The sequence below is a fragment of the Gavia stellata genome, chromosome 4, assembly GCF_030936135.1.
Source record: "Gavia stellata isolate bGavSte3 chromosome 4, bGavSte3.hap2, whole genome shotgun sequence".
NCBI classification, from domain to species: Eukaryota; Metazoa; Chordata; class Aves; order Gaviiformes; family Gaviidae; genus Gavia; species Gavia stellata.
Window position 1 is genome coordinate 66,512,215 of NC_082597.1, and position 121,896 is coordinate 66,634,110.

Here is a 121,896-nt window from a genome sequence, read left to right on the forward strand (position 1 = left end):
ATTACTAATCTACCTCTTTAGAAAGGGTGCAGAATCCTTGCATTTAACCTCTGAATTTAGGATTGGCTCCTTTCCTCTTGTTCTGATGTATAGCAGTTGATAACTGAGATAAAAACACTAGCATTCTGCATTTGAGTCCAGAGTATCCAAAAGAGCTTTCAATACCGTTTCTGAAGAGATGCTTTAATTCCTGCTTACACTGGCTCCTGCACACCTTTAATTTCTGTGGTCGAAGATGCAACACCCCATCTGCCAACATGATGCCCCTATTTACCTAGCAATCTTCAACCCTTACTGGTTGTGTTGATTATCCACTGTACCTTTTCCATAGTATCTAATTTCTGCTTTTTAGTAGACATTGCTTTTTACTCTGTTAAAATACAAGATGGACTCGTTTTTTTGGTATTGCTACCTCATCTTATCTCCAGCTCCTTGAACTATTCCAAATATACATCTGGATAAACTAACAAAAACTGTGAACTTGCCTTTGCCCCATGACTCAATTTGGCTACAAGAAATTTCCTTTGTAGTACTGCCTTCCTCTCTGGCTGTTACAACCAAATTCAGGTCTAGCTACCAGCTGCTAGCCTTGCTGTATCTTTCCAACACTACCTGCCACTTACTAGGCAGTGAGATAACGGGACCCGTTATTTGCTTTAACAGTCCAAGTTAGAGGTGATTTTGGCATTATTTTTTAATCTCAAGTCTGTCTTAGTGTTTCCAAGTCTCTCTTGTGACTTCTCCCTGCAATTGGTAGAGCAAAAATACAGAAAGTGTTTTCAAGAGATGTTCTAACAGTGGAAACATGCTTTCTTTCCTATGGCAATGTTTGAAACAATGGCCTTAGACCCAAAGGAAATTCACTTTAATAAGCCTGTAATTATGACATGCCCTCAGAATTGACTTTGCTATGTTATTTGTACCTTTGTAATATGCAACTTTTTATATATGTTATATACCACTCTTCCACCATTTCTTCCAACTTCAGTTCTCCAAAAGCAAAACATTAGTGAGCAGAACTATAGTCCATATAATGTCCTGTCACTCCTTCATTAATGTTATTTAACTTTGCATAGAAAAATTATCTTTATATATGGAACTGAAGCAGAAGAAGGGAATCACTGGAGGAGAAAGGTAGAAGTAATCCAATAAATAAGAGAAAGAAAATTCAATTAAATCAAATGAAATATTATAAAGTATGAGTGAGAATTGAAAAGTATATGCTGATTTTAGAAAGATGAGGAAAGGGCAGAAGAAGAAAAGAAAACAAGAATTTAGTGCATAGGTAAGCAAATAAATTATGTGCATAGAAAAAAATCTGTTAAATGTTGTGTGGAGGGTTATACTTGCTATAAAATCTAATGGATGCATCAAGCTGTTTCTAGGAGAAGGGATTTTAAAATCACATCTGTGCTCTTTTTCTTGTTCAGTTTCAATCTAAGCTTAAAGTATGTGTATGTTTTTAAAAATCCCATTTCTCTAGAGAAGGGGGAGAAAAACTGTGCTGGACGTAAACAGCTCCAACTATAACAAAAGTGACAAAATTATTCTTTCTTACTGTTTTCTTCCCATAGGTCACAACACATTGAAACAAACTGAAAGCATAAACTTTTGGAAAGTGAGGCATTCTCTGAAAAATTCTTTACAAAGATTTTTTCTTTGCACTTGTCAGATGGAGGTGTTTTCATACAAATATCAATTTTTCTGCTTTTTAACTTGTACTAATCATATTCTATCTGATTTTCATTTCAACATTAGTATCTGCTATACGACATATAATTTTGCACCCCAGAATCATCCACCATACCAAATTCCCTACAAAAATATTCCAATATTGTTGCCTTGGTGCTCATTGACAGTCAGTCTGAAAATAGGCTTTAAAGTCTTTGTTAAAGTCTTGAGTTTGTTTTGTGTCTCTTTAAAATAGGAAAGGAAGCAAATCTGGACAGGAGTTATACCTGGCAAAGATGTCTAAACTGGTTAACTTGCAGTTTCTGATAGGATGAGATAGACTACCACTAATATGAGACTAATATAAGACTAAAATACTCCTCTAAATGGCCTTTGAGATGTCACGATGCTTGTAACTAATCCAGTACAAATTATTTTAGGGAGAAAAAAATCCTTGTATATAACAAAACACTTCCCCCTGATAATACTGTTTTGTCTCATTCCAAAAGCCCTGTGAGAAAGGAGCTTGTTTATTCTTAGGACTGCTGTCCTCCCTGGAGAAGTTGGATACACCTCCAGGGCAGGATTGGGTCCATTTTGGAGGGTTTAGGCTTACGGAGACAATAGCATATCTGCTCTCCTTTCAACCTCACTCACTATATCACAGCAAGAAAGACACTCTCTCTTCTACCAGATACGAAGCTAATAATGTCTCTGAACATTATTTTAAAAAACAAACAGAGAAAAATTAGGAACCCCAAAACATAGTCTAGTTTCTGGGTTTATTCTTGGAACAGACAAGCCACATTCTGCTCCCTGTTCACAGCTTGAAGAAAATGTACAATTTAGTCCTTAACACGTAACAAGGAAACTGTAGTTTCTAGTAGGAATCTAAGGACTGCACGCTGACCATGTTTTCTCCTTATAAATAACAGATCATGGACTAGAAATACTGTCTCTCACAGATTATATCATTCTCTCCTTTGTGAATTCTTTACCAAATTTCTCATCCTCTGAGTGATTTTTATATTGGCATACAATACATTACCTTTAAAATTTAAGACTTACTTCCAAGTTCTTGTTTTCCCCTCCAGCTTAACCTCTGGTAATCCTTTTGAAATTCCAGAAACTTGGTTTCTTTCTAACTAAGCAAAGTAGAAGTCCTCCAAATTGAGTATTTTTGTCATAGAATCATAGAATGGTTTGGGTGGGAATGGACCTTTAAAGATCATCTAGTCCAACCTCCCTGCCACAGGCAGGGACATCTTTCACTAGATCAGGTTGCTCAAAGCCTTGTCCAACCTGACCTTGAACACTTCCAGGGATGGGGCATCCACAACTTCTCTGAGCAACCACCTGCATTGTAAAAAATTTCTTCCTTATGTCCAATCTAAATCTACCCTTTTTCAATTTAAAATCATTGCCCCTTGTCCTGTCACTACAGGCCTTGACAAAAAGTCTCTCTCTATCTTTCTTATAAGCCCCCTTTACATATTGAAAGGCCACAAGAAGTTCTCCCCAGAGCCTTTTCTTTTATATATATATTATTGAAACCAGGTTTATAAACAATCTCCAAGATTCAATACCTTTTCACAAGAAAACTTGCTAAGCGTAAGCAAGTAGATTGAAATACTGTTCTGTTACAAAACAGAATCTTCTGTTTCAAAATCTTTTCTTAGCATAAATATACTGGGACATATAAACTAGGTCTTAAATTATCAATGGCAAAGATACATAAACAACTGAATTAAGAAACTTGGATGTAAAAAACAGTACTAGCAAACTAAGTGGGTTATTTTGATTCTGTCCTTTTCCAAGTACTAGTATAAACACTCATCAGCTGGGGGAAGAAAAGTAGCATGTTGCTGTGCCAGTGGATCAGCCTGAAAGATGATTAAAACCAAATAAATGGGCTTTGAAATCCAAATGCAAATGTAGTCTCCACTAGTAAAAATTCTGAAAGGGGGTCTTTGTAATTATTTAATAGCCCTTAGCAAAAGTAGTTAAAATTTGTAACTCCTCCCTAGAACTTGCCTTGTACATAGCAAGAAGAGATTCTTGGTAGAAACAGCTCCTTTTATAACACTTTGTTCCTCAAATTACTGAGACACAGGCTATATTCATTGAAATATAGCTACACTTACTGCGAAATGCACTAGAATCAGAGCAGGTAAATAATTACTCTCACCCCTTGGTACTGTCAGCCTGATATTCTGAAATGAGGAAAAGCAATAGAAAGGCTTTGCATCTTGCTAGTAACTTCCAAATCATGAGGGACATGTAACAAGGCAGCATGCCAACAGATGTTCAGCTGTTAGAAAGATACTTACTTTGAAGTTAAACAAATCAAATATATGGATGATATTATCTGGATGTAATGCTGTATTGATTCAAGCGAGATTTTGCTGTGAGGTGAGGTTATAAAATTGCTGGAGGAAAATCTTACACATCATACAGGTTTCAAATATTGGATGATACTCAGCTGTCTCAGGTAACTATTCACTTCTAACAGACTGTGCCTCAAAGCAGCCTTAATGCAGCTGCACAGCCCACCTGAAGGCTATCTTGTGTATCCCACACAACAAATTTAGAAAAAAATTGATATCCCATCAGTTTCTGGTACCTAAAGATGGTGTTACAGAGTTCTTGCCCTCAACAGGTCATATATGAGTAATGCCACTGATGCCATTGAAAAAGTAACCAACCGTGTGTGTTTTCAGTACATTGAGTTCGGCCTAAAATACAGCACTGAGATACTAGTCTTTTAGAAACAGCTGGAAATGAGATCACTGCCATTCCAGCTTTCTCTCTTCTGTTATATAACTTCCCAAGAATCTTTTGCTAGGTTGGCGTGGCTCAGCTGAATATTGGCTAAGAATTTTTATTAAAGGTATTATGTAAAACTTCTTGGGAAATTTTAGAAGAATGCAGATACTGAAGAGCACATCATCCATGTTAAGAAGTATCCTGCTCCAACGTAAGTAATAAGTAAATAAAATGGTTTGGGTTATTAAAAATAGCTTAAAGACAAGAGATATTGTCCAACACTGAACAGAGATTACTAGAAAGGATTAATCATGAGAAAGTTACTAGATATTAATAAAACGACAATAATTTCTTTTTGTTAATCTTTTTTGCCAAAAGAAATGGTAATTTTGGGAAGCACTCTGATAAAGACTAAAAATTCTATTACAAAGCAAATATTTTAGCCAAACTTATTATTCAAAATTACTATAACCCTGTGTAGACTGTTAATATAATGTTAACAACACTTTGCTTCTTAGTATTGTCCAGCAGTTGGTACTTCTTAAGTTTTCTTTACTAATTTTTTAATAAAATGTAACAAATCTAACCAAGTTGTGGAAAACCTGAATAAACTTAAAAATCTATTGGCAGAAGTGTGATGAAGCATGGGAAAGGGGATGTTATAGTCCTAGAAAAAGTGTATACAGGAATTGTTTCTACTACGTGTTCTTATTATGGAACAACTAGGCAAAGTTGAGAAAAGTGCACAAAACTAAAAGGCTTATATTCAAGACAAAAATTAAAAAGTGAAAAAATGTTGAACCAGTAATCTTTAATAGTTCAGCTAACCTGGTATGTGGCTTCCTGTTCTTTGAGATATGAAGACAATTTTTCAACTGTTGTAAAAAAAAATCTACCATTTGCTTTAGCAAATGAAGTTGTTTTCAGCTTATTAGTACTGCATTTATTTTTCACAGCTACTGCAATGAAATTGTTTATTCTAACATCCCTTAACCACACTTTTTATGATCAGTAATGTATCGTTAACAGAGAAACAGAAAAAAAAAATTGATACTCAAAGAGTGACATTAAATGGTTGTGTTACAATTATTTGGGAAAATAGCAAACCTGAACATTTTTTATGTTTCTTCTTGTAATTTGTCGATTTCCCAACAAAAAAAGGTCTTTTTTATGTATGCAGTACACATTCAAAGCTAACTGTAAAGGAGTAATTTGTGACAGGTATTACATTAAATATGTATATGTCATTTTAGTAACCTACGGAAACTCCTCTAGCTAAGATTTAGAATCAATAAATCCATTAAATGTTTAAGCCTCATTTACCTTGCACTCATCATCTATCCTCTAATTTATTTAATAAATAGATAAAGCAAATTTGGAATGTTCATTGGAATTACAGTTTTAGCAAACATAGGTCAAACTGGGTGTGACCTTTATCAACACATGACTTGCAGTTTGTTATCATTCATCATATCGCTTGAAAATAACTTACATTCATTTAGCAGAACCATAAATGTTATGGGGAAGGTGACTATAGATTTTTCACAAATATATATGTCATCTATGTACAAAGCAATCAGTCTTTGCAGACATAAAGTATGTTTTTAATATTCCCCTAGAGTAAGGCTAGCCAAAGACAAATTACCTTAATGGAAGACTTTCAGAGGACAAAGCAACGTCCATCCTTTTGGCTGACTGGGGTAATGTTTCACATTCAACTGTCTGGCATTTCTTTGTACCATGATAAATGCTGAATGCTGCAGCTGACCCATTCTGAAATTTCATAGTGTTTTCATGGCATCACCAAGTAGAAATCTGTGATTTTTTTTGTGACAGTTGCAAACATTCAAGAAAGAAATAGGGGAAGCAAAGCAATGAAAAAGCAGCCAGTTTCACCCTCCTCTGTAATTTCTGACCAAAGAAGTAGTGGAGCGCGGTTCATGAACTTCTAGGGTAAAAGAAAACTCCTGTGCCTGCTCAGTCCATCTTCACTTCCTATTAAAATTTAAAACTATAGCCACCCCAAATAACTTGAATTAACCACAGACAATGGAAAAGGAATACTTTATGATGGGATTGGGAGAGTGAAGACACAGAGGCAGGTCTGGACACAGAGAGCGAGGGCATTGTACAGGAGAAAACCTAAGTGAACCACTCTTCTCAGAGTTATATTGAATTTAGAGGCCAGTCTGCCATGGGGAAAATGAGTGTCCCAGAAAGGAATGGGAGGAACAGCTCAATGAGAGGGAGGGAACATTAAACACACAAAACTTCTGGCAACAGAGGAGGAGATGAAGGCAAGTAGAGGTTGACTGATGCATAGCGACCAGGAGTTTATGGAGTGATATAGAGGAATGTAGTCCAAGAGTATGCAACAATTCAGTTACTCGTCACTTTCAAAATTAATAAGAATGATAAGGAGGAAGGATTAGTAATGGGATGGTAGGATTAGTAGAGGAGTTAAATTTCCATATTCCCTGACAGTGATGTCTTCTGTAATGAACTGCTGTTTTCAAGGCATGATAATAGTACAAGCCAATCTCCTTTTCAGAGTTTGAGTGTATCTGATTAAACAACAAATAAATGAAAATTTGAGGCTTCAGGAAAGGCAAGTGCTCTGTGCTCAGTCCAAGGTTTTGCACGATCGTGTATTGTAAGTCCAGTCTCAATAATCAGTAGTATGAAAAAAAGAAATTGCAAATAATTCTACAATTCCGTGTTGATGGTAGTACCAACAAAAATGCAGCATACGGTTTCAGCATCTGATAATGTCAAGCTGTCTGCTGAAGTGCATTATCATTTTAAAGTGTGTTTCATCACAGCTTGTTTTATCACTGTTAGAAAGAATACATCTGTAAAATTAACATTTGGGCATGCTAAGGTGAGGGCAGTCTGCACCTGAAAAATCATAGCACCACTCTCCATCAAGCTTGGCTTGAGTTCTAAGTCTTGGTATTATCTTCAAAATAGCCAGAGGCTCACATTCTTAAGGTTTGTCAATTTTTAGTTAGCTGAGCAGCAATCTTTTTAGGGGAATGTTGTTACATTTTTTTTCTATGTTCAAATAATTATGCTCATTAAAGTGTTCTTGCTTAAATTTTCTGCCACTGGGAAATGTCTGAGAAGCTCAAGAAAAGATGGAAGCACCTTCTCACAATTCTCCAAAATGGGAAAATGATAAAGCTTAGCCCTGGAGAACTGCACCTCCAAAGAAGCCAAACCAAGCAGTTCACAGCAATTCATGGAGTTTTACTTGTCCTGTGATCTGACAGTGCTGTGGCACACTGGATGGCTTGTCATCTTGTTGATGGACTTCTCATATTATTGTGGTGATAATGCAACAAACATGAAGGTTAATCTACCAGTGTAACAGCTATTTTGACTGTATGGGGCTTATCAGGCTTATTTCGTAAACCTGGGAAAGATCTAGGCCTGGAAGGATGGAGGTGATCATTGGAGTCTAGTTTGCACCATTATCGTAGATCAAGATAATTTACAAAATATCTAAACATTTTTAATAAAAAGTTTCACACGTGTGATAGTGTTCTTGATATTCCAAGACAATCAATATCACAACTTAGCTAAACAGCTCACAAATGAGGTATAAACTAAGAAATATTACAGAACCTTTCTAAAGGGAGATTAGTTTTTTAAAACTTGCCAAGGAAGCTCCATATAATTAACAAAACATAAACATTTCTGGCTCTCTGCTTGGTGGTAAGAGCAAATTATGGCTACTTAAATGTCAACAGCTACTTTTTGTATCATTAACTCACACAACAGCCAGATGATAAATATCCATTCCAGTAGCATAAATGAAGGAGTAAACTTTTGAGAACCATATAAAGATTTTAATACACAAGCAGAATTTTCCATCCCTACTAGCAAGCAGCCTTTTGGAGTTGACAGATCAGCTATGTGCTTCGAAACTGCTGTGATAGCACAACTTAAAAAAAAAATGCACAGATGAAATTTATCACACAACATGTCACATACTAAAAGTTTTCCAGATATTTGCTAGCAAATACGTTATTCCAGTAAATTCTAGAAGACCTTCAACATACTCAACTTTTGTTTTGTCAGATAGGAAAATAGAGGTTGATGGGTCTTACAGAGAAGATTTACTTTTCACTGTGTTTGGATTAACTAATCATTGCAGATTTAACAACTCATGATTGCATTGTCTCTATAGACTGGCTGTATCCTACTGCTATCCAAATTATTATTTTAAAACAGAGGTATCTTTCTCCCCATGTTAAGCATTTGGTGTTTCAGAAGGTTGTACCACTCGGCGTGATACTCCAATGGAGCCCGCTGAACTGTGCACTTTCCTGTGGTGCATGACAGAATGGGCATTATCAGCCCATCAGACACACCTCAGAGTCTGGGAAACAAGCTGAATCCACAAATTCCCTTTGCTTGCCTCTTCCCACCCTATGATTCTTCTCCTTTTGACATGTGCATATCACTCCCAGCCAGTACATCCCCCCATAGCTGTTGTATGCCAGTTGTTAGCACAGACTTGTGAAGAAGTTTCCTTAGTCCAGAGGTCTTCTGCTTTGCCAATCAGTTGTGGAGCTACAAAGCAGCTGTTTCAACAGCTTCAACATCTGTTGTTGTGCCAGATATAGCAAGATGAAGAGGCGAGCAAAGCAGCGGAGTGTGGTGACCCCTGATCAGCTGCTCTGTAATCTGCTCTGTATCTGCTACACTTCAGGTAGCATGAATCCCTGTCTCACAAAAGAGGTGCAAGCAGATATAAGGCACCCCAGACATGGGATGACTAACTATGGCAATACAAGTTTTGAATACAAAAAACTAATCTGTATGGATACCTGCACAGAGCTTATCTGAACTCTAGTGGCAGCATACTATTTAAAGGCTATTTTAATTAACAACTTATTTAATTTAATTTTAAGTCCATTTTCATTAATCAAAAGTAGGTTACAAGCAAGAGTGCAAGAGTTTATCACATACAGTTGCTATTGGTAAATAGCTAACCAACTGCCATGTTAGCAATCTAGGGATGCTGTAAAGGCTAACTAGCAAGTTATTGTTGGTGTGGAGTACAAAGCTTGTCGATATGGCTTTGCACCCATCACTTTTCCAGCGTTACCAAGGGAAATTGTGGATTGTACAGCCTTATTCATTGTTGCTTCTACCAAGGCTCTTAGTTCTTAAGTAGGAGGTGGCTTGTAGTCCAGGATGGGGCTGCTTATTATGGAAAAGATCTGGTGAGTTTCACGACTCTCTTATTTAATAGGAAAAGATAGCTTGCTTCCATAGCCATTACTGCAGACTTTAGAGATGCTTTATATTTCCTGTGAGTCTGCAATTCCAGATTTATCTTCTATTTCCTTTGCTAATTAAGTCTTCTAGTGGATATTTACAAGTTCATGGTCTACAATATTATGTCCAAAAAAAGAGTGTACGTTTCAGTGAAACGCTGAACATTTATCAGGTAGAGATGCTTCAGCAATTTTTTTAAATGTATTTAACATAATGCTATGATAAAATGCTGCAGAAAATACTTCAAAATATCATGAAATTTATGATTGCAAATTATATGACATTGATCAAACTGTGATGCACACTGATTTCAACTTAGCTGATTTCTCTCATCATTCAAAGAACACAGCTACACCAGAATTACCCATGTTGAAGTACAATGGGAAGGGCAGCAAGAGAAATGACATCCTAAGAACATGTCTGGGAAAAAGAAGGGTACTATAGGAACTTATCAAGAAAGATTTTTGTCAAGAATATCTTTCATTTTTTTCCCATATTGCAGAAGGAAGAGCAAATAATTCCAAGAAGCCCTTTAGTTGACCTTGCTAAATCACCCAGGTAGTTTGGTCTAATCCAACTACAGTTCATAAGTTTCAGTTCTAAATTGTACATATATTCTTGCTATCCATTTGTTTTTAGAAGAGCAATTAATAAACTACCAAACTATATTTCCTGGTCAGTTATGTATTTCTAGCCCTTGCTCTGTGTAATCGCTTACTCTTTTGATTATCTCTGCATTTTTCTGTATGGCTGAGGTTCTGTCAGTTATTTTCTTATTCTGCTTGCACTGTAGTTAGAAAAAGGACACCTGTGTTTACAGACAGCAACTATCCACAACATTGTATTCAACCTTGAAAGTATTTTTGTATTTTAGTGCACAAGTTTTACTGTAACGGTTTGCTTTTGCTGAGAATCTGGCCTACTACCTTCTTTAATAACTGACTTACTATTTCTTGCTGCCAAATCTGCCACCTCCAGCCACATTCATACGCTAAATGACCTCATAATGCAGAGGGTTAATTGTTCAAGTTCACTTAAAAAAATTCCCTAATCAACTTGAATAAGATGACTGATAATCTAAGTCTCTCTGGTAAAAACAAAATTTCCCATTCTAATATGAGTTTGGATTGTTTACAGTTGGGTCTTCAGAGATAAATATTTTCATTAATCAAGCCAGAATAACACCAGAAGAAAATTGATGAGTAAATTAATCAGTTTAATGGAGGAAAAAATCCTTTTTTTAATCAAGGCTATGAACTATTAATTTCAAAAATTTATTTTTATGACCTGTCCAATATTTTGAGAATATATAATGACTTTTCTGTTCTGTACTATTGCTGTTAACATGCAGTTAGAAGTTCAGTAGTTTATTTTGACAAATTCAGACCATTTGAGTGAACATTTTAACTTCAGAATAGTTGGCCTAGATAATGTCACATAAATGCTGTACCACAAATGTTACTAGTTTACCTAACTCTCCTTGTTTGACTAGACTGCTCACCAAACAAAAAAAAAATCAGATCAATTTAGACAGAATAATTATTTTTACTGATTTCATTCTGTTTCTTAGGGAAAAAAACCTGGATGTTACTGCATAAAAAGCAGAAGATTTTTACATAAATGCTTCAAAATCAGAAACTGGTTCTTTACAAGTGGCTGTAAAAAAAAGCCCACAAACTGGTTATTAATTAGAAACTGTCAAAAAAGTATCTTTAAAAAGATTTCATAACAGAATTCTTACACAATGTAAAAGGCTTGATCTTATGGAACTAAACTGACACAACAAAAAAATACACTTTGCCTTTGCAATGGATTTTTTTATTTTCTGGGTTTTCGTTAAAATATTTTTCTTTTTTTTTTAAGTCTTAAACTGAAGCATTGAATGACAGAATGACATGTGCATGTTCAGATATATTCTCTTTTTTCCTGTTGAAAGAAAATTGACCAAACTAGCTTTTAAGTTTTTCTTTAGGAAGCAACATTTGATTCTGAGCTGACAGTTGCAGAAAAAAAAAATCTGTTCTTTAAACTTTGTGCCTATTTGTTTCAAATACAGTGTAGTCAAAGTTTGCACTTTTTTACTGGAAGGAAGCGGGTCCATTCTAAGTTCATTGAAGTTAATATGATAAATGAATTTTTAAATCAGAAGAAGTAAGAAAGACTTAAATACAGTCAATGATATCCTCATAATAGCTATTAGCAAAAAAATCTGACTATATTTGCCATGAAACTTAGCCATGGTTAGTCCAGTATGGATGAGTCCTAGACTGTGATCTAGACTGTAATTTGTATTAACAGTTGTAAAGAAATGAGGGGAAGAGCTGTTTAACTACCGATCGTTGTTCCAACCTGGTTTGTTCTTGCTTATACGAAGACTAGAGCTAGGAATTTCCAGAAAAAAACATGCTTTATAATGGATCAGAGATTTCACCATTCCATGTCCAGCAAGCTAAAACTATTCATGAAACCTGTGAACAAGGTCTATCTCAAGACAAAGTGCCTGCCATCTAGCCCAAGAGACACCAATTCCTCATCAAAAAGAACTCATAAAAAAGAGTTATATAATCAGCTTTATTTCAGAACATTTTTGATTCCCAAGCTTCGGCTGTGTACAGCAACAAATCTTCTGTATGATTCTGAACAAGTCTTGAAATTGGTTTGGGAGAGAGGAGGGTTCAATTAAAAGCAAATTGTCTTATCCATTCCATCATTACGTCTCATGAATCCTAAAAATAATTACACAAAAGTTATCAGTGTTTTTTCTAGCAGACTTACAGTAGTACACTTACAACCTGGTTATATATACCCTTTGCTTGCCTACATAGAGCTTGATTAGGAAAAACACATTTTTATTTGCTTTATTAATAAACACATCCTGTTTAACATCATTAATGATCTGGATGATGATGTAGAGTGTACATACCCTCAGCAAGTTTGTATAGTATCACTTTCAGCCTAATGTCTCCCAGGACATTGCATTCATTTAAATATATTTTTAAAATATTTTCATTGTTTTACTTGCTTGATGGTTATTAGCAGTATTAATTCTTTGATATTTCTCAGGCTTCTTGCAAATCTAATCAGTTGATCAAGTTTGGAGTCCTGCAGGTGAGTTCGTTCTGTCTAACATTTTAATATTTAAATATATCATATCTTTACTGTATTTATACATGGCACCACAGGTACCTTGAAAATCCAGCTTCTCATAACAAAATGACTGAAATATTGTGACTGGAAAAGCTTTTGATTCAAGTGCATGGGCATCTATCCTGAATTTACTGGAAAAATTACGTTTTGCAGATAAAATTCAATTTGCTAGGCTCAGCAAGTACATAATAAGGATTATTTCCAGCATATTTTAAGAATTTGAACTTGGAAAATATATCAGAAAGGGAGGCTCTTCTTTTTTATTGGTCACTAAAGCAACTACATTCAGAGTTGCTGTCACAAATTATAGGCTATACTTACCTGGAATTATTCTCCCAGAATCAAGGAATGAAATTAATTAAAATGACTTGTTCATACTTACTGTCTCCTTCCAAAAACTCTTTCTTTCAGAGCAAAAGAGATGCCAAAGAACTTAAAATCAGAAGGATAATTTAGTTGGATATAGGCACACAATGTAACAAATACAAAACTGAGGACATATTCATACAAGCTCTTCAGTTTCTTGCTTTTTTCAGTAGCAAGTCCAGCAGGAATATCCTTTGCTGAAGGCAGATCCTGAGCAGCTCCCCCAGCTGAAGTCAACCCGATTTCACCCAAGGAAAGAAACCTAGAGGACAGAACACTGCAGGGAATTATTTTATCTTCTTTTTCAGTGTGAGAAACATTTCCTGTCTTCTGTTTTATTGTGTTAGAAGGCTGAGTCTAGGAACTCACAGAAGTCACTGCCCTACTGAAGGCATTCTTCATACCAGTACCCAATGTAAATAACAACAGTATGTAAGTCTGGAGGTAGTCAGTAAAGACTTTACAAACCATAAGCCAGGCCAAAATTGGAAAAGGGACAAAACTCAGCTTGTGCTAACCAAGTGAATTGCCATGATTCAGTCATACACCTAAGCATTCTCGCAACATGAAACTGGTGATGGAGAGGCTAAGAGTAGGCAGTGTCAGTCAAAAGCTGTTCATTTTCGTCAAATAAGAGAGCTATTTTTGACAAGCTGCAAAGTGCTTTCAAGAGGAATTAATGTTTTAAAGAACATTTTTGTCTCTCAGACATTATTTCAAAATTTGACATTTACCCAGTGACTTCCACCAGTATTTGCTGGAATCTGGACTTTCACTCCCCATATCAGGATGCAGCCAAAGTGCATATGTGCAACCAAGAGTAATGTTAGGTCTTCAGGAACAAGGTTCATGTAAATACTTGATGTTCTTGCTTAAATTGGGTAGGATGCAATGTCAACCCATTGCTTATAAAAAGGTACAAGAATCAAATGGAGGTTGGATAGATTTTTAGGTACTGCATGCAGCACCTGTTTGGACAAGGACACGAAAAGCAGATTGCTTTTGGTGCTGCTTCTACTACACAGGCTCCATTCCACGGATTGTCCTTTGGTGCTAAAATCTCCTCAAGCCAAGGGTGAGTCTGATGTCCAGTTATCAACTATTCGCTCTCCCCAATGGAGAGTGTGGTAATGGAGGAGTGTGGTGTGAGGTCTTTGCCATTTGAGACATTCCCTTTTTCAGTGGACTGATGCTGCAGAGGTCTCTTTCTATCACCAGTGGCAAGGTAGGCAAGAAGTATAGTGGATAACAAGCTCCTTGGATCCTAACTTAAGTCTTCCCCATTAGGAACCCATATCCTAATTGCAGAGAAATATCCCAACCACCATTTCACTTTTAAGTCTACCTTCATTCTGTTCATTAATACATGACTACCCTGAAGGAAGCAACACTTCAGTTGCTCTTAAAAATTCTTCTAAATTGAGCTTCTTTGTGCACAGATCTCTTCAGTGCTGAAATACTATTTAAAGCATGGATATATTTTCCCAAGGCTTACCTAGTAATTACTGCTGACCATCTCTGTAACCTTTCCAGTGGCATTACTTTTCCCTTCGCTAACAGCAACTTCACACAGTTGTAAGTCCGTTCCATTCAGCTGGCAAAACTTCTTTCCTATGTATGTGGTACACCCTTCTTCAGGCTGTAACTAATAATAAGGCCTGAAGCATTAAAGTATAAAATATTCAAAACTTTTCATCTTCAAAAAGTACTATATATTCAAAGGAAAGAGCTAGGCAGATGTGCCAGCTCACTAAAACCAACTGTGAAACATAGAATTTTAATTTAGTTTTCAAGTGAGATTTCTTCATATCAGCTTCTTGGAACAAATCATATGGAAACAAATTATATAAATAACTTCCAGAAGTTCTATGAAGGAAATTTCTCCTTCTGTATCTAAAGGAAGAATGCAAGTTTTTTCTAATGTTAATAATATCTACAATATGGGTACAGTCAGTAAGAACAGTATGATGACAAAGGCAATACAAATATTAATCTAATACATCTCATGAAGAAATCCAAAGAGAATAGACAGCATGGAATCCTTTGATGGCATTCTCTACAAAATTTGACTTTTCAGTTGGTGATACGTATCTTCTTGATGGTTACTTTATTTGAAGAAGCAGTCTAATTAAAAAGTTTAAACAAAGATCCTGGCTTTTCAAATCATACAGTGGCACTGGCTGTTTTTTTATCTTTGTTACATGCATGTTAGCTAAATTGATTTTAGTGTTTTGACAACACATTAGGGTGCTTGGATACAATCTGAAGCTCTATGCCAAAACCACAAATCTCAAGCAAAGGAATACAGTGCAGAACTGACCCTTTTTCCTGATGTTCCCAGCATCTTTCTCAGCTGTACCAGAGACCCAGCTAGCCAGACTATGAGAGTCAGTAGCATCGTCTGGAAATTATCAGTGCAAACAAGACATGTGGAGATGCACCTGTTTTTAACACAAATGGACTTCATCTCTGCATTGTCATTTATGACCAAAAAACATTGTGTTTTGGAGGAAGGTTTAATGTTCAGTGTGTTTCTATGTTCCTTGTTCAAACTGTAAAGCAAAAAAGAGCTTCATACAAAAAGCTATGTGTACATTTTAAACACAATGGAATGTGTTTATGTCTAAGGATATTTGAGTTAAATATTTTATTTGAAACATTTACAGCTCCTCGCTCTTCGTGAAGAAGGAATAAAACACTAAAAGGAAATCTAACAGCAGCTTAGCAAGCCTTTCCTCTATAGGTCACTGGTTTAAATCCAGTTCAAATTAAGGTAAAGCAGAATTTCATATTTGATAATTGTTTAGTAACCTTCACAAACTAAGCTGAGCTGAGCTCAGAGCCACAGAAAATGTCATATTCTCTATTGAAGAAAGCTTTCATTACAATCACCACTTTGCAAGTCTCATCAGAGAAGGAAAAAACAAGAGGAGCTTTGAAGTGATTAATGATGAATGATGAATGATTTTCAAGTTATTTTCACTTTTAAGAAGAAACTTCCTGGTCCTTGTTCTAAGGACTGTTAACATATTAACTGTGTAAAAGAGACACATCTTGCTCTGGTTTTGGTTTGGGCATGACTTAGCTAGCAGATGCAAGCTGAGCATGCTTTCTGGCTCAAGCACCTCGGTACAGGGAGAGGAACAACTCTGTTGTATGCCTGGGTGGTGCAGCCATTAGCTCTAGGAAATGGGCTGCTGGTATTTTAGGGGAATAAGCAGAAGCTGAACTTTACATGCATGGGGAATTTTAGCATGGAGACTCACATCCAAGTTAGAACTCAGATTTCAGTTTTGAAACGCACTTCACAAAGCAATTAGCTGGTATCCCAAATTGGGTTGTCTTTATGAACTGGAGATGGTAGAAGGACATCACTGTTTGTCTTGGGCAGTTCAAGAAAATACCTGAATGGTTTGGAAATGAGAAGGCTGATCCTCGAAGTGAGAAGAGCTGGGGAAGCAGCTATCAACAAGTATTTTCTCTGTGACTGGCAAATACACCAGGTGGCATTACTGAGAAGCAAAATGAATGTACCTTACCATCTCCTTTTTCCTTTCCTCAGATGCCTTTGTATTCAGAAAGAAAACTCTGTATATTTTAGCTAGCATTTATTCAATTTGTGATTCATAATCATATGAGGATAGAAGAGTTTATTTATTTCCATTCTCTGAGAGAAATACTGATAACAATTTTAAATGGCCTAGTTAAAGTGATTTATTCCTTTTCCCCAGGCCATATTATAATTGTTCCACATTCTCTTGGGACTCCAAGGATGCATGTTGTCTCTCCTCTACCCTACTGTTTAACTGGTTGTTAAGGCCAAACTTTCCTAGCCAATGCTGATCACCATAATTCTTCCTTATCTCTTGTGTTACCATCTCCTGAGCTATCCTGAGGATCAGTGGAAGATGCCTCTTACTCTTCGGATGCCCTAGAGAAACATGCAAGGTTCCGGCCACTGAAAGTCTGGTCCAGGACCCTAGTTTAAAAATGAGATGCCATACAGATGAAATGGTGGGATGTTAACCAACTAACTTAAAATAAACATAGTCAAACAGAAAAAAGGTTAAAGAAAATAAAATCCATTTGTTTTTAAAAAAACTCAAAATGGACAACAGAGGTTCAAAGATTTATAGAGTCAAGTGAAAGGTATAGAAGTAGTTTTGAATTTAGTTTAAGACCAAATTTTAACAGTGTCTCCCTCTCTGTATCCATCCAACAAGCTATTTAGAACATGTGGAGCGAGACACCTGATCTGTGTGCATATATATACTGTGTCTTCAGATTTCATTCAAAGTAGTAAATTTCAGTATGGACAAGCAGACTTGCTTCTGTACCCAATTTCCTCTTCAGAATTTCCCTGCTGTATGATTAAATTCTCAACCAATCATTAGCCCATTGTAAGTAAAAAGCTTTTTTCTTCCTGGCTGGACAATCTGACATTCCACATTCAGACTTTCACAAAGCATATAACTTGACAGCCAAAGATTATTCAATCATATAAATTGAATTAACACATTCAGCTCATTACCACTTTTTTTTTTTTTGTGACCAGACAAAACAGTAGCTTGTGATTTGAGGTTCTAATATAGGCTAAATTGCCTTCCCCCTTCTTCTCCATCACTGAGTCCCCCTGAACCTGAATTCTTACTGCTAGAAAATAATTTAGTTATGCCAACTTCCAGAAAATTACCACATCAGAATCTAATGTGAAATATCATAATAAAAGGCTAAAAGGGATTGTCTTCGCAGCTTTTTAATGGAGTACCCCAAATATTCTTGCTTTTAAAAAATAAAGATAAAAGCATAATATCCTCTAGCTGTGTAACAGTTTTTAAAAATCACAAAATAATTACATGACAGGAAGAGGCAAGAACCAACAAGTTCCGAATGCTGCCATGTTTTACATTAAAAAGAGATCATTGTGCTGCTTCATAAAACAATGTGAGTCCACACCTCAAAAGCTCATATCCTTGTCCTCAGATTGACCTTTTCCTCTCCTCCAGCATTGTTTCTACCAGATGAGTAGCAATGAATCCTCTCTAACCTTTTCTCAGACATTGCTATGTTGTTGTTAGACTTAAAGAGTACCCCAGAGATCACCTTAAGTAATCTCCCCCACCAAAACAAGATCATGTAGGACTTGGCCATCACTCACAGATCTTACTGTAGCCTGATCTTAAAAATTTCTGGTGAAAGTTGTTTCTCAGTATCTTCAGGTTATTCAATCTTGTGCTCCACCATCCTACCCAAGTTTTCTAAGCTTTTTCACCCAATATTGTCTATGCTGAAAAATCAATTTATTTCTTCTGGCCTTGGAAAACAATTGGTGATCATCAATATTGTAACAACATGCAATCAAGTCACCCCTAACCACCTCTCTGCAAGCCACTTCCCTCATAGGTCATGCTTTATAAATCCTTCATCATTCACACTGCTGTATTCTGTTTATTTTGTCCCCACCTTAAAAATGCAGTTCCCAGAATAGAGACAATATACCTTCCACGGCTTCTCTGGAGTTAAGTGAGGAATGTAACTAGATGTTTTGTGTACAAACTTCTGCTTCATGAATCCAAAATAAAAACTACTTTCCTACTATGTCTTTTTCCACTGTATTGCTTGCTTTCTTTATGGAAAAATATCCAGTTTCAAATTTCGATTTGCTTTCTTTTTTCTTAGTTACAGAACTTTGGTTCATAAATACTTAAATGTGACCTTTCAGGTTTCTGACCAACACTCCAAAATGCCAGCAGCATTTTTAGCATTTTTCCCAAAATACTTAAAACTCCTTTCAGCTTTGTACAAGCCATAAATTAAAAGGTATAGTCTCCATTCTACTATGCACATTTTTCATGAAGACACCAAGCAGAATTTGACCAAACACAAGTTCTGAAGGGAACTTACTCAGGATGTCCTCCATGTTTGATGTGGTTCCATTGATAATCAAGTTTTCAACTAGTTATATAGCTACCTGAAGTTAATTACATGCATGCCATATTTCCTCAACTTATGAGATTCTGATGTTGGAAAAATGTCTAAAAACTTTGTAAGAGTTAACTTACATCTATATCTACTGCTTTTCCTTTCTATGCTAGGCTGCTACCCTTCTCAAAGAAGGTAATCAGATAAATTTGATCTGATCTGTTCTTGACAGTTCCTTGTTGGCTGTTTTTACAACCTTTACATTTTGTAGGTATTTCCAATTACTTCAATAATTTGTTCCACATTGTTTCCAGGAACTGCAGCCAGACTGCTTGATCTATAATTCCTTGGCTCCTCTTAAAAAAAAAAAATTAAAAAAAGGTTTGTTTTTCTCTAGTCTTCTAGGATCTCTCCTGCCAGCAGCTTCCCAGAGATAATCACTAATCATTCAGAGATTACTTTGCCTCATTTCTTGGGGTGAATTTCATCACATCCTGAGAACTTGAATGTACCAATCTTACACAAATATTCCCCGAACTGTTCTCTTCTCTTCTCTACTGCAGCCTGCATTCCAAACACTTTGTTAAAATTAATTTGTTAAAGTATCCAGCACAATCTACCGTTTCCATAAAGATGAAAGCCAACAATTCTGCTTTCTCTGATGAAAGCAGACAAGTCTGTTTTCTCTGTAGAACCTCTTGTTCAATCTCTTTTCTCATTTTCCTTCTTATTTCTAATGTATTCACCAAAACTTTTGTTGCTTGTCGTGTTCCTTGCTATTGGGAACTCATTTAGTGTTTAAGGTTTTTTTATTCTATCCCTGTATGCTTGTGTAATCCCTTTGTATTCATCCTTGTTTATGAAGCGGCTTGGCTTTACTAGTTTAAATAGCAGCATTTCTTTACCCAGCTGGCTAGAAATGCTTATTTAAGCAGTTCCATGAACAGGGCTGGGGAGAGTGTCACTTCTGATGATGAGGCAACAGAGCAGATGGTAAAAAGTCTGTGAGTAACCTCTTACTCTGAACAGCTATTTGCAGAGCCTGTGTTTCTCCACGTCCTGAGACCTTCATGGAGCAAGACAGGCTGCAGGGCAGCCTGACAGTGTGGTGAAAATAGAAACCGGGGGCCCATTGACTAGGTTTTACTTGTTCCATGCTTTTAAGCTATTGTGCACCTGCTGTATGCCCTCTGACAACTTCAATAGTGATTTTTGAGTTTTCATTCTTCTCCCACCAGTCCTCCACCTCCCATTTCCTTTGCCTCCAGAAGGGTTTTCCCATGGCAGTGGCATTCTGGTTATTGCTGGAATTACCTGTTCACGGAAATCAACACTGACATCTTCCCGCTGTCCTCGGTGGGCACTGCTTTATACCCTCAGGTTGTAAAGGGGCAACGGGCCTTCAGGCACTAGGGGAAGGAAGGCAGGTGCCACAGGCATGTCAGATATGAACCATTAGTCTTGTAATTTAGTTTAATTTTGCAATAGCAATAGTGGGATCTATAAAATCTGGAAGTGTGGATATTGATTCAGATGAATAACTTGGTGCCTGCTTTGCAGTGGGAGAAACCCACTCTCCTCCTTTCCCAGAGTGTAATTCTTAGAAAAAGCCTACTGCCTCCTTCTGCTATGGCTATAACTGTCTAAATCCACTGATCCATAAATTGACATTATGGGTTTATACCAGACCATTTTTCCTGCAAACCATTTCGGAAAGTGTTATGAAAAGATTTGCATTAAACATTGAAAACTACTGATGGGAAACGGCAGCAATTATGCACAATGTACAATATCATGCTCGCTATGTCTTAGCAGAGAAATTTAGAGTTATACTCAGCTCTTTCTGAAAAGTAACATTGTCTTTAACTGATGTCTGTATAACCTTTTCCCAAAGACATTTCTTGATTTTTACTTTTCTTTTAGCTTCTGTAAGTTACTTTAACCCACAAAGCTGTTATAAAGATGACTGTCTGAAAAAAAACTTGTCTTCTAAACCTATAATTTAGAATTTTTGGGGAAAATGTCTCTGACAAAAAAAGCCCCTGAGAAGGTAAAGATGAAATCAAGAATTCAGTTTCATTTTCAGTATTACATTTTTTTCCGTTTCTCCATAAGCAGAACAAACAGCCACATCAGAGTAGATTCCAGCAGGGCATGTCATAGTGCAGCCAGATAGCTCATCAAAAACAAATTAGCAATAATTAGTTGTGCACATTCACTCTTCTGGAGATGATAGTTAAGACATTGAACTGCGACATAGGAAGTTTAGCTCCAATTTTTAGCTCTGCTAAAGGTCTGCTTTGTGGGTTTTATTAGAAATCACTTTCCCACTTTTATCTTTTGGTTTTGCTTTGTAGATAAGACTGTGCAGGGAGTGAACTGCCTGTGCGTGTGCATAGCAAGGCAACCTAAGAAAATAGGACCCTGAAACCATCTGGGGCCTTTACTTATTCTTGCAGTACCACACAACAAATAATCCATGATAAATTTCACTTGCCCTCTACAAAACCTTTGCTGAGACAGATTTTGTTACGTGTTATAAATGCAATGCAGACTTCATTGCAGCCTCCACCAGTAGTTTTTTATTCTTCTGGGGTTTGAATGCCACACTGAGCTGCCTAGAGTTACTAGCATTGCTTTGTCCAACCATTAGCTGAAAATACAGCTTCCCAGAGCTGGCTTAATCTAATCTGTCCTGATTACGTACCAAAAAAAGAGAGGAAGAATCATAACAAATGTTGGTCACATACTCATTCAAACCACTTAAGAAAACAGGGAATGATTTATGTGGTCATATACATTCATCCCATCAAGGGGGAGCATTTTCACATCAATTTGACGGTCATCTAGCCAAGGAGAACAGGTTGTTCTCAATGCAGTGCTAATTCTGGCGAAAGCCATAAATTCTGAGCCACATTCGTGGAAAAACAGTCTCATCAATGAAATGTATGTTTTAAGAAAGAAAGAAAGAAAGAAATGAACCTTTAAGTCCTGCAAAAATAAGCTTTTAGAAACGGGGAGGGAAGAGAATTTGAGGAGTTTTCACAGTCATCTATCCAAATTTTTTTCAAATTGATATACCAGAAAGCTATACAAATGGAAGGTTTCGGATACATTTATATACATGGAACAGATTAAAAGAAAAAAAAAAAAAAAGAAAAAAATTAAAAAAAAAAAAGAGAGGAACTAAAGAGCTAGGGGACCTAAACAGCTATAAAAGCACAGTCCCATTACAGGGGTTCTTCTCAGTAAGACAGACTCTTCTCCAGGGCAACAACTCAGAAAGCATTTGACTACTTGGGGAACTAGAACAGGTGGTCTTGACTGAGTTTTCTTCCTTCCTATGGCTTTTACCCTGGACACTAGGTAGTTTGGTTAATATCAAAGTTATTCTGTTAAATGAAAGTAGATGAATGTGTATGTTAGGGCAAAATCATTCCAAGTATTCTGATCTTGGTTATGGGGTATAAATTGGGAGGAACTTAATGAAATAAAAAAAACCCTTCAGGCTGTCTGCCAGGGTACAAAGGAGTAGCATCTAGACCAGAGAGTCCGACCTGTGCTCCTTTTTTTCTCTTTGGCATAAGGGTTATTACTCATATAGATGATTATGTTTGTTCCCTTTTATAACTTATTGGGTCTTGATTAAATATTTTTTGCAGGCAGCACTTGAAATATGTAAATTACTTTTCTTCTTCAGGAATATTGCTTTAATGAGTATCTACAAAAGCTCTGTCCCCTAGCAACAGCTCTCTGCAAGCTCTACTTATAAATCAATGCCAGATAGGTGGCACACATAGAAGGGACAGAGATATTAAATGGGTTTTATTGGTCAAGGCTACTTCTTCATCCATGCAAAATCCAACTTGATTCATTAATTAATTCAGAAAAACAAACCAAAGCAAAACATTTGCCATCTTCCTCTTGGTCTAATACCTACTGATTACCTACCAATTGTCTCAGAAAGTCTGAACAGTTTTGTAATAATGAAATGCTGTACAATATTATATTAAATGGCTACTTTGAAGACTTAATGAGATCTGGGTGTTTCATTAGCAACAATAGTAATGATAGGTGATTGCAATAACTGTAAAATTTGCTTATCATAGAGAACTGATGTCTATACGGTTTTCAAGGACTAGTTCTGCCTAGTCTGGCTCATCTGTGTGATCAGTTTCCAGAAGCATTTAGGCAAATAACACATTTCTACCTGAACCCCAACTATAAGTGTAAGGATAGGTATGCTTATTCTGCAAAATTTTTACTTAATTTAAAGATCACAGATACAAATTCATGATGTGAGAATAACACATTTTCTCCTTGTCCTCCACACAATGCTCCTTCCTTAGGGTAAAAATTATTCTGATAAGGAAAAACACGCACTGTAAAAGGAAAATCCATTTTGCCATTATTCAGAGGAGAGAATTAAAAGATGGTTCAATAGACTAAACAAGATTAAGAAATACATATAATACAGTTGTGTTATCTCTCTGCAAATGGTGATTATCAACAACTTTGGATGGATTTGCACAGTGAGAATGAAAGAAGCTGCTTAGTTTGACCCTCTTAAACTTCATGTTTCTTATCTTAGTACTTGAAGTACCACTGCTGTTCAAAATAATTGGGAAAAACAACCTACTTCTACTTTTCATTCTTAAAAACAAACAAATATTTTTTGATCACTCTCCAGAAAACCTCTAAGACACATGCCAAGAACAGAACTTTTCAGCCCCCAAATAGTTAGAAAAAATTGCTATAAATTTAAAGGTGACAGATAGAAAGCATTGAGTAATATGCCTCAGTGCAGCACTGGATGTAATTTAACTCAGAATTTGTTTGGCCATACATAAGTCATTTACACTTTGGAAATGTGAACAAACAAAAAGATGGAAGAAGTCTGCCATGAAGGAAGGCAAAGTCCTGCTTCCGAAAGTGGCAGAAAATTTTCTAACACCATAAAGAGTCCCATTAACATCTCTATAATTTGATCTTATACCCAATACTGGCAGAAAGCTGATTACCCATTCTGCACTCCCTTCAGCTGTAAATATTTCAAACCTGACTGTTTTATGTCCCTTCCCTGTAACAAAGTTACAACCTCTAAAATGTTTGTAACCTATACAGCTTGTTGTAAAGGCTTAATGTCCTTGGCCTGAGAAAGAAATTGTACTCAAGAAATCAGCTTTGTTCCGTTTTGGTAGATTAAATTCTAAAGAAATACAGTATTAGTATCCAAGCAATGCAGTCTCTCAAAATAAAAGGAAGGCAAGAACTATTAGGGCTGAAGTGATGGATAATAAAAGCCAAGGGACCAACTGGAAAGTAGCTGTGTTTAATATGAGCAACTTAGACTTAGAAGTGTCTTTCTGATCTGGGAAAAACAAGTCTGAGATGGCCTTCATACTCAGTCAGTGCCAAACAGCCACTTTATGCCCCATGTTGTTCATGGCACCAGTAACAGGGACATTTTTCTGATGTAAAGTAGAGCAACAATAGCAGTTTTAAGTGTTGTAGGAGCTCTGAACAGCCCCAGTGCTTCCACTCCAACAACCACAAGAAGTCTTGTAGCCTTTTCACTGGCATCACACACAAAGACACAGTCCCTCACACAGTGCTTTCATCTTGTTACGATAGAAAGTATTTCTCAAGGCATTAAACAAGAATCCAGGAAGGTGTAAATTTGGTAACAGATTTGTTCATATTTCTGATAAATCTGGATATGATTGTGCATATATCATAGAGTTTTCTTATAAACACAAGGCAAAATCCAGCTCTGTAATAGCAATGCAACCAGGCTGGGATTTCCAATCAAAAACTGGAACAAGAACACAAAAAGCAGAGAGGAAATGCAAAAGAGTGAAGCTAAAGTACAAACAATTTTCTGCAGAAAGAGCATAGCCATCAACTACAGTTGTGCAGTGGTATCCCAAAAACCTTCAAGGACAGAGATCCCACAAGCTCCCTGAGCAAGCCATTCCTGTGTTTTAAATATTCTCACAGTGAAAAAATTTACTTTATACCTAGCCAGAGCCTCCTCTGCTTCCTCTGTTCTCCCACTGTGCAGCACCGCAAGGAGCCTGGCTTGGTCTTCTCACTAACACCTCATAGGCATTGGGGGGCTCCTGACAATCTTTTTAAATGTCTTTACTTTGTGTTTTGTATTATGCTCTGTTATGCTTTGTATTCACTTGGAGAACTGGTGAAATATTCAGACGGTTCAGAGATGTGGCACTTTTTGTTATACTTTGGAAGAAAGTAGTGGACTACTGGTTTTGTTGTCTTGTGTTTGTGGTGCATACCTACAGCCGTTCTCAGGCCTCACGGGCCTGAGAACATAACACGTCGAAGCTGATCCCTGTCCCTGAAAGTCCAAAGCCTACAAAGAAGAGCTGGAGAAAAAGGGACAGTAAACTGCTAAGGAAGCACAAGGTTAACAGTGATCAGATCAAATCATTATGAAGGTCTCTCGCCCATTCTCATTTTGCTCATGGAGGAGTACAAATATTCTGCTACTGCTTCAGAAACAGTAATGTTTTTCCTCATTTTTACCCTTCTAACAATAAGTAAATTCACGATGGATGGCCAATAATTTTCCGCATCCTTTCAATAGATACAGTAGCAGTAAATCCAAGATAGGCTCCTACATTTCCACATCCATGTGCCCTTTCTTTTAGGGATTATTTTTAACCACAGGGAAGGTGATCAGTGCCAAAGCCAATCAGTCCCTGCCTTCTCTGCAAAAACAACCTTTTCCTTAAGTCACCGTTTTGCTTTATTCTAGTTTGTGTGACATTCCTGTGTCTACTAATAGCCTGCAGTGAGATTTAAAGCATGTTATATAGATTAAGAGATGAAAGTTCAAATAAACCTCTGCCTGTAGGACATTAGCATGGTCATTTACATTTGCCCAGAACTGTCTCTAAAATGCTGGCATTAAGCAAGTAGGCAGCATTTGACTCAAAGAGCAACTAACCTGTTGGAGATCTTTTCTTCTCCAGTCACCCTGACCTCAGGCAGGGTACAGTCACCTTCTTGACAGTGTGAGTTATCCCCATGACTTGAGTAAAGACATCTTAGGTGGGTGTGTTTTCTACTACCTCCCATTAATACCAGTAAGAATTACCATACGCTTCCAGAAAAGAATAGGCTTTGGAAATTTCTTTTCCTCCCTAGGCAGGAATCCAGCAGTGACTTTGAGGCAAGACCTAGGGGACTCCAGTTAGAAGTGACCTACAATTACGACATTTAAGTCTGCCCTGTAGTTATAACTGTGGTGCAGCTGGGTATCAGGGCTGTGCCTGTGTGTACGTCCAGGGCACTTTTAATTCGTTCATTCCCTGGGTGGTCTAGGAACTCCCAAATAGTCACCTGTATAGATGAGATAATGGACTGGTTTGTGACAATGGGACAACTTAAAACTAGGTGGTTGACTGAACTCTGAACCACCTTCATAATTAAGTATTTGTTTGGTCCCAAAGCCCTCCAGGAGGAATTTTGGGCAGTTCTTGTTATTCCCCCAGGCAGGTCCTACTGTATCAGTTCAAATTTATGCTTGTATGGATCATGAATATGAAAGTAATTGCAATGTTAATATTTAGTCAGGAAGTCAAGACAGTTTTCCTAAAAAAACAAAGCATCATTACCTTCTGGAGCAAATGGAGAAGTGGTTTTGGCCAGAGCACCAAAGTTAGCAAGAATTTTACCATAATATTATATTGTATGTGGGAAAAGTTTTTAAATCCTTGCAGATTGTCAAATGTTGGGTTGCAAACAGAGCATGTCATACAATAGTGTTAACATTACTTCTAGAAACAAAAATCTTAAGATTTCTTTTTGCTAATCGTACAGAAAATACATTGGCTACTACAGAAGAAAAAAAATAGTATACAATCCTTCATGTACGACATTTGGACAGCAAATAAAATAGTTCTGTTTTCTGAAATTCACCCTCAGCTGAGTTGATATGTTCCAGTAAGACAAAACCTTCATGTTTTTCCAATAATATACTGGCTTTTATTACAATAAAAAAAATAAACGCTTGGATAAAAAGGGCATTTCTTGTGCCTTCTGATGCTTCAAAGCATAAAAATTTCAAAATATTCCCAAGAATTTTTTTTGTCAGTATACAGTTGAAAGTAGAAAAATCCATTATCTGCTTGGTTACCTGTAACATGCGACTTAATCTGCATTAGGGCTCTCTGAAAGTGAAAAAAGCACAAATGGCTTGAAAATCAACAATCCAGCATAATGTACAGCTGATAATGTAAATGTTAACTTTTAAAACCACCCATGTGATTTAAAGAAAAAGGAAAATTAATGTTTTCTTCCTGTTAATTGCCAACCTGATACGCTACATAAGGCAAAGTGAACTGTAGCTGAATTTCCACTGTATCCTGAAGATTGCACTTAAAAGTTTGCAATAATTTTTCCTCATTTGCTACAAGAAGTTCACAATGACCAGAAATACTGCTTTCTGTCAGCATTAGTATATGGAACATGGAGACACATCCTTACGAGTGGGTTATCTCTTTTCCCTGACACTGTAAGTATTTTAAAGTGCTCTCTAGTTGTTAGAAGTTACTTTTATTTTTATGGTGAGGATTCCCAAGCCATAATTTTTAGGTTCTTTAAGGACAGTGGTGATGATGATGAAGACAAAAATGCTCTGAGTAACTGAGTAGCATCGGAATCTATATGAAGATATATTTAAGTAGCTAGAAAATTAAAACAAACGTTTTGTGGGTGCTCAGGCTCATTACAATGCAGTCACTGAGAGGCTGCTATCTGACCATAAATCTAACTTTTACAGAAAACACATAGCCATCTAAGCAGAAAAAAAGAACTTAATTATCTAGTACACATTACCTCTTAAATTACTTAACATTTTTATTTCAACACATGAAATCCCTGTAACCTGAAATTTCACTAAACTCTTAACTTTCAGTGTCTCAAAAGGTATGTTGATTATTCAGGAATGTAAACATCATTAAAAGGTGGCTGGCTTCACCTACAGCACCATCAGAAGAGCCCTTCTGGAACCATTACTACATTTGCCCAGCATGCCCCTGATGGCTCCAGAGGGGTCATGTCCTCACTGGGGTGATCACCAGTGACCCAGGTCCACTGGCAGATACTCCATAAAGCAATATAATGGAAGGTGCACCTCAGGCCCTTATTCCACCCTTCTGCAGCCCAATATATGATGAGCCCCTTTGAGAACTTGTCAGCAGATTGTACCTAACCTTCTTGTGTGCTGGGCTGTTCTCATGACCTTGCCAGCAACAAACTACCCCACCAGAAAGGGCACTCATGCTGCTCCCTTGCCACAAGCACAACCATAACCAGAGACCAAGCTACGTGCTGATGAGTGAGAAGCTGCCTGAGCCCCCTGCACAGCAAAAGGACCTCCTCAGGCAGGAAAATACCCAGCTTTCTGTCCTAGCCCTCAGGAGCCAGTAGCCTGACACCATGGCTAAGGTCCAAATCTGCTGAGTGATGGGGCTCTTCAAAGCTGGATGCTCACAGTGCAGTTGTGTGTCCTGTCACTCAGCTGCTACCAGGCATAATCATCCCTCGGTGGCTGTTCAGGCATCCCCACTTCTTCTCCTCCACCAACCAGTTTGGGGCACTTACTGGGAAAGTTACAGGCCATGGCAATATTACCTTACCTTGTGGTTCAGAGCCATGACAAAGAGTAGATTCCCAGTAACAAATTCCCAATAACTGGGTCAGTAACAGACTTTGTTAGCAGTGCCCTGAGGGATTGTTGCTGCTGGAAGTCCCCAGGCAGTGCACACCGGGGCTATGGGCAGAAAAACCCAGCTGCATCCCAGGGTCTTCCAAGGCCCTTCAACACAGATGAAGTCACCCAACACAGCTGCTGTGCCCTTGGCCATCTCTCCCTGTTTCTCTAAAGAACATTGTCCACTCACTTCTGGTCTCCTGAGCCTTATGGAGGTCTTACCATACACAGTTCCAGGGCAACCTTACAGAAGGTCAAAAGGGGAGCTTTGAAATAGTCCCACAGGTTTGTGACCATAGCGGAGATGTACACTGATTTATTCTGAGGTGGAACAGCCTTTCAAAGGTAAGAAAAGGAAGAAAACTTTGGGATGCGGCAGAGGTACAAGGCATTGGAAATGTCATTTCCAGCAGTGACTCAGAAAGCCAGTTTGGGATTATAAAGTCCTTTGCCTTTTCAAGACATAGGGCAAATGCCACTTCCAATAGGAACATGTTTGATAGATGGCTTTAGGGTTTTTGTTTGGTTTTTTTTTGAAGTGGTAATAAACAAAACTAATTAAATACAGTCCTTAATTAAACTTGGATCCCATTAGCCTGCCTACAGTAATTTTGCTAAACTATTGATAAGACCTTTGAATCTCACACAAGCATAAATAAATACTCAGGATGCAGCTTCGGGAGGAAGGGGAAAGAATGATTTTTTTTTATTTTTTTTTTTTTTTCTCTCTTTACCTTAAATAAACCCATCCCTTCACCTTCCCAAGCATGTCAGGGCTGGGAGGGGATTTCAGCATCCAAGGGTGGCCTTGGTGGGAAGGAGGGTTTAGCCAGTCCTGCCGCCTTCCGCAGCTGCTGGCCACACAGGCAGCGGGCAGGCTGGTGCTTCGGGCCGGTACCCTTACCCGAGTGCTGGCCAGGGCCAGAGTTTCTGCCTCTTCCTTGATCTGTTTAAAGCGGAAACTTGTTCATGAGAATATTGAGCAGAGTCACAATAGTGAGATTGTACTGCTTTCTTAGTAGCTATATTTTTGTCATTTAAATGATTAGAATGATGTTGACTGGGATTATACTGAGCACTGATAATACAGGATATTGATGCATGATTCAATTACTACATAATTAGGTACGCATCAGTCATTGAGCTCTCTGTATTGCTAATCTGACTTGTGAATGACACAAATGTCCTGTTGGATTCAATAAGCTTAGAGTAACTAACTTGGGCTGGAAGGAAAAAGGCTGGGTTCATACAGTTGGCAAGACACTTGTGCAAGTGTTACAGGGTTTATGATTTGATTTTTCTTCTGGGGTTCCTTTCCCACAATGGTGCTCTGTGTTGACACAGATTTACAAATGACACATATCATGAAAAGCGACATCCTGAAAAGTCACAAAAATCCAGTGTGAATTGCAAAAAATGAAGTAAATTCTGATAGAAGAGCTGCATTAGAAACTTTTTTTCACTGATCTGCTTCATGCTTTATTTGATCATCTTGTGGAAGCTTCAGTATATGTTGTTCAGCATGCTTCAGCAGTAGCTTGCACCCCTGGTCTGGCAGAGACCATACTCCTCAAATACAGGTACACAAAGACCATGTTCTTATACCACTTACAGGACTGATTGCTTCCAAAAAACTTTTTTCAGATTTTAGTAGCTAATATAAAAATTGTCTCTAAATGGATACCAAAAAAGCAAATAGCTCCACTATCCTTTATTTGTGTAGCCTGTATTACACTACCTTAAGTGGCCAACAGACTGAAGAATAAGCCATAAATAATTGGGGCAGAAGGTTTTTTTCACAGAACATTGTAAAATGTGACATACTATTGATTCAAAACTGAAACTCAAAACAAGAAAATGCATTGTCAAGTAACATTTTCCATTGCTGACTTTTTTTTTACTTTGATTATTTGCTTTAGAATACTTTTCTTTGGAAAAGAAATTATAAGGAAATTATATACAAATTTTATCTAGAAACGGTTGGAAGAAGACTTTTTAAAATAATGACAATTTTTCTGTTCCAAAATGAAACTGGTAAAGCCATACCATTTGCAAAATATTTAAATTTTGATGGAGCAAACTATTCTGTTAGAATGTAATTTCTAGGGCCTTTTTTTAGATTACTCTAATGTCCACCATGTATCAGGGAATAAGAAGAGATTTCTTTTGGCCCATCTTATGCCTTTGCCTAAATAAGGTAACAGATTCAGTCCCCCTTAATAACATAAACCACTTTCGTACCTCTTTGTGCAGTGACATTATTCCCACTGAGACTACACTGAAATAGTGTATTTCAAGTGAGCAGAAATAACTGAATCTGCCCAAAGTGAATGTTTCTTTTCAAAAGCTGCACCAGAATAATCTTTTTACATAGTGATTAAAACATAAAGCAAATCTTTTGATAGATATATTACATGGGGTAGCACATCTAAAATTTTCATTTAACGTTACTTTTATTTAACTGATGTTTTATGAGCAATCACTAAGCCAAGTCTGTCACAGCTCTTCTAAATGGTTGCAGCAAAGCACCTTTGATAGCAGAAATTAAATCTAAAAATGAGCTCAATTTTTATCATCATAATCTCAAAATTACAGATGATTTGGGCAAAAAAGTCAAACACTTTTACAGTGCACAGAGTTTTCTTAAACAATACTAACTAGACTAGTAGCATTTCACACATGGGAAAACTGAGAGGCAGAGAAACAAAAAAGCATGCACCAGGTCACCTAGAAGACCAGTGACAGAGCCAGGGGTAATTTCTGTAGAGTAAAATCCTGATGTGCTTAATCCTATTTAAGTAGTCCATCTGTTTGGCCGTAATAGAACTTTTTATCTGAAGAAACAAATCAGAAAATTTAAAACACAGTCTGGCAATGAAATCTCCGCAGACAGAGCCCAATGCCCCAGCACAGACCCACTGGCATAAATGAATTTGCATATGCGTAGAGGGGATCTCATTGCAATATTAGGGCTTAAATCATAAATCACAGTCTTAAACGGAGACATTTTAGCATCTTCCCTCATAATGCTGCTACCAGGTAGATATATGGAGAGGACATATAATTTCTTCCTCCTTTACCAAGTGAGGATGCAGAACTTTGAAATCCTAACAGGTCTGCATCTTTTATAACTTTGGGGTAACCTGTAGCCATAAACAGAGCATGAGCTTTAGTTCAGTCACCTGTCCTGGTTCAGAACTGCCAAATTTAGTCCAACTGTCAAATACATAATTCTCCAGGCTTGAGCAATGTGTGGTAATGAGGCGAAGATGTACTCAACTTAAGCTGCACTTTTTCAATTTTTCCTTTGAGGATTCACAGCTCATTACAGAACGTCACAAGTGTCTTAACTGCTTATTTCATCAGTCCAGACATCTGTGGATGAGGAAGCATTTATAAATTATTTGTTCAAGGTATGTTGCTCTAATGAGTGGTATCTGTTCCGAGTCAACCAAGAGCCACAGTCCAGAGGAGCAACTGTTCATTAGGATGAACAGCTCCTAGAGTGAAAAGACAAGTCTAATAAATACAGAACTGGTATTTCTTAATGCTTATTTATGTTTTCATGAGACGCTCATTCAGAGCATCATTTTTTGAACGAATCTGACAAAAATATTTCTAGAGCTTAAGGCTCTCTTATGCCCACATTTTCCACCTGAGAACTCATGCAAGGTCAACTGTGCTACATCTGACCAGTTTTCCTGCAATTTCAGCTTGTTTTGTATTTGTTTTTCCTAATCCACCCACATGATCAGGCACACCTTTGCCCTAAGTTCCCAGCAAGGTCAGGTCACTCTTCTGTTTAAATTTAGAATATGTGTGGGCAGGAAAAAGAAAGTAGTGCTTATGTATTGGCTGCCTTGGATCTACTGCAGGAGAAGCAGAGGACGCTGAGCTTTTGGGAAGGCAAAGAGAGGTAAAAGGTTGTGTAATTTCCCTGTACGCACGTAGCTCAGGCCCTAAACTTCCACCCACCCCACTCTCTGCCACTTGGCAACACATGAGTAGATGCAGCAGGCATGTCTCAACCCTAATACAACCTCCCAGGCAAAGCTGGTAGCGATGACATTTTTTCCACAGTATCTTTGAAGGAATATTTTGTAACTTCTAAAAAAATAGCTATAGCAAATCATTCTATAAACATGGTGCTTCTGAAGCTGCACCGGTGCCACATCTGTAGAAACAGTGCTGGAGCACTAACTGCTGGAATCCCTCCTGCCTCCTCTTTCTCTTGGGGAGTTTAGTTTAAAGGGGATAAGATCTGCTTCTGAGAGCTGCCTACTGCACGCTGAGTTCGGGAGGTGAAGATGCTTAATTGTTGTCTGATAACAACCCATTATCCTCTAAGAACAAACACTGGTTCTCCCAACCACTTGCTTAAACGTTTATCCTTGTAAATCCCTCTCTTTCACTGTAGCTCTAATACCTTTCTTTTCTCTACTGTGTAGAAGGAAGAAAATGTTGTGTGCTTTTCTGAATGTAAACACATCAGTTGCCATGGGAGCAGGTGCTGGAGCTATGATTACTGCCTGCAGCTGCCACATTTGCTAGGTGCCCAATTACCTTACCTGGTTACTCTAATTGAAGGGAGAATGAACACAATGCACATCATTTAAGCAAAATGCTTCTTGACTGGCAAGTGCAAGATGAATGGTCCAAAGGGTTCATGATCTGTTGCTTGTAGCAGCCTGTGTCATGTATTTTCATTACAGTATATGCTACATAAGGAGCCGTTGATTAACAGAGATGAGAGCAAAAGAAAAAACAATGATGAAGAAATGTGTTTATAGAATATGAGGTAGCTTTACAGCTTGAGATAAACAGCACTGGAAGTGGTAAGTGTAACAGCCAATCTTACTTTTGACTGTTAAAAAAAAGGAAAAAATAAGTTCCTTTTCTAGAACCAAGTAGCTTCAGAGGCAGTTCAAAACAGGACAAATAAGCACCAGTGTAGGATGGTTGTAGGTGCCAGACCATCCCCTTCCCTCTCCTAATCCTCCTGCTCACTTTCCTCCTTTTGAAATCCACTTTCTTTCTACTATAAGACTTTTCACACAGAGCTGAGCCTGATCTAATTAGCTGACACAATAACAGCCAAAATCCAAAACAGAGACCCATGAAGGGTTTATCTGAGTAGAGAGATTTCCCTGTATGCGTCAGTCAGTGCGAGAGGTAATGGAGACAGCAGACAGGCAACAAGAAAGCCTGGGTTGCACTCACAACAAGCAAAATAAGAGAGGGAGAGCTTTTGAACCAAATTGTTGCAAAGCCTTTAAAGCGTAAGCATGTGAACAGTTTTGTTTTGCCTGAACACAGCAGGAAGCAGGACTCCATGTCTGCTCTTTGTAAAAGGGCAGAGCTGCATGCAATACTTGACACCACCAAATGTTGCCTCTTCTATACAGAATTAATCCCTCTAGAACCCAACTTCTAACTGACAGCAGGTTTATAATGACAGTGTAAATGAATGCTAAATGGATTAGTGTGTAAGGACTGAAAGTCTGGAATTTCTTCCTATTCATCTATGAAAAGCAAAGGACCACTTCTGAGGTGCTGCACTCCCCAGGTGTCATGCTGTTACTGATGACAGGACATCAGTCCCAGCAAGCCACATTCCAGAGGTTTAGTCCTTTCCAGCAGGTCTTGTCCATGCAGGTTCTTTGCTGACTTGTTCCCATAAACACACATTGACAAACTAGATGAGACAAAATGCAGGACAGGTGTAAGTGGTCTAGGCTCTTGCAGCATGTGGAACATTGCCCTCAAGTCACCTCTCCTTTCTCTCCTGCCTCAGGAGCAAGCCCAGTATGCTAGAAAAGCATCTGAGCTGGGAAACCAATGGAGAAGCTCATGAAGAGAGGATCCTTAGGATACCCTATGTGGACAACCTCAGATGCTGCAGAAGACCTGGACCACTGATTTCAGCTGCCTCAGTCTTCCAAAACCTCTCCCACAAGGCAGCCCAAATGCCCCTAGCACCAGACCTCCCACATGCTCTCCCCATGTGTAATGCCATAGCACAGTCAGCTCAGAGGTCGTCTCCTCACAGAGGACTGCCAGCCAGGAGTCTGATTAGGAAAGACCATATGCAGTACCACAGTCAAAGCCAGGGCCAGTCCCATGCCAAGCAGACTGGCACTGTCATGATCCAGCCCGATGCTTCACTCACGAGCTTGAGCTCCCTTGAGATCCATCAGCTTTGCCCTTGCTCTCTCTAATGACACACTTTGTTCCCATGCAGCTGGCCAAATGCTATTGGTCATCTGCGTGGCATTTGCCTTGTCCCCTCTTTCAGTGCCTTGGGGAAAGTCCTTGCGAGGTCAGTCCCTTTCCCTATCTTGAAATATGGACACAAAAGCCCAGAAAGGAACTAATTTCTAGCCACCTGGTATTTAGCGCTTTTGAGCAGTATTTATTCCAGGCCTGACCTAGGTATAGGTCCTCCTCAGCAGGGAGGTGATGGCAGGCATTGCCAGTAAGCTCAGGTCTGGCAGTCTCCTTGAGGAGTAAGGAGACTCTTCCTCTGTTATACGCTCCAATGAAGTAGATAGTGCCTGTGGCTTGCCAGATTTGGGGATAAAACAGCCTCTAGGGAACAAGAAGTTCCCCTAGGTTTATCTTCCCTTCTCCTTGAGCTTTTCTTATCAGTCTAAATATACAGTGTTCTAGACTGGGTCATTTGTCTGAGTACTGCAGACGAAGGGAAGACACAAGTTAGAAGCACTTTGCCAAATATGTCATAAAGGATAAATGACAAAGTCAAGGATGTGTTATCCCAAGTTTGACACAGATATGCTCAAAGCACCCTGGAATCATTTCAGTGCCCCAACATAAAGATGCTGATAAGGTGTTTTTGTCCTGAGCACCTTTACAGGGGCAGTCTTTGGGAAAGATATAGGAGAGTACAGCTGCTATCTAATCATTAAAAGTTGGTCTGACTTTAACTCCTGATTCAGCTGATTATGCTATAAGTTTAATTCTGAAGGCATTATCCTCTAATCCAATTACTGATGCATGCACTTAGATCTCAAAGAGCGCCCTGAAGGTAAGGCATGTGCTTAAGTGCTTTGCCAAATTGGGGCTGCAGTATGTACATATTTCTGAGGTGTGAGCAGAAGTGTATAAATTAAAAACCAAAAACGTGAATGTCATTTTATGGATTTGTTTATTTTAAGATAATTTAGGTAATAAATTATTTCTTTCTGTTCTAGGACAATTATTATCCAAAATATTCCTTATTTATTGTTTTGTAAAAGTCTATCGCATACAAAATTGAATAAGGCCAACTGAAGTTAAACCGTGGATATACATTGCAGAAAATGTATTTAAACTTTCTAATATACTTACTAATACCTAAATTTTTAAAGCTGCAGGGAAGTATCCATTAGGACTTTTAAAGAATATGCAGAAAAGTTAGGAAAGTAAAATAATTGAGCACTTTTGTGAAACCCACTGGATGTGAATCCAATACCCAAATATCTCTCAAAGTCTGGCCCCTGGATCTAAGGCAATTAATTCTAAATCATAAAGAGCAATAGAGCTTCCTAAGGCCAACGTTTAAGGCATATTGATGATATAAGGTATATCTCTGTGCTAGGAAATAAGATCTCATGTGAATAGAGGTAGAAGCCTTACTACAATTAATCCTTCATGTTTTATGACTATTTCAAGTAATTCAGATTACAAAACATTTTTCAAAGAAAAAAGTGCATATTTGACTGTTCTTCACACAATAAAATAGTTACAGTACTTCCAGAACCACACTTCAGGAAAAAAGGTAAGAAATTCCCTCATACACTGCCTTCTAATTTAATTAATTTACAAGGTACAGTGCATAAATAATTAATTTAGCAAGGAGTTGGGATAATTTAATCTGAGATAGATCTAATACAATTTAAGTTTTCCCTAATTGCTTTATCAGAGAGGAACTGGAATTAGTTTTAAAATTATCTGAGAAAGTTCTTTGAATGCCGAGAAAATATTTTGAATACATGTAACTTTTAAAGTTGTGCAAACCACATTGTACAACAATTATAGTGTTGTGTCTATAGTCTTATTTAAACAGAAAGTACTAATTTAAAGCGAGGGCTCTATTCTGTTTTATCTTTTATCATTAATCAATCATTCAGGTACTTTCATGGGCAAGGGAGAGAGATCTGTGTTCCAAGTTTAGGACTGGACTTTAATGTATTAGCCATTTATGTTTGTTGTAAACATGAAATAAGATTGTGTCTTTCCATCATTGTTGTACAGAATGCCATGGTTTCCTCCTTGTTTTTTTTCCCTTATTCTTGTGGAATTTTGTTACCTGAATGGTGCTAGTGGTGTTTTCCCTGGAATTCAGCTTGTATGCATCTTAGACCAATTTCTATTTTCTATTTTTATTTATATTTTATTTCTGAATCTTCATATTTAGAAGGTGAGTTGTCACAGGGAAAAAACTGTTCCACTCACATGATTTAATGAAAGAGGTTTTATTTATTGACAACACAAAAGTAACCAGCAGTGAGTAATCTATACATTCAATATTACCATCAGCAGTACAACAGATAAACCACAACACTGGACATTCCGATAATGTCAGTAAACACCTTAGATTTTCTAAACAACCTCCTATAATTAATCTCAGAAAATTATGAAATCCTATTTCTCCCCTCCCCCCCCCCCCCCATATTCACACAGTTAAGCACTCACGTGGTCCACAGCCTCCCTCACAGGACATGTGGTTATGGGCACCCGTGCCCTTTTCTGTTAGTGTGGATGCTCAAGCATTACATATGCCCAAGCTGCTCCCTACAACTCACTCATCCTCACTCCAGCATGAAAACACCCCACAAGGTCACTTGTTGCATACTCCAGGTGTGGGTCCCTACCTGCTGCACCCCATACCATTAGTCCAGCAGGTGGGTGCAGGCTACTCACAGCCTCCAACAGGGAGGATGCTCCATCAGGCACAGACGGAAGTCACGGTGCTGCTGGGGTGACTTCTGGCAGTGCCAAACCTGGTTTCAGCTTGACTGGTGATTTCGTACCACTTCTCATACAAAGGTCTGTCCCCTTTGTTACAAATTTTTGTGCTTCTGTTACAGTTCAACCTGCCTCCTTCTCTCAAAAAAGTCTCAGGAGTCCCCTGGTCACTGTTTAATCCTGCAAATGGTCATTTTAGGCAAACTTCATCGTTGTTGCTTTCTTCTCAGCATTACCAGTTTTGGGGCAACCGCCCTCCCAGAACAGACAGTGTGGAGTATTGCATTACCATGCATGGTTTGTATGCCTGCTGCTTTCCTACCCCACCTGGTGACCCACAATATCTTACCACGAGGGGCTGCACGCATTTCCTCACAGAAGATGATTTTTGGTAGAAAGGGGCTCGATGGGATCAACATACAGCACTCTACTGACAAGAGTATGACAGTAGGAGAACTAATTTAACTAAATTAGCAACCAAGGTTGGTTTACAACAGTTGGTTTATAACCTCAACTTCAACAGCCCCACACTTGTACATAGAATCATAGAATCGTTTAGGTTGGAGAAGACCTTTAAGATCATCAAGTCCAACCATTAACCTAACCCTGCTAAGTCCACCCCTAAACCATGTTCCTAAGCGCCTCATCCACACATCTTTTAAATACCTCCAGGGATAGTGACTCAACCACCTCCCTGAGCAGCCCTTTCCAATGCTTGACAGCCCTTTCAGCAAAGAAATTTTTCCTAATATCCAATCTAAACCTCCCCTGGCGCAACTTGAGGCCATTTCCTCTTGTCCTATCACTTGTCACTTGGGAGAAGAGACCAACACCCACCTCTCTATAAGATCCTTTCAGGTAGTTGTAGAGAGTGATAAGGTCTCCCCTCAGCCTCCTCTTCTCCAGGCTGAACAACCCCAGTTCCCTCAGCCGCTCCTCACAAGACTTGTGCTCCAGACCCCTCACGAGCTTTGTTGCCCTTCTCTGGACACGCTCCAGCACCTCAATGTCCTTCTTGTAGTGAGGGGCCCAACACTGAACACAGGATTCGAGGTGCGGCCTCACCAGCGCCGAGTACAAGGATACAATCGCTTCCCTCATCCTGCTGGCCACACTGTTTCTCATACAAGCCAGGATGCCGTTGGCTGTCTTGGCCACCTGAGCACACTGCTGGCTCATATTTCAACCAACACCCCCAGGTCCTTTTCCACCAGGCAGCCTTCCAGCCACTTGTCCCCAGGCCTGTAGTGTTGCATGGGATTGTTGTGACCCAAGTGCAGGACCCAGAACTTGGCCTTGTTGAACCTCATCCAATTGGCCTCAGCCCATCGATCCAGCCTGTCCAGATCCCTCTGCAGAGCCTTCCTACCCTCCAGCAGATCAACACACCCAACTTGGTGTCATCTGCAAATTTACTGAGGGTGCACTCGATCCCCTTGTCCAGATCATTGATAAAGATATTAAACAAAACTGGCCCCAATACTGAGCCCTGGGGAGCATCACTTGTGACTGGCCGCCAACTGAATTTAACTCCATTCACCACAACCCTTTGGGCCCGGCCATCCAGCCAGTTTTTTATCCAGCAAAGAGTACGCCCGTCCAAGCCATGAGCAGACAGTTTCCCCAGGAGAATGCTGTGGGAAATGGTGTCAAAGGCTTTACTAAAGTCTAGGTAGACAGCCTTTCCCTCGTTCACTAAGCAGGTCACCTTGTCATAGAAGGAGATCAGGTTAGTCAAGCAGGACACTGAGCAAACATCTCCTGTTCACAGCCACTATATCTGTTCATTAACCTCCAGAGCTGAGCACACAGCTTGTTTGTTCCCTTATCTATTACCGAAGGCTTCTGGGTACGTTCGTTGCCTGGATGCTCAGGATCATTTGGACAGTGCAAAGCCTACTGGGGGCAAACTAGCTAGCCTCATGTTTGCTGTTTTGTTACATGTTAGCTACTGGCTATTTCTTCTTTCTCACAGAGTTATGCAGATCTAGCAGGGTTTTTTTTGGTTTACTGTTGAAATTCAAAAAGAAAACATGAGCAAGATCCCACCTAATATATTCCCAAACAAACTTGCATTCCAGACGTAGCACATAAAGCATTTCTGCAGAATATTCAGCAGCATCTCTTTCCTTACCACCCAGCGACAGATTTCATATTGTGCTGATTACAACCAAAGGGAAAATCATCTCAAAGTGTTTAATCAGAGGCATACATAGGGTGTCCTTTTGCAGTCTTATTTTAAGTGATATCAACTACTTTCACATTCAGCTGTGTAGTCACGAAGCCGATTTTAAATCATACTATCAGCAGCAACCCAACAATGGAAACCAACTGAAAATTATGAAGTCATTTAATTGGCTGAAAGCAATTGAGAGCTACCTGTTACCAAGGCAATACAAACCTTCTGAGTCTGAAAAATTACATTATATCATGATGCTTTGATCACCAAAAAACTCTAACATACCTCATGTCCAACAACAGCAAGGACTGCTTAAATCAAGATTTTTAAAAAATATCTTAAATTCCTGGCTGTATCAGTACATATGTACTGCAAATCTGCATGTATTAAAGGAGAAGAGGTTGATAAATTACTAGCCTGCAATACAAGGGAACTGAGATTTGGTACCCTATGTTTTTCCCATGTTATCTTGGGCAGTTCACTGACAACCACATTTACAACAATATCTGACATTTAAAGATGCAGGCTGGGTAGCAACTCCCAAAACTCCCCTGGGTAGCAACTTCCAAACCAACTCTACATTACTGATCAGCTGTGATGGGCCACAATTCCCTAGAAATTTTGCTTTAGGAGAGCTGTATTAGCAGAAACTCATTTCACCCCATACCAGACTCTGAGAAACTAACTGTTATCACCTTTTTTCTTGGTAATCTCTGTAGGTCTGGAACGGAAAGCCTTTTTTTTCCTGCTGCTTTCATCTGTCTTAGCCCTCTCAGTCCTCTTGGAGAAACTTCCTTTGAAGATCTACAAGTCAATCCTTCGTACCACTACACGGACACAATTATTCATGGTGCATGCACAGATTACAAGAAACAGCTATTTATAGAGACCACCTTTTTCTCTCTCTTTCTGGTTTGAAAGAAGAAAGGGGAATATTGTGAAGGCCTAAATTGCACCTATATAGGTGGACAAAGCAATTTACAGGGTGAGAGGCATTGAATTAGGAGCTTTCAAGATCCAGCCTGTCAGAAACACTAGTCTTAGAGGCTAAGGTGGAATTTAGGCTGAATGAATATGGCCAATAACCTTCAGTACCATAAAGCAATTCTTGGAAGCTAAGCCCTAAGTCACCAGCAATGTGTTCTCAGTGATAAAAGAGTAAGATTAAATGTTTCCAGCATACCAGTAAAATTCAGCTGACGTTTTAAATATAAACTAGAATTGAAGATTAATTCTACAAGACTTGAAAGCCAGATTACCTGTATGGACACAGTACTCTATGCACAACAAAAGATCTGATAATGATTTTTGGTACATTGTGACTTTGAATGTATCACCTGTGCTGAGCCCATTAATCCACCTTCATCCAGACTATTTCTAGCACTGCAGGCCCTGAACAGCTTTTAGAAACTGCCTCTAAACAACATCTAACCTCCAGATAAACTTTCCAAAACAAATGTTGGTTTGAAGCATGGGACTGAGTATCATAGAGTTATTCTGTACCCAGTCAAGACTCTTTAAGGCTGGAAAGATCTTTAGACTACTGTAAAAGGGGATGAGTCAGCTTTACACTGAGACACAGAGCAGTGGAGCTTCTAGTTTGAACAGTTTTAAGATGTGACATAAAGTGACTACAGAAAGAACAGCTCCTCTGGGGAGTTCCCAAACACCTCGAAAACCTATTTCACACTCTGTGGTGTCTGTGTAACTATAATGGGGGGTCTAACAAAAAAGATGTCTTTACCATGAAGATGACTGATAGTGCTGTCAAAAAAAAGCTTTATTGAAAAACATACATTAGGTAGTAAACACATGATGCGCTAATATAACCACCTTCTGGGATCCCCGATTTTGTATTCTTCACTGATAATGAAACCATCCATGCATAGGCTAGTTAAACTTTAATAAGACACTGTCATATGATATTAGCAGCAGTGACAGATGAGAGGCACAATCGTAAAAAGGCTAACAAGCCATTTGTGTTACTTGACTGTTTAAGGTGGGCTTTTAAAGTGAAGAGCAAGTTGGATCAAAGAGAACAAATGGACGTCCTCTCCCATCTGAGCTGGTTACAGCAGGAAAACAATTGTTCGGGTATTCCAAAGATTTATTTTCTGGATGGTGAACACAAAAATAAGCCCTAATGAAAAGCCTTGAAAAATAAATGCCTGTGTCTGGGTTTTGCTTTGGCCATTGTTTAACCTCTCACTAGCTTACCGTGTCTATTTTCCTTTCCCTGGTGGTGGCATGAGGCCAAAGTTTTGCTCAGTACCTGCAGCAGGTCCAGGCACAGGGGACTGCAGGAAAAGGAAAGATAAGAAAAGCTTCACTGACCGACGCTGACCTGGCTGCCCAGGAGGACGAGCTGCTGGAGGTACTGAGGCTGCTGCCCAGCTTTACAGTGTCACTGGAAAAAAATTGATCCATCACTAAAAGTAATTTAAAACTGGATATTTAAAGCAAGGACCAGGAAAAACACACCCACCTTTACACTTCAGTAAACATCGTCAAGCTTGTTTTAAAGGATTTTACACATGCTTGTTGGGGTGTATTGTGTACAGAGAAGCATTTTTGTTTTATTTGCATTGTTGTTGCCTGGTTTTAATAGTGTTCACTGTATTTTCTTACACTGAGAGAAAACTCAGTTTAGCTCAGGCACACTTTTTATGACCTTACTTACAAATTTATGTTTGTGGTACCCCTTCAATGTTAATACCCATGGTAATATTAAGAGGGTCAAAAATAACAGCTTTATAATAAAATCAACATAGTAATATAACTTTTCAGTTAGTTAGAAGTTATCCTCCTTCTTTTCTAACAAGTAACACTTACATTACAGAAACTAGTATTTGAGTAGAATAACTAAGATAGAAAGAAATCTACTCAGTCTCTCATAGAGTTTGTCATTAATTCTCTTGTCATTTTTTGCTCAGAAATATTCATGAGATACAACTTTATGCTGTGGTACTGTTGCAATCAATGGCAATCTGCCCATGGGCTTCAGCAAGGTCAATATATCTTCACCTTATGATGAATGGTTAACCTAGTGGTAACGGGACAACAGACAAAAGAGTCTCATCTATTTAACTAGCTTATGCTTTACTTGCCTTTTAATAACATCTCTTCTATAACTATACCACCATTTAAAAAGTGGGTGTGACAGTGCCTTACTTTGTCCAACTGTAAGCTACTTGTGTACTTCTACATAGTGACCAGACAAAATTGTCATCTCGGTTTTTGTGGCGTTGAGTTTTGGTCTTGTTCTGAAAAGATCTTTTTTCCTGGAAGTAGATAAGCTGATTAGCTGCCCTTTTACAGGAATTCCATCATGGGAAAATATAATACTGTAGCACTAAGTGCTTTGTTATTATTTTTTTAATTTAATTGTCTTTTGTGCCCTTAGAACTCCATTACAGAGACCAGAAAAGCTATTAGCACAGTATGTAAAGTGGGAATTGTCTCCTGCCCTGTGGCCATGATTTAGCAAAGTACTTAAGCCACTTACCTAACTTCATGCAAATTGTCTTAAAGTGAATTGGCCTATGCTGATGTTACTGCTAAATGTGTGCTTCAGTACATTGCTAAAGAGGAATCTAATTATTCATCTGTTTAAAACTGAGCACACCATGAGCTCTTTCAGTGTAGCAGGTCCTCCTCTTAACTGTCATAGATGCCGTAGTTATTCTTTTCTTTCTGTTACTGTTTTCTAAGCAGCTACATTCACACTCCGTAAGAAGCCCAATATTTTAACATACGAGGCAGCCTGGGCCTTCAGGGGTTCTGAGTGTGGCTCTCCAGTGTATCTGGATGCTGGCTGTGCTTTGCTATGAATTCGCCACACAGTGTAGGTTTCATCTTGTTAACTTCAGACATCTACAAGGCTTATGTCTTCATTTTTATTGATGTCCCTTATAGTCAGTAGAGAGAAACAGGAATGTCTGGACAATGACTCAGGTGTCTCATTTTAGACATGTACCTGAGAATGAATGGAAGTATCTATTTCTTTCCAGTGATCATAAACTCAGTCTTGGGCATCAGTTTGTATGGTAGATACTACGATTCCCATCATGACCACCCTGGCCAAGGAGGTTGTCATATCAGGAGGGACATAAACAAAAATTCAGACACCCACAAATATCAGAGTTGGGCAGACACCTAATCATTTTAGAAGTCTTAGGCACCTTGAAATGTCCAGAACTCCCACTGCGTTATCATGGATGTTTCCCCATAGTCCACATCCCTACATTTTGCTCCAGGTGAACAAGTTCCTGCAACCACAAATCCAGAGGGCTTCAGTATATTCTGCATAGGGTCCCTTGCATGGATTGAATCTGAGTGAGCAAGCAAGTTACAAAAATGTTAAACAGATTAAATCTAGATTCAGCAGAGATACATATATGGATCCATGCAGCCACTGGATCCATAAATACTAGGTACACAGCCCTAGGCTGCTGCCCTTTTGAAACAAAGGTGTTTAATTAGTACATCCAGTTAACTTCTGCACTGGACGTATAAATATCTAAAATGGGAAATAAATCATAGCTACTAAAGTATTTCCTTCCTCATAAATCAGTGTATTCCTAGTAAGCAGCTTACACATTATGGGTTCTTCACACCCACCCACATGTATTTTATTTCTATTTAAGCTGAAATAAGAATCTGAGATTCCAAAATGCTTTCTCCTACTGCCAGATAAATAATGGGACAAAGCCAAGAAGTCTGGTTTTAGAAATTGTTATTAGAGCACAAATCTCCATTCTGTTCTACATAGTGCTCATAATACCACACTAGAAACGTCCAGGTCCACAGGTTGCATTGCAAAGTACCTGTCTGTACTCATCATAGCCAAACTGGGAAGAAAACCAAAATGTTTTGGATTGAACAGATCATCAGTGGTCCTCTATTAAAAGGGTGCCGGCCAAGGGAATTGGGCATCTAGATAGCATTTTAGCCTTTAATACTTCTTCTGTGAGTGTAACCTATTGTTTAACATCATTAACGTATGACTACATTGTTTGAATGGATTCAGATTATGAAGTCGCTGAAATTGCTTTGTAATGGAGACTTGCATGCTTTATTTTTAAAGGACTCCCTGGAATTTTTAATTGCCAAAGAATAAAACAATGTTTTCAGATTTCCTTCAAGAACTTCTCGTTCCAAGGACTCACTGGAGCTGCCCGTGAGAGAAAATTCTCCATTTACAATTACAGCTTGGTATCTCTGACTTGGGCAATCGCTTGATACGTGCTACACGGGTTTTGTATTATCCATGTTCCTTGATCTAACCAGGTCAAAGAACCCTGCAGAAGCCCAGGTGTAGGACACAGACCCAATTATTTCTATAAAATAAGTCATCATAAAAGATACAAAGTTAATTGAGTCACATAAGATCAGTTGTTCATAAATTCATACCGAATGACCTTAATTATACTACTTTCATTTAAATTTGTTATAAGGCTGTTCCATTACTTTTCACTGACACTGTATCAAATTGACTATAATAAGCCACTTCCACTTATCCCCTTTACTGCTCTTAGATTTTGGCATCAGCTTCAAAATGTCTAGAACATTCCCTGTATTTCAATGTAGTTAAATCAGTGCTCTCTGAGCTTGGTTTAACCCTGGTAGGCAGCTAAGTACCACTCAGGTCTTGTGCCTACTCACTGGTGGGGCAATGTGAGGAGCGGAAAAGGCCTTGATGCTGTGTAAGCACTGCTCAGCAATAACTGAAGCATTGTTAATCACAGATAGATATGTACTTAAGAGCATCAAGTTTATGTTCCTTTGATAACTCCTGATTCGTGTTAGATTTTGGTTTTATTTTAATAATTTCTTGTGCATTTAGCTTTTGAGAGACAGATTTGGTGACAATACAGGGACTGAATTTTACTGATGGTTGGCTATATAGTACCTGCAGAAAAGCTGAAATTCCAGTTACATTTATTGTTATAAAATAGGATACAACATCACAACTTGTGTGTGTTTAAGCCTCTGCTTTACAAACACCTCTGCAAGTGAACACATTTAGTTCAAAAGTAAGCCTAATAATTTTATGAGGCTAATCAGTATGCAAAATATGATGCCATTAAATAAAACAGGAAGTGGGAGGGGAGTGCTTTTGCTTTGGTTTTGTTATCATTTTGGAACCAATTATGTTGCAATTAAACTAATTTAGATGATCTATACAGTTATTAACACATTTCTGTGTTAAAAAAATGAAATCAACATGGAAACAGAAAGAAGAGTTTCCTATATTAGCTGGCTTCACTGCGTTGTTCTTTACACAGTTACTAATAAAATTTGTTTCAGATCTCTAAATAACCATGTGGTTTTTTCTCACATTGGCCATTCACATTTTCAAAACCACCTATATATTACAGAAGCAGCTCATGTTGTCAATTCATCTGACTGATGAATGCAGCCAGCCCATGAATCTGTTAATAACATAATTTATTTCAGTTGAAACCAGGACATAATGATTTCTGTTTCAACAGCAGTCATTCTCTTTTATTTTTAAAAGCGTAACACCTCAGTTCTTCTAATAATGTCTTAAAAATACAACGGAAACTGCTTGGTTTTGAGGTATAAATTGCGCCTTTAAGTATTTCTATTTCAAGCAGACCCTGTTGCTGTTTGCAATAAATCTGTCCCTTTCGGGAACACTGCTGATTGGTCCCCTGACTTATTAACGCATTTTAGGGTCTCTCCTAATGTTATGGAAAATTTTAGAAAACAAATTAAGGGATAATATATGGCACAGGCCTTTTAGTATGAAATGTAAGACTATAAAACAAACTGTCTCATTCAAATACTTAGTTTGCTATAAACATAACAAATTTGAGCTTAGGTAAGAACAGAAGGTTATGGAAAAGCTTTGCTCAGTCTTTATTGTTAAGGAAGTGTGGGAGGTTATTTTGCAGAATGAAACTGAAGAGGTAAGGAGACGAGAGCAGGAATACTTGATGATATTAAATGGAGTTAGAGAAAGAGATGACTTAATCAGAGTTATTTGTATTCTGCAAAACTCTGTCCATTAGGTTTTCCCCTGAAAAAAAAGAACTGCTGTTTTGACGTATCTCTTACCATTATTTTCAACTGAGAAAGGTAGGAGCACTTGGCTAAAATATTTCTATTTGATCCAATCTTTAAAGAATGAAAAGGAAACAATAGAACAGTAAAAGTAACAGATCTTAGGGTGTGCTGAGATATTATTGTCTAATATATATGTTTTAAGCATATATATTGTTAAATTTCTGACTGGAGTAACATGCAAAAATATAAAGGGTTAAAACCCTTCTTCTACACATGGCCCTCCTGGGAAATTTCCAACGAGAAACAAGCACTATTTGGTTGCTGCCTCCGTTGTATGTTATATTCTCTTCCCCACATTATTAAATGGATCCTGAGTCTAAGATTGCTGTAAAACAATTATTGTGTCAGTGGTTCTAGGAAAAAAAAGATGAAATAGCATTTAAAATTTTATTGCTGTAGTTGAAAAATACCTCATAAAATATGCAGCAGCATCTCTTTCACTTTCAATATTTAGATGGCTTCTGAAAGACCTTATTAAATCTTTAAAAGACTTGTGAGATAGAGACTTCGGCTGAAACAGCTTACAGGAATGTGTGTGATCATCCACATTCCACCACGGATCTTCCTTACAATCTCTGCCAGGGCACTTGACTTCTTTGAACTACTTTCTCCCCATCCTTGATGCAGAGATAACGTCTGCTAAAAATGCAGAGGAGAAAGGTTCTCAGACAGAGTTTTTACCAGATTGTTCCTTGTTAAGGTGGAGATCTGCTTCATTCTTGGGGAAATCTGAGTGCTCTGGGGACAAAAGCCATCCACTCCATATTCTGTAGGGAATGCCGGGAAGTAGCTGTGAGTTCCACAGCAACTCACAGGCTCTTACACAACAGGTATTTCAGCTCAAACTCACAGCACAGATCTCTCTAAAAATGAGCTAACCATGTCAGAGTGAGACAGAGACAAGTTGTGGTGCTCCTGTTTCATTCATGCTTGGAGCTGAGGATGTCCAAGCTAGATCTGGGAACAATCGCATTGCCTTCATTAGTACAGCAGTGGACTTAAGTCTGTATTCATGTATTAACTGAGGCCTTTCTAAAGATAACTCATAAGCATCTTCATATTCTCCAGTTTTTGCCCTGTGATGGCTCCACCCTTGTCTCTGTCCCACAGCTTCCATTTTGAGGTGTTGTGTACTGTCACATAGAACAGGGTCTCCACAATCCGCCATACCATCCAGCCAAAACATTTGGAACAATTTAGATTATTTTGGTGTGTGTATCCCAAAGTTTACTGGAATTAAAAAAAAATAATTTAAAAATGCCCACAAAATAATGTGACATTTCACTTATCATTTATCAGGTATTAGATTTTCTCCCTTAGGGCTTCCTGCTCCAGTGAGACATTTTAAATAATCCCTTTAAGGATTATTTTGTGTTAGTGCATTTCAACAGGAAAGGAACTGTGACCCCATTAAAGTCCACAGAATTCTGTAAGTGTGTAAAGTTTCCAAAGTATCATACTTCTATGTATGGTATTTGTGTGCATAATATAAAACAGTAAGTATTTTGAGTCTGCAAGAGTTAAAGTTACGATGGGATTATCATCACAAAAAGCATTTTTCAACCTGTTCATAGGTTCTGAGAGACATTTCCTTTTTGATTAATTTTTTCCTGGGAAATATCCTTTCAAAGGAAACAAAAAACACATATTTTCCAAAGTCTTACTATTGCTTTTGTTATGGTTGTTACTAAAATAATAATTGTTGTTGTAATGATAATATTATTAATATTGATAGTAGTAGTAGAGTAACAATAGCAATAATAAGGACTTACCCTCCCAAATGTTTTTTGCTGCCTCATCATGTGAAAAAAACAACCCTTTGCATTTTGGCCAACACTTCTGCTACTGTGAGGATTCACTTAGCACTGAGAATACCCAGATTATGCAAAAAGCTCATGTCATTACCCCTCTGTAAGATTTCACATATAATAAATCTACAAAGATTGAGATGACAAGACTTTTAAATCAAAGCAGCTTGAGACCTTGAGATGCAGATATCTTTAGTCACGTAGACTTCTTTTGCATTGCATAGTGTCTGCATGTGCTAAGAAGCCCTGAGAAAGTTGCCTTTTTCGTTCTGTGGGAACACCTGAGGAGACCTAGAGTCCAGTGCTCCTGGTGGGAACAGAGTTGCATAGCATTGCACCAGGTGCTGAGAAGAATTTCTTGAGGAACATAGATAGTTCTGGCAAGAACAGGATCTCAGGTTAAGACAGGCCATGCCACAGAGAGGCCATAACTGTGTGAAAAGCAGCTATAAAAGGACTGCTTTGGGAATGGTTTTGGCATTGGTCTCAGTCTGTTTTGGTGGTGCTATCAGTTAAAGTCCCAGCAGACAGAGGAAAAGACCAGACTACTAAGAAATGGGGCAGTCAAGGCAGTACTTTATGCAGCTGACGAAGATGTTTGTGGCCATGCTGGCACAAATATTTGGGCATATTGATGAGACAGACACAGCGTTCATGTTCTACAGGAACAGAAGGCTTCCAGACCACCCTTTCTTCACTTGAGCTGAGCCCATGGTCTGTGTCTGTCTCAGGATACAAAAACATGGTCTCGTTGATCTCCATACTGTTACACCTGCTTAAGTGGATCAGCTCCCTGATGGCTCCTCAGAGTTTCAGGAAGACTCAGCAAGCTGTAATTATCCAGACTGCATTTGAATACTGGTATCAAGTCAATCCCTTAAGGAAGGACATTTTGCAGTTAACTCAACATCACATTATGCCACCACTACCTGCCAGAAAGGCAGTATCCAGCTAGGTCACCCAGTAATCCATAATTACTCTGGTAAGGTGTGTGACTTGGGACAGTAGGGAATATGTAGCATGCCTCACTGTTTGGATTAGCATGATGACACTGATGTTCCTGTCAGCTGGAGGAAAGATGTTGTTTCTTGGCTGTGCTTAAACTGTTCAGTGTTGCAGAAGATGAGGCCATCGTGCACATGGCCACTGTGGTCAGTGATGGTGTTCATGAACTTGCATTTGTGATCAGCAAAAAATTGCACAATCAGAGATTGCTATTTCTTTCACAAATACCTTCTTATACAGCCAAGGACTCATTCAGGTGGGTACCAGGTGGGGATATGAATCCTATTTACCGTGCTGCACAGGTGGCTGTGCTGAGATCACCTGCAAGCACATAGCAGGTCCCAGGAGCTGCAATATGTAAAAAAGAAAGGGGGAAACAACTGGGGACAACAGCAGTTCAATCTACTCTTAAAAACCCACAAGTCTCTCAGAGTCCTGAAGCATGCCCAAGGGGTGATCCAAAATACGTTTGCTGCATTCAAACCTCTCTAGAGGTTTGTTAGAGAAGGAAATGTGAATCATTGGAGAATGTTCAAATAAAGGCCTCTGCACTGGAAATGAAGTGCCTGCATCGGCATTGCCAGAACGAGCCATCTGAAGTCTAGTGTCCTGTCCTGTGGGAAGAACTGAGCACAGCTTGTAGTTTGGTGGGGACGCTGCTGCCACCCGTCTTTATTAAGATTTAATTTAATCTTCTCCCTGTTTTCTGAGTGCCCTAACTAGTTAAGCTCCCTCCTTTGTAAGTTTAATTTCCTGCTTCAGAACAGCCTGCAGGACAAGAAGTCCATTTAGGTTCATCCTTCCAAATGCACATGAGCTTTCCAGGGCTGCCACAATCTCCACCAGTATAATAAACACATCCTGTGTGCTTGTATAATGCTTAGCTCAGACAGTACTACTTTAATGTGTACAATTAAAAATCTACCCTTTTCAGCAAGGCTGGTTAATGAATGTAAAAATTATTCTATAAAAGCCATGTATGAAGAATTTTGAAGTCCCTTCTGTTTTGCATGGTTCTGAAACAGCTTCTTGTTTCTGAAAATGTGTGTTTTAAACCTATTGCAACTTCTTATCAAACTATTAGTTTATGAAAAAAAACAAAACAGTTTTTTGTGCAAAATTGACAGGAAGATTAAAATTTGGATGGTATCTTTGAAAATTACTTGAGTGTTTTGTTATAAATATGTCAAATATTTCAATGGCATAAATTTTGTTTATCCCGAAGTTCCATTTATAATTAAAAATGGGGGATTATTTTTTTGTCGAAGTTACTCCAACATGCTCTAACTTTCTGTACAGGGCACTGCCTTTTTATACAGATTTCAAAAGAGAAAAAGATCCTATACTAACATCCTGCTTCAAGCTCAGTGGGAGAGAGGCTCCCTCCTGTGGAATGTGAGGTCTCCATAACTTTTCACTTGCACATTCAAAATCCCCTACAGAAGTAAGCCATGCTTTATTTAGTTATAAGGTAGTTATGTTTTTGAGGCAATCAAGACAATAGGATAGATAGTTAGACAAAAAGCTATTATCAAAATCTTTGAGAGTAAAAAATCTGGGCTTTAAACTCTCAGTGAAATCTCAGCAGAATCCCTTGCTGAATTTATTTCCTCAGAGATGAAATTTCTCCCTTTATTTGAAAAGATTGGTCTAGAAACCTTACTAAAGGATGGTGTTTTCAAATTTTCTAAGAGAAGGTCAAGCCGATTTGAAGAAACTCATGAAAAAACAGAGTGATGCAGGAATTTCCCGTTCAGAATATTTTCCATTTGAGAAGAGTACCAGTCAACAGCTATGAAGCCAAATAGCTTAAGAAGAATAAATCAGAAGGCTCCATTGATGGCATCCTCTCTTTGTTCTTCTTTCGTGTTTACAAAAAGCAAACAAATAGACTTTGTGTATTTGGAGATCTGCAAAAAAGATTTGCAAATGTATGATGCTGACTTTAGTTAATATTTTCCCATTTTTTCACAGGGAAAGGAACACAAGCCTCTTACTTAAATACCAAATAAGTAGTAGTTCTTAGGTATACACCTCAAGCATGATATTCCAACTTATTATCAAAATTCTATAGATTAAAATGCTTATTCAACATAGTCTCTCTCTTAATTTTCTCCTTTTACCCTCACATGCTTTAAAAATGCTTGGACCATCCTTAGGGCAGTAGGACATTCATCCAAGAAAAGAAAATGGTGTTGATTTAATACCACTAAAGAAATTTTAAAACAATTCTGCATTTTTAATTACATTTAGCTTTTGGGTCCTTTTTAAAGAATGGTATATATGCACTATCATTGCTACATTTCCAATGCTCCATTTCTTGCTATGCATCACATTTTTAAAGAACCTAGTGTGTTCTGTTTGTATAAGACAATCAGAAAATTCAATCAAGGAGAAATATTTGCCTGAGTTTTTGATTAGTCTTGTTAGATTTTTTTATGTTGCATTGCAACATTACCTAGATATTAAAATATACCAAAAACCCCAAATAAACAATATGGTACATCCATTATATTGTTTCAAGTTTTAATAACCTATTTCAGCTTACATGAGCAAATTGCTGTGCATTTTATCCTACCACAATGAGGATAAGTAAAACACTCCTTCAATTTTAGCATGCATATCTATTGGGCTTGCAGGAATATAATTTATAAGTAATTGCAAACAATGGGTATTTCGGTTACAGAACTCTCATAAAGAATTGGTTTAGCAATTTGAAATAAATATACTACGCTGGATCTTGCTTTTGAAAGTTGATTATTTGCTTCCATTCTCAGGCCAATTGCTGTTTCTGAATAGGTTAGTCCTATTTTGGTGTTATTGGTTTGTAAAGCCAATACCCCCCCTGGATAATAAAGTTCGGTTTCTGTTCTCAGTGCCTATGTTCCATTGATTTCATCACTGGTGCACAGTAGACACTGGCCAATTTGTTCTTTAAATTATTGTTTTACTTCTTAATAAAGTAATCATAGTGTATGTATTGTCTCTTAACTAGAATGAACGAGAAATGTATGGGGAGAGAATGGTAGCTTCAGCTCTGTTCTTCCCCTGAGCACTGCTGTGCTGCTAGCCCCTCATCAGCTGATCCAACACTTCCGTTGTTCTTTTCCTTTTCACTAGAACAATTTTTAAAAACACAACTCCATCCACTTAGACATCAACTTTGATGTCAGTCTCATATTGCAGGTTGAGGTTGATGTGTATATTAGCAGATTTTTTTACAATTCTTTAGAGCTTTAAATTTCTATATATCATCTCTGATCGTAAGATGAAAATTTGTATTTTACTGAGATAGAAACACCTATTTTTATCTTCCAGATAAAGTGCTGAACCTGTTTCATTTAGGTAAACCAAACCAAACCATATTTTTAAACAGTTAATATTTTTAATGTAATATATAATATGCATTTATAAATAGATATAAACAGTTGTATTAGTATGAAAGAACAATTTCCTTATGTGAAAGATACTGAACCCGTGCCTGCTGATTTCAGTATGCTTGTACCGTCTTCAAATGATATATGTCCTATTTCTCAACTGAACATATATTTCTGTATGTGTCCAGCATAAGCCAATGGTACAAATACATGTTCATAAAATGATTATTCTAATACTATTCTGAGAAAGGACAGTAACATAAACTAAGTGTCTATTTGCAGTACAGCTAGCTCCCCAACTTAAATTCCATCTTGCCATGGTAAAGTGGCAAATTATTTCGCTCTTGATCAAAATGGCTTTTGAAAATCTCAGTAATTACACACAACATAAGTAATTTCATTTTAGAAAGTATACAAGAATGAAGATGAGCATCCACATATTAAAATCCAATACTGCAAAATCAGACGCAGATGTAAAAGTAGAGCTCAAGTAAATAATCTGCTCAGTGTAGCAGGTCTGACTGCAAGCATGATTACTCCTCTTGTAATTAATTTTAATTAGGTGAGAAGAAAATAGGTAGACCAGTTTAGTAAACAAAACTTAATAAACATAATCAAGAATGGCATTGCATCAAAATCACCTGATAACACCTTCTTTTCTGCTCTTAGGTACTTACATTAGTCTATTTTCTCTTAAAATATCTATATTTAATTGTGTTTCTGCAAGGATAAAAGTGTTTGTGATATATGATTTGTGTTACAGGCATAACTTTTTTCCATTATAATTTCTATATGCATTTGCTCATGTCTTGAACAGGTGGGTCAGAAATTAAATTGCAGGCAAATTAGATCTTGAGATTAGACAATATTATTTCTATTGCATTTTGGAATTTGTTTTGGGCATGCAGCTACCTGGACTGTCAGAATCACAGACTCACAGAATAGTTGGGGTTGGAAGGGACCTCGGGAGATCACCTAGTCCAACCCTCTGCTCAGAGCAAGGTCAGCTAGAGCAGGTTACTCAGGGCTGTGTTGAGCCAGGTTTTGCATATCTCCAAGGATGGGAGCCCCACAACATATCTGGGCAACCTGTTCCAGTGGACGATCGCCCTCACAGTATTCTTTCACTGGATATCACTGAGATACCACTGAGTGATAAAAGTGGCAGTGTCAAGGTCTCTGTCAGAGGCTCTTGGCACAGGCTCAGCGAAAACCAACAGGATCTGTGATGCCACCTTTTCCCCACCCATCCAGAGTGGGTGGGGAGGATTTCACTGCATTTGGGGCTGGAGCAGGAAGGTTGCTCTTTGCCAGTGTGTCTTGGCTTCCAGACCCTCAGCTGTGCTCAAGGCAGGGTGGGTGCCACACAGACATTTTCCACTCCTTGCTGCCCAGTTGAGAAAGGACACCAAAGTGAAGTCCCTCCCAGCTGTATGTGGCAACCTGCATTGTGGAAGCCTATTTTGGCCCCCATGCTCCTTTCCTGGTGCCAAAGGTTATGACTTGGGGGCAGTCTCAGCCTATTACTTTAGTATAAAGGATGTTCTGGCAAAGCGTGCAACACCTACATGCCTTTGCCACATTGCTGTCTCACCTGAGCTCTGGCATCACTGTAAAGTCTCCTCAGCTCTGGCCACACGTGGAAGCATTGCCTGTACATAAACACACCCATGCAAGCCATATTCCTCTGTGAGCACCTTCCAATACTATTATGCGCTCAGCTGGGGGATTTTCCTTCTGTCGAGGACTGAAGCAGGTATTTCTGCTGCCCCATGGACATCTCAAACCAGCACTTCCAAGTGGGCAGAGTGGGGATGCCCCACTCTCAGTGCTCCCAGCTGGAGCAGTGTGGTGTGAGGATGACCAACCCAGGGATCCTTTTCCCCTTACTTTCTATTAGTCTGCATCTTGTTGATGGAGCAGACAGTTACTTGTGCTCGAACAGTAGGTCACTCTTGGAAAATAAAGTCCACAGTGAAAAGAAGAACAGAAGTAGTTAAAGAATATGCCAAAAGACCATATTCATACTGAGTTGGCACAAACCAAAGGAAGGCTTGATAAAATGAAAGGGAAAACATCTGTCCGGTCTGTACTTCATTTGCTTACAAATGAATGCTAGACCAGTTTGCAAGTTGTACTTTTGAACTCCAGGGAGATTTATTCAGCTCTGTTCTTCTTACTCAGGTGAGGATAAGTGCATTTGAGAAAATGTATCACTCCTGGTATTAGCTAATACATTGAGGCAACATGAAGGTGGATTTATTTTATCATTGAAATTTTATATTTTGAATTTTTTTAATTACTCATGACAGTGGCACAATTAGGTGCTTTTAAGATCAGGACCCCTGCTTTATCACAGAAATGGTGTGGCAGACGGAACTGAAGTGTAAGATAGTCCAACATTACAATTTTATCATCTGCCTTAACTGAGGTTTAGAGGATTTAGGTTGCAAACAAAAGAGTGTAAATAAAGCTGTGATGGTCCACTGCATTTTTGGTCTCTGCTGAGGCTGAGAATAAAGGTCACTTACAATGATTTGTGAAAATTACCCTGGTCAATTAAAAATTGGCTTCATGGCCTCATCTTATCTTACACAAACAGCCTAATCCAACAGAGCAATAAATTCCAGTCCCTGAGAGGCTAGCTCTGGGATTTGAACAGATAGTATAAAATCCTTAAATTGTCAGTCCTAGACAGTTTTGATTTCCCCCTTCTCTTGCCTCATGGAAGTTACCACAGCTTAGAGGACACATGAATGAACAGATCTCCAAATCCTGGGTCAGCATCTGTAACAACAAAAGTGAAAGGCCTTTCCTCAGCCTTGGCCATCTCCTTGTTTTGCCCCAGATATAAGATGCAGCTTCTGTAGTATCCTTTTCTGGAAGCCTATGGTAGAAGACCTGTCACTGACTTTTGAACCTCAACAATATCTGTACCTCCTTTCCTAACTGTTTTTTATCTTTTTTCACCATACCCTTGGATAGCACATGGCAATATTTAACTGATCTCAAACCTTTCATGGAAAAGGAGAAGACTAGAAAGGGTGGTATAGAGGGATCATGACCCTTGACCATATACCACTTCTTCCAGAGCACTTTCTGGGCCATGTTCACTATTCAGACCAGCATTCACCTGAAAAGCTGTTTTCCTTTGCTTAGGAGTACATTGGGTTTTTTTCTATATGACACGTTGAATTATATTTTTGATGTAAGCATTTGCAAGTTTAGTGACATCAGTTATCCACCTGCCAATCTCAACATCATCTCCCTCTCCCCGCAGGCTCCTCCAGGATCCTCCCTTGAGCTCCTTCTAATTTTAATCTTTTACTATTTAACTACAGTTTTGTTGACAACCATAGCAGTACACATGTGAGCCAAAGTCTGCTACAGCTAATTGAGAATTTTCATTGGCCTGATTTTGGATTGTATGCTTCACTTCTTTCTACTTGACAATTATGAAGTTAATTAAACAATTCTGAACACAATTAAAAATTATAACTAGGCAACGTATGAATTGAAATTAGCTTGTACATCCCACATAATACTTGTAAAATGCCTTTTTATTTGTCAGCTGCAGGGCAATTAGCATATCTGTGATTGTCAGATGATAGTTTAATAATCTTTGAGCATGAGATTAAACTGGTGTTTAAATCAGTGTCATGCCTTGGTTTGTTTTTTAATACGCACAATTTAGCTTTCTCAAAGAAATTTTCCTGTGTAGGTTTGAAACACCTAGAACAATAAATTAAAACAAGAAATAATATGAAGAAGGCTTCAGAAAGACCTAATTTAACCTAGGAAATGAGATTTAAAGTTAATTCCACTGAAAACCAGTATACAGTAGGAAGAGCCTAACATTACAAGATATCTGCTTTTCTTCCTTCTCAAGTTTCTTTATGCTCATCACTTAGGTATGTGACTCAGCACTGGGACGAAAAACATTCCCTATTTTACGAGCATAAATGCCTTAACAGAGTATGCACCACTGTTCATATTCAAAGCAACTGTTTTTTTTTTAAAAAAAAAGTGGGCTGCAGCAGTCCCTTAATTTTTTAGTTCATTCCCCATGAAGAGCCATCTTGCTATGCCTTTACAAGCAAAATTAATTGGGAAGAGAGATAATGCATTTCTCTTGCTGTCTTTAAAAAAACTATTGGATTCAACTATTATTCAAAATGATAGGACATGTTGTTGGAAGAGCAAGCAAGCAATCGATTGTTTGATATCAAAAGTCCTAAGTAATCAATGTTTTAAGCCCTATGAATCTTCAGAAATGAAATATGTTGATGGCTTCTCTATTGACAAGTAATTAAAGTACCCTGCCCTCCCTCTTTATTTGCAAAAAATATTAACACTCCTTCAGACAGTCCTGATGTTACTGTGGGCTACACTACTGAAAAATCAGCTAAAGCAGGCATCAGGCAGAAGATAGTCTAAAGCACTACAAATCAGAACATGAAAGCATAGATGACAACAGAAGAATGGCTGGAGATAAGAAGTGTTATTTCAGCAAATATTACTATCCAGCCAAAGCAGAACTACGTAGAACAGCAAAATGAAAGAGTTGTTTTAAGAATGCTGCTAGCATGCATTAAGACCAAAAGAATATAATAAAATTACCTCCTTTTAGCACTGCTCCTAGTAAATGCTGCATAAAATATTGAGATTTTTTATGCACACTGTTTTGAAATAGTTTCTTTAAGATCTCACACATGTAAGAATACAGAATTGTGTCTCCATTTTATATAAATTATATAAATTATAAATGTTGTGAGATTACAAAGAAATACTACAGGTCAGTTATTGTCCATAGGAATAAAATCAGTTTTGTGATTTATACTTTCCAGTTGATGGCTGAGGTAGATATTGAGAACAGCCCCTTGGGCACTCAGTTATCTCCAGGTGACATGGAAAATATACACAGAGCGTTCATACTCAACATTTTTTGGCAAAGCCATATTAATTCTTCAATTAGAATTCCTTCATATTGTAGTTTCTTTTCCATCTCTCCAGTTTTATTTGGGGAATAAAAATGCAAGATTTATGTCACAGCATTAAAGTCTTATTTTTTAAAGAAGCTGGAGTTTATTACTGAGATTGGACAATCCTTCATTTGAGTAATTTTGAAAATTCAGCTTAATGCAGACAGGTTCATATAAGGTTCCTTCAATTGTATGTTTTGATCAAAATTGAAAGTTCTTATTATATCAACAGGCATTTAGCAACAGATGAGTCATTTTGCAATATTTTGGAAAAGCCATTCACTGTGCTATGCTGTTTCTCCTTCCATTGCTTGCTCTCTTGTCTCTTACAGCTGAAAAGTACCTCTGCCCTTAATAGCTTACTCTGACCCTTCCCATTCTGAATTTTCCTTTAAGTTATTTATTACCAGAATTGTGTTGGCCAGGCTAGAACTGTACATATTCTATGTGCGTCTTAGTTCTGACATTTCCTTAACTCAAAATCCTTGCATTTATAACCTTGGTGTTCTTTTCCTGTAGTTCTTTTAATTTAAGCTGCAAGCTCTAATTTACATTGCCTGTCAATGATTTGAGAACTTTTATACCAGGTACTAATTCCCAAGGCAAAGGACCTTTTAATGATATTAACTGTCTCTTGTGATTAGATGTAGTGATTTCAGGTCCTCTTTCCTCTGACAGTTTCACAGAAAAGTCTCAAGAAAGGGGAGAAGCAAAATCCAGTGAGCATTGTCTCCAGTCCTAATATTGTGTGTGCTCTTGCCTTATTTCAGCAATTAGTCTTCAGTAACAAAGTCAGAAAAAAAAAACACCAGAAGCTGACAAGTATTTTTGTGTTCCCAGAGCCGGGTTGCCTCCTCCTCCTCTCCCTCTGCACTTCCACCCTGATTGTCGCTCTCTTCCTTTCAGCTGAGCCATCGAGGCCAGCCGCAGTGCTGCTCTCACATCTTTTCCACTCAGCGTGACTGGTCTTCAGCAGATGGTACATGCACGGCTAATAAACACTAGCACATGTGCCCAACCAGCCGCTCCTCACAGTCTCAGTTGCTCTGCTGCTCCCTTTGGAGCTTCTCATCCCTGCCGGTCATCTTCTTTCCAAATAAAACCACCAAAATCATTGCATTCTAGCCTTGTGGTTTAATACGGACCTGCAAAGATGGAAGTCACATGCAAACTATGCGATATTCTTGTGACTCACATTGTACACACAAAGCAGAGAATTAAATGCTCGACAGCCTGCAAGAACTTGCTTCCCTGCGTTGCCCCTGGGAAGTTCAGGGGAATGCCATCCTGTTGTAGACTTTGTACAGACTGGAGAGGGGTAAAATCTGATAAAAGCTAGCTAGTCAACAGCTCCCAGAGAAGAAATCCCATGTTTCATAAAGAACTGAAAGAGTGGGAAAAATCACACAGGCACTGTGCGACAACACAGGAAGAACCAAGAGCAACAGACCAGAAAGTCCTGAGGAAAAACTGTGTGTATAACACTACTAGCACAGGTTTGAAATCTCTGTGCTATGGCTTAGCCTGGTTCTCCTTAAATGTGCTTGACAATAACCCAGTAGTTCCTCTGATTTCAAGGACTATAGTTTCATTTTTACTTCAGTGACTCCTAACCTAAACTGATTTAAAGAAAGAATGAATGCTGACCTCCCCATCCTCTATCTTGCTATCACATTAGCTTGCCTCCAGCACTGTAACACAAGCAGTTACTCGGTAATCATAATGTTGCTAATTTCTATATATTCTTACATCTTCTTTACTTGCATCAAATAGAAGCCTACGTGAAGATTATTTTTAAGGATTTATTCAAATACTTGAATTGGGGGTTTCCATATTTCCCATCAATATTTCAAGCAAGATGGTACCTTTCAATCTTGAAAGGTACCATTGACTTAGCTCAATTTAGCTTGCCTCTGACACAGTACAGGTAATTTCTGTGAACTGAAGCATCTCTCACAGATGAATGACCAAACTGACCCTTTCATTTTTCTCTGTAGAAGCCATCAACCTTTGTGAGAGATTTTTAAACCATTCATGATTACCTCATCTCAGATGCATCTCATGGAGGCTAAATTTAAAGCTAAAAGCTCTCCTGATGGTCATAGTTGAAGTTCACATCTTTCAATCCATCATTTTGTTTGACATGCAGGAAATGTCTTTATTTCAGCCATGACTTACCACTGCTACTTCAATGTAAAAAAAAAAGATGGCATTGCTGCTTAAAATAAATCATGCAGCAATCTTTCCACCTTCAGTGGCCTCCAGGTCACACTACCCACTCATTACTTAATAGCCATCATATTTTATGCTTGTTTCTCCTGAAGTGTTGCGCTTATGCAAAAATCCCTTTCTAGAGCTGTAAGCACCTGGATGGCTTACAATATCTCTGAGTGTAAATGTCTTTTTTTACGTCCATGTCATACTGAAAGGATACTGCAATCTATATGTTCTTCAGGCCTCAACCCCATAGCGTATATCAACATGTGAACCTGCAATTCCTTGTGGAAATTGTGTCTGTATCAATTTGGTCTCAGCAGGAGAGAAGACCCCACAATGTTTCTGTTTCTGGAGAATATAATAAGGTGGATATGAAACATGCAAATTCATTGGTAATTTATGAATTTCCATTTCAGTTTATAGTGTGATAGCTTCAACTCACCCTTCATTCTTTCTTATATACAATAACTTCCTTAAACTTTTAGCGGCCTGTGTAACAACCAGAAATTGTCATTTTTCTTTATTGTTTGTCTCATTAAAAAATTATAGAAGTAGGAATCTGAAAATAAAGTATCCAAAATTTTAATGAGACATTTTATGATATTGCAAAACATTTCTGCTTTCAGAAACTTATTTTACATTTTCAGATTTATGTTTATTACAACAGTATAGTATATTTATAGTCTCATTACTATGCTTATTGTAACATGAAACTTGCCTATATTTCCAATCTTTTTTTTTCATTAAAGAGGCACTAACAATTCAGAGGCACAATTCAAAGTTCATTAAAGTTTGGAGCAGATTGACTCAACCCCAAGTTCAAATATTTTCTTGCTATTATTACACAGTACATGAAGGCTCTATTTTCAGCATGAATAAAAGCTAATGCTTCTTTCCATCTCTTTTTATTATTCTTTCTTCTTTCTTTCCTAGCTTCTTTCCTCTTGATGAGAAGAGAAAATGTCACTCTTCACCCGCCTATAAGGTGGAAGCAGATTCCACCTTGCTCAAGGTAAGCCATAGCTCCTCTTCTCCTTACCTCCCGGTCTTTGGTCCTGCCTAACAAACACTGCCTGTTTGAAGTCAAGAAGCTGACATGCTTCTCAGCTAAAAAGAGGACATCAAAGTAAAATTGTCCCTTTCGAGAACATATGGAACTGCAAAATCCCTCGAACCCTGACCATCACGGATAGTGCCAATGATGCTATCTTTTTTCTTCTTCCTTTCTGAGGACTACCTCAATAGCTCGTCTTTTGTTCTCAGTGGGCATCCCCTAACATATCCTTAAATATACAGAACCTTTCTTTGTTCCGATCAGCTATTTCCACGTGGATTCCACCCAGTAGTTTGAAAGCTATCCCTTGCACTTACCTTGGCTCTTACTTTTTTCTGGTAGCCCTGTAACGCATTTACTTCAGCTGGACTCCTCACAACATACTCTCACAACAAAGCAATAAATTCCTATTGACTGATCTTTTGGTGATGACTTTTAACCCTCAGCTGTGCTCTTCTCAATCTGGTCCTCTTCCATCTCATCAAGAGCATGACAGCTGCTGTTGATATAAAGAATACGCAGTGCTGACCATGAGTCAGGTCTTCTCTTTCTGCCATGTCTGATGATTGTTTCTGCTGGTGTCCCTCCAGAAGAATTCTACTTTGTCATCAGCAGAAATTTCACCAGGTATTCAGTCTCCACTCGCATGTTGCTGCTGTTTCTTTTGACAACAGTATTATAGCAGTGCAGCTCTAAATGCCTGAGTGGAATTATATATAAGTGGCAAAGGAGAATAAGGTCTCTAATCTGCATATAAAGAAATATAATGACTAAAGTGTATAGCGAGTCTCACAGAACTTTATTACAATGTTTCCATGTGATTTTGAAGTCAAGTATTATGTAAGCACATTTTCTTATAACTCTATCAAAAATGTCATTAGCCATATTCTAAGTAGCCTTTTTCTAAAAGAAAAATAAACAATACTTTGAGCAATTGTAACTTTAACTGGAGATACAATTCAGGGAATAAATCTCAGTGCTTTTTAATTTACTTCTCACTAGGCTACAAGGTTGTATAATTTCTGAAAAGCAATATCACTATGTAGGAAAAGTGTCTGACAAGTGCAGTCACACTTTTCTTCCATGTACAGTAATCACCAAGAAATAATGTCAGCAATTATAAACCAGTTTTTGAAAAAGAACACAGACAAGACCTTCTGTTTGACAATTGTAGTTGTGTTTAAGCAAAATACTCAGTGTTTGATGCATAGATTCTTTCTTATTTTTAATCACATTTATTTCACACTGAAGCCTGTGATAATACATACAGTTATCCTCTACAAAATAGAAGATACTATTTATCTTCTTAAGTACTTCTCCTTCTGGAAGAGCCAAAAATAGGGATAGAAGATTCTCTTCCCTAGCTGAACAGCATTATTGCTACAAGATAAGGAGCCATTTGATGATAAATACAACAGAAATGGCTCAAAGAATCAAGGACATTCATAATTAGAACAAGCGACTTGCTGGCAGAAGGGTTAAAGCCCTGGACTGGAGCTCAGAATTCAAAGCCTGTGTGACTTTAGGCAAAGTGAAGTAGGAGATCTCCTAGAGATTTCTATTCTCTCAATTTTCTAACGGGCAAGCTTGGAGCTGTCATACAGCTTTTCACTGCCCTGTGTGCTGGACTGACTTATTGTGGCCATTTCTGAACTGATGTACTCCAGAGTCCATCATGAGGTGGACACAGGCTATGCCCTGGGCAAATCCCAGCTCGTACAAGGATGCAACGCAGAGTAGTCCCACCTTTTCACTCCCCCTCCTTGCACCTTGGCTTTTAGAGGAAGGAAGTGTGGCCACACAAAGCTAAACATTATACTGTGCAGCCATGTTATTCTGTGGCCAAATTCCCTATCAAATTATCAGGACACCAGGCAGCAACCCAAGACATTTTTGTCCCCCACCCCCAGTGCAAACAGCAATCCATGAGAAGATATAACAATGAGCTCTATACTGCAATGGTTTTGGGAATATGTTAATAAAAAAGGGTTAAACTTCTACGCTGGTTTGGATAAAACATGCATTCCTTGGTCCCACAGATAACCAATGAATGCATAAATCTATGCTCTTCACCTCATAAATTATTTGTTCTTTGGTCTTTCGTCCATGTGGAATTGCAACTGATTAAAACCTCGACGTCTCTGGAAAGCTATTTGCAGTCCTGTTCCATAGCTATGAGTAGACAAGAAATCCAGAGTTTCTTCCTCTCCAGTGAACTCCCCTGGATGGAAGAATGAGAGCATTAGTCTGTGCTTGTCTGTGCATACACAAAAAAGAAGAATCACATCACCCATTACTAACATACTGCCATGCTTCATATCAGAACACAGCCCAGCACTGAACTGTAGTTCAAAAAGCTCAGGGCAGCTTGCACAATGGGGTAGGAGAGGAAGCAGAGAAAAAAACAATCTTAGAAAGTTGATCCAGCACCAGAGATCTATATAAACAGTATTCAACTTTCTTGATCTGAAATATTGCCAAGATCTTGTTTCAGAGCTGTGGAATATAGCATATATCCTGTGAAGACAGAGCCTTTTTTCAAACTTCTCCCTATGAATGAGAATTAGGAGGTAAATTACTCAGGGCAGGAGGGAGTAAACAAGCTGTTGGTGATGGATCCCAGTAGTGAGAGGAAAGCTAAAGGAAAGCAGCACATTCATGTTTTCCAACTGTCTGCAGTTTCTACACAGGCACTAATTTTCATCTTCTTTTTCGTCTAAAATGCACACAATTACACGTATACATTTCACATATGTATGCCTATATATTTTTGATGAAACTACTTAATTTGTTTTCAATACTGTGCATTCTCTTATGTTTGGCATCTTGCAAGACGGCAAGGTCTGCCTCATCTGGGCTACTGCACTCTGAGGTATACTGAATACTTTGGAGAGCGGGAGAAAGGAGAAAAAGGCATGAAACGGCAACAGGGACTGAGAGGCTCCCAAGACAAGTGAGGGGCAGCCTGCAAGAGGGAGCAGACTCATAGCCATGCAGTATCAAGTTACCTGCCTGCTACTAACTGCCAGAAGATTTGATCCTGCTCCTTCTGCCAATCTCACAGAAAACTAACCCAACAAAAAAGAAATTTCTAGTTTTCCAGCAGCAGCAAGGTACGCCTTCTTACCCTGTGGCCAAACTACTGCTACACCCAACACAAAGGAAAAAGCAGAAGCATTTAACTGAAAGTGTGAGGGAAGAAGTGAGAACTACCATTTCAGTGGTAGAAATGGTACCCTGAGACAGATGCTTCCTTAGCAACCTAGAAGAGGCTGTATGCTTTTTGTTCAAGGAGATGGACAAGGAGAAACAACCAGACCTGCAAGGATCAGAGTGGGCAGGAGGGACAGTTATTGTATTTCATCTGTTTAAGCTATAAAAATGTCGTAAATAATTGTCATGCCCTGATTTATTATTTTATATTCTAAACAAAACATTGATTTAGTAACTGGAAGCCTTTGTTGTCCTTTCCATATTAAAAAACAGAGTTCGGGGAAGAAATTCCAATTCTTGGCTGCACGTGACTCCAGGTCTAGTGAGGAAAACTTTCAGCAGGGCTTTTAGAGAGGCTGGCAGGAGGCCTGTCAGTAACAGAAGATGCCCACAGTGATCTTGCCAGTTAAATTACTGGCCACTGCATTCCCAGGAACTGGCAGGCACCTCTTAACTTTGTGCAGTCTCTTCTTCCAGCTAAGATCTAGACAAAAAATGTCCTTGTCTGCTTAGACTGCTCTTCAGCTAAATATTCCGGTTTAAATTGCCTGTTGAGATACGGGCTTTTTGCAGCAGCAGGAAATAAGTTATCATCAACAGCATGTCTAGGGATCAATTAAGCTTCATCAATGTCACAAAAAGTACAGCTTGAATAAGAATAGCCAGCCTGGATTCAGATTATGGAGAGACTGACTGATGCATTTAAAAAAATGCATAAGCGTACTGCCAAAACCAAATGAAACAGATTTAGTGGACGCCAAGGCAATATTCATTCTTGCTGTATTTCCATCACTGCCAGTGGCTTCACATCAGGGAGATATTTGGCTGGATTACTTCAGATTTTCAGGAAGTGCTTTACAAAGCTCCCATATCCCATTCACAGTTATTGTCTGGAGTTGACGGAGTGAAATCCAGTGGCTGCTGGCACAGTATATCAGAGTAATCTAAAGTGCACAAGAGAAGGAAATTCCTATAGCTACAATTTTCATTAAGTTAAAAATGAAACAGGATACTACAGAGACCAAAATGGGACTGCATAAATTTATATAATCTATCTAAAAGGTTCCACAAACTGGCAAAGGAAGCAACAACATCCAATCTCCTGTTAATATTAAAATTATACTTAACTTCAGAGACATAGCATATAGCAAGGAACAGTCCACTGGCACAGAGAACTTCTACTGTTTAGATCTAGCACCTGGATTAACAGATTGTAGATGTTGTGGTGCTGATAAATATACATGAATTTATTATGCGACAAAGGAGCAAAGAATAAGGAGGACATAAAAGTGCGTGAGCATACTGATCAAGCCACAGCTAGAGCATGTTTGTAGAAAATTCCCCAAAGTTTCATTTCATTTTGCAGATGGTTGTAGGTAGGGAACTAGTTGCCAAATATTCTGTTTTGGCGACGTTGTCAAGTTTAGTTCATGAATACATGTAAAACATTTTGCAGTCTTTGGAACAAAGCAAGCAATTCAATTTTGGATTTCTTCCATCGTTTACTCTCTGCAGGTAAGGACTATGTTTCTCTTGAATATTTTGTTTTAGTTCCATTTGACCTATGGCTCTTTTTCACAGATTAAAACTATGTGTTTGTGTGTGTGTTTACACACTTGACCTTCCTGGTTAAAGCTGATGTGTATTCTACAGCACCATGGACACCTTGTGAGACCACAAAAACTACAGCAGTGGTCGAATGTCCAGTTGCAAATCTCAGCTCTTATACAGTAGTGTCAGGCAAAATATTTAAAAGCAACTCTCAAGGCAAAGTATATACATCACCACCCATCAGGTCAAGGTAAGGACAGTTAACAATAGTGACAAGCTAGGGCAAAATCAGATTCAGAGAGTCTGCCAGGACTGGAAATACCATAATAATAGGAGAATTTAATTACTCTTATGTAGATTTAAATGTCACACTGAGGTATTTTTAGACATTGTTCATGAATGTTTCATGGATAAGCTAGTCATGCAACTCAAAGGGGAGAGTCTGGTTTTGACTCTCTTCCCAGTGGTATTTTTGGCTTGTGTCACAATGTTCCTATCAAGGACTAACTCTGTAATAGTAACTAAAATGTGTTTATATTCAACATCCTTGCAGGAAGCAAGAAGGCCAAACAAAGAATCCTCTGCACTAGTGTTTGATTTCAAAATGTCAGCTTAGAAGCAGTCAAAAAAGTTAACTGAACATAAAGGAATTATGAAGTGCAGAATAAGGAAGAAAACAGGAAATAATGAATATATCACTGTATAAATCCAAGCTGTCTCAGCACCTCAAATACTGTGTGCAGTCCTGGTATCCTTTCTTAAAAATGATAGAGCTGAGCTAGAAAAGTGAAGGCTGATAAAGATGATCTATTGTCTGAAACAATTTGCATGCAAAGAGTCATTAAAAGGTTAGGACTTTTCAGCCTGGAAAACCAATTGCAGAGGAACATAATAGTGAACTGTATAATCAGTAGCACAGAGAGAATGAATAAGAAACTCTTATTCCCTTTTTTTTCAGAATACCAAAAATAGATGACATCAAGTGAAATTATCATCTAGCATATTCAAAAAACACAAAAGGGGATATATTTTCTCATACCCTATAATTAAGCTGCATAACCCATTACAAAAGGGCAATAGTGATGCAAAAAGACGTTATTCAAGTTAATGGGGGAAAATCATTAAAGACAATTAAACACAAAGGTGCTGCCTCCGACTAAAGATCTCCCTGAGCTGCCCATTGCTGTAAGCTGCAGAAGTATACTAAGGGAGTACTATTCCACCTTTGTGCTGAGTTTATACCAGGTATCCACTGTTGGCCACCATGACAAGCATGGTAGGTTACGTAGATCTTTGGTCTGATCCAGGACAGACATTTTTCTGTTCTTATGTCACTCCTTAAACTGTGCTGGAAATGCCTAGAATATGAAATTTTTCATTGTATTATACCCACCTCTGTCTATGCTAACGATAAAACCTAAAAAAGAGTTATAAAAATCGAAAAGTATAGGAAACAAGGCAGCTATTTATACTGCAGAACTGGTTGCATTTATTTTGAGCCAGGATCAGGTTGGACTGTACTTTTTCTGACCTGGCTTACCCATGGCAAATTACTACCAAAACTGTGCTCATAAAAAGTTAATCAGTCTGACTTACGCAAAAAAAAAAGAAAGGAAAAAAAAAAAGAAAAAGAAAAGCCCATTGGGAAATCATTGTGTTCATAGAGCAGCTCTCAACAGCAGTTCTTGCTGGCCAGCTGGACCTGCTGGTTTTACACACAGATTGCTTATAAACTATTCTGGCAACTGGAGCCTATCTGAGATTTTCCTTTCCCAAGGAAACAGGCCAGCCAGCTTTGTGACTGCTTTGTGCACAAAGCTGCTAAAGAAGAGTTAAGGATCCAACCCAAGATGAATATGCATGTACACTTTGGTTTTCTTCCAACGTAATCTCCTGTATGTTTTAGTGCATTCTGTCATTTTCTTATGGTGACCGGTTTGGATGCATTAGTCTGGCATTATGCGGATTAGTGTCTGTTATAACAGATCTTTCATGTCTGCATCCTCAGGTTATGGAAAAACAGTATGATATAGGAATAGCCTCCCATCATGCATTAAATAACATATTAAAAGCAGATTAGGTACATATCTGTGATATTTTAGATATAGTTAATCCTACTTTACAGCAGGAAATGAGTAAATGTCCTCCTTGAGTCCCTTCAGCCGTGTTTTCTACAGCTTCGCTAAATATAATAGGAAAAGAAATTAGGATATTTTAATGAAACTAATAATTTGATTTTTGCCTGGAGGAGAGGTGTTGACAGCTCTTATTTAAAAAAAAAATCCACAAAATGTTAGTTTTATCTGAAAAGATGCTTTGCTTGGGGAAATATGACCAATAAAAACCTTTCTACTAACACTAGAAAAAAGAGTGTTTTAACATGTTGCTCTACCACTGTACTCAATAACCACATCTCATACATTTCAAAATTAGGAGCCAAAAAAATAAAAAATGATTTTCAATTTCTGGGTCACCACATTTCTTCAGGAACAGCATTTCATTCCTCCATCCCTGACTTGTATATAAAGATGAGACATCAGTCATTTGGATGTATTGTTTACTTGTACCATAAGGTGAAGACAAAAATCTCTCACATGCAGCCCCTAACAAAAAAGGGCCCTGATAAAATTCAGAGCCTCTAGGTGATACTGCATGCAATAACAACTCCAATAAACACTGGTGTTGTGCTCCTGTGTCAACAGTTTAAGACTATTCATACCTCCACCTACATATACCACATGTTCTTTTACTAGTGACCAAAATGCTAATGCATGGAAAAACAACCATGCCTGACACAACTGAATAAGCGAGTTACTCAAAGCTGTGATTGCAGCTTACTGAAATTAGCTCTGCTTCATTCCTTTCATTCCAAACCTTGCAAACAAGTCACATTACATTGTTGCTCTTTTTAGCATAGCATCTGATAAGACCATTTGAATATGTCTTCCTAGATCCTTCCTGGCTGTCTCCCCAGTGCCCAGATGACTCAAGCACTGACAGATGCAGAGCACAACCTTTGTTCCAATAACTGGTTATGTGCATCTCTGAGCCTAAAAAGAAGAAAGAAAAAAAAATCACGCTTTTAAAGTACTACACTTGATTACTAAAGAGAGAGACTAGGAAAGGTAGGATAAAACAGAGCACAGAGACCTGGAAAGAAAAGAAATGAGGGCAAGAGAGCAAGCCTTAGGCACAGGCAATTGCCTAGGGCAGCAGGTACTCAGGCAGCGAACAGTCCAATACATGGACAGGCCATGCTGTTACTTTATATGCTTAAATGCAGCATTACCAACTTTGCCCATGCTTATCTGCTGCTCAGTTTTGCCTGCTTTGCTAGCAAGCCTTAAGCCAGCTGTGATAAACTGTGTAAGAGGAGATCAGCCAAGGGAATGTTATCCACAAGATATTGACTGGCTAGGACAGAACATGCTTTACCATCTTCCCCCAGAACTTGCTGCCCCCCCTCCAGTTCACAGTGTGCAGCTGGTCCTGCCGAACACAAACGATCTGTAGAGAGACGGAAAATCTAGACTAACCCTGTCTCCTCCACTCTTGCTCACAGAAAAATATCTTCCCAATGGAGCTGTGCAACCAGGCTCTCCTCCGCTTGCAGCGCGAAGAGGAGCCCACTAACAAGTAAAACAGGCCTGGACCCCGCTGGGAAATCTCCACAGAGGTGATTCATAGTCAGGCCTGTTAAAAACCTTATCTCAATTCTCTCTGTTCCTGCTATCTCTTCCACTGCATCAAAACCTCTTTACAGCATCACAAAGAAGAACAGATGTCATCGTACACAAGGGCAGTCACACACACAGACAGCCCTTTCTCTTGGAGACTGCTCTCTCTACTACATGTATCAGAGTATGATCTAACCCCACAACTTGTGCTGGGCATCGCATCCAAAAATATCCCCTGGTTGAATGCATCCCAATGTAGGTCTCTAGCAGTAACACCCCATTCCCCTCAGATCAAGCTCCGTGTGGCAGTGACAGCATGCAAAACTGCTCAAGAATCTGTGGCTCAAGCGGGGATTTTACCTGAGGGCTACAACATCGGCCAACATCAGCTGCCACCCTGGTATAGGTGGGCTAGATGACCAACACCTCCAGCTGCAGGAAGAAGCAAAGTGAGGCAAGACTGATGAAATGAACATTGCTTTATCACCCAAGTCAGGATGCAAGTTAGTCCTGTCCTACTACACAACAAAAAAGCCGTATGCCTGAGATGCCACTGTTATCTGCGGCTTCAGGACCATCCTGAATTCCTGCAGCCCTTGGCTATCTTGAGACATAAAACAAAGCTCATGGCAATATGGCAGTTTTAATATCACATTTCTCAATTCAGGATGTTTAGTGAGCTCTAGGCTATGGCCTGGATTTCCAAAACCAGCAGTTGCACACTCAACTCATCAAAGTGAATGAAGGTTTGTGATGTTCCAGTGAGGATCATTGTCATCTTGTGTGTGTGTGTGTTTTCTTTCCTCAAGCAATTTGGCACTCCCTTGAACTCTGTCTAGGTCTGCTGAAGAGTCCCAATCACCGCTCTTACTGTTTTCATTGCCACATCTCTGTCAGGCAGAGAACTGCTGTCACACTCATTTTACTAATGCAAAAGTAGCACTCTTGCCCTAGGTGTCTCTGAAAACAATCTTTATTTTAATTATCCTACAGGACAAAATAGACGATCTTCTGTTTCTCTGCTCCCAGAAATAATGCTAGGTTGAAAGAAATGTATATGTTACTGTGAGAAAATACAGGATACCAGTGCCTGGTGCAAAAGACAGATGGATTGAACTTCAGTTCCATCTCCTATGACAAACAAAATGGCAATAAAATACCGATCTCAGCTTTTTAAGCATGGAGTTAACTCGTTCCTGGGTAGTCTCCAATTCTGCTTTGCAAGTTTTGCCTTCCCGGGAGCAGCGACCGGGAGCAGGCTTGGTCGTGCCGTTCCAGCAAGGGAACACGCGGTGGCAGTGTGGCCCCTCTCCTCGCAGGGGTTTTACTGACGGGGAAGAATTGGTTCCCTTTCCCTCGGCGGGGTGGCTCAAATGGAACCAGGAGGAAGAGGACAGATGTAGAAACAATCCGGCTATTCCTGACTAACCTGCACTTGCATATAACACCTTCAACCATGGGATCCAAAATAAAAAAACAAAAAAAAAAAAACTGAGTGAACAGCACTTCATTTTCCATGTCGTCCCAGAGATACACATAGGAATAATGTTGTGTGTATTTAAGATGAAGCCCTGGTTGATGAGCTGTTTCACCTTTAAACTGAACACCTCAATGTTCATACTTACACCCATTTCCCCTAAGGTTCCTGCAGCTGAAAATAATCTGTTTCCAGAGTACAAACCCAGCTTGTTCCATAAGTCCTAACACAGAGAGAAGGGTGGGGAGAAGGGAAAGAAGAGTGAAAGGACCAACTACCACAGCTTTAATATAAATATTATTTGTGGGGAACTTCTGATGAAGAAAGGTTGCATGGTTTAGGCCAAATACATCTGGTCAGAATAAGAAATAAGTCTTACAAAGAAATATCTGGTTTTCTGATCTGCTTGACTCCATCAGACACTGGGCAGAAAATAAATGGTTTTGTCTGTGATTCCTCATCCCTTAATCACTATATGCATCACAATTAAACTTCTTTTTCAAAAATCTAATGAGCAATCAACCATCACAAGTTTCGATCCTTTAAGGGATAATCCCAGCTAAAATGGCACTGGTAAAGTATTTCCTTCTCAAAAGACTCAGTTTTTTTGTTGTTTTTTTTTTTTTTGCAGTTCAGTCAAGAAGAGGTGTTAATCCAAAATAAGTCAACTTCAAAGAATTGCTATTTGATGGGGCAATCAGTTACATGATATTTTCTTATTTTCTTCAGGTAAAAAAAAAGCCTTAATTCATTTCTGTTTCAGATCTTGGCTAAGCATTGTCTGAATTTCTTGTGCAGGCAAAATTCTTTCTCTCTCCCCTCCCCCCAAACCCCCCAAACTTTCCAGTCAGCATTCCTAGTTACAAGGAGAGAAAACTATCTCAGAAATCCCATTAAGGATTTTAAAGCCCAGAGCAAGCTGCCATTTCTTTTGCCACAGATCTCACGAGCACAAATAAAGGTACATACTTGCAAAATAAAGTTAATAACAATTCAGCAGTTCTTCCAACAGAGGCAATACCAATGTGCCAAGAGCTTGTAAACTTATATGTGGTGTCAGTGGCATCTGAGGACACCCTCTGTGAGAGTATTTTCTAAATCCTGAATCCATTTCAGGTGTATTTTGTGCTTGAAACCAAATTGGTTTCAAGTATAAAAACTATCCAGAATTCTTGTTTGTGCTGGAGTTTGGGGAATGGAGAAGAGGGCAGGGAAAAGGAGGAGGGGAGGAAATGTTTCACATTTTTTAGACTATTTTCTAATCTCCTCAGTAGTCTTCACTCATACGTGCCGAGAATGTAGTATCTATTGTTCACTGGAAATGCTTTCGTGACTGTCTGCATGTCAGCAAAAGGGTCTAACACAGTTTCTAACACAGTTTACATTCTTTCCTAGCTGTGATGTGTCTTCCCCATTGTTTTTCCTGCCTTATCCTGACCATTATTTCATTTTTTTATCCTCTCACTTCTCTGTTACATTTTCCTCCTGCCCATTGTAGTTCTGCCACATACCTCCAACTTCCTCCTCTCCACAAATTCCTGCTCGTCTTTCCCAGCTGGTACCCCCACAGCTTATCTCCAACCTTTCTGCTCCCATACATAACCTTTCCCCATTTATAAGGAAGGAGTGTGTCACTCCATTTCTCTTAACCAGTGAAACTATTCTCACATATCATTAACGTGACCTCTCCTGAGATATGCCACGTTAGGACAAAAGGGGATGACATTAGCCAGACCAAGTGACGAGAAAGGCCAGAGCTCCCTCCCCCACTTAGAGAAAAAAATGGAAGAGAGACAAAGAGTAAATCAGGGGCAAAAGGATTCTGGACTCCTCAGCATGGAGCCAGTTCCTCCCCTCATCCTGAGTTTTCTGAGAATAAAGAAGGTGCACCAGTTTCTTACATTACCGTATACCCTGAGACAAGGATCGCCCCAGTTTCTCCCCAGCCACCCTGTACCCTCACCGCGGTCTGAAGTTCTGGTAAAAAACAAGATGCACCAGCTCATTTTGAGGCCCAGTGTGTCTCCGAAATACCAACACATGAAGTTAAAAGCCACATTAATTCTCATTTGCTTTTAAGAAACGTTAGTTTTTCTGTTAAAATACCTACATTTAGTTTGCTGGGGATTTTTTTAAAAATCCTGCAACCCTGGATCATCTCCTTTTTCTAATGCCTGCACTTTTCTTTCCCCAAGACATCGCATGTTCTCTTTTTCCTTCTCCTTTCAACCCACCGTGAGTAGACTGTTTAAACAGTAGCTCCAAGCTGTGTCCTGAGTTAGTGTGAGAACTTCAGCCTTCCTCAGGCTCACATTCACTGAGCCGTATTCCAGTGTGTAAGAACCCACTTAGGATGGCGCAGGCAGGCACAGACCTTTGCAGGGGCAGAGCCAGCCGGGATTTTTTCAGCCCTTAATTGCGCAATTCCCTGAGAACCTCTTTACAAGGAAGCGGAGAGCAGGCGGCTTCAATTCGTCTCTCTGCAAATCCTCAGGACAGCCTGAAAAACCCCAGAGAGCAGGAAAACCTCCCAAACCAGCAGCTCTACAGGCCCCTAACACAATCCCACCTGAAACTTTGATCTTCACAGACAGGGACCACTATATTTAAAGCAGTTTCCGTCTTATACTTTAGGTTGAAATTTGCGTACATGACACAAAATAAAGCCATGTGTAAAATGAAGAAGTATCTTACACCTGTAACCTAATGCAAAGGATCTATAAGGCACTATGCATGAGGACAGTATATATTTACACGTTTAAAACGTGCGCGTGTGTTTGTTCCCGCGGGGGGTACGTGTGCCACGGGAACCCCGTCTCCCGGCGGGTGCTGGACAAGGCGGCACAGCTCCCCCCGGGAGTCCCGTCCCACCCCACCCCGGCTGCGCAGCCCCGGCTGCCCCGGGACGCCCCGGCGGGCTGCCGCCCGGGGCCTGCTGCCGCGCGGGGAGGAGGCGTACGGGCTGCTTGAGGCGGCGGCCGCGCCCCGCTGGCGACGGCTGGGCCGGGCTGGGCAGGGCCGCTGCGCCGGACCCTTCACCCCGGCGGGAAGCGGAGGGGAGGGGAGGGGGAAAGGGAGGGGAGGGGGCGGCCCGGCCCCGCCCGGCCCGGCCCTGCCCTGTCCCGGGCGGCCGGCCGGGCGGGTCGGGGCAGGGGCGCGGACCGTGCCTGGCACCTGCGCGGCGGACGGGGCAGAGCCCGGGGCGGTGCCGGGCGCTGGGCGCGGCCCGGCCCGGCCCGGCCCTCGGCGGCTGAGCGCCGGCGGTGGGGAGGCGGCGGCGGTGCAACAGGTTATCGGCGCGGAGCGGAGCGGCGCCCGGCTGTGCCCATGGCCGGCCGCGGCCTCGCCGCCGAGCAGGGCTACATCCGCACCGTGCTGGGCCAGCAGATCCTGGGGGAGCTGGACAGCTCCAGCCTGGCCTTGCCCTCCGAGGCCAGGCTCAAGCTCTCGGGCGGCCGGGCCGGGGAGGAGAAGGCGCTGCGGATCCACCGGCAGGTCCAGCAGACGCTGGCCAGGAAGAGCCGGGGCTCGCTGCACAACGGTGAGTGCCCGGCCCCGGCCCCGCGCCGCTCGGTGCTGTCTGGAGGCTGGCGGTGGCGGCGGCGGCGGGAGCACGGGAAGGGGTTCCGGGGGGGCGGCCCCGGGGCGAGACCCGAGCTGGCCCCGGGCGGCCGCAGCCGTGTCCGCGGCTTTCCAGCCCTGGGAGGTGCGGGCTGCTCGGGGCAGCCGCGGTACCGGTCACTGGCCTTTGCCGGGTGTAACAGAAAATCGCGTCTCTGTCGCCTCTTCCCGTTCTTTTTTCCCACCCGAGTGAGTCAGAAGCTTCTCCCTCCCAACCGCCGTAACTTGGGAGCGTGGCAGGGGCTGCTCCCGCGCCACTGCTGCCCGAGGGAAGAATCGAGCCGAAATTGTCCTAATGCAGCAACTGCTTACTGTGCTTATTTTAATACCTTAGTTTTACCCACTGGCCCTATTTGCGAAATAAAATGGGAAGAAACGTAGGAAATGTCTTTCCTTGTTTCACCTGGAAATAAAAAAAAAAATAAAATACCTAAAAGGAGGTTTGGAAAAGTAACTCTAGGAAAGGCGTGAATGGGAAACACGGAACGGTAACACTGCCAGACCTGTGTTTACCTCACTCTTTGGCGTGCACGATACAACTTGAAGTCAATCAATCCTTGCTTCTAAGATCTTATAGCCAAAACGCCAGATCCACCAGTCAGGTCCGCACAGCCGTGCCTTTTGCCCCAACCAGGGTCCGATTGCAGCATCAGGCACCCACGGGGTGACTTTGTCAGGTGCTGAGTGTTAAAGGCAAACTGCTTGAGGGGTTTAGTCGTAACTATTAATGGCAAAGAAATGTGTTTTCGAACTAAATTAAAAAAAAAAAAAAGCAACCCTTACCATGAAAACTTAAATCCTGTTTTTAAATCGGAAGGTATTTGACTTGCAGGCTATATACCCTGTTGCTCTGTTGTCATTAAAGAAGCTGTCACCTTTCATTTGCAAAAAGCTGTGAGCCAAAGGTCTTTAAATTTATAACTATACTTCACTCATCTATCTTGTCAGGCAGAGGAATGTTTCCTTGTACTTCATCTGGCTTCCATGTAAAAAACCACCTCATGGCAAGAATGCATACAATGCAGACACAGACATACTCTGCTCGGAAAAATTAGGTACACACATCACATAAACAGGTATACATATCTGTGCAATGAGCAGCTACACATGCAAGTCCTTAGCTTGGCAGCTCTTGTTTAAATAAGGTTTCTAAACACTTTTAGAGTGACTTGATTTCTTTTTCTCTCAATAGAGAGCCTGGGAAAAGCTTTATAAGCAATAGTTAATAAATGAGATGGTGTCATGAACCTGAGATCATGTCTCTAAACCATGCATAAAACACTATGGAGACAAAGTTCCCATCCGTAAAGTTAATAAAATGAACTTTTCTTCTTTCAGATGTATTCCTGTGCCCAACTCACCCTGCAATTTTTTAGTCCACTGCAAAACTCAGAAAAAATAATCATAACTGGAATGTGTTCCATATATTTGTACATGTGTATTTATATATGTAATATATGCATGTATAATATTTGCATATGACTGTCCATCTATCTATCTGTTTCTCAAATATCTATAATGTGACTCAAATTCCTATCATGTATTTAACATGTTGACTTTCCTGAAAAATATATGTATACATATACATGTGTATCCCAATGTACTTTCTTCATAGACTTGCTCAAAATTTGACTATGCATTGAGAAACATTTGAATTCTTATATGTAGGGTGCTTTTTAAAAATATGCACTGTTTTACCTGCAAAAAACCTCACTTTCTCTGAATTTTAACAGTTTTCTAGATACATTCACCAAGGGTCCCGTATTGTTTGCTGTTACAGGGAAGACGATACAAACATTTAGAGGGAGCAGGAGCAGGCCCCTATGATATAACTGTCCTATCTGTAGGAGTACTTCAGACTCTGTTCAGCAAGGTACTTAGCACATACCTAACCAGAGTATTCACATACATGCCTAAAATTAGCCAAGCACATAACCACTGGCTATGAAAAATCAGTGGTAGTAAAGGTCTTAGCCAGTGTCATCTGTGCACACCCATTTTCCACTGAAACTGGAAGCTTTGAAGCTGCAAGAAGTACTCTGTCAGGCAGCATGATTTATCCTTAAAGTTTCAAATTAAGGTATTTGCTTAGCCTTCAGCTTCTTTTTGCCTCTTACCCCCATATTGTTTGCTGTTTTATGCCCTATTCCCCCCTTTTTGAGGGTGTATTTTTTCTTTCTTGTAATAGAAATTTAGGTCATCCTCAGATTTGAGGATTCCAGCAGCTGCCAGATCACTGAAGTCACGTACTGCCCTAACTCCTTTCAAGACTTCGTCAAACATTGTTAATAGTTTTTCAAGCAGTACTTTAACAACAGCTGCAACTTTTCCAGTTCATCAGTTGCTGAACCTCTATAAATCAAAGATTACGGTGCCCTGAAAAATTCTGAACAACTAAAGCAGCCATACCAAATTTCTGAATGCTATTTAAAGGTGGAAATGGAATGGTAGATAGTTCAGCCTTATCAAAGAAAAATGGCATTCAGAATGATATACCTTAATGACTGGTGTTCTTCAGCTCACATATGATGCAACTTTATTGATTGTTTTATGTACACTTTAGGAGCCTATTAAACTTTATTCTGTTTATGATCCCACTTGCCTCTGACCTTGTTCCATTTGGATTTTGATTGGCTTTTTAAATTCATTTGTGGTATTTCTGTTTCTTTAGTATAATCCCTGGACTAAAGTCTACTTTCCTATACATCCTGTACATCTTCCATTGTAAAAAATGAGGACAGAACTGAATAATATATCATACAAAACCAAACAGCCTGATGGCTGCTGTCTGTGTAGCGATTCTTTCTCTAACACAGGGTTTTATGAACACAGTGTGTTTATAAAAAACAAGATTAAAAGTTACATGATTTCCAAATCAGCAGCATCAGATACAAGATGGTTACAATCAGAGCCTTATTTATTCTTCACGTTTCTTCATTTCTAAAATTCTTAGTAGTATTTTTTGTTAAACTTGCTTTTAGGGGTTTGGGGGAGTTTTCTATCGTCAGCGTTCTATTTTGCAGAATTCTGACCATGTTAACTGCTTTATAGTGATTTTTCTGGTTATATCTTTGTGGGAAAAAGAAGTAGAAAAAGTTCCTTGTTCATGACTTCCACTTTTTGTTGGTTTCGTTAAATTCCTCACCTCTGCTTCCTGAGCCAGAAGAAATATTTTTCTTACATTTGAGCACTTGTGTAAATGTACTGACCAGCACAAAGTAAAAAATGTTAGAAAAACTCCTTTGGGACCAGGCGTGTACTGGCAGAGTGATGAAGGAGCATGATCAAAAAGAAGGCTCTTTGATATCTAGATGAAGTGATTCAGTGAAGTTTTTGATATGACATTCTGAAATGTCACCACCTCAGTCCATCGTGAGTGGTGGAATACAAAAAGCATTAAAAGATGACAGCCCAGGAACACTTAGGAGTCTCTGTTGTGGCTATAATATTATATGCATATATATGTGCATATAATATATGTGCACCCACCTGCCCCGATCAAGAGTGGACAATGGATAATCAGCAGGTGGGCACTCGGGATGCATGGAAATATCACAGTCCTTAATAGACTTGTGCATACAGGGCACAGCTATATTGATGCCTGCAGTGGGGGGTTTAAAGCCAAAGTTCGGCTTTCATTGTAACCATTCAAATACAAAAGCCCTGAAAAAAACTTACAACTGACAGTTAACACTGTACATGACTTAAGGGGAATTTGATACACCTAATTCCTTAATGGAGGATAGTTGTCTTTTTCATGTATCATATATCTTAGAAATGCCTCTTGTCATTGTTATTTTTGAAAACCAAGGAAACAGGAGATATGATCTGCCTGTAGCCATAGGCAGTGATTGCTGGGGAGGAACTTTGAAGGCCTTTGGAGATGTTGGACCTGTCATGTCCAGGGGAGCTAAAGGGGCTCAAGAAGAGCCTCTGTGAAGACAAATGGGATTTTTTCCTTAGTTACCTTAGATACAGTTTCCCTCCTGATAGTGTAATTATTTTGTCAGATCTCAAAATTTTGTCATCACTGTTGCGGTATCAGGTGATTTTTGTACAGTTTTTATTTTGGGCATGGAGAAGAGTGAAGGGATTTAGTTTTCCTCCTTCACTGACTGCATCCAGAGTGTTCCTGAGCTGCTTTAGTTCATATTGACAGGAGAGAGGGGAGACTGTGATAAATGGTTCCACGCAGTTGCCCACACATGAGTGTCTGCTGCTGTCTGAGATGCCTGAGTTTTCCAAAATATCCTCATGGGTTGACAGACATGACGCAGAGCCTGAAGGAAACCATCCTTTTCTCGACTGGCTGCTGGAAATCAAGTGCAGTACCCTATGGCCTCTCAAATAGCATTTGTCCCCTACGGATCAGTAGCTGAATCGTGTGCATATTTTCTGAAGAGAGAGTTTTTGTGAGACTAAAAACACTGAGTCTCACAGTTAGAAAATATTAATCCTAACACTAAATGAACCTATAATGTAATTTTTTTTTTTTAGAATCAGTCATGCCTTTTTTTCTTTTTTTTTTTTAAACCAGTGCACTGAGTGTATAAGAACTGCCTAATGATTTTTGAATAATGTAATACTGAGTAAATCTGAAAGGTGTGAAAAACATGTAGGTTTTTGTAGTATGGTGAAAATGAGTTGAAGGAAGCCTCACTGACAGGCGAGTTTTGATCACATCACCTATTCTACATCTCGTAACTAAAGGGAAAGACACAGCATTTTGGTTACCACTTTTTCCTTTAACACGCTGGCTTTTGGCACAAGTGAACAGCACACCGTAAAAAGACATACATTTTATGTCTAGATAATAAATCTGCAGGTAAAATGCTGGTAAAATAATTTACATATGTGGTAAGAGCAAGCAAGGGATGCTGTAAATGAAAAATGAAATTCCATAAGCTAACATATAATGTGTTTATCTCTGAAAGAGAAAAATGTTTACTGACAGATAGTTTCACAGGAAAACTGAAGGTTAAAAAAGAGGACTACCTGAAGATAACTGAGTGTTGCAGTTTCTGATTGACTGTATTTTGCTTTTTCAAAGAGAGAACTGTTAGATATGTAGTTTATCCTCAACTAATTCATGGACAACCTTGTTATTTTTAATTTATCCTCATTTTTTTTATTTTTTTAGTAAGGACAGGGAGTTTAGATTTACCTAAAACATGCACAAATTACTTGCCCAAAGGATCTTTATGTCCTAAGTAGATAAATAACTGAGAGTAATTTCTCACTAAGTAAACTGGACAAAAAATACTAACTATAAAGAAACAGAAATGTATATGTGTATGTATTTAAAGACTTACTATATGAAAGTACTTTAATATGCAGCAATGAATAAAGTGAGTCTTTAAAAAGCAGGCACAGGTGATAGGCTAAGATGGAGTCTTATTCGGCACCTGAAATAGTACATTGATGTGGGAATTATATCACACAAATGAGATATTTATATGAATTTGTAGATTTTCGATGTTGGTATACATTGGCAGGAATTTTTTGCAGTATAAAACAACTGTTTCCTGTTACTGCTTTCTCGTGTACTTGGGTAACCCTTGGGCTATGGTAACCTTGTAATGTCATGAAGGAATTATTACAATCCAAATCATGAGTTTGACCAAGCTGCATCATTCCACTCTCATGATGCAAAGTTACCGTGAATGTGTCTTAACAAATCACCTAATACATGTTTAAATCTGTCTCTCATGGCCAAAATGAAAGAATCGGAAAGTATGATTGAATAAGCAAAATAACTGCAAAGTATGATTGAATTAGGCCTCAAATCATTGCAGTTTGCTATTATTTGTATTGTATTATACTATATTATATTATACTATACACAAATTTGGACTTACGCAGGTAGCTATGTGCTAGTGAGAATCATGCATAAATTATTCTCATTACATGAGTCTCTTGTTTATTTTCATTCTTGTCAAGCCCTTTCCTAACTACAGACACTAAGGATCAAGGATAGAAGAGTACTGGAGTTCTAGGGGTACCCACATGCACCTAATGAAGCCCAGAGTCTAACTGCATGAACTGAAAGCCTCAGCTATTTAGCACACATACACTAGGTGCTTCAAAAATCCCAGCAGACACTTGCCTGCATGTTTTTGGCGCCTGAATTCCCATGGGCATATGACTCCTGCTATTTTTACAAGTGGAGACTTCATCAGTTTGACCAAGTTAATGATTGGTTCTTTGGATTTCTTTTCTGTGGGATCTCAGGTAATACCTGCTATTTTGAAAATTCATAGCCAATTAACTTCTTTATTGATCACTGTTATCTGTTCAGCCTAAACTTCTGCAGCACACACTGGCCCCATTTATGACCGATTTGAGGTGTATCTTGCTTTCAACTTCTGTTTCACCTCTTTAAACCTGTCTGTGTTATAACCTATATTATTTATATTCCAGTATGCAGATTCTCACAGTAACATGGGAATCTTATGAACAATTATTTCAGCAGTATCTGTTGCTTTAAAAAAATTATTAATAGAAGCACTTTTTCTTTGAAAATGCATCGTACCAGTGAAAGAGAAACAGCCTGAAGTTTTTTGTTTGTTTGTTTGTTTGTTTTTAATTAAAAGAAGAATGCAGTTTTAATGAAAGAAATAATCACAATGCACTGTTCTATTTTCAAAGCTGGGTGGTGGTAAAAAAGAATCAGAGCAGATACACTGTGGATCTTCTCCATTATTTGTAGGATTAGTGAACCTTTCAGGTGCAGATTTGAAGTGTCATTAAACAACCCTACTTTACAGCATCATATGCCACGTGCCTCCATAAGCCATGGAATTTGTTCATGAATGCTTCATGTTCTTTGGGTGAAGCACTGAGAAAATTTGTGAAGCGTTACTTGCTCCAATGTATTATCATTAAATTAGCACCTAAGGGAGAAGAAACATCAGCAGCTGGGGTAGACAACTACGAAATAAACAATCTATACTCAATGTATGCTATTTATTTACAGTGGTAGATTGTGAAAATTGCATCTCTAGGGTGCACGCTAACAGAGGTATACACATCAACCCATGTTTCTCATGTACAATCTACAGCTGCAATATTTAAATTTCTTGTGTACTGTGCATGTTATAGTCAGCCTCTAACATAAACCATGCCTATGTATTCAAAGTGCTTACAGTGGAAAATAAGTATTCTTAGTGGCTGTTCAGTGATACCGTTTCTCAGTACTTAATAATCTGTCATTATCTGGGATATTTAAAATATCAGCTTGCTATGTTAAAACATTTTTCATTAAATAGCTACATGACCAAGACTTCTAAAAGTTAAAAATAGGTCTGAAGTAAAATAAATAGGAAACTGAAAAAATGGCTTGTGTCCTCAGAAAGCTTTGCTTAGCCATGTTTTCAGTGTGATACACTGAATGCAAACCTCTTTCCATCATTTCCCTAGTACTGTAAATCATCCTTTATAACAATATCATGTTTTGTTAAAGTCTTACTAATATTAGTTTTTGGTTACAGGCAGTTTGCACCGTGCATCCAGTGTTCCAGAGCGTGTCTATAATGTGGGGTTTACTGAAAATGATTTTGCACCAAGAACTCCCTATGGTTTCTCATATTATCAGTCAAACCAGGTGAGGAAAAGAAGACAATGAATAAAAATAAATATAATATCACACGCATAGTTTATCCATTTTGTTACCACAAATAATAGCATGTAGATGGCGTTTCAAGGTTTGCTTGCTCGCTTGTTTGCTTTTTAAAGCCCGATTTCTAGAAAAGGAGGATTTTACAACTGAGATTTGTTAACATTTGTTCCCCCTTCTGGTGACTTCTGAGCCCAATGGCTAAATTCAACTCAGTCGTACAGATGGGCTTTCTGCAATCCTGTTGGTTTTGTGAGAATTGGCATCAGGGTAGAAAATAAAAAACCGTATTAACACTCCACTAAGGCAAAAGCTGTGACAAGTCAGATCTTCATCCATCCCACCAGGCAGCAGGTCAGTCAGCACATCAGTAGCTCAAAGAGGCCGGAGGCCATGCTGCCACTCACCCAGTCGAACAGTTGGAGGTTGCTAGAGAAAGTCCAGCGATCCTGTGGGGTAATGAATGACATGGGTAGGAGCTGGGAATGTGGTGAAAGAGGTTAGGGAATTAAGCATCCAAAACCATAGGAAAACAGATTGCTTTCGTTTCATGATGACAGGTAGAGTGTTCCTTATCATTTAAAATAATCCTGTTGTAACTTGTTGTAGCATTACAAGAATTTCAGCAGTACAGTCCTTGCAATACAATGGTGTTTCTAAGCTGTCTAATCATAAATCCATTTGTTATTTTGACCAACGTTTCTTGGGTTCATGGCCTGAATGCTAAGATAAATATTTGGTTTTCTGCAGGATTTGTGACACAGCTCGTAACTGGTATGAACCTATTTGAGGGAGAAACCATATGACTTGGAAATCAACACATAGCTGTAGCAACGCTGCTGTATGAGCAACATTAGTAAACGGAAACCAATTCAGCTTGGAAACAAATATTTATTTAATAAATAGCTGTATACATAGGGGACAATTCTTTCTTAATTTTAGATTGTACAAGAACGGCTTATTCTCGGTAAAGGAAATAGCCCAGGTTTTGGCCAGTTAATGAAGCAGCTCTGGCTCTGTATGGGTAGAGTTAGAACCACTTACTTAAATACATTTCCTTCTCTGTTCTCCTATCCTCTGTTCTCACCTATCATCCAGTCTATAATATTTGATGTAAATCTCTTCTTTCTAGGAGAGAGCAACAAGAGGAAAACTGGAGGTGACATAAGAACCACAAGAAAATACTACAGTTTTACAGGCGGGGGGGGGGGGGGGGGGGAAGAAAGAGAGACTATTTGTCCTATGTGAAAGCCAGAAAAAGCCACAAGGTCTAGTATTTCACAAAAGCATTCATTTCCTTATCCCCAAACAAAAGATAAAGATATCCTTGCATAGCTTCTGTAGAATAAACAGATACATCCAATGATCCTTGCCTCAGCCTACTAGATTCAGCAACCTTTACTCCTTTTGTGAGTTGATTATCAACCTCAGTAACTCAGTAAGGGACTTGGGTCTTTTTCATCTGGAGAAGAGAAGACTGAGAGGGGATCTTATTAATGCTTGTCAATATTTAAGGGGTGGGTGCCAGGAGGATGGGGCCAGTCTTTTTTCAGATGGTCTCCCAAGTTGATTTCATTCTGGAAGGTCTTGAATAGAGTATGATGTCCAATTTAGAGCATAAGAAAAAAATAGAAAAATTGGAGAGGCCCCAAATAGCACCTAAACAGTAAGAATCGAAGGAACTACGTTTGTTGAGTTTAGAAAAGAGAAACTTATAAGATGATGATCCATTACTGTCCATGCCCATTAGGGACAGGAAAAGAAAAATCATCTTAAATTGCAACTGTAGAATTAGAGAAACCATTGAGATGGTGAAATGATCATTTTGGTTTCCTTGGAATGTTATGTAATCTCCTTCTTTTTTAAGAGGTTAGACACACAGGGAAGGGACTACCTCTTTTTACTAGATCCTACCACAAAGTGAACAGGCGGACTACATAACCTTATATAAGGTTATAATAAGGTTAATAGCAATATGCAGACACTTTAGTATAATATTTTAATCTTCTCCTGTCTATTGGACAGCCTTGAATTTAATTTTAGTAGCAGATGTGGGTGTTAATCCCCAAGGAGTTTCAAACTGAAACTGAAATCTCCATTGATAAGCACACTGTTCGCTCCCAGGCCTAACTGACTTATGCACATATTTTGAGTTAATGACAGAAGACTAAGTGTTTAGACTTTGTCTCATAATGTTTAGACCTTCCTTCATTAGGAAGATACAAAGAAGTGTTGCAGAATCCCACTTAATACACAATTTTGGTGATGTCCACATTTTGTTTTCTGATTTTCATAGCAGGTCTTAGAATTTTTGTCTTTACTTTTTTGGTTTGGTTTCTTTGCTATTAATCCTAAATGCTGTGATCGTACTGTGACTCCTGTTCTTTTATGAACCCTTGAACAGGTGGCCTCACCATCCTCTTACACAAATGGCTGGGCGAGGAGGATTACTTACAGGACAATGGAAGAGAGAGCTCAAAGACAGCCTCTGAAGAGACTAGAGGTTTCACCCCAACGAGGTCCTGAAAGATTGGCATATGTGTCCAATGAATTTCACTATGATGGAGGGATTTCAGCTGGATTCTCCATGAGGCATGGAGATAGCAGGAGATCCAGCGGGACTGTCCCACCAAGATATGCTCGGTCTGAGATTGTTGGTTACACTCTTCGTGATTCAGTTAACAGGGGACGTTCTTTTAAGAGACACTCCCACATGGGGGCTATTAATGATGCCATCCTTGATGGTGTCTACCCCAGCCCCACTGTACCTCTGTACCATCAAGCAGGCAACAGTCACAGTATGACCAACCTTTTGGAGAAAGAAAACTACCTGACCTCAGGCAGCGCGATGGGACAAGTGAGATCACCAATTGCTTCCCGTTTGGGGTCTCAGAACAGGCAATCTTTAAGGTCCAGCTGGTACCAAACTACTTTCAGAAACACACAGGCCAGGAAGGAAGCTTCCCAGCCAGCTTCAATAACCAGTGTCACTGCAGAAACAGACGGGAAGAGGATGCCATTGACAGCTGCTGTGGCAGCAGCAGGAAGAAATGGTTTCCTGCAGAGCGAGCAAGTCACCATCAATGGATCTCAGCTAGGGTAAGCACAATGCAGGACCTGCTTTGGTTCTGGGGTGTCACGGCTGGAAGGAACCTGTTTGTTTAAAAAGAGAAAGTAAACTGACAGCCAACACAGTGTATGAAATGTCAGTGCTGAGGGTGCAGAAAGTAGGTTTGCTTTTAAAAGTCCACTTCCAGTGCAACTGAGGAAAGGGAGAAAAAATGTTTCTGTATGTACATACTGCAGGGTCCACACCTCCTACTCAGGTTTGGGACCCCCTTTTGCCAAGAGTTAATCAATTTTATAAGGAGACATGAAGTAGTCACTGAGTAATTTACAACCTAAGTCACAATACACAGTAATGCATTGGCAAATTCTGTGCTCATAAGAGACTGGATGATTTCAGCAATGGTTCTCACAAGAATAGGTCAGAAATCTACCAGTGAAGCAGCTTCTGGCAGATTGACGATTTCCAGTTAAAAATCCTTCATGGTTTTAAGGAAACTTTTTAGTTTTTATAAACTTCAGTTAAAACACAGGCAGAAATTTCTCTTAGCTCTGTAGCACCATCCATCCCTAGAACAAATATAAACTGCTCTAGATCTCAGGACTCCAGAGCTTCTCACTACCATGAGATCCTACATGCTCTGAGGACGCTATCTTAATTTGAAGCCCTGTTATCTCCATGGCAGGAATTCTCAAAGCTGCTCCCAGACTTCAGGAAAATTGTTTAAAATCTTAGAAGCATTCTTTCTTTTTTTTTTTCCAAAATTACTTTTTTTCCCCCCCTGATATTCTCTTCCAGAGAATATTTCAGAATGTCTAAAATTGATTCCATTTTCAAAAGAGAAAATTTATCAGTTCTGAAATTCCCCTCAGGAATGAATATTTTTTTCATTTTAGAATCATTCTGATTGTTTCCAGAGCTCTTAGGGTTCAATGGACAGAACAAACCACTTCGTAAACAGGAGATGGTTACTTGCACTGTTTACTGTGGTTTCTGTTGTTGTTTCATAATCCAAATAGGATCCCAAGGTTTCTTATGTCAGTTAATCATGGTGTAATTTATAACAGTGTTATTAAGAAATGTCTCTTTTTCCATAACTGTGTAGTTGTTAAGTTCATTTTTCCGAAGGCCACCTTTCTTTTTTTTTCTAAATTTGCTGCTGTGTGAGATGAGGTATCATCTGATGTCACTGCTATGTACAGGTCAGGTATTTTCTGTCATCCTCTACATGTTGTGTGATATGACTAGATTTGCAAAGATATATGGTCTCGTGCCCACATCTGATCTGGATCGAAATTTTCACCTCTGAGTGATGCAGGAGTTAAGACATCTGATATTAATGATGTGACTCTTAATTATTCAGTCTTTACAGCACGTAAGTCCAGAAAAAACAGCTGAGAGCTCACAACAGCTTAAGAACTGGGAGTGGTAATGTTGAAAATATGTACCTGGGAGGACTTTGTTTCTTAGTAAGACAATTTACAAACAGGCGTATGTCCCATTGACTTAATAATTTACTTAACTTTAAGCACATTCTTGCGTGTGTTTCTGAGCCACAACCAGCAATTTTGGTATTTAATTTTGTATAGAAGCAATTTCGGTTCTTCTTTTGCAGGTGCAGACACTGGAGTCTGGTTGTCTGCCTGCACAAACATCAACCGAAGTGTTTTTCATACCTGCAGATGTAAACATCTACCTTCAGTTATTGTGCAAGTGGCTTGCTTGACACCATGCTGAATTCCAGGTGGAAGATCTGTGACCTAATAGAAATCTTTTTGACAGCTTAATTCCTTAAATGACAGTTTTTAAGCTCAGCTTTTGCTGGAAATTACAGAGGGAAACAATTGGAAGTGCTGTGAAAGCTTCTAAAGTTCTTTTTGCAGATGTTTACAGATTTCATTTATCTTACTATTTCTGACTATTTAATTTACTTGTACACATCTTGTTTAGATTTTCAAATATCCTAGTTTCTACTCTAGTTTCATAGATGATAGGTTTTTGGGGGAGTGCCCTCACTCTTTATTCTACCCTCACTCTTTATTCTACCCAAAGTTTAAAAAAGTCTCTGTAAAATATATTAATGGAGAGGATGTTGAAAAGCAGCATGTAAGATACAATTCCACATGAGATTTGCACCATGGAGTCTTAAATGATGAGGAAGAAACTATAGCCATTTCAGCTGACTGAAGTCAGTATTTGTTATATATGTTTTTGTACTAACATGTGTGTGATATTCACATACATTAGTACTGTTTTCAGACATCTCAAATAGAGATTTAATAAATCCCCTTGTAATTCTTGTCACTGGAAGGGCTGGATGCAGAAGTCCTGTTTTGTTTGTATTACATTCTGGTTCACCTACATCTAGCTACTGCGCAGTTTACTGTAGAATTAAGTTATTTAAAACATAAGCACATTTTGCTTTGGAGTATACACTACTGTCAAATCAGAAATATTTCACTTAAGTCCATCATTCCACCCATAGTACAATAATTTCTTCTGACAAGACTTCTCATTTTAAGAAGCTATTAGAGACTTTCACATTTCTTGTCATTTCCCATTCCCTTTGATTTTAAGGTTGCATTAGCTGATATATTGCTCCCTTACCTGTTGCTTCATTAATAATGGAAGGGGGGAAAAAAGATAAGCCTGTTTTCTGAGTAACTTGATTTTTCCAGAAATTTGTACTTTTTATGTAAATCACAATTTAGGTCTTTCCAAGGTTAATTAAGAGGATGTAAAATAGTTGTGTAAGGTTAAAGAGGAGTAGTGGACTAACTGTGTATAGTATTCAAAATGTATATAAAAGCATTTTCAAACTTCCTTTAGGAGAATTAGCTCATGCTATGAAATCAAAATAGAAAAATCAGAGTATAGAGATGCTATGTCTGTATCTTCTAGTAAAGTGAAACAGTTAAAAGCATTCTCCTATCAAGGGCTTAGGAGAGAGAGAGATTCAACCTGAAGCTGTCTGAGAAACAGCTGCTTACAGAATCTGACCTCTAAATGTGCTGAGAGCTGTCACACAATGATTAGACAACACGGTGTACATATATCAAAAATGTTATATTCTGGCAATTAAGGTGAAGTCAGAACTTGTCAAATCATTGTTCTGTTTAACAATCATTGGCTGAATGTCCATTTGTTTGTTGTCATTACATATGCTAATCAGCCATGTGGCTATTTAAGTTTGCCTGTAAAAGTTTTGAGGGTAGGATAGAATCATTGCATCAAATTCTATTTTGACAAAAGTTAGGATGCTGCAACGTTATGAATACCATTGAGGGTCAAAGATTACATTGCATCCTTGATGACTGTCAGATAAAATATTAGTGAATGTTCTTTTTATCCAATGAGGAGCAATCCTAGTATGGCAGTGCACAACAGGAGAGAAGGATTTTGGCTACTGCACATGAAGGAGTATCAGCCATGAAGGGATAACTCTGGTGAATGGTGAGCTGCTCTCAGTCTCAATGAGGATCTGCACACCCAGCACTTAGAAATTTGGACTCGAGCTGTATATGCATTTCTCTCAGCCTGGCAGTGACTGCTGATGGACCTTTGCTACTCTGGGACATCCTTGGCATCCTGAGGCTGAGTTCCCACATAGATTCCCTGGTGTCCCATGAGGGATCAGCTCATGCAGCAATCTTGACCTTGGAAAGTGCATAGATAGAGTCCTTCCCTGCTGTTAGTCACTGCAATGACTCACAATTTAATACACCGTAAATATCTGCCATTCTGTAGCAAAGGCGACTGAATTTGGTCACAGGGCTCCGAAGTTACTGCAGTGACCAACAGGGAGGTAGGCATGCTTACATGTGCACATATATAACATGGTCACAAAACCCTTGTTGATTTAAGAAACCTGACTAAAACCCAAGCTTGAAAAGCCTGTTTTTCTGTTCCACTTAGAAGAGAGTAAGAAGAAGAAATATGATCTGGCTTTTTTCCATTACTCATTGTTCAAGGTCTTTAAGTAGGTTTCTGATCAGTACATCTGACTTGCAACTTAGAGTAACTCAGTAGCTACTTTGTTTTAAATCTGGACTGAAGTAAACTCTGAAAATCTGAAGCTGTAAGCATTGCCAGACCAGAGCCCAGGGCACAAGAGATACTAACCATAGTTCTGTCTATTTTCACTTTGATTTAACCTCTCCATTGACATCCTCAACACACTGTCCCCTTCATTTCATCTTTGTCTTGCACAAGCATGCCTCGGCACCTATAGATGCAGTGTATTTCCTCAAAACACTAACTCAGAGGAGGGGAGAAGACAAGAAATAACACGATTTATGCCAAACAGAACCATAAAGGCAGGTGGAAACCTCAGGGTGCGGGAGTATAAATTCATTTGCAACAGGTACATCAAAATTGTTCTTCAATTTGTGCTGTCCTTGCAGCCATACTAATTGCCTTTTGCTTTAACAAAAGCAAGCAGCAGATGTTGATTTATAGTGTAGCTGGCAGGAAAAGTTCCAACAAAATCCATTTTTGTCTCAGAGCTTGTGAGTTCATCATAAATATTTTGGGGAAAAGTCGGATTTCAATGCATTTGTAGCAAGATTCCCTGTGAGAAATCTGCCTGATTTCTGCCTGGTTTGTCTACCTTGCTCCTCTGCAGCCCATTTTGGGCAAGCCTGGACCTCCAGGCTCTTTCACTTTTGCCAGACCATTATTGACACAGTCTCAGAGCTGTCAAAATTTTTAATTTTTGATGCACTTACTGAGATGACAATCAAGTAAACCATTCTGATTCTGGTAGCTCTGAAGCAATGAATTATTGCCGATGACTACTTGTTTCACTGCGGTTCACAGACTGCTCTCTCATCACTGTCTGGCCAGCCTGAGATCTGGTTCTACAAAAATTTGTGGTTTAAAAAAAAAAGTAGAATTCTCATGGTTTTGTCCACTTTTTGTTTGGTTGGTTGCTTTGTTTTTTCCTTTTTTTTTTCCCTAGGTGGAGAGTATTTGAAACAAAAAGTAAATAAAAAGGCTGAGGAACATAACCACCTGTCCCAGAGCACCTGATTGTGCCATGTATTGTTTTATGTTCCATTCACTAGGGAAAAAATGGGTCCTGTGACCTCTCTTTCCAATTTTTATATGGTTGTGTAACACAATTATCATTCATGCAAGCATGCTGGAAGTTGGGAGGAAAATGGCCACACATATTTTTAGTCCAACAACAGGCAATGTACATAATCGATTTAAAGAGTGGTGTTTTTATTTTGTCCCACCTGAAAAAAGGCTTTGCTCATCTGTTTCAAACTAGAACAACTTCTATAAGCTTGAAAAAAGCAGGTACTGAGCCCTGCTCATATATGTAGTCTAGGGACTAAGAAACTGAAGGAAAGCATGAAAACAAATATAAAAAAGCAATCATCACATTACTGAGAAAAACATTAAGGTATCTTCATGATCAGTGAAAGACACTCTAATTTGGTTATAGCCTTCTTTGGATCTTAGTCCTTCATCCACTGATGTTTCCATTTTGTTTTTATAATTTGAAGCATGACTTGCTTTGTCCAGAGCCTCTCATTGTTGCAACACTTCCATTTATGATTTTCTCTTCCCCCAAAATATTAGTTTCTCTTAAAGCTTTTATAATATTTTCTGCTACTGGAAAGGGAATAATTTTCTGCGATAAGCTAAAGTTACTTGAAAAATATGAAAGTCTTGGTATTACAAGAAATTTTACAGGCTAAATTATGATTTTTCTGCAGTCTTGCTTCACTATATTTCTTCTGCCTGTACTTTTAAGGAGCCCAGAAGGGGAGATGACTCTGGAGCATGCAGTGGGAATACTGAAGAATGAAAATACACAGTCCACACCTAGGATTCTTGCTGCAGTGACTTTCATACAGCATGAGTGCTTCCAGAAAGCAGATGCCAGAAGAAAAGTAAGTAATTATTTTTATGTGAGTTACAATCAGGTAGAGCAAATACCTTTCTATACTGTGTGGCACTGTGTGCCAACATGAAAAAAAGGCATTCCAAGAAACCTTGTAGGATACTGATGTTGAATATTTTCCTCAAAATATGCTCATGCTTTTTTGCTGCAGATTCATTTAAATTAGTGGAATGGTGCTGGTCTATGCTAGCAAAAGTTTGGTCTTTAGGATTTTGTGATAGGAAACATGGAAATGTAGGGTGAGAAGGGACATCAAGAATTCACCCAAACCATCCGTAAGTACAGGTGTTTATGACCAACTGTTAAAAAATCACATCAATTAGATTCCCACAAGCTTCTGCAGGCAAAGAGCTTTACTACTCTTACCAGTTATTCCTAAAGTATAGCTTAAATCTCCCTTTTGCAAACTAAGTCGATTAGTTTCTATCCTATCTCACTAAGTAAGTATCCTATCTCCCTCAGTAAGTTTGCAGACAACACCAAGTTGGGCGGGAGTGTTGATCTGCTCAAGGGTTGGAAGGCTCTGCAGAGGGATCTGGACAGGCTGGATTGATGGGCCCAGGCCAATTGTATGAGGTTCAACAAGGCCAAGTGCCGGGTCCTACACTTGGGTTACAACAACCCCATGCAATGCCACAGGCTTGGGGACGAGTGGCTGGAAAGATGACCGGCGGAAAAGGACCTGGGGGTTTTGGTCGACAGCCGGCTGAAGATGAGCCAGCAGTGTGCCCAGGTGGCCAAGAAGGTCAACAGCATCCTGGCCTGTATCAGAAATAGTGTGGCCAGCAGGAGTAGGGAGGTGATCGTGCCCCTGTACTTGGCACTGGTGAGGCCGCACCTCGAATCCTGTGTTCACCTCGAATCCAGTGGGCCCCTCACTACAAGAGGGAGCTGGAGCGTGTCCAGAGAAGGGCAACGAAGCTGGTGAAGAGTCTGGAGCACAAGTCTTATGAGGAGCGGCTGAGGGAACTGGGGTTGTTCAGTCTGGAGAAGAGGAGGCTGAGGGGAGACCTTATCGCTCTCTGCAATTACCTGAAAGGGGTTTGCAGAGAGGTGGGTGTTGGTCTCTTCTCCCATGTAACTAGCGATAAAAAGAGAGGAAATGGCCTCAAGTTGCACCAGGGGAGGTTCAGGCTGGATATTAGGAAAAAGTTCTTTGCTGAGAGAGTGGTGAGACACTGGAATAAGCTGCCCAGGGAAGTGGTGGAGTCACCCTCACTGGAGGTGTTCAAGGAGTGTATGGACGAGGCATTGTGGGACGTGGTTTAATGGGCATGGTGGTGTTGGTTGATGGTTGGACTTGATGATCTTACAGGTCTTTTCCAACCTGTGTGATTCTGTGGTTCTGTGATTCTGGATATGGAGAAAAATGTCTATTTTTCTGTCCCTTTTATAATGTTTTTTCATACATGTTAAGGCTGCTAAGTGTATACCCACTTAGTCTGCTCTTTTTCAGGCAAAATGAACATAGTTCTTACAGCCTTTATGAGTAAGTCATAAAGTCTGAACTTTTTGTCAATATAATTGCTCCTCGTATCTCATTTTTGACTGGCATGCTTACACCGTTGGTACAGAAAGATCCCAGAAATGGAAACTCTGGAGTACAGTGCAAACTTATCCAAGCTTCAGGGCTTGATAGGGCTGCACAAATATATTAATACAGTGTATGGATTAGCCAAACTGGTAAGGGCTTGCTGGGACTGCACAAATGCATTAATACATTGTTTGGATTAACCAAATTTGTTAAGACTCTTACAAGAGACTTGTTAAGTCTCTTACAAGTTTTTTGAAAGGGCATATTAAAAATGTTCTGTTCTTCCTTTTCTTTAAATTTCACTATCGAACACAATTATGGCTCTCTTCCTGAACAGTTCTGTACATGGATGTGTAAAGTGGTTGTTTATTTCAATCATTGAAAAAAAAATTCTTTCACCTGCTTTGTTTTGTAATTTGCTTGGTATTATTCATACGTAATCTCAGCCTTAAGTCCATATTCATGTATATGCAGTCCAGTTCAGTGACAGCCAAACATCACTCAGTCTTTTGGTAGTTTTGATTTGCTTCGCAGTAGATCAAAGTCTGTTTTGGAAAAAAACACCAGTACAATTAGCAGCCTTAACTTCAGTCGAGGACAGAGCTTCAGAATTGAATGTTGGAAGGTGGTTTATTATTCAAACTGCTTTCAGGCAGCTTCCCTGAAAAACAAGTGGGGGAGTAAAAGAGTTCAAATTGGAGCAGTCAGCCTGAAGCCTCCTTCTATTTTCCTGTCTATCCCACATATCCTAGCTGAGTTTTTCTGGTGCCCATCAGACTTGTTCATGGTGGCATTGTCTTGTTTCCCCTTTTTAGCTTTTCAGCCTGCATTCCTTTTCACAGAATCACAGAATGATTTTCTTTGTCTCCCAATGTTTTGTTCCCTGATATCTGATAGTCTGTGGGTCTAGTGGCTTTTCGTTTTCTTTTGAATTTGTGGTCTTACAGTATTTTCCTGAATTTTGTCTACAGATGAAAATTTAGACACACCAATCAATAGCTTTTGTAAATTCTCCTCTGCACATTAGGTCAAAATAGCACCACTTCTTTTACAAGACTTACAAATCCCTTAACATTACCAACAGAAAGTCTGCATAAATGTTTAAAAAATCCAACCAGCTACAGTGTCAAAAGGGCTTATCTACTGTAACAAAATAGGTTGATGTGCCTTCAGCATGTTCTATGCTCCACTTACCTCAAGATATATATTTCTGTAGTTCATCCTGTTAGCATCTAGATGGTTGTTGAATCAGGGGGAATCAGGTCAGCAGTGCAGCAGCAAGAAGCTGTGCCTTTTGTACAGCAGAATCGGAGGAAAGGCGGGCAGGCAGTGTAGTTTGCCAGGGCATGAAGGGCAAAAGGCTTTATTACATTCCAATTTTGTTGTTGCCCACACCTGTCGGTCATGTTGAATTCTTTTTATCATTAAACTCTGGACTACTCAAAACAGTTGTATCAGATTCCTAAGTCTTTCACATGCTGTTGATTCTACACAAGGATGAGTTTGTCCACAAAACCATATGGCATTTTGAGATGCTGGAGGAAACCGTCCTCAATTGTACATGAATGTAAGATATTTTCCACAGTAAACTCATTCCTAAATGAGCCAAGGCTTGCTTACGCTACATCACAGCTCATGTGGGATTCGTCATTTGCCACAACTATTTGTTTCCGTACAGCTGCTGTAAAATAACATCTTAATTCATCATTCATTTGGGGTCAAAATCTCATTTTCTAAAGAATCAGACACTGAAGCATAGTCTTTGTTAAATGTGGGTGGTTCAGTAGTTACCTAGCTTACAATGTTTAATGGTCTACGTTTTGAAGTTTATTAGTTTACTATTTTTTTCTCAGTATGCCACAGATAAGAAGTACTTAGTATAATGTATTCTTATTTAATACACTTTCAATACATGCACAGAAATTAACAAAGAAAAATACTGTCTTTCCATCAGGCTGGCTGCTGAGAAAAAAACCAAACTTGGCACGTCAGGAACATTTTACATCCAGAAATCTCAAAGCAGTTCATAAATGTTAAAGAGTTAAATCTGAAATATCCATTTCACTAACATGGAAGCTAAAATACAGAGCAATCAAATGTCTTGTCAGAGAGTACAAATCTGCAGCAAAGCTGGAAGAGATTTAGTTTCATTCTCTTCCATTAATTATTAAAATATGTTGTCTCCCTTAGTTGTAGATTTTAACTATGACTTATATGAAAGCCCAGAAGTTAACAATCATGTCCAAATGATTAATGATCTGTGCTTCAAGTCTTTCAAATAGAAGCAAACAAAAAAAGTCCCTATGACTATTTAAAGGTTTGCTGGGGGGGAAGGGTGGAGTTTGTCATTTATGGTATCTAACTATTCTCTGTTGTGTTTTGTTTTCCTCACAGGTTTTCTCACTTGGTGGTATCCCCAAACTTTTACAGCTTCTTCACGTTCAGAACGAGGACATTCAGCGGGCAGCGTGTGGTGCTCTGAGAAACTTGGTGTTTGAGGACAACGACAACAAACTGGAAGTGTCAGAGCAGAAAGGGATCCCGCTCTTGCTCCGCTTACTCCGACACACCAGGGATGTAGAGACTAAAAAGCAAATAACAGGTAGTGTTTTCTGTGCAGTCAAGCATGAAGTGCTTTAAATAGCACACAAACTTTCCCTGTAAGGTACATGATTGTTTGCTTAGGCAAATGTTTGGTGACTAAATACAAGAACATTGTCACCTGTTCTAAGCTTTTCCCTTAGGGTTCTTCAAAGGTCCTCACTCAGGACCAGTCTTTAAGACAGTAAGAAGAGACTAGCAGCTTCAACTTCCCCTCTTAAAGCTTCTTCAGAAATGACATGCGTGTATTTTTTCACAGGAAGCTTAAAATCCTAGATATTGCAGAAAAGAAAGTGAGGCTCCAAATAGCAAATTCTGTAGAACCATGTAGGTGAGCAGTGGTTGGAGCAGTCCCAGAGGTGCCTGGGACCATAATTAATGCCCGCTACTTATGCAGCAGCTCAGCCCTCACTTTTTGACACTGTGCTGCCAGTGCATACTGGGAGCTCCTTGTTGAAGACTGTCCCCCAGAACTATCAGGTGCTGTGGATAGAAAGTGGTTGTCCTACTCTCCACAAACACTACTGCCGCAAATTTCTACTCCAAGTTCTCTCACTCCTAGCTGTTTACACCCGAATCTGTCTTCTCAGATCTGTGACAAGCAGAAAACTCTGCCATAGCAACAGCATGCTTCCTTTCTGTGTGCAGGGGAGAGAATTCCTGCAGGACATCCATTTGGCTGTAAAGATCATACAGTCCCATCAGTGCAGTGACCTGCATTCTGGTTTCAGTCTTTGCAGGGCTTACGTTCTCATTCTTTTAGTTCCAATGTCCTTCAGGAAGAACTGTTAAAAATTAGTAGGGCCCATTGCAATTTTGGAGGAAGAGCCCTTTAGATCAGAAACCCCATATTGCTTCTCTTGTGGTACATTAATACAGCAGAAGGAATGGTGGGAGGAAATGTCCACCATTACTCACAAAGAAACCTGTTGTTACTGCCTTGTTGGCTTTGCAGCAGTCAGTTAAGAAATGCCCACCACTACGTCCCTGCAGTCCTGTTTGACCATAGTGTGTCTGTAGGAAGTCAACTGCTTGTGACCCACATTCGTTCTAGTTAGCATGCAAAGGAAGAGCAGGCTTATATTTTACATACGGAAAAAAACATTATGAATAAATGAATGGGGATTTATTTCAAGTGATCTTTAAAGATACCAGGAACACAAGCTATTAAAATAACAGTGCTTGAAAAGATGCAGAAGGTGTCAAGCAGCCCTGCCTTGAAGCAAAGGCATGTTGAGACCTTCTGCAGTTCTACATTCTTTTAAGTATTTGAAATACTGTGCTCCCTAAGCTGGAGAACAAAGCTTTGTATTGTTGGCTCCTTTGGCTCAGTTCTACAGCTCTGCAACATTAAAATGTTTTAAAGTTTTTCACATTCATCAGATGCAGAATTGGGTCACTTAGTAACTTACTGTCTAGTCTGTTCTCTCTCAGTGCTGTTACAGACCAGTAAGGGAAGCAGTGAAAATGCTGGTGCAGCAGCCAGAAAGCTAATGCTCTTTTCTTGCTAGCAATTTCATAATTTCTGACAAAATCTTTGACTGTGCAGGATAACTCATACGGATATTGTGAATATTCCTGTCTTCCCCTTCACCAGTGTGAAAATGGATGAAGGGGCACCTTCTTTCTGCAATTACTGCTGTCATCAAACGTGAATATTTACTTATGAAACTTACAAGACACCAATAAAATATTTAAGCAATATCGAGCAGGATGTTGTAGTTTGAGTAAAGCAAAATATTCTGATATACTTTCATGCCTATCAGTTGCAAGAGATGGCTTTAAAAATACATGAAGAGAGAAGTATTTCTCACTTCGTTCAAGACCAAATGTGCAGTCAGGAGGATGTACACTGGGTCCCTTGGTGAAAATGGCACTAGGGCAATCTTTTTAACATCACTTGAGCAATTCTTCCAGCTCCCTAGCAACCTGCAAGGAGCCTACAGAGCAAAGGGCAGCCTGGTTGAATAAATTTCTATGAGAATATTAACTTTGCTTCCAGACATTTTCTTTCCCAGCCCACACTTCAAAGGCAGGCAAGGAGTGGGCTGCAGACAGGAGGTAGACAGCCACTGTTAAGCCTGTGCTTACTAAGGCCAGTGCTTCCAGATGATCTTGGCATGTACAGCGATATCTAGGAAACACTGGAATTACTGTCCTGTACAGTTTGACTATGTAGCCCGAGAAGGGCTGCAACATAAGGCTTTTCCAAGCACAATGCAAACCTCTGAGTGCTTTTCTACCAAAATGGTTAAAACCTGCTAAGCAACAGTTTCCCTGTCTGACCAATGGCTCACCTACAAGTTTTGTTTCTCCTCTTGCATTGCCTTTGGCTTCCACAGGACGAGTGGAATATCATAGCTATGCATGCAATCACACTGCAGTGTTGTAACACTTCCAGGAAAAGGATAATGCAGAACCTTTGGGCTTCCACCTGGTCAGTGTGAGAAGCCCCTCTGTCTTTCCACAACATTCTTATTACTTGTCTACTTTGACTGTAAATTAGAGACTTCCAAATGTGTGATGTGATAATTAGCTGAATGTCTTCCCCCATAAGAGATTAGTAAAATAATCTTGGTACCTGATAATACCACACTGAACTCCGATGAAAGACTCCTGGCCAAGGATCAAAAGCATGTGATACTCATTAATAAAGATACCTAAGCTCAGCAGAGGAAAGCTTTTTGTTTCTACTGCTGTATAGGAAACATGGTACCAAAGCACTCCACCTGACAAAAATACACGAAGATAAGGAAGTCATTGGAGATAAGGAAGTTGAAACTCTGAGACGCAGAAGTTTTCTCATACTGGACTTCATTACTTGTCAGAAATATAATCTAATACTTGTGCACATGAGATAAGTACATCTCGGCCTTAGAAGCTTATGTTTAAGGTCACTGGCTTATTACTACTGGCAGTGTTAATACAGACAAATGCTTGCCTAATATTAAGCCATATTATATCACATGTTCTCAATACTTTGATGGCCTGTATTTTCTTCAAGACCTAGGCTGAGGAATACAGTCTGAGCATAGTCATGCAGTGTGCCTTGTATCATCCTATGGAAAGACTGAAAGCAATGAAAGTGTATGGAGATAAAAGCTGATTATAGCAAGTGCTGTGTCCTGTCTCACAGTCTGTGCATCCCAGGAGAACACACAAAAAGCACCAAACCAGTACCCCCACCAAAGTGGCTTTGTGCTTATCACAATGGTTTGAAAGCTGCCATGGACCAGTTTACCTAATGCAGAAAATAGCTGCCCGGTTTCTCCATACAACTTCTGTGCTTATATGACCTCTTCTTAGGGGGAATGAGACCTCCTCAAGACCACATTGACTGAATTTGCTAGCTTCATAAAATCATTGATACAAGTAAAGTAAAGGAACCACAGGCTCTGTCCTTTGTTTGACATACAAACAAACTTCTTGCAAATCTCTTAGGAAAGGAATGAGGTTACTCCTGAATAGTAGGAGAGGATGTCACTTGGAGACAATGCAGGAGCCAAGACAAGAATGGCATTTTGTAGTATTTGGAGAACATACTGAGGAACAGAAAGTAAAATGGCTGTGGCATGAGAAAAAAAAAAAGGATTAGCTCTTGAAGGTAAGCCAGATGAGCCTCCAGGGAGTATCTAACCTCTTGATCTTGTTATCATGCAGCATAAATCTAAGAAATGAAAGAAAGTTTTTTCCTGCAGGGAAGATTACAGCACAAACAGAACTGTCATTGAAAGAAATGTAAGTTTAAAAGGAGACCCCACCCATTTTCCCGAATAACCATCTAAGGGAATGAATACATGATAGCATAGCTGCAAGGAAAGAGCCCACTTCTAAAGACATTTTCTAATGTGAACAAATTCATCCACACCCAGAATGCCACTGAGAGAATCCTTCTGAACCCAGTGAGACAGTGCCTGTGGGTAAAGGTAGGATTTTTGCTGGAAAATTTACAGTGTGAGCAACATGTCAAATTCTGTTCTGACAATTCTATTCTAGGTATCTGTCTATAATTCAAAATGCAGTTGTTCCTTTTAATATGATATTCTGTCCTTGTGTCCTTGCATTTGTGCCATTCTGTCTTAACCTGCTTCCCTTACAAATGCCCTTTGGACTGCATGTCTGATTTCCTATAAGCCTTACTTACCCTTCAGGAAAGTACATTCTTCCTTTTATCCCCTAATTCAGAGATTGAAGAGCTGATTCCAGGAGAAGGAATGGGCTGCTTCTGGCTGGCTTTTGGTTTGATTTTACTATTGCTCATCATAGCTGAAATTAAATTCAAAGTGTAAGGAGATGCAAAAGAAACATTTTTTTGTTGTGAACCGATGAAAGGAACATTCACTAATACTCTGCCAGCGTTTGGAGGAGGAGGTCTGTGAAATTTAGAGAAGCAAGCTGCGGGGGGCGCGGGGGAAGCCTTTATAGTGAAAAGCAGAAATATGTGTCTTTTTCCAGGGGAAGAGTACTTTAAAAAGAATTGTCATGTGTTGGAATAGAACATAAGCAAAGCTAATCAATTATACAAGATTATATTTGAGATTTGTTTTGGTGTTTGGAGATTGTGAGTAGATAAGGTGTGTAGCATTACTTAATGATTTGTTTAGTGATAAATGTCTGGACAGTAATGGCCAACCAGTGTTTAACAGCTTTCCCTCCTATGAGGAATTACACTACCAAGTGTTAGAGGAACTTGGTAACGGTCATCTCCTGTCTTCCAGCAGATTTCCAAAGACCTGTAAACTCACTGTCTGTACCTCCCAACTACCCCCTTTGCACACGAGTTTATTCTCCCGCTCATTGGTCTTTACTTGGTACTTGGAAGTGCAACTAGTCCTGCCAGGCATCCGGAAGGGACAAATTCCTCCCTGCAAGTGTGGAGAATGATCACTGGCATCAGTGTTGTTAGCTCTGTTTAGCTTGTGTTACTTTGGTAACAGAGAATATGATTGCTGCAGATGGGCCACTTGCAGAACCATGGAAAACTGCATTTCTCAGTCAGGCGTTAGACTGACTATATAGAGATCTGACTTTAATTACATGGATAATTGTGCCCCTTTTTTTGCCCCATTTCCATGTGCTCAGATCAGGGCTGGTGAACTCTTATCACCCCCTTCTGCTCCTCTTCAGGATATCAAGTGCCAGGCAGGCTCTTTCACTCATTAACTTCAAGGAGTTTGAGATTCGGTCTTTCAAACTGTGGGGGGAGTCTTTTTGCCACTCTGATTTTATTTTGGATATTGCAGGTTTGTTGTGGAATTTGTCCTCCAATGACCAGCTGAAGCACCTGTTGGTTAGAGAAGCCCTGCAGACGCTGACCGAAACTGTTCTCATCCCTTACTCTGGCTGGCCAGATCGAGATTACCCAAAGTCAAGTGTTTTACCTGACCCTGACATCTTCTACAATGCCACAGGATGCTTGAGGTGAGCACTCAGTCTACAGGTACCCAAAACAATAGTCATGATAAAACAGGCCTGCACATTTATTTTTTTTCTTGCTTTGAACTTTGATGGCTCCAAGAGAAGAGTTTGCATACAGATCATGTTTTGAAATACCTCATGTATATCACACCAGAAGAGTTACTGCTCAATACAATGAAAACAGCTTTCTTTATAAGGCTCCTATATATTCATTTGATGAGTACTCCACAGACTAAATATATCCATAACAGAAGATAGTAATCAGGCCTGGTTGCAGTGCATAGTTGCATTGAAGTCAAAGAGATCCTTCACTGAATAACAGGTGTTGGTATGATGTATAGTATTAGCCTCTGGCTGATGATGGTAGTAGTAAAAACAAAGCTTTTTTTAAATGGTTGTAGGAGAGGTATCACAAATTAGCACTGGAGAAAAGCTAACAGTAACTTAAAAGAAACTTTAAACCAGTGTGAGCCTTTTAAAGTTATTTTAAGACTCCATAGTGCAGTGGTCTCCAAACTTTTTTGATCATATACTCCTATCTGTAAAAAACTTTTGAGAACACTCCCTCAGTATATGTATATTTATTTATTTATAAATTATATACATGTACTACTGTACTAATATATTATGTACATTATAAAATATATGTAAGAGCAGAAATTAAAAAGGATGATACAAAGATGAAATAAACACTTTTTTTTTTTTAATTTTATTTATTAATGGTACAAAAATATTTCCTTCCCGCACCCCAGTGGACTGTCTTGTGCACCCCTTGGGGAGACAAGTGCTCTAGTGGGTGTATAGCATGGTGACCTTTAAAGCCTAGGTCTAAAGTTGTACGATCTGCTGATACAAATACAAGAGTGACACTTTCATAGGATGTGAAGTTCTTTGACCCTTTTAAGTATCATTTATAACCACTTTGTCAATACCTTTTTCATAAACAATTCCTGCTTCATTTTAATTTCTAAAATTTATGAAGCATAAGAAGCAACTATCCACTGGAGTCACATAAAAATAGGCCTACTCTACAAACTCAAAGTAATTAAGACTCTTATACATAGCTTGAGTATGTGTCTGTATTTCTGACTGGCAGAACAGATTTATGGTTGCATTTGTTGAAAAGTAACAGTGTAAAACCCGATGAAGAGTCCTAGACTATAGCGGGTAAAGCAGTAAGGTTTATTCCTTTGAAACATAATTTCTTAAAACCAGAATTTCTTAGTTGTGCTGGAGCAAAACACAGTTATAGGCAGTAATAGGATTTTTATCATCACATGCCTCCATTTAGAGAATTTGATTCTATGTAAACAAGAAACTAGTCTTCTGTGAAGAGTAAAGAAAATTCACTATATTCATGTATCACCGTTTCAGGGTAGCCTCAACCGAAATTTGTTGTCACGTATGTTTTATTCAAGCAGTGGTAATGCTGTTTACAGTAGATAACTCATTGTGGGCAGTTCCTTTGAGCAGTCTCAGGTTCAGACACCCAGGAGTGTTAGCATTTCCCATAAGAATCACAGAGGTGACAGCTTTCTCTCACAGTTTCTTCCTTTTGCACTTTACTGTTGTATAGCCCTGTAAGTGCCATTTGGGCTACCGAAAGAGTAACATACTTGAAGGATTAGTTCTGGTGTCCTAGATCCATCAGTGGGACAATTGAAGTGCTCGTGTACCTGGAATTTTCTTTCGAGAGACTGAGCAAGTCATCTTCATCTACAGCAATATTAGGTATTAATGGGACCACAGTGTTTTCTGCCATTTGTGCTGGGTAAGTTCTGCTCACCCGCTGTAATACCTGCTGAGCCCTACCAGCTTTACCAGGCACGGGAGCAGTCCTTTGGGTAGTAAGCAGAACATGCTCAGCAGTGGCCAAGTCACTCGTTTTTTCTGCTCAGCATATAAACCACAGCTAACAGTTATATTCAGTAGCATCTCCAAGGACCCTTTGGTTAAATATATGGAGTTAATTTCCAACTCATAATCACTTCTCTTCTAAATAGACAGCTTGTAAAGGGGACATGGTACATAAAAGCACAGAGAAGTGTTCAGTGCTGCTAAAGATGCTTACTTTGATGTATCATAAATCCCTAGGTAAACTGATTAGAAAATTACTTAACCTAAACCGGGAAAAAGCCGTATTTTAAACTGAAGTAAGCCCTGTCCAACTTTTTGCACAAGTTCAAGTAAATGAGGCCAGGCTGAGCCCATGGGGTGGATGAATAGATTTACAGTTGTGTATTTACTACTGCAGTCAGCTAACAGCTTCATGAACACAGTAGCAGCTACTACAGAGAAACACCAAAGGCCTCAGTAAACACACCCCTAAATGACTGAAGCATAAAAATCACATCTTTAATAAAAACACCTTTAAAAATAACAGTCCATAAAAATGTGGCCCTTTGTGTGTGTGAGTTCAAAGTCATTGCATGTTAAATAAATACAAATGTGAGTATTAGAGATACATGTCTTTTGTTTACACATTCAAAAATGCATGAAAGGACATAGTTTGAAGTAATTAATGAGTAATGTATGAGTGCAAAAGCATGGTCTGAGTTTTAAACTCTACTTAATAAAGTACAAGGTATTAAGTTTGAAATTTAGAGGCTGGGAAGCTGCACAGTTTTGCCTTACACGTATCTGTTTTGCTAACGTCCTATAGCAGAGTAGTTGTATCTGTATTGCATTAATTTTTACTGTGTAAACAGCTCTGTATCTGACTCATGGGTGGTTTCAGAGGACAAATTAATTGTTAGCTATACAAAATACTCAACAATAAATCACCTTTTTCTGCAGGAACTCCTGTCAGCCCACTAACTACTAATTAACTTCATCTCTAAGTAATAAGTAACTTTTATTTACTCTGATGGCTCAAAAGCAAATACAGAGAAACATTAACTACCCATAATAAATTCTCTCTAGCTAACACTAGTGGTGTTGTCCATGAAATGAAGCAGGTTGTCTTTTTTTGTACTACTTAGCCTAAGCTGAATTTGTACAGAAACCAGTCTGGCTGCTAGCTGTGCCGCTGTGTGGTGGCATGACCTGCTCCTGTCCTGCATTTGGACTCTGGAAACATCTCTTCCCTATGAGCCAGCCGACGGGGGCACAGGATCATTCTCCATTTTAGCATGGTATTCCTCTTTCTGAGCATGTGGCAGCAACTTGACACAACTTGATATGAGACAAATAAGGAGTAATAGTAGCTGAATTGTTTGAAATTAAATAAAAGTAGATTCTGAACATACCTTACTCTGTGCAGAAAGTCAGTGAGTGGGGCTGCTCCAGAGCTGCAGTTAGCTCTGCAGCCTCAGTGAAAAGTATCTCAAACTGCCCTTATCGAGATGTCCAAGGATACATTACCTATTTTAAAAACATGATGTCCGCACTATAGTCCTTATCACTTTTAAGAGCTTGAACACTAAAAATTATAACTGAGAGGAGAATAAGAAGGGCTTGAAAATTCACAGCTAAAGTTGATCTGCAGGATTGGCGACATACTTTCAAGCAGAGAATAGTTTTTAATGAGGCTTACCATATTTGTACAGCCCAAATATGTGAAATTTTTAAGATGAATCAGTTTGCTTCTCTTTATTGGAAATTAACGCACCTCCCAAACTAGGTCAGTAGAAGTATTCCTTCCTTATGAATTAATTAAAAAAACATACGTCTGCACAAAGAAGTGCTGAAAACTAAAAGAAGAGCATACCACAAAATAAAAAACTGTGCACTGAGGGGATGATATTACTAATGAAGATGTTAAAAGAATGTATATATTTGCCAGAATATAAATCTGTAATTAGTCTTCCCTTTTGTAATACTAACATGTTCGTCGTGCATGTTGATAAAGTCTATAGCCTGCAGCTTCTATTACAGGGTAAAAATACTACTTTGAAGTGCAATATGTTATGCATAATACCATACTTAGTCATAGGAGAATGCCAAAACTTCTTTTCAAAAATTTACATACACCTATTGACTGACAGGGACACCCACAGTCCACATCTAATACTATCATCTGACATGGGCGTCTGCACTGTGCCACACAGTTACCAACTAGTGAATTAAAGCTCTCTTCATCCTCTTTGACAGAATTACAGGAAGAGAAGTGAATCCACATCTAGCAGATAATACTGCAGATATTAACACTGGAATGAGTGAATGACCAGAACATTCCCCATTCTGCTAACTAGTTATTGCCAGAAGTATTGTGGAGTCCTGACTCTCGGCTGCCTGTGTCAGTGTATGCAGTCACTGATAAGGAAGTCTGACCTTAGAAGGATGTGTTAATCCCACTCTCTAGGTCTGTAATTTGTCTTAAAGCTTTACTTCTGACAAAGTTTTACAGAAATCACAGGTCACAAAAATTAACATAATAATAAAAGAAGCTGTGTACACCACACAATTCTGCGTTAGCAGTTAGAATAAGTAATGGTATTCTTCAGACCTGAAACATGATAAAAAGCACTGTGCCCTGAACAGGCAGACTAAGCCAAATCAGAAGACTTCACTGGTTACCTGACAACAAGCTGAACAAGTAAAATTGCTATATTAAACTATCTAGAGGAGTATTGCAGACTTTTGCAGACAAGTCGTGTTGGATTTTAAAGGTGAAGTCACTTTTTCTTGGCCCGAAAGTCCTACACATAATAGTACTGTCTCCAGTTCCAATACAAATGGGTAGAAATCTGCAAGATACTTAGCCTCCTCCTCCATACTCCTTCTCTGAGTCTGAAAGGGTAAGATGCCAACAGCATGCAGAATATATGGTTTTGCATATTATTTATATACTTAAGTGAATTTCTGGCAGGACTCTTCCTCTGATTAAAAGGAAGCCTTAGTACAAGGCTGTCTGTATTATACCTTGAAAGCTGATAATGATCTTGTTCCATTTTTACCTTGAAATACCTGTACCCAAAATTTCTGCAGTGCTGAACTTTCCAAAACTGTTGTTTAGTGGTCACATTTGCTCCTGCAAAACATTTCATTTAAGTGTTGGAGCTAGCAATCGCAACTGCTGTGTTTCATTACAGAGTCCTCCTTTTTAATTGCTCTGTAACTGGAGCATCATGTGGCCCTATGTATCCTAATTCTTGAAAACTTTCTAGACAAGTATCTCCAGAGAAGTCAACTAACCTCTCTGTTCCTGGTTCCCCAGCCAGTAAAATAGAAGTAACACTTTCTTTTTCATTATTTTTTTTTACCCTTTGTCTGTCCCAGCTCCCTTTTAAGTTCTTTGTGAATTACACAGTGACCCACAAGGACGGTGGAAAGCTGTAGTTGGAGGAAGTAGTATCATTGCATTTCAGACCAGGAGGCTGCGTAAACATCTACTTCCATTTACTCTGGAGAGAAGTGAAGACAAAGCTCTCACCATGTGTTGGAAAGCATAATGGCAGCTCAATTTCATAATGGAAGCTTCTAAGAGAGAACGTAAAACAAATGATTGATGATAACAAGTCTTTGAACCAAGGCCTCTTGCATAGCATTGCCATTCTTTAAGTTTATTTCCATCCATTCTTATCTTCTCTTGCCTCCCCTTCAGTTTATCTGCTCCCCCAATTCCTGAAAGGTATTTTTTTATTTCCAGCAAGCATCTTGCAGCCTGGCGCCTGTAGTTGCTAAGTAGATCCCTGGATATCTTTCCTTCCCTGTTGCATTTTTGAACTGTGTAAGGCATGAAGGGAATAGAATTTCCCGAACTACTTCAGGAAATTGTTATCATATAATTGAGTTAAATTCAAAGTACTAGTTTTAGCAGAATGAGTCCCAGGAGCAAAAGCCCTCTTCTTATCAGTCATGTGGATCATTCACAGCAATGCAAAAACCTTTTCCAACATAGTCAGCCAGTGTGTGACTCACTGCTGGCTTAAAGGGAGTATCCCTTTCATTTGGTGCCATTTGCGATCTAACTGAATATATATTATCATTCTGTTTCTTTCAAAATCACACTTGATTTTACTATGTTACATTTCTTTGTATTTACCTCACATCTCTGGATCAAAACAATATTTCCCAATAGGAAATTAGCTGATCCTCCACAAACACCACAGGAACATGGGCAAACAGCTATTTTGGTTATAGATAGAGTTACACTATGCATGTGTGCAAGAGACAACAGAAGCAGCAAATATGGGATGAGATACAGGATGAGGCACATAGATAGATACGATGCATCCACATTAGGATGTGGTATAGTTTGGGCACGTCACTAGGGTTAGCATATTTAAGCATGCCAGAAGTCAGAGATTTTTAATAGTTAGATGATCCCAAAACATAAGTTCTGAGTTATTCAAAGGAGAGCATCCCTACAAGCAGCAATCTCCCTAAGGCCATGTGCTCCTCATGCTGCATTCTCCCAACTGTTCAATACCAATGCAGGGTAGAGGTATCAGGCACTGTGAAGCAGAATAACTTTTCTCTGAGGAGACTCTTGATCTTGACTCCAGCTGATCCTTTTTTCCACGGATGTATTTGTCTCAGCGTACTTCTGATGAAATGCCAATAAAACAAACTTGCCCAGCAGATTTGAAGATTTCTAGGTAGCCCTGAAGTCTCACCATGGGAATTGCCAGAAGCCACAGTACTGGGCCAGCCCAACCATGGCAATTGCCCAAGTGCTGGGTATTTCAAGGCCTCCAGGAGTTCCAGTACAAGAAAGTCCAACTCCTGAGCTCAGAGGGAGGCCTTCCAATTGTCAGGACCCTCAAATCTTCAGAAGCCAAGATGAAGTCAGTTTTGCAATTTTCTAAGCAAAATGTTGCCTTTGTTTCAAAATAATATATTTTTTCTTTAATCTACATTTCTGCGACACTTCTCAGAAACATTTATTTTTTCCCAATCTAATAATATTTTTATTTCCTGGAATTTCTAAAGCTTTAATTAGCAAGCAAACTGTTAACTGTCAACTGAGGTTTAGCCTGAAATGCTCTTCTCTGCCTTCAAATCAACTCTGCCCCTATTCAGAGTAAGGTGGTTACAACTGTAATTGAGCGAATGGGAGAGCAGGAACTCTTCCCTTCCCAGTCCACGTTGTTGTGGTAAGGAAACAGGGAAAGAAATGGAGAATGGAGTGGCCATATATGTACAGATGCGCACACAGACACACACTAATATCTTTGATTGGATGAACAGTTGAGCATCAGCTTCTTAATGAAACGGAGTTCAGTAATTCATTTCCTTTGTAGAACAGGACAGTGCTTCTGATTCAGGCTGTTCTCTGCCTCCTGAGCAATAAAGCTATGTGCCCCACCGTATTCATGCTGGACAGCAAGGTCAGGTGATGGCCTCTCCTTGCACAGCCTTTCAGCATGATTGTAGTTGTCAAAAGTTCGGGATTTTTAGAATAACGTACTGTGACAAAACGAAATACTGTATCAGCTGAAGTGTCTTTGGTGAGGGAAATTCCACACTTATCTTTTAATAGTATTTTTAGTCTATGTGCCTCAGAAACTATTTTTGCTATGCACTACAAGGGCTGTAGCATGTACATTTCTGTCAGCGTAACCCTAAACATGTGAACAGGTGACATGCCTCGAATGTGACATATATAGGTAAAATTAAATAATTCCAAAGGGATGTCTATAGTAGGCCATATTGAGGAATCTGAATATTGATTCTGCAGTATATAATTCCATGAGAGAATAATTTAACTCATAAATAGGGATATTGTTAACAGCATGACCTAAAGTAAAACTATAATTACAATGCATTAGTATTTAATCTGAATATGTACTTCCCAGGGGAAGAAACCAGAACAACCGCATTGACAGCATTTTACAGTCATAAGCCACAGGAAAGTTTAAAGCTGTACCTTACTGGCTTTGTTGTTAATAAAATTTTAAACCATTGTAATTTCCAGTGGGTAAAGTAACCATGCAAAATAAACACCCTGAAACCGTCTAAAGGAGCATGTCCCTCTCTGTTTGTGATGGATGCTAAGACTGGGTTATAGTTAATGTTATTTCAAACAAAGAAGCTGGAATGTGATACTGCGTGCAGCCTTTTGTGCAGCAGAGCTGCGGGAGTCCAAAATAATGAGGCCTAGGTTTATAATTCCAGCCTTCCATAATTCAGTTTGTTCAGTTGTAAAAATAATTATGCCCCAAAATTGTAAGTGTAAACTTCAAGCAGCAAGTGTGTGTTTGGCTTTTCAAGAGTTTTTAAATCACTTTCATAATTAATTTTCAAGTTGTACTTGGGTTTCCACAAAGCACAGAAAATGTTACTTGAAAGCCAGGCAAACAGTGGCTACCTTCTGGTCTGGAAGAAGCAGAAAGCGTGCAGAGCTATGTGCGAGCCACTGTGGTAGAACAGCAGAAGGCACCTGTAGAAGGCATCTGGCATTTCCCTCTCTTCTGGTGGCTTCAGCTTTTTTCTGCTTAGATGCCAGCAGCTTCTCTGGGAGGCTGGGAATCAGCTGAGCACGGTGTATTTTTTCCTCTTCCTTGTCTCACACTGCTGGTCTGGCAGTGATGGCAGTGGCAGCCGCATTGCAATTCATCCTCTCAGCCTCTCGTCCAGCAGTGGGGCCGGGCTGCTGCTCTGACCTACCGGCTCAGCTGTGTTCACGTCCCCACCTGCCCGCCTAGCACCCTTCGGAGCATTTCCACGAGCACATGAACTGCCACCTGAGTTTGGCCCCGTAACGGACATCCATTTTCTTTACACATTAATGTACAAATGTTGCTAAAACTCTCAGAAAGTGTATCTGTTGATGGGCCGTCTTGGATCAAGAACTGGTTTGGTGTAGGTAAATGCTAAAGGACATTTGTGTGCATAGAAATTTTTACAGGTATCTTTCCTCTGATGTTTTGACATAGCTACTGTCCTAAATATTAAAAATATAACTAAAAATGGAATAATGGAAAAAAAGTCCAGTTTGACTGTTTAAAAAGGATTAATTCAACTTTGAGATGAAGATTTGACTCAGGTCTTACCTTATCCATGCAAACACAACAGTTTGTTTTGCTAGAGTATTTGTTTTTGTCTGGGAGTGCACTGAAGTGAAAGTTTTACTTAGCAGAAGCTCAGATTATCTTACAGCTCTGAAGAAAGGAAGCAGTCAGCCTTAACTTCAGTATCTTTAAGATTTAGCTGGAAAAGTTTGGCAGAGGAGCACAAGAAAATATCTTTGACTAAATCTCTTCTCACCAACGTATTCCTTCCTGCACAGAAACATGAGCTCTGCCGGCCCAGAAGGAAGGAAAAAGATGAGAGAATGCGATGGCTTGATTGATTCTCTTGTGTATTATATTCAAGGAGCTATTGCAGACCACGAGCCTAATGACAAGGTATTTCTTGAGATGAAAAGTCTTTTCCTAGGGGAAATTTCTAGGACAACATTTTTTTGTTTAGAAACCAATGTTCGGAAACAATTGTAATGTAACTGCCAAACTTATTTCCAGGTCTTTTAGAACTGTCACCAAAGATGAAAGCCCAGTAAGAATCTTTCTGAAGTGTTTTTTTTATCCTGCAATCTAAAAGCATAACATACCTTAGCTTTGGGGAAATATCTTCAGAATCACCAGAAAGAGCTAGAAACTTGTCTTTTTTTTCAAATGTGACATAAAGTCACAGCTTTCAGATACACTGAAACACCTAAAGAGTCAGATATTGCCTTTTTAGTTGTCTCAGGGAGCTAGCTAGCTAGCTAGAAGCTTAAAAAATTAATCTGGTTACTTTCCTGTGTATTTAGTGCTATATACGCCTGAGGAAAGGAAGAACCTAAATCATTTAGAATGAGATTGATTTTCCTAAGTTTTTTAGAAGTTATACATTCTGGCTAAGCCAGTAACTACAAGGATGTGGACACCTCCAGAAGCCATTTCCTCTCATTCTCTTCCTCTCACCATTGGCTGTAGATGAACCCTGAACATTGCTTAGACCAGATGCTTGCCTTTTAGCTGGGTGAAGTTGGGTGAGAAGACCAGCTGTCACTTACAAGAAGGTTAGCCGTAGCCTGTGAGGCACTTCTAGCGTGCCTGCTATAACTTGTGCTGTGTAGTGGTAATTACTGCACATTTATAGCTCTATTCTAGGATTAGTTACTTGAGCTTCTCCATCTTCCTATATTTGGTGCCATTAGCTTCAGGGAGAATCTAGCACATTACACTTGTGCCAATAGCTCCCTGCTGCATTTTGTCTTAAAACCACTCATTCCTTTTTTACTTTCAAGAAGGGAGAACTGGTGATAAAGCTATTTGCCACTAGACTCATCACTCGGAAATTGTAGACATGACCTTAGCCATGCCCAGAAAGGCACATCCAATTTAAAAAAAAGCATTCTACCACAGAAAAGTGCTTCCTCCTTAGAAGCTTTCCTTTTGCTGACACTGTGGCGAGGTGTGTACATGATCATTGTTACTCTTAAGCTCTTAAACATTCCTTGGCACACTTCTGGTCTGTGCCAAATAGCACTTGCCCAAACAATTCCCAGGCACAATTCAGGAATTATAATGTCCCAGGACCATTTCCAACAGGCATGCACCCCACTCCGAATGCAAGCCCTGTGTGCCAGTTGGCCTCAGTGCTCAGGAACATCCCAGGGCATGTTTAATTTATCAGCGTAAATGCAGTCTTGTGGATCACTGGCAGGAAGACTAGCTCTTCTGTAAGCCGTTAGAAGCTCTGCAGTTAGTTGTTGAAGATGCAAAAATGAAAGCTCTTCCCATGTCTATACACGTCCTTTCAACGCATGCCAAAGCTTTCAAGATTTCTATTCTTTTGTTATTTTAGGCCACGGAGAACTGTGTGTGCATTCTTCACAATCTTTCCTACCAGCTAGAGATAGAGCTCCCCGAGAGCTATGCCCAGAGCATATATATGCAAAGAAGAAATATTTCTAGCAGTGATAAAACACCGGGCTGTTTTGGAACACGGAGCAGAAAAATAAAAGAGGTAAAGCACATGTTTAGTTACATCTCATTTTGTTAATCATATGCAGCAACTTCTGGAGAATAGGGCTGTAATCTACTTAACAATCTGTTATTGATGTATCTGGTAGTGTGACACTTACTTGCCCCAAAAATGCAACTTTATTGATAGCCTTTCCTAACACCCATTATCTTGTTCAGCTGCTGATGGTGAAAGTGACATAGCAATTCACTGTTTCATTTGTTGAGGAATATTGCCACTCAGTTTCATCCCCTCTGATGGATCTAAGTGGTATCTGTACCATGTACAGCAATTGTGCGTGCCCTACCAATGAGTGGGCATTGTGATGGTTTCACCAGTGAAACCAGCACAAGGTGACTTCCCACTTCCATGACTTGCTGGCTTTTGGGCTATCTCAAGACCTCTTCTTTTGATGCCATGTGGTGCAGATCACAAATATTCTGGCAGCTGGGAATTGTTGGAGAGAAAACAGGTACCAGGGGAGGGGGAGAGTGAATGAAAAAGATTGATGACCCTTCCCCATCTATTAGTTTTGCTGGAGTGTATTCTGCCTTCTCCCATTCCATCCACAGTACAACTCTAACTGGCAATTTCTGTTTCTCCTTGGCCTTGGCCCCTAGTGTCAGTTGCTGAGAGATGAGAAGCAGCTTCCCCCATACCTGTCTCATCTTTTTGGATGGAGTGGCCAGCATAATTAAATACTGACATTTTACACGTTGTCATTTGAGTTCACAACCTGATAATCTGCAAATAATCTGGTCATAGAGAGTTACAAAATGGTTAGTTTAGCTTGTGATGCATTAAGTCATTTAAGGTCGCTGTTTCTAAAGGCTTGATCTGTTTGCATGTTTAGAAGCAGCAGGACACCCCACTACCCGAGGAAAAGAGCAATCCCAGAGGTGTTGAATCGCTTTGGCATTCCACACTGATTAGGATATATCTCTCCTTAATAGCAAAGAGTACCAGGAACTATACCCAGGAAGCATCCCTGGGAGCTCTTCAGAACCTCACAGCTGGCACTGGACCAGTAAGTCAGCTTTTTTCTTTTTCTTCTTTAGTTCTTTATGTGAATGCATAGAGTTTAGGCCTGCAGTGCAACATGCCCACAGCACTGAGATCATGTAACTGCTGACAAGTCACTGTCTCACAGATGTGATCAAGGAAATCAAAGAACATTGAAGGGAAAATCATAACTTGGCAAATACAGGGACTGATTCTTCTCACTCTTTGTACATCTCCACGTGTGGAATTTTGCCTATTCATTGGATAATGAGGGATAGGTAGATGTTAAAAGCACAAAAACCAGTGGTTTTGTAGAACATAATCAGACCCATGGGGAGAGGAAGGCTCTGACACAACCACAGGTCACTTTCCTGGTGAAGAAACTAATGACCCCTGTCATGTTTTGGCTGAGGAACTGGCCAAAGAGCACCTGGGAGAAAGAGGGCTCAAAACTTCTTTTATATCACCTTCCTTTTCTGTTGCAGCTCATATGTAGATCTGGATTTAAACTATTTTAAATGTGCTTAAATTGATGTAGAGAAGCTGCTGCGGTTGTTTATGAGGCTGTACATTCATGGTAATGACACACTATTGCCACGTGCCTTATAACAGATGCCGTTTGCAGTGGCCCGGACTGTTGTTCAGAAGGCAAATGGCCTTCCAAGTATTCGAACTATGCTGCATGTAAGCCACCCAACAGTAAAGAAGACAGCAGTCTCACTGCTCAGGAACTTGTCTCGCAACACCTCTCTGCAAAGCGATATAGGTGAGCAAAGACTAACATTGTCTCTTGGGCTTTCTTTCTCTGTTCTCTTTACATTAAGCTTTCCTTCTTTAAATAAAAAAAGTGCAAAAAAAAGTGGGTTTTTAGGTCAGATACTTGCAGTCATTATACAGGGTTGAAATTTAAGAGTTTTGCCTAAGAAAGTCTCTATCCTCAAGTTTTCTCTAAATTGTGTATTCCTTATCAGATACTTCCATTGATGTTACTTTCAGAAAATACATAATGGAAGTAAAATCTACACAGGTTTGGAGAGGGAGTTGTTCTGCTTAAAATAGGGTTAAGGAAGGTGAGTGCTGAGTTCTGGCTGCCACAGCTTTGTAATCCTTTGGGAGAAATCATAGAACATCTCCAATTCTTCTGGCAAAAATATTTTCTTCTTTTAGACACAAAGCTTTGGAAGTTCGCAGCTCGCAAAGTTTTCCTGCATAAGTTTTTTGAGAATGGAAGCTAGAAGATGCTATAGAGAAAACAGTTCAAACTTTTTGGAGAACCTTATTCCTAAAATGTTATAACTATTTTCACATCAGAAGCCATTTCTATTCCAAGTATTTTTATTTCAATTTGATGCGTATTTGAATTTTTTTCCTACTGATAGGATAAAATAAATTCATATCATTTGTTGTCCTTTTCTGTCTTCCCACCAGGGGAGGAAGGGGAAGTTACAGGCATACAGCTGGTTTATGGGGGAGATTAACCTCCAGAATTCTGCAGAACAGTCTCCTGGGCACTGCTTAACCCTTAGAGAATATTGCCTATTAATGAAAATATTATAATATGTTGTTGGGCTGATTTCGAAGGGATAATCCATATGGTGTTAAAAATTACAAGTGATGAATCCCCCAGAAAGAGTAGGAATTAACCTGAGAAGAAGAAATTGGGAATTCATCAGGAAAATAATTTTATGAAAGAATGTGGGAAAGACAGAATAGCATGAAGCTTTGGAGAAAGGTTTTTCATCTTGCACATTCACAGTCGTTTTCTTGCTTTACCCATGGTAGGAAGAACTGGGGGAATTTCAGGTGAACCTTTTCTCCATGAAAAGGTGTTCTTTTTGGTTGACTAAAAACCTGTGTGAATTCAGGTCACACTCTCCAAATACTTTTGGCCAAAGGAAAACATTTGGAAGGGCATACTGTTTCCTAGATAGTATCTATGCTTATCAAGGAAAATGAACCTTTGATATGAAATTGAGATTTATTTAATAGAAACCATCTCTGAAAGTTAAATGATTGAAAAAATCAGAAAATTTCCTATTTTATCTGAACAAATAACATTTGTTCTGAACAGATGTTTTCAAGACACTGCCAAATGTATACTTTCTAAAAATTGCCTTCCTTGATTTACCAATGGAATTAAAAATGGGCTATCATGTTTGAGATAATTGCTTTGACTGATACTTAGCATAGCAGGTGGTTCATCCACTTTTAAAGGTCCTTTTCTAAATTTCATGCAATTTAATCTCAATATACATGAACCTTGTCACACACCCATCTGGAGGAATGAACAGAACTCACAGAAAGCAAAGTGCTCTGTCCAAGTGAAACACTGGTTATGGAGGGGAGAATGGCCCAAAATGCCCCAAACTATTGCCCAGTGCTCATTCTTACAGTGGGAGCAGCTGGCTATAACCTATTGCTTTAATGTTCTCCGTCAGCTCTGGTCCACACAGCACAGATCTCACAGGATACAGTAGGACTCAGTTGCTGTCCAGAGCTGTGGTTTGCTGTTTGGTTGGCTGGTAGGGTCGCATCCAGTGTGGTCAAAGTAATGCAGTGTTTCTTGAGTATGGACAGACTTCAGAATAGGACATTCTTCTCAAATAGATAGCTTACACGCTGGCTCAGAAGGTTGAGTGTGTGTATAGCCAAGCATTGACAAGTTCACTAGTAAAAATTGTGCTGTAGTCACCCTTTCTCAGTTTGGTGTATATAACTATACTCATGGACACACCGGGTTCCTCGGGAAGTGGCAGCCTGCTGCTAGCACATGCCTAGGGAACTCACTGCAGTACACTAGGTATTAATGTATTGTGTGTAAGAGGAAAAATACATAGTGTCCGATTTAGTGCAGACACAGCTTAACCTAAATTGTGGGCATGTAATGCAGGTTTGAAACCATGACTCTGTTGTGGGAGCACACAGCACCCTGATAGGGGATAATGGGAGGAGTAAGGTCTTGTAGGACCCCTAGATAAATCTGCACTTGTTAGTAATGGAGCTGCTTGTCTCTCTTGCAACTTGTAGCTAGAGACGTTTTGCCTGATTTGGTCTCGATACTTCCTGAGTCTGTCCCGGGGTCTGATATTGTCTGTGAAACCACAGCGTCCATCTGCTACACCTTGTTCAATTTGACACAGAGCAGTTCTCACAATGCACGGCTTCTCCTGAGTGCTGATGGCCTACCAAAGATTATTACCATCAGCATGAATGACAGGTAAGGTGGTTGAGAAGCCTTCCCTCCCCCTCCTCCTTTCCCTGGGGAAAAAAGAAACTGCAACCTCTGCCATCTGGGAGGGGGGGATACACTGCGTTTTAAGGTACAGGATAGCTTAAACAAGTGACTGTGATGTGAATAGAATTGCACATACTGGGAAATACAGAAAAATCTCTTATAACAATTGTTCCATCCACAGCTAAATTTGCCATATTCCAGCATTTTAAAAAGTTCCTCAGAAGATGACAGCACAATATTATCTATATCCTAATATATATCGTCGCTGATCATCAGATCTTATCTGTCCCCAAAAAGTTTCTATATTTCCTGTTCTTTGTAACACATCCCTGATAATCTTTAGCAGAAAAGTGCAGAAATACATTTTATAGAACTGCTAGAACTGTACTTAGTTATTTATAAAGGGGCATTTTAGATAATGTTGAATTTCCTTTAATCACTATTTAATATGTAATCACATGCGACCAATGTTTACTCAAAAGAGAGTAATTAATGCTTTGTGATTAAGAATAATTATTCTGTTTGCCTTCCTCTCTTTTTATAAAATGAAAGAGGAAATTCATCTCAGTAAAGGAGGCCTCATGAGGCTCTGAATAGTTTAAATCCTATCTAACTAACCAGAGATTTTACCTGCTGGAAAGATCCTTTCAAATGCGTGTTATGTTGAGGAGTATTTTCGTCAACTGAATATGAAGAGTATGATAGCTGCTTTAAGATGAAGCCTATAGAGTACTTAATTTCTCTCTGATTTTGAAGAATGAGTGAAGCAGGGAGGTATGTTGCATTTGTTTCAGTAGTCAGGACAGCATGAAATGTGCTAGAATACCTGAAGAGCAGTAAAACAGTATTTAGGAGGAGAGAGAGACAGAAAAAATGCTACAAGGTTATGTTTGCTGAAGTCTGCACATGCACTGTGATTATGAAGTGGGAATTTAAACTTGTTTTATCATTCTTTTCACAAAATTGCAGTAATATGTTCAGCAAAGCTAGTAGGGCTGCTTCAGTCCTCCTCTACTCCTTGTGGTCACATACCGATCTCCACAGTGCTTACAAAAAGGTAAGATCTGAGTTGGAGACATGTAATCTGTCCTTTCAGACCTAGAACCCTCTCATTTGTCCTCTGGGGCCCTTAGCATTTCTGCACTGTTAAGAAACAACCTATGATAGGACTTCAAGTGCTCTCTGAATGTGGTGTTTCTATTACTTGTACATAATCCTGCACAAGTAATGCATGCCCTTAATTTTTGCACGTCAGTGTTCATGTTCTCTCCCTCTGTGGTTTTATATCCACTGGCAAAGTTTATGAAAAGCGTTGCTGCTGCCTGCCAGAAGTCTCAGATGATGAGAAGTGATGCGCAGTAGCTGTCCATCCACCACTGACTGAACCAACCTGACACAGAGGGCCTAAGGTGCCAGCAAAAGCAAAGACAGGGCAAGGCAGCTTCCTGCTTTAAAACCAGAGTTTTGTTCTCCTAGTTTGTATGGTCTGCAAGCCCAGGTGTTACATTCAGACAAAAAGGTAGGGCCTGGGAAAGGTGTTGGCAAATGTTCACTGCCACAGTCAAAGTCAAACAAAAAATGACCAGCATGAGTCAGCCAACAAACCAGTTTGTTTCTTTCCTTTTGAAGCTCTGTGACTGCTTTTTCAACACACAGCTGGGTTGACTTCAACCTACCTACCTTCAACCTGCATTTCAAACTGTTCTCACTCCTTGTTTTCTTGCTGTTCAGAATTTCTGTCACCGAAAATTCCCTATAACCTAAAACTATTCAATTTTTTCAAGCTATATCCTTTAGCATTTATTAGTCAGCTTATTTCTTCTTGTAGATTTTTTGTTGAAATTTGCTCAAAAAAGTTACTTAGTGTAGTATCCTTTAACAGTCTTGCATCACACTCAGCAGTATACTGCCCCACAAACCAGAAATGTGCGTTCAAGAGTAAGGGTGCTGTACCCATATAAACTCTATCTGGATTCTTGCAACTACCTTCCTAACTTTACTTTACAGCAATATCCCTGATGGCATGAATTTTCTGAAGTCACTGGTACTTTGGGTGTGCCTGTAAGACACATTTGTTGGATCTGAGTTTCAAAAAATGCTGCTTACTTGCTGTTCCTGTGCAAATCACGTCCCCTCGAGATATCAGGTACAGCACTGAAAACTGCAGGCTACCTAATGCCTAGACATTTTTGAAAAGTCAGTCTAATAAGCAACAGAAATCACTTGATCAAATGAGACTGATAAAATCCTGAGTCATTTTGGCATTGCCCTGTACTCTTTGTTCAGATAGGGTTAATCTCAGCTGACATTAGTCACCTAAGAGTTAGGAGTCTGTAGAGCTGAGCTAGAAGAATAGGCTCCCCATACAGTCAGTGGAGAGAGTTGAGCAACTGCAGTGATTCATCTCCCCTATCTTAGACTGAACGGAGTCACCCCTGGGAGATGCCTATTCTGTCTCTGTTGACTGTAGAGGACTCTGCCTAGACCCCTACCATGGCTCCATACCTCGCTTTTAGACAGCTGAACCCACCCTTCCCTTGCAGAATTGGCACTGAAGATAATAAATTATTCTGTTTCTTTCATTCCAAAGGCTGACTTTAAGAAAGTGGATTTCATCAACACCCGGACCACAAAAGCCTATAACTCACTAAAAGATTGAATCAGATCATAACACCACTGAAGACAAATGAGATCATACGTCGATTAATGTAACTATCTTCATGTGGTTGGTGTTTCCATCAAGAACCAGGAAGTATCTCAGAAAAAAGAGGCTGATTTTATATAAGACTTGAGTGACCATAGGATAGTTGTTTTGTGTTTTTAATCCTAATCACCTTGTTGCCACTGTATATATCAGTATAAAAATAACCAAAGATGGATTCTTCAGGATGTCTGAGGTGAAGTTTCATCCAGAAGTTTCATCCAGGTTTACCACTAGTCAGAGCTTCAGGTGACTGCCTTTAGTCTAACAGGCATTTATACAGAGAGGTTTGCAATGCTGATTGGCAGCAAATTCTTTTCAGACTGTTTTATACAGATAGTTTTCTACGGTGGGTGAGCATCAAGCGCACTGCTCAGGACACAGTAATTTTTCACCCTTTTGTTTCTTCCCACGTGCTAAATAAGAAACTCCAGGCTCTGTGAGTATACACAAGAAGCTGTTTCACTACCTGCATTATACAAGCACCAATGAAGTTAAAATTATTATTTTTATATTGCTTGTATTCATGTGCTCACTGGTTCTTAAGCCTCTTTCCTTTGAGATTTCATCAGCAACAAAACTGATTTTACATAGGTTTCATCATGCTTTGCTCCTCTCATCCTCCCTCACATGGCTGTTGGAATTTATAACTGTGTCCAGAAAGGGTTTTAACTAGAACCAGTATGTTTCAGACACTTTGGGCTGAACTTAGATCATTCTTTGCTAATTGGTGGAAGAGTTAGTTGCTGGTAATTCAGTGATTATTTTAAGAAAATTGAATTTTCAAAACAGTTTGGTTTAACAATATATTGTACTATACATAGTAAAGGGAATGGAGTCTTGGCTTTATTTTTGAAGAAATAAGATACACACACACAAGAGATAAGGCTCCGTGCTGCTTAAGGAATTAATCTGATTGATCTTCATATTCTCTTACTTGAAATCATCATCCTCCCTGCAGCAATTACATGCAATGTGATAACTGGAGGACTATGTCTGCGCGTGTGGGAATAGGTAACAGGAGGAGAAAAATTCCTAAGCACCTAAAGGCTGTTCCCATGATACGATCCTCAGAGAGGGAAAAGAAGCACTAAAACCCCCCATCTAATACCTTCAGTTTTATCTCGAACAAACCAGTAGTTAAATTGTCCATTAAAAGAATAGGACATTCATATATAAATATATAAAACACTGTGGATTGGATTATCAGCTGACATGATCTGGCATTACTCTTCTGAAATCAGGGGAGCTAAGCTACATTTATGGCAACCAAGACTTCAGCATATGTATTTTCAAGCCTTCCTGCACGAATGGAGCCCATCCTGTACCGCTACACTGAACGGCTGGCATAGAAGCTATTACAGTTGTTCTTATCCAGAAGGGGATGAATAATCCTTCAAGTAGGGACTCCACAGAGGAGATCATCAGGCCTGTTCATTTCAACGCTCCTGACCAAAGGTCTAGCTCCTACCAGAAATCTGCAAACAGCAGATTGTGACATTGCACTGTGTCCAAACATATTTCTGGATATTGGGGAGCTAAATTCTGCTGGAAGGTGCACAGAGTTCTCATAGGGTTCCCAGGAAGTCCCACACGTACATGCAGAACAGAACGTCTCCTGGGAAGTTAAGCAAACAACCCTGCTTTCCCATTACAGATCATTTTCATAGGTCTGTTAGTCCTCTGCATTTGGTTTGAGTAACTCAAATCAAATGCATTCCAGTAAAAGGTTTTAAAAATACTATTGTTTTTTTAAGAGGTCATTTTCAAAATACTCCAGGTCCAAAAACCACACAGGGGAAGAGAACTTACAGCACCGCATGTTGAGGAAATTGTTTTTATAATTTTTTTAAAAATAGGATAGAAAACAGACAATTAAAATCTAACTTTTTCTTCTAACTTGTTAACCCAAATAACACTGCATATGCCATGAATGAATAAACACCAGGAAATCTGGACAAGTCTACTTTTACTGCCCAAAAAGTAGTGGTAGGCAAAATTAATATATAAAGAGTAAACCTAAATACAGAGTAGCATGGGAAAGAAGAACTGCAGTCTAAAGATCAGGAAGGGGGCCTTTAAAATACTCAAGTATTGGTTTAGTTCTGTGAAACTCACATACTATTTAAAAAAAAAAAGAAAAAGACCAATGCTGGGCAATTTCAAATGCCCTATTTAGTATATCTAACTCCCAGTAAGATGTCCTTAAGAATGGGGTGCAAACTTTTTGGGTTGTTTCTATTGATAGTGTCCCTTTAAAATCAAAGCAATATTCAGAAGTCAAAAAGGAGAATATCAGACCTGGCAACAACTGAAAGCTATAAACAGGGATGAGAAACAATGACACACCTTATTACAACTGATCTCCTACTTGTATGCAATCAAAAACATTTCAGCAGGACTCCAAAGAAAGCAAAGAATGTTAGTCAGAGAAATAATAAAGTGTTCTCTCTAATGCAAAAAATCTGTCTTTGGTCTTTGTTGTTATTAGCAAACCTACTTGCTGGGGTACAGCAAATGTATTTTCAAGCTTTAGCACCTCCTTTAAAAGGGCAAATTCATTTTTAAATTAAATCTAGGTACAGAGACTTAGACTTTTCTACAACAGGAGAGTGTTACCGAAGGCAAGCTGTGTAATGCTTCTGTTGGCATCAGAATGCTCCTGCAAATAATTTATTTTTACATACAAAATCTGTTACAGCTCTCTTTGTCCAATATTGCTGACCTATCAAAGCACCTGGCATCCTCTGTCTTCACCCCTCTTTAATTGGTCTTTGCCAGTAAACTTTA

At 39.2% G+C, this 121,896-nt stretch overlaps 1 protein-coding gene and 1 long non-coding RNA gene across 2 annotated transcripts; one reads left to right on the plus strand and one right to left on the minus strand.

Moving 5' to 3' along the window:
• Nucleotides 1-62,387: 62,387 nt before the first annotated feature.
• LOC132316980 (uncharacterized) lies at nucleotides 62,388-73,051 on the minus strand. The gene is made up of 3 exons (XR_009483972.1): nucleotides 73,014-73,051; nucleotides 70,386-70,457; nucleotides 62,388-63,805 (listed from the first exon to the last, which is right to left on the minus strand). It is a non-coding gene; the product is annotated as an uncharacterized LOC132316980 (long non-coding RNA).
• A 1,771-nt stretch (nucleotides 73,052-74,822) lies between these two features.
• On the plus strand, nucleotides 74,823-121,572 carry PKP2 (plakophilin 2). The gene is made up of 13 exons (XM_059817259.1): nucleotides 74,823-75,043; nucleotides 82,614-82,726; nucleotides 85,143-85,837; nucleotides 91,570-91,708; nucleotides 95,648-95,855; nucleotides 101,098-101,275; nucleotides 110,448-110,565; nucleotides 112,010-112,171; nucleotides 113,022-113,195; nucleotides 113,783-113,936; nucleotides 116,198-116,387; nucleotides 117,375-117,462; nucleotides 118,996-121,572. The coding sequence occupies exons 1-13, from the start codon at nucleotides 74,830-74,832 to the stop codon at nucleotides 119,062-119,064; spliced, it is 2,502 nt and encodes an 833-aa protein (XP_059673242.1). The 5' UTR covers nucleotides 74,823-74,829; the 3' UTR covers nucleotides 119,065-121,572.
• Nucleotides 121,573-121,896: the final 324 nt, after the last annotated feature.

Bases quoted from the DNA above. Each gene is read 5' to 3' on its own strand.
- PKP2 (XM_059817259.1), top strand. From the start codon at position 74,830: ATGGCCGGCCGCGGCCTCGCCGCCGAGCAGGGCTACATCCGCACCGTG. The intron at 101,276-110,447 runs GTGAGCACTCAG...CTTCCTGCACAG, and splicing joins AATGCCACAGGATGCTTGAG to AAACATGAGCTCTGCCGGCC. The intron at 113,937-116,197 runs GTGAGCAAAGAC...TGCAACTTGTAG, and splicing joins CTCTCTGCAAAGCGATATAG to CTAGAGACGTTTTGCCTGAT.